Source organism: Rhipicephalus sanguineus, chromosome 1, assembly GCF_013339695.2.
Source record: "Rhipicephalus sanguineus isolate Rsan-2018 chromosome 1, BIME_Rsan_1.4, whole genome shotgun sequence".
NCBI classification, from domain to species: Eukaryota; Metazoa; Arthropoda; class Arachnida; order Ixodida; family Ixodidae; genus Rhipicephalus; species Rhipicephalus sanguineus.
Genome location: NC_051176.1, coordinates 279,693,545 through 279,837,723, shown reverse-complemented (window position 1 = coordinate 279,837,723; position 144,179 = coordinate 279,693,545). Strand labels below are relative to the sequence as shown.

Here is a 144,179-nt window from a genome sequence, read left to right as displayed (position 1 = left end):
TCACCTGTGGTGCATACCCGTACACGGCGGCCCGTGGTTAACGGGTATGTGCCACACGTGTCTGCAGGAAAGGGTTTGACGACGTACGCGACAGGATTTTGATGTTATTCATGTTACGACCCGACAGTCATATTCGTCAAATCCTCTTCCCATGCCGATTTTGGTCTACAGCAAGTTAAGGAGACGATCATGGGAGCATCCAGACGTAGGCGGCTAGATAGATAGATACGTAGATAGAAACGCTCAAAGTGCCAAAGGTTCGCTAAAAAATGCTTCGCATTTAAAAACATTATCTCCTTCCAAGCGTGAGTCAAGAACGCATGTGTGGCATTTGACGCTCACAGCAAGTTGCTGAAAGTTTTTCTACAACCGAGGCGCTGCAGTCTTCAATGACGAATTTGGCTTTGAGCCATCATGGTAAACATTGCCGAGCAAATGGAAGTTTAGTGGCAGTAAAAACTCGTGGAACCTCAAGGCAACTGAAGGCGTGACGTGCTGACCCTTGTAGAAACCGTGCCAAGGTCCGATAAGACGCGCGCCGCGACAAATTTCAGCGACGAACTCGTCCCGTAACTTCTATTTTCATCGTAACGCTCGATGGCATCCCTCTTTCCCTTTTACACTGCGCGTTACGAAGCATGTGTTGTCATTTTTCCATCGACGTTACGCGAACGATGGCGGCGATATGGTCTGGCAAAAATGTCGCCCTTATCACTCCTATAGTGCATGGGCACAGAAGAAACTCAGACGCGCGCGTACTCGCGCGCTCCCGTCCAATGTCACGCATTCGGCCATCTTCTCGAAGAGTTGTCGTTAGCGTGGCAGAAGTATACGTGTGACCGTGACGTCAAGGTTGGAGTGAGCGTCGGGCTGCTCTCCTGAGGTAGCGACGGTCGATCCTTCCTTCGGGTCACGTAAGTTAATCTGTTGTATGAACTCTTCGTCGAGGCAGCAGCTTACAGGAAAAATCCGCGAGAGTTCGCAAAAGGAAGCGTCGCTTTAGTAACATGAATTGTAACGCATTAAGTGCGTGGTTACGCACCCATGTGACGAAGCAGCATACACTGCACATTTTTGCTCACGTCCCAAGGTGGGTGACACCTCGATAAATTAATGGCTGGCAACGGCACATAGTACGCACGTATACGTATACACATACATATGTACGCAACTCTCAGTGAGAAGCAAGCAACTCGACAACTGCGTAGTTTACATAGGGCGCGACTAATCAGTTGCCGCGTGTCCGGCACGCGCCTCATCACGCTTCACAGCGTCGTAATGTGTGCGGACTCAAGTTCGCGCTGTCAGTTTTTTTTTCTGCACTGACGCGGAAACGAGAGCTCGGCTCGCTGTGGTAGCGAGCGCTGTATGGATCCCGTCGGCTCGCTGAAGACGCACGGCCAGGCGGAACTGTCGGCAGCCGGGATTAGAGCGGTGAGCGGAAGCTCAATTATCGCCTCGCGACTGATGAACGTCCGCGCCGCATTGAAGCTCGTCTCGTTTATAATGGATCTGTGACGGCTCCTAAGAGGGCGCGTCTCTAATGGCGACCTGCTGCCACAAGTGGGCGCTGATTACGCTGGTTGCCGGATCGACACGCGCGGGGTCTCGACCCTAATGGAGCCTAATGCCCCGTTTGGCCGGCCGGTGGCTCCCTCGCGATACGCGCGCAACAGTTCCTTAAAGCGGCCGCCGGATCGAAAGACAATGATCGGGCGAATAAATAATGGCGGCCGGGATTAGGGCAGCGCAAGACGGCCAAGGGAAAACCTAATTGGGCGGCGGTCTCCGAGAGCCGCCGGAAAAGACGCGTGCGCCCCCGAAATCCCAGAGTAATTTGCACCGCACAAATGGAATTCCGGCGCATTAGCGCCGACAAATGACGTGTCACAACTCGATTTGTCACCGCGCGGCGCAAACAAAGCGGATCGCGCGCGCTCGGCAAACTCAATTTGCGGTCTGGGCGGCCGACGGATGGCAGGCGGCATATTTCATCATTTGGCCCCATTTGCATCGTCAGGTGCTCCCTGCCTCGGTGGCGCCCAAACAAATGGACGCGCGGCCCGTCTCGCGCACTTCCCCCTCTAATGCGCGCGCCGCTTTGTCGCGCGCCGCTGCTGTCATCAGCCGCGCGCAAAGCCACTCTCCCCCGGCGACAGTGACGGCTCACGTCAATGCGACGACGACTCCCGCAGGCGCAAGTGATGGCTCTCTTCCCACAACCAAGACGCCCGGAGTTGCGGGTGTATGTATAGAAAACGATCCAATTATGGTCTGCCACGCCATGTAGCCGCTCGAGCAACGTTATAGGGAGCACGTAAATGGCTTCGGCAAGTTGATTGCCACTAGGCACACGTCTTCGACGAGAAAGTTACTAGAGTTTACATGTTAGAATCAACATATGATCCGTTTTTAAAGGAAAAAGCGTGGCAACCATAGTCGACGCCAAAGAAAGCAACTTCGGCGCACATTGTATACTGTCGCGGTAAAAAGAGATGCGAACAGTGCGGCACCTACAAGTTCCGATGTTCCCATTCCTTTCCACGCGCTTGTAGCCTGGCTGGTAATAAAGATACGCTATGGAGTAATTCATGATACAACCAAGGACTACTCTAGCTTCATCACCTCCAAGGTAAGAGCTCGATGAAAACCAACGCGCACAGCGGAACATTAACGCGCCGCCCTGTTCGTGTTTCTTTTTATCGCCCCAGTACATGTATCCACGTGACCTGAAATTCTGGCATCAAGTATGACACAATGTTGCATTAACTGCGTGATATCCTTGCCTTATATTCGTTTTCAGACCCTACATCCTCTTTCCGGACCCTCTGTTTCATACGATATGCTTACTGCCGCTCAGACTCTTGTAGATCGTCTTAGTGACGCTGGTGGGTTCGCTGCATATACCTTGTTCACGCAATTTACTGCGTATGTCAGGCCCGTAGCCGGGGGGGGGGGAGGCGAGCCTCCCCCCCCCCCCGAAATTTTGGTGAAGTGGGTGTTTTTAACAAAAATAAATAATGAAAACAGGTGTATTTCTCAAATAGTCAAGGTTTTCAGCAGGTGACCCCCCCCCCCCCCCCCGGAAAAAATTCCTGGCTACGGGCCTGGCGTACGCCGTACAGGTATGTCGATCCACATTTCCAAAAGGTGTGAATTGTGTATCCTGTGTGAAGTTGCTGACGAATATTTTTTTTTTAGAAACCCGTTTAGACGTTCACAATAGAGCCAGAGCTTTCTGAAATGCTACAGGTTACTTCTGATGTGCTGCAACTCTGTATTATGATGGGCTTTAAAATTCAAAGTAAACAGAATCATCGTCATCTACCGTTATTTATTTATGACGGCGACATCGTGGAACCCATTGACAATCAAATACGAATCCGATTGCTCGACTATGGCTGTGCTATTTAAAAAAGAAATCGCCGGTAATAATTACGTTCGATACTGACGAGGACATACGCAAGTCCAGATTTTATTAACAGGATATATCCGGAGAGGGAAATTCAAACCATTTCTAATATGTGCAATGGCATCATTACTCTTCACCACCTACCCGACCAATTACGGGCTGTCCAGAAATCCTGCGATGTGGCTGAAGGGTTTGGCCTGACAGTTCCAACGTGGAAGCGGCCCGCGTCAACCCAGGGTCGACCTTCAGGACCCAATAAAATTGTTCTTATCACACCATACCATAAAGAATTTTTCATCCCTTCAATCCTCCATCTTACCCCGTATTGCTGTCTTATTCGGATAAGCAAAACGCTGAATTTCGATTGTGCGCAATCTCTCGGCACAGTCGGTGAAACATTGTGCAGATCACGCAGACACAGACGCGGCGTTGAACTGGTGGAATCCATGCGTGCTTAGAGTAAAAAGAGTGTAGCGTCTCAACGTGCTACCTTGTACGCAGGAAATTCTTATGGGTGTTCTATTCAGTGTCGACGCAAGCGTCCATAGCGTTTCTTTTTTTAACATGAAAGTGATGCGCTGGGACATAGTACTGCCGCGGCCAGAAGCTGTGTTATGTCGATAACGACGCCAGCGCCAACTTGATATGCAGCGACAACAAAGTTCGCTAATTCATCGCGATTGCGTTTCGCATTCCCCTCTCCGTGTTCCCACGTGTTCCGGACGGGGAGACTCCGCAATGAGCATCAGCTGATGGGACAGCGAAAAAGCACCGCTTTCTTGAGTATAGTTCTTTTGTTTTACTGTGGTATGACGAAGGGGATTTCATCGACGGCGAGCTCTTACAGTACGGGAAAACTTTTGAAGAAGCGTCACCAGCCGTGGTGGTTAGTTATAAATCATTTGAACGGATGAGTTGTGTTGTGCAAGTTGAAGGAGGAGGTTTGCTTTCGAAACGACCGTTGGGACCGTTACTTGTGAATCGCTTAGCGTCAAGAAATGTGAGAAACTGAAGAAAGGAAGCAACGAGACGAGCACTTATGTTTAACTGTCTTGTCGTCTTGCTTTGCTCTGAATCAATTAAGCTGCAAGTCGTCTTCTGGTCGCGCATCATGCCCTTCGGGAGGCTGAACCAACGTCCTGTTCGCAATGGTTTTTCTTTCGTGGGGCAAGTAATGTGCCGCCCTGAGCGCGTTGACGTTCAGTGAATGCGCTTTTAACGAGAATACTGTATCAAAGTGTGTTCGAGGTAGCACATATTAGCGCTCCGGAGATACGGCGAATACGGATACGGATTTTGAGTCGGTGAGTACCGCGTTGCATGTAATACGTATCAGTATGACTTCTTCATTGGGTCTGGCATTATTCGGAGACAAATGTAAAGGGAGTCATCGTAGTCAATATGTGGCGTTTAGGCAACTGCTCGCGCGAATGCAGTAAGCTCAATTTGTGCGCGAAAGCTATTCGAACCACTCATTTTAACCGAAGTTATCACCTGAACGCGTTTTGATCGTGATCCCCACTTATGCGCTAGACGCACGCGCGCAGACGTTACGGAACACAGAATAGGGAGAGAAAAAACGTAGACAAACATTTCGTTGCACGAAAGCCTGAAGGATACAAGCATTAAGGGTTCATTTTGTCATCGTTGATATGTGAAACCATGCAGAAAATCCTACTGCGTAGTTCATTCTTATTTTATGAACGACAAAATGTCAAATCGAACCCGATTTATTGTTTTGTATTCAGCCACAATTAAAGTTACGTGACTTTTTTGCCTTTTTGTTTAATCTTCTCAGGGGCGTAGGCAGAAATTTTTTTTCGGGGGGAGAGGGGGGCACCTCCTTGATCTGAATGGGGACCGGGCAGGGAAGTGTGGTCTAGTGTCACTTTGTGCTCTGCATCCCATGGGAGAAAAAAAATTTCGGGGGGGGGGGGGGGGCACGGACCCGGTGTGCCCTCCCCCCTCCTCCTCCCCGGCTACGCCACTGAATCTGCTCATTGAAGACGTCAATTGTATTGAATGCTTTAGTCATTTTTAATAAATGAAGGCGGTGCCCACGTCACCCTAACATTTCCCACACGGCGTGATCGGCTCTAGCAGTCCTGCCCATTTTCCCCAAACCTGCAGAATCCAGTCACTGCATTACATACTTTGCATACGTGTCGAAGACGCTGTATGTAGTACTTGGTCGGCGCTGTTCATATGCACAGCACAACCTTCGCCTAAATAAGCAAAACTCAGGTGACAAAATCGATGACCCTGGACATACGCATTAATTTACCCTACAGGGTCATTGAGAGAGTATTATAGCTACACTTCCCGGGATTTCGCGGGGAGAAACACCTTGCCAAATACGGTGTGCAGCGTTTCGTTGCATTCAACATTGTATCCTCAGAGGGACGACTCCTTCGATGTTAAGGAAACACATGGGAAATAACATCGCAACGAATGAAAATAAATATGAGAACTGCACTCTCATACGCCGTGGCTGTCTCACGTTAATAAAAGAGGTAAGGAGGGGATGCTGAAGTATTCCGATTTTATTGAGGGCTGCCTTGCGTGATAACGTCGCCGTAACAGAGTCTTGCATTGCCCTCGAGGTTGCGACGTTTGCTGTAGAAACGTCGCTGCGTGCTTTGCATCAGATGCTCTTCTGAAAGTATACTCGGGTGTAGCCGTTTCTCTCTGGACAAGTGGCACGCATTTAGCATCAGTTCACAAGAACGGAACAAGTCTAGTTCGTTCGGTTCGAGCATTATCGGCGTAGACAGCGAAATTGCAACTCCACAACGACTATCGGTGTCAACTTAGCACAGAGGAAAGAAAGAAATGCGACCTAGGTGCGGGACAATACGCGACAGTTTGCGACACAGGAGTCGCCGGAAAAAGAAGCTGACGAAATATCCGTTTCGATTATTTTTATTATTTGGACCTTGCGACAACGCAGAACATTTGGCAGGGAAGATGATGCTGACCACGATAAGCAAGTTATCGAATGACTCAGTTAGGCAGGCCTCGAAGTTATTCATTTCTAAAAAAATATATTTATTATTTTAGTCATTTCTCGAGCTCCTCTATGTGTGGCGCCTCGTCGTATGATGATCATGTGACGTCGACGGCCGATTAAAATTCTGCGTGATTAATTACGCACTGTTTCGTAAGAATTAAGCTATATTATTAATGTCGAGTTGTAACGTACGTATGCATTTAAACATATTCTCGCAGTGTAGATGTTTTATAAACGTATTTTAATGTATTTTCTGAGAATGACCTCTGAGGAAGCCCTGTAGGAGGAAATGTCGTGGCATTCTTCGTGGTTAATGAGAGCACTGGTCTTGACGAACCATCGTCATCGTGAGCTGCATCTTCTTGCGTCGCAAGAGGCTCTCCGGCACTTCTTTGTTCTGACGGAACGTAAGAACGTCGAAAGGCTCTCCAGCTGCGGATAACCGAAGAGTCAAGTCAGAAGGGAATCATGTCAAGTTGTCCTGGAAGCGACTACGAGCGGTACTTGGTGGACGTCTTTTTGGAGGCGGACAAAGATGCTTCAGGCTTCCTCGACGTGCACCAGCTCCGCGCTGCCCTGTATGAAACCGTAGCCTACCCACGCTACCGCGCTTTCTCTCTGAAGACCACAAGTCTGCTGATGGCCGTGGTCAACCTAAACAACCAGGGCTTCTTGACCATGCAGCAGTTCTTTTGGCTGCATCAGACAGTTTACCGCTTCTGGAAGGCCTTCCGGAAGTACGACCTCGACAACTGTGGCTGGATTTGGCACACCGACGTCCGCGCTGTCATGGCGTGCATCCGCCTCCAAGTCACGGATGACCAAATGGAGGAGGTGTTGGGCTTGATCGAGCACCGAACCTGGGTCTCCCTGGAAGAATATGTTCAACTCTGCTCCATTTCCATTCTCAGTCGCTACAACATTTAATTCTGGATCGACCAAAGCGTTGGACGTCCAGAGCAATGTACCGTCTCGTGTCCGTAAATCGTTTTACGTAAACTACAATCGATTTTGAAGAGCTTAGCCAGCTGTAATACGTTTGATTTAATAAAACACTCAGAAATTGCAAATACGGCTCCGCGCATTTTTTCACTCTTCACGCAGGGGCAATGCGTTACACTCGAGGGAAAAAGGCTTGAGCTGTTCGTCTACCAGAGGAAACATGTGGCGTCCCTCATGGTCTATAACGTATGTATATCGTTGAGTTAGCCCTCGTACGCTGTACAAAGGTCAGTTCACCCGGTACCATTACATCAACTTCGCTGACGAGCTTTCATGAAATTCGAACTGGTTATCGACATCGCCCACCGCATCGGCTGCTCAGCCGACGCGGTTGGCTTTGTTGATTATTATGACCGCAAGGCAATCGCGCATGCGGAAGCTGAGACCGCCATCCTCTTAGGCTCCTCCCCTCGGTCCGGACAGCAGCGGCCGTCCGGAATCCGTCGATAATAGCACAGTGCAGTTACGTTAGACATGAACCCATTAGATGTGAACCAAATTTTATAAGATGCGGAGTATCTTATGGCGGAGTTCAATCCGGTGGTGGTGGTGGTGGTGGTGGTGGTGTGCGGCGTGACCACCCATACTGCGCATGCGCATACCCTCTCCCATCCCCTCACCCCTCCTCCTCTCCACTTCCCCCTTTCCACTCTTCCTCTGAAACGCGAGCTAGACATGCCGAAATTCTCTCCTGCGCAACGCCGCGATGAGCACCAGTGCATGTGCGTCCCCTCCCCCTCTCTCTCCTCTCCTACGCTGCCCCCCTCTCGCATGCCTGCCGACTGCGTTCCCCGCTCGCGCTGTGAGAATTAACGGCCAGGCTAGAGGGAAGACAAGACGCGCGTAGCGTTCCTCTTCGCGTTCCACGACGCGAGGTCGGTAGCATGCCCAAAGAACGCCAACGGAACGCGATCGTGCAAGTGCACCGGCTTCGCACCACCTCATGGTCCCCTTTAGCGGGAAATGGTGTAATTTTTTCAAAGCATAAATTTAATAGTTATAGTACAATTAAAAATAAAACATATTTATAAAAACAAAAAAGCCGCCATGGCAAGATGTGTGTTCCCCCTTTTGATTTTTCTATACTTATGCCACTGGTCAAGAGCACCGTTGAGCGCTGTGACTTATGGTACTCTGGCGACGCGCGTCACGTTCGCTTGGCGAAATCGAGAGCTCTGAGTACGTTCGGCTGTTTCTTTCAGAGCACCACGCTCCAACTCAGAGCGCTCTGAGGCGCTCTCACTTTGACCTCGGAGCCCGACCGAGTTCTGATCACGTGACTCCCGCACCTCGTCTGTTTGCAACGGAAGATGTGGTGACCTGTTTCCTCTTCCGGCCCCCGATCGCTCTGGCGAGCGGCTGCACGTTCGGCACCGACACGCGTTCTCTGGCTCGGGTCAAGACATAGAGTTTCATACAATAACCTAGAGAGGAAACTGGCGCTGCGATCGTTCAACCACCATGGGAATGATGGGAAGTACAGGCTTCGGATTGGATTACGTTAGCTAGCGAACTGTTTACGGATCTTTTTCTACAGTTTCAGTTTCGTTCTTCGCGAGGCGTGGGCAGTGTGGTGCGTTGCAAAGCACTCAAGCAGTGCCTTTGTTTTTCAAAGAGGCTGAACACCGCTAGGTTTCTTAGTTTGCTGCCAAGTTGCAGCTTTACAGGTTGTATTTGACAGTTTTAGCAAAGCGTCGTGCACTCACCGCTGCGCATTGATGTAGCGTCCCATGCCAGTGCAGGAAATTGCATAAAGTTCACGTGTTTTTAGACGCGCTACTTGTCAAAACTCTTTCAAATCGACTGCAAAACGACGGCGACGCTAAGTAGACGCACCGTCGCGCTCCTCTGACTCGACTTCACAACAAAACGAGAGATGCGTTGGGGGCAGGCCACTTGGACAGACGCATCTGTCATCGCAGCAGATGATACGTTAAGTGTTTCTCACTCAATACGGTACTGTTATTTCCATAAATAGATAATGCGTACTTTCGAGGGAAAGACAAGCGCGTTTGTTTCAACTGTTGTAAAGAAAATAATTCATTATATTGTGATGCCAAATCTGGAGCACAATTACAGAGCAATGCATACCCTGGTGGTTGGATTTGTCCAGGTTTCAGTTCTATCCCACGTTCATGCAAACTTTTTGCGATAAGTTTTACGTACAAAAGAATAAAGCAAGTTCGAATTAGAAATAACTTCATATCGCTTTGCTTTACACTCGGCAAACGAGCGTCGCGAATCTTAAGAACCTAATCCATCCAAAGCAAATCCGAAGCCTCTACTTCCCATCATTCCCATGGTGGTTGAAGCGCCGCTCAAGATAGCTCAAGGAGCCCACTGACCTCCATTAGTGAAGATCAGTGAAGGAGCCCGCGTAGACACTAGCGCCAGATTCCCCTCTAGGTATTATTGTAAGAAACTCTATGGGTCAAGAGCGGGCTCCGCATTGTTGCAATCTGAGTCAGGGCGTGGTGGCGCCCAGTCGAATGTACCATTAAAATGGACGTTCCCTGAAATACTAGATGGCGCTATCGATTTTCTGTGGTCTTGCTCACCAGCCAATTGGAGAAATTCGAGCATTACGCTTTTGAAGCTCGCTGTTGCCAGAGGTATCGCAAAAGTTAGTCCGGCTATACAAGGTGTAGAACAGCTGAGAAAACGGTGCAAGACAACAATAGCGTATATTGACCGGTCTCTCCTGAAAAAAGAATAATAATAAAACAAAAGAATAAGCGCTTGTAACGCTGAATTATGCATAAGCTATGAAAATGTAAAGAAATGCTATATTACGGCAGAGTTGTTGTGGTCGAGATTTGCCGTGTGTCGTAGATAGAAATCATCATGAACCGGCACGCGCTCTCTTCATCCTCTTCTGCTTCGCTCCCTGAACACGTGCGCCGACTTTTCCGGCGTGGGATGCAATAATCCTGATGGGCGAGAGAACGAGTACAGAGTGAGAAAGAAAGAAAGAAATACTTAGCGAGGCTGGACTCGAACCTGCGACCCTACGCTCCGTAGGCGAATGTCGTAACCACTCGACTATCCAGGCATGCTAGCAGAAAAGTGCATTGGTTGGTTGGTAACAACTTTATTGATGGTCCGGCAGAGCTTTCGCCGACTGGGCTTTAGGTCTCCCACGTGGGGACGTCGAGGCCTTGCCTCACCGCCGCCTCGCGGGCCTGCTGGACAGCCCAAAGTTGGTCGCCGAGGCTGGGGCTGCGCAAGGCAGCGGCCCACCGCGGCGGAAGGGTTCCGGAGTTAGCACAGCCTTGTATAGCTTATCGAGGGGGTGGGAAAGTGAGGGTGGTGACAGATGTGAAGGTGAGGAGGAGGGAAGGAATAGGGAGGACAAAAAGCGAGAGAGATGAAGAAAGAGAGAGAAATAGAAATAAAGGGAAGAGTGAAAAAGATACAAGGCGAGAGAACGACTACGGACAGAGAGAGAGAGAGAAAAAAAACAGAAAAATAGAGAAAGAAAGGGAAGAAAGACAGAAAGAGATAGGAAGACAGAAAAACAAATAGTCACAGAGAGAAAGAGATAGAAAGAAAGCAGACTAAAAAGCAACGATAAAAAAAAATTCGGGAATTTTGTACTAAGTCGTGCAAAGCTTGACACAGCGGAGCACTGGCCCGTCGCCGCTCGCTGAGCAACCTATTTCTCTATAGAGCTGGGCGGCCTTCTTTGTTTCTCATTAGTTTTCTCTTTCTTTTTCTCTCTTTGTTTTTTCTGTCTTTCTTGTCGCTGTGTATTTCTATTTCTCTCTCTTTTCTTTCTCTCCTATGTTTGTCCCACTCTGTCTATTTCTCGCTTGCTTCCTCTTTCTTTGTATCTTATTTTCTCTCTTTCTCTTTCTGAATTTCTTCCTCTCTATTTCTCTCTTTCTCATTCTTTATATGGTTTACTCTCTTTTATTGCTCTCGTTTATTTACTCTCTCCTCTTCTATTTTCCCTTCTTCTCGCCCTCACATCTCTCCTCCTCACCATTTCCTACGTTTTCTACCCACTTTCTTTTTTTTCGAAAGTCTGCCCTTAGGCATAATATTTATTCAGAAATACACATATAAATTTGCTTCGTGTATGAAGTCCAGTAACGAGCGGTCGTGAAGTCCACTAATCCAGCGGTCAAGGTCGGGTGGTTGGCCAGGCCTGAGGCCTGTTGCACGTAGGTGACGACGACGGCTTAATTGTAGACCCGTGCATATCCACAATAAGTATCTGACAGTTACTATGTTCTGTCAGCGTGACTGCTGCAATACGGTACGAAGAACTTTATTTAAAGATCCGGAGAAGTGCCACCCCTTAGGGTGACACCGCGGGCCGCTCCCACGTGCTCGGCATATCAGCATCAACTTTGGGCTGTCCAGAGAGCCTGCGATGCGGCGGTTAGGCTAGGTCTGACTGCTGCAATAATAAAAAAAAAATAGCAGATTGGTTAAGGCCTTCGGATCGTCCGTACGCAGGTTCGAATCCCGCCTCCTCATGTTTCGCCAAGATTTTCTTTATGTCTGTCTGTTTCTCTTTCTTTCTTCGCCCTCCTCCTCACCCTAACGTTTCTCCTTCGCGTTGTGCTTCCCCCTTGCTATACGCCAGACAAATTGGCGCACGTGTTCTGGGAGCGAAGCAGAAGAGGACGAAGAGAGCGCGTGCCGGTTCATGATGATGATAATTTTGGGTCACGACATTTTACGCCGAGCTAGAGCAGCTTCGCTGTTAAAAGAACGCAAGCATAGTCATATAGTGTAGCAAGGGGTGGCCCCGCCACGGTGGTCTAGTGGTTATGGCGCTCGACTGCTGACCGGGATCGCGGGACCAAATCCCGGCCGCGGCGGCTGCATTTTCGATGGGGGCGAATATGCTTGAGGCCCGTGTACTTAGATTTAGGTGCACGTTAAAGAACCCCAGGGGGTCGAAATTTCCGGAGCCCTCCACTACGGCGTCTCTCATAATCATATCGTGGTTTTGGGACGTTAAACCCCAGATATTATTATTATTATTATTATTATTAGCAAGGGGGGGGGAGAGGTGAGAGGGTAAATGCATATCCAAGCCAGGACCAGCTAGGTGCCCACCAGCTCTGCTCTGAGTCCTATCTACTCATCTTCAGCATTATCGTCAGCCTTATATCGGCTTACGTTTATACTCAAGTCTATTCACACATATCTGAACGCACTAACGTTTATGCGTCACCTCAATATTTATTGATCAGAGGCGTGATCGTGAGGTACCATGACCTCCCCCGCAAACTCTCTCACACGGAGTTCTTGATAAACATAGCTCGTGTGAGTTGCGTATTTCATAAAGATGTTCTCACTGGATTGAAACCGCTGATAACTCGTATTTGAAGATACACGATCAAAAGGCCTATCGTAGAGCACCGATTATGTGAGATATTGGCGTTAAAGTGCATTGACACCGTGATCCAAGAAGGTAATTTTACGCTGACGGAATCATGTGTCGACTCACTCAGGCTCACTCAGACTCAGGTCAAGCCGTGAGTGTGAGTGTGAGCGAGTCCGGCTGAGTAATATGTTGGTGAGTTTGAGTCTTAGCTAGTCCGGTTTAGTGAGTTTAGTGAGTGTGAGTCCGAGTGAGTCCGGTTGAGGAAAATTTTGGTGGGTCTGAGTCCGAGTGCGCCCTCAGAGCAAAATATATTGCATCATTGAGTCTGAGTGAGCTCCAATTTTTTTGCCGACCTATGGCTGTGATCCAGCCTTGCGCGACTTGCTGCAAGCTGCGCTAATTTCTTGAAAGTCGCTCGGTCTCAGCTCTTAGGGAAGACACACATGATATGGGTGTTGCTCTGTCTTGAACCTCCAAACTGAAGCTGGGGTTGCTCCATATGCGCTGGCAATTTTCCTGAAGTTTGCTACCGGCCTGACAGCGACGTATGCCAACTCATCGATACCAAAATAATCGGTTGCAGCGGCTGGTCGCTTCCCTTTTTTGGGGGCTACATTGATCACACGACAATATTGCATTTGGCATATTTTGGGCTAAATTTTAAGTCCATCTGGCTGTTTTTCGTTGACACCGTGTGACAACCCTGGAATCTGGCCCCGGGTTATAGTGCCTGGACTTACTAGTGTGCCGACTACCGAACGTCTTCAACGTGAGATGGTGGCCCGGGCTGTGATGCCTGCCACCGCAGACCACCAGACGGCGATACCCGTCGGGACCATGCAGAGCCATATATACCCTTCGGGAGAGTTTGGCGATTGTTTCATCTCGCCGCTCTCCGAGCTCCGCCCCAGCGCCGCCCTCTTCTCGTGACGTAAACCCTCTCTCCTCGCCGGCGGCGGCGGGCGACAGCGCGACGCGGAGTCCGGCGCTGTCGCGACGGCGAGACGCCGGTGCGCCGCACTTACACGATCGCTGAGGAGCGCGCGTAGGCGCGTAGGTTACGAAGCTCTTGTGCGAATCCGCGCGTATTCATGGCGACTGCTCCTCGCATTCAAGCGTGAATTTGTTGCGTGCGGTGGGCTGCTGTTGCGCGGTTGGCTGTTCAAACAGCAGCGCGCAGGGGTTTCCGCCTTTTTAGGGCTTCCGAAGGAAAAGAAGCGACGACGCCTTTGGATCAGCAACATCAGACGCAGCAAATGGACCCCGAACGACTGCTCCGTGCTATGCGAGATACGTACCTGAGTATTTAGCTTGAATATGCTGTATTATAAAACAGCGTTCCATTAACCGAACTTATTATTGTTGTGGCAATGAGGCCCTTTCAGGCGCACATACTTTAAAAATAATTTTGTCACGCTGAAATAAAGGGTTTTATGGTTTCGATCGCTTGGGCAGATTGAAATTTTGGAGCGATCCACGCTATAAGTCTCAAGCGTGATGTGTTGCGTTTACGTAATTTATCGCGCGTTCTGAGCACGAGCTTGGGGATGTTACCGTGATGTTCTGAGGGGAAGATTTATTTCGATATCGCAGGTTAGTGCCGTCGCGCGTCAGCTGCGGCGGTTACCTGGCATGTGTTGTACGTTATGTGGTCTGCGTTTCTGTGGCTGTCAGCCTATGGTGTCATTTACCGCTGTGTTGCCACTTGTGTACATGCTAGCAGTTTCACGTTTAATTCGCGCATGTAAATAATTAATCTGCGCCTCTGTGCTAAGCGAATGTGCCTTGCGCTTTTTAGTCATGTACTTATAGTGCACGATGTCTGTGCTCGTGCAGGAAGCTCTTGTGTGCTCGATCAAATTTCGTGATTAGGAAGTATAGAGGGCGAAGATGTTGAGCAGAAAAATGATTTTGTAAAGTAAACCAACAGGATGTCCGCTTTAAAGACTAGCCGAACGAGGTATTGTTTTCATTTAAACACGCGCCTACTGGGGGCCCTGCACCTGCTCTGACGAAAACCTTAGATGCCTCAGCAAACGCGAAAATTGACCGCCGGCGTCCCGCGTCGGCGGCGTCAACACGAGGGATGTCAAAAACCATCACGTAATGACGTGACCATACGACCAAAGATTGTGACGTCATCATGACGTCGAATAACGTGACTTCACGCGATGAACGTCAGCAAATGACCAGATGTGGTGTAGAAAGATTGCAGTGCCTCCGATCTTGGAGGCAGTGCAAACAATGTTAGGTCACAAAGCTTTCGAGGGGGGGGGGGAGGGGGCGTGAGGAACAATACATCAACTGAAGAAAAGGAAGACGGCTTTCGCCTTCGAGTGGTCTTAGGCGAACGCATAAGGGACCCTGTGAGTTTTTTTTTCTCTCTTATTAGAGAGTTTTAGTGCCGGGGACTCCAAGCCGCTTCCTTATTCACCCTCTTACGTTCCCTTGTACTCTCAGCCGCACCCATGGACTATAAAGAGGAACGTAAGGGGCTTACGTACGCAAGGCACTTTGGGGTCCCGGCACTAAAATTCTCTAAGAGGGAATTTTAGGGCTCGAGATCCCCAAGCCGCTTGTGTACGCCCGCTTTTGCGCTTTTGTGGCCTTAATACAATTACGTGTTTCTTTTAAAAGCAGAGCTGTTTAAGGTTGGAGAATCCCCGTTAGTGGCGAATAAAAATTGTCACCATCTGGAAGCGGCACGCAATCCGTCCTCTTCTTTATATTCTGTTTTGGTGCCAGAACACGTGCACAGACTTTTCCGGCGTGGTATGCAATGATTCTCACGTAACACTTGTCACGTCACATGTTCCAAAAATCACACCTCTTATATATGCTCTTCACAGAGTCACATCACGCAATACCAATTTTGGTGTATATCAATCTGGCGGAACGGCCACCATCGCACCATGACCGTGGCACGTAAGTCACGCTGTACATGACACGTGTGTCATGATAGTCACATTAACTTTCGTTAATTATGTTCGTCACACAGTCATGTCGCGCACTACCAATTTTGGTGTATAATATGAATATCTGGGGTTTAACGTCCCAAACCCCCATATGATTATGAGAGACGCCGTAGTGGAGGGCTCCGGAAATTTCGAACCACCTGGGTTCTTTAACGTGCACCTAAATCTAAGTACACGGGCCTCAGACATTTTCGCCTCCATCGAAATGCAGCCGCCGCGGCCGGGATTCGATCCCGCGACCTTCGGGTCAGCAGTCGAGCGCCATAACCACTAGACCACCGGGGCGGGTCCCAATTTTGGTGTATATCGAGCAAGCGAAACGGCCGCCAGCGCTCCATGAGCGTGGTACGTAAGTCATGCTGTACATGACACGCGTGTCATGATTTTCACATTAACTCCGTTATTTATGTTCGTCACACAGTGATGTCGCGCACTACCAATTTTGGTATATATCAAGCTAGCGCAACGGCCGCCAGCGCACCATGAGCGTAGCAAGTAAGTCATCTTATACATGACACGTGTGTCATGATTTTCGTATTAACTCCCGTTATTTATGTTCGTCACACAGTCGTGTCGCGCAATACCAATTTTGGTGTATATCAAGCTAGCGAAACGTCCGCCAGAGCACCATGAACGTAAGTCGTGCTGCACATGACATGCGTATCATGATTTTCATAATAACTCCCGTTATTTGTGTTCGCCATACACTCTCGTCAAGCGATACCAATTTTGGTATATATCAAATTAACGAAACGGCCGCAACAGCACCAAGACTGTGGCATGTAAATCATGCTGTACATGACATGCATGTAATGATTTTCATGTTAGACCACTCATTTATGTTTGTCATACAGTCACATTATGCCGTACCAATTTGGTATACACCCCATGAACGAAACGGCCAGGAGAGCACAAATTCGTAGGCGGCTAGATAGGTAGACACATAGATACGCTCAAAGTCGTAGAAGTTCGCTAAGAAATGCTTCGCATTAAAAAAAAAAAAAAAACAAGATAAACGCAAACCCACAGGTCTTCATAGCTCGAAAAGTCACCGATGATCACGATACTCCCTCATGCGAATTCTGAGCGCAGCTTTGCGTTGAGGCAACGCGAACTGTGTTTGAATTTCTGGCTATCCGCATTGGAACATTCGTTACATATTGCCACAGAAACTGCCAGTGCTCGAGTGCTACGCACGCCACTCTGTGCATTGCAGGCGTCATCGACATCCCCGTCACGACAAGCGAGACAGTAGCAGCGCACCCACCAGCTCTACATGCGCACGAGCTCCAACCGAAGGGCGAGCACGCATGACGGAGGAAGAAAGCGATGTTAGAGGCCAGTGGCTCGTGATATCGACAGAAATCCACGTTCGCTGTCTTTCGTCATCGTTCGCTCTATCGGTTACGCCGACTACGCCAACGGCGATGCCGAACAACGCAGGAACAGACGTCTAAGAGCTGCGACCAAAAAGCACAGCGCGTATCACGTCGTGGACTCGAATCGGCGTGCATAACTCAGTTTCACGATGATTTAGACACGTCTAATTCACTCCATATTCTTCATTAAATTCGTATAACAATGTTCTTGCACAATTTCGCTTTCGCAATTTGTTCAGTAGCGCTAAATTTCACGAATGAACAGCGCGTACATAGCCTCAGCCGTGCGCCCGTCGCGCGGAAAGACTATATATGGCGGACGCCGCCGGAGCGGAGGCGTGGCGGTGACGTGAACAGCGTCATCGCCGCGCCGCGACGTCACTGCCCCGCCCATTCGCCAGACTCTCCCCATCGACGGCTCTGGGACCATGCTGAACCGTGCAGCGTTCGACGCGCGTTCGGCTGCGATGCGTTGTTTGCTATGCGTTGTTCACACCTTGCTTTCGTTGCAGTCTTTTAGAGCGCAGCTCTTAGGCTCCCGTGTCTGCGTTGAGCGGCGTCGCCGTTGTTGGCTGTCGTCGTCGTCACCGATAGAACGAACGAGGATGAAAGAGAGCGAACGCGGAGTCTGTCGATATCACGAGCCGCTGGCCTCTAACCTCGCTTTTTTCCTCCGTCACGCGCGCTGGCCCCTTGTTCGGAGCTCATGCGCATGCAGGGCGAGCGCGTGCACTGCGGCTGGATTCGCTTGTCGTAACGGGGCTGTCGGCGTTTCGCTTGGTTCGCGACGCCTGCAATGCACAGAGTGGTGTGCGTAGCACTGGAGCGCTGGCAGTTTCGGCGGCAATATGTAACGAACATTGCTACAACTGCGGAGAGCCAAAACTTCAAACACAGTTGGCGTTTCCCCAACACGAAGCTGCCTCAGAATTCGCATTGGGCACTATACGGTAATCGTCGGTGAATTTGTTGTGAGGGCGCGGTTTGCGTCTTTGTGCGCGCTCACTTGTGTAAATAAACTTTATAGGAGGTCGCGGAGACGTGATGTGCGTGAAAAAGTTGCGGAAAGAAATGACTAATTTTGTTGTATATTTTCTTAGTGGATACCGCAGAAACGGCGCGTCTTATTATTAGCGCGCCTGTGGACCACGCACGACTAGCTGATTCGGACAAGAACACAAAGAGGGCAGAACGGAGGCTAACTCGCCCGGCTGTCGTTTATGATAAAAATCGCCGGTGTTTTAAGTCCCAAAACCACGATATGGTTATGAGAAATGCCATAGTGGAGGGCTCCGAACATTTCGACCACCGGTTGTTTAACGTGCACCTAAAGCTTAGTACACGGGCCTCTGGCACTTCGCCTCCATCGAAATGAGGCCGGCGCAACCGGGATTCGATCCCGCGACCATCGTGTCGTTTATGAGGAACATTTCCGTTGAGCGTTTGCTCGAGATTGCACTCGACCGGGCCACAAATAAAATTTCTCGCGCAAAAGCTTGCCTCACTTTCGATACCGTTCCGTCTGGTGCCCGACAGAGCACCGAAAAGGGAATTCAGAGCCCTGTGAAGAACGTGCGATTAAACGGCGGAAGCATGAGTTTACGCACGAGTCGTCGTTCCGAAGCGCAAAGCAGGCACGGTCTCAGGCATGGCCTAGCAAAAGGAGAAACGCGCATCGCATCCTGACTCATGTCCGCCCATGTCTCAGCATCGTACGGCATGTTTTAATGTCGTGGTAATTCAAACATTAACAATTAAGAAAGGACATTAAATATCATGTTAGTTAAGACCTTCCTAATCAATAGCACCAATATTGAGACCTAACAGCGCAGCGCGCCAAGCGGCCAGCGGCGGCAGGCTCTCGGTGCCACCGCGACGCCCGGGCTCGACATACTAGTAGGTCTAGGCACTATACCCGGGGGTGGAGTTCAGTGGGCTATGGTCAGGAACGCGAAAGAGTTACTCGCAGCAAGCCGGAAAAATGGCCGAACCCGCGGCTTCGGCCTGCAATGCGGAGGCAGCGAGGGAGCTGACGGATTGTAAGCTGCTAATGTATTCCCTACCGAAAGCTCAGGGGGCCCTGGAGATAAGGTCGACTGACCTCAACCGTCTACTTCCAGGCGCATGGCTCAACGACACACTAATTGAATTTGGTTGTAGCTACATTCTGAAGGACATCATGAGCGAAGATCTTCGGCGTGCCACCCACATTTTCGGCCCGCATTTTTATACCCGGCTGACGGGAGACCTCGGCACTGCAACCACGCAAGAGGCAGCGCATGACCGCGTCAAAAGGTGGACTCGACACGTGGACTTATTTGAGCAGGAATTTTTAGTAGTCCCCGTCCACGTGAACAGCCATTGGCTCGTAGCGGTAGTGTGTTTTGCAGGCCACGTGATCCCCAGTGAAGAGAAGAAGTCGCCACGGGGCAGCGCCTACATTCTACTCTTTGACTCGCTGCAGGGACACGTCAGAAGCTACGGAGAGATAGCAGACAGAATACGCGGCTATCTTACGGAGGAGTGGCGCTCCAAGCGTCACTCTCACCTTAGGTTCACAAACTTCAACTTGCCGCTCTACTTACCCCTGTCACCGCAGCAGGCTAACAGTTCGGACTGCGGGGTGTTCGTGCTGCTTAACCTGGAGTCATTTTTTGCCGATCCACCGAAATTTGGCGAGCCCGTACTCATGGACAGAGTTTTATTCTCGGCCGGGGACGCAGTACTCAAGAGGGCATCCATGATCGAGCTAATACTTCAGCTGCACACAAGACAGCACCCAGAGTCGGACTTTGCTGCCACTTGGCGCGCAAGGCAGGCGGCGATTGGACTCCTGCAGACGGCTCACGGTACAGTCAGCACAGAGTTCGCCCGTGCCATTTCACCCGGGACTGTTCACCCAGGACAGTTCACTCGGGACAGTTCACCCGGCGCTGTGCGTCGCAGCGGACGAAAAATAACGCCTGCAAGGCAATGTTATTTGCCGGGGTGTTGGGATTGACGTGCGCCGAAATGCTGAAGACTTAATTTTTGTTTAGTTTTTGTTTTTGATAAACGTGACTCGGTGTAGCAAAGGTGCTGTTGTAGATGTAGGTCCTTAGAACTCTTTGCTTGTTTCTTTTAGGGGCGAAGCTCCTTAAGCCGTGGGTATGTACATGCATGTCTTTCGTGGTACGTGACCGCCTAGTTCTATGAAGTGCACTTGCGAGGAACCCACTACGCTATAAATCATCATAATTTTAGGGGGCGAAGTGCACTTGCGTGGAACCCCCTACGCTATGCTTCCTAAAGCCGTGGGTCTGTACATGCATGTCTTTCGTGGTACGTGACCGCCTAGTTCTATGAAGTGCACTTGCGAGTCTTACGAGTTGCGAGTTCTATGAAGTGCACTTGCGAGTCTTACGAGTTGCGAGTTCTATGAAGTGCACTTGCGAGTCTTACGTCTTTCTTAATGATGTATTGGACGAACTTTCACGGGAGAGTTACGGTTTTACCGATGATCTCCCCTCTCGAGCTTCGCCCCACTCATCATCATTCATTCCGTGAATATGGCGTGATTTTTTTCTGCACAAGAGTGCAGTTTCCTTTCTTTTGTTTTGGTTGTTGCGGGCCTGTCTTGCGCATTGAGCAAATGGAAAAGTTCGAGTCATTTTGCGCGCGCTTTTGTGAAAATGCGCCGCGCTCTGTAGTGCATAATGGGGAGATAATGTTTAGTGCACCGCTGCAATACGGGGCACGAGATGTGCAAGGAAAAGTTCTCGTTGTTTGGTGCACCAAAAGACGCCGATTTTCTGTAATCCCTTATATAACACCCCTGTATCATTTATGTATATCCCACCCCTTATGTATTAGCCTTATGATCCCTTATATGATACCCCAAGCGGGGGCCCTTAAGGGAGTAATCAGTGGTCATGACGTACTGTTTAGTCACTTGTGGTCCTAGTTATACCTATAGTCAGATACAACCTAAGAAGACAGGAGAGGACCCACCCAGACGACCGAAGCGCGGCAGCCGATCGCCTCCGCGACTAAAGGAATAGTCCCGCTCATGCACGCGCCGATGTTCTCCGAAGGCGGAGCCCCCGGCCGTCCCGCTCATGACGTCAGTCCCGAGCGCGCGCCCATTAGTGCAGGCTTGTGTTCATTCGCCTCTGAGGAGGAAATGCCGCTGCCTTCTAAAGTTGTACCCGACTATAGTCAGGTTTGTGTCAGTACGCACTAATAATTTATTATTACACTATGCAGGTATTTGTACCTTTGTACTTGCGATTAATGAAGCTTCTTGAAAAAATTTTGCATTAGCTATCAAGCTACAACTATACTAACTGCAATGAGCCAGTCGGTTCTGAGGCTTTTTTATTGAGTGTTGCTACCGCTCTTGCCTAGACATACATATATTTTGTGTTCTTAGTTTACCATCGTCTTGTTTCTCTGCAGTCTGCGCAGCGTATTTCACGTACGCTGCTGTGGCGCTACGTGCATACGCGTATGGGTACTTGCACAATCACCAAAGCGTGAAATATTTGCTTTTGTTGATATTTTGTAACATTTAACGGTTGTTGTTTTAAAGCCAGTCGAGAAAATTTTGGCGGACTCGCGCAGGCCGCAGTGTCTGTGATAATATGTCGCGTCAACGCTTGCTACACGCAAAGCTGTTTTGCCGTTTTAACATGTGTAAATAAAGTTTCTGCCTTTCGCATATTCTGCAGCTCTTGTGTACGCACGCTCGGTGTACCTGCAGAACTCATGCCTGCACTCTCGTCCCTGTACTGTAAGCAGCTGTATCGAGAGTCGGTACCACTAGAAAACATCACGCAATGTAGTGGCTTTATAGGCTTTCTAATCAAATCGAAGTTCAATTCGAACGCTTTTTATTCCACTACCATTACTGTGAATGTACTTTTTGGCAGGAATATAGAACGTGTATGATAAGACTAAAGTCATTGCTACGCGTGCACAACTTAACGACATCCCATTCCGCTTAGAAAAACTGCGTGAGTATGCCATATTTAGTAAGTGTGACGCAAAACTTGCTAACGAAAATGAAAACCCGAGTCGTGTGATGATGTTGAGGCGCTCTTTTGCTGAATATATGAACCCAGAATACTCCGTGATACACGAACCAATGCATCGTATGGTCAGCGTACAAGAGTGAATGCTGGTATCGCAGCGTGCAGGCATTCAAATATACGCACAAAGTGCGGCATCGATAGACTACGCGTGTACAATACGGCAATTTCGTTGCGTTATTCAATGCAAAAGCTGAAGCAAAATAAAAAGATTTGACTAATAATCGCTAAAAAGAAACGCGGCCACACTAAAAGCGCCATTAGCTTCGTTGTGCAACAGCACAAAATCATTTCAGTGGTGACGCATACGTCTATCATGTGCCTGTTATACAAATATGTCAATTCACAGGCATTTTAATGCGACCAGAGGGCTCGCATAGGTGTTTGGCTGCTTCTCATTGTAGCAGCATCGCCGTGGTGCTCGTTGTGCGATGCTCTTCCGGGTTCTCTTTCCGCCGGCGAAGATGGACCGTCAGCTAAAATTTTCTGTCTATTAAATACTCCTCTTTACTGTGGCTCGTCGTATCTCCTTCGCACACCACAATCTCCTAGTACATATATCTGCATTCATCATCATCACTATCGGCCTATTTATGTCCACTGCAGTACGAAGGTCTCTCCCAAATCAATTTACCCCATCTTGTGCGAGCTGATTCTATTTTTATTTATTAACAGCGGAGCTGCTTAAGGCGGCCGTAAAAAAATTGGTGTCCGCGGAAAACCACAGGTGGGTATGCGCCACGGGAATTGGGCAAGCCCCACTATCGAGTACAGCAGGTGCTATGGTTCAACGAAAACTCTCGCTTCTACCACTGGTCCCATGCAGCAGGTTGGGAGTCCTCCAAGCATCGTAAGCTTCGCACCACTGCGGCACTGTAGCACCGCCCAGAAGCCCGCCTGTACCCATTGGAAACCGGTGGGTGGCCGGCCGGCACTGGGGATCGTACCCTGTACCTCCCGTAGCCTCTCTTCCTCTCTGTAACTTTCCTTCCCCCTCCCCCCTTCCCCAGTGCAGGGTAGCCTGCCGGGCTCAGCCCTGATTAACCTCCCTGCCTTTCTTTCATCCTTATTCTCTCTCTCTCTCTCGCTTCTAACAGCAATGCAGCCGACGCTTGGCCTGGACTCCCAAAGCTCCATGCACCTGATGAGCGACATCAGACTTCGACAGAGAGGGACACTTCATCGGTACCTCATGAACTGACGAACGAAGAAAGAAGAATTAGAAGAAGAATTCGTGTGCTGCTGAGCAAGATGCAGGCACCGATAGCTCGAAGCGTGTTGCAACTGCTGGACACCATCACTCCAGTTCTCGCAAGCCTTCAGAAGTATGTTGCTTGAGAACACTAGCAGCACCACCATGGCTTCACCGTCGACAAGATTTTGGTTGCATGGGACCGCGCATACAAGTTGCATAAAGCAACGAACGCGCTGCCCTAGTTTCAACCACGGGACTGACTGTGATGTCAAGCGCAGAACTGCCGTTACGTCGATGGCAACAGTGACTTTTCTCTCCTCCTCTCTGTAACTTTCCTTCCCCCTCCCCCCTTCTCCAGTGCAGGGTAGCCTACCGGACTCAGCCCTGGTTAACCTCCCTGCCTTTCATCCTTATTCTCTCTCTCTGCTCAGCGAAGTGGAGCACGTGAAACACTTGAAAGAGAGAGAGAGGGAGAGAAAGAAAGAGAAAAGAGAGAGAGAGAGAAAATGATCGAGAGAAAGCGAAGAAAAATAAAGAGAAATAAAGGGAATAAAGAAATAAAAAGATAGAAAGACAGATAAAGACATAGAAAGAGAGAGACAGAGATACGAAAAAGAGAGAAAAAACAGACAGCGAGACAGAAAGAGAAAGAAATAACAGAGAGAGAGAGAAAGAAAGGGAAGAAAGAGAAATAAAGACAGAAAGAGCGAGAAATAGAAAGAAATAGATAGAGGAAAAGAAAGAAATAGACAGCAACAGGTACAAAAAAACAGATACATGAAATAGAGAAAGAATGAAAGCGAGTAAAAAAAGTCACAGTTTCGCCGCAAGGGCGAAGCACTGAGTGCGATAGCAAGAATTTGGAATGTCATACAAAGAACGACAAGCACCTCGATACTTGCAGCACGCCGCTAAAGCACAAAGAAGGACGACCGAAACGAAATGAATGCACAGGTATACACAGGACAAGCGTGAGCACCTGTCACAGTTGTTACGTCTTTGTGCTTGAGCAACGCGCTGCAAGTGTCGACAATGTTTGTTTGTATGTTTGTTTCCTCAAAACTATGGCACATACCCACTCTGGGGGATTGGCCAAGACTGCGTGTCGACAATGTAGAATGAGACGCTCTTAGATGGGTCTTAGACCCATCTGCGTCTCATGCCACATGGTGGCGTCTGGCGCAAGTGTGCCCGCTGTTCTCTTTTTTTTTTCCGTTCCACATCACGAATGGGTACAGAAAGGGGCCACTTTGTCGTGCGCGTATCAAGGGCAGTTTTCAAATTGAAAGGATAAGGTAGGAGCGTTGCGTGATAGAAAACACGTCCGTGCTCCTTCGAGATCTGTATACCACCAGCGGTAAATGGTAAACATAAATAGCGCGCCGTTCTTTCGCCGGCGCGTACATGGCGTGTGGTTCAGTTGTCTAACGCAGCGTGCTGGGGAGCGAGGGGTCGCTGGTTCGATTCCCCGGTCAGGTACTTTAGAAAGTTTTTCTTCTGCTTTATTTTTATTTGTGTATTTTTTTACTGCTCATCTGCTCTTACCGCTGCATCTTACCGGTACTTACCTACGGAGCAGAAACCTGGAGACTTACAAAGAGGGTTCAACTTAAATTGAGGACGACGCAGCGAGCGATGGAAAGGAAAATGATAGGTGTAACCTCAAGAGACAGGAAGAGATCAGAGTGGGTCAGGGAACAAACGGGGGTTAAGGATATCATAGTTGAAATTAAGAAGAAGAAATGGATATGGGCTGGCCACGTAGCACGTCGGCAGGATAACCGGTGGTCATTGAGGGTAACTGACTGGATTCCAAGAGAGGGCAAACGCGTGAGGGGAAGACAGAAAATTAGGTGGGTAGATGAGATTAAGAAGTTTGCAGGTATAACGTGGCAACAGAAAGCACAGGACCGGGTTGATTGGCGGAACATGGGAGAGGCCTTTGCCCTGCAGTGGGCGTAGACAGGCTGATGATGATGATGATGATGATGATGATGATGATGATTTTTTTAAAGATGTACATATATATACATATCCGTGACATGACGGCGACGGCAAAAATCCGCCGAGAGTGTCCATATAATTGCTATCGCAATAAAATAAAGAGGAACAAGGAAGGCCACATAGCTGTGCTGTTCCTTCAGGCTTGGTACCACTAGTGTGAAGCTGCCATATTTTATTTATTTATTTATTTATTTATTTACCTCATTGCACGTATGTATAAATACTTTCCTTATTTTTGTCTCGGCTCACCCTTGCTCGCACAGCTGACCACTGTCAGCGAATGCACCTGGACAGTTATGAGGTGGTATTTTTAAAAATTTCTTGATAAGAAAAAAAAATGAACCACCAATTACTGCAACCAGTACCACCGTGGCGGCGGAAAATCGACGTAATTGCTATATCTTTAACCAGTCTACTTTCCGGAAGATGCTGTGCGCTTTCAAGTTCAGTCTTTTATTAAGTGTCGCTAGCTTGTATTGAGGTGTACCTGGAGGTTGCGAAGTAACGTCAACAAAGAAAACCTACGCACCCGTTTTACGGGGTTCTCTTGGCTAAAATTTAGGGGTGTGCGAATATTGAAATTTCATCTCGAATCGAATTCGAATCGAATAGTGCCGAATAGTGGCCAAAAATATCGAATATCGAATCGAATATCGAATACAAAAGATCTCATTGAAAATTGAAAGAAAGAACAAAGAAATGAAATCCGCTCATGTCCTCGAGCCCCCCAACGTGGTGAGTTACTGCTACCGAAAGGCCACAGATTTCCATGCAGCAACACGAGCTGTTCCACATTACCTGGCTTGAGGTTCTCTCGCCGTGATGTGATGGTGTTTCCTGCAGTTGAAAACATGCGCTCACTGGGCATTTCTGTAGCAGGGATGGGAAGGTATCGCGAAGCAATTTTGGCGACGCCTGGATAAACTGCAGCTACATGCTCTTTCCAGTATTTCAAAGGATCATCCTTTCTTGGGATTAGTGACTCAATGAAGTATTTTTTAACCTCTTGACGTAACTATAAGGTATGAGCTCAGTGTGCTAGTTATATTTTGGCGCTAGCTGTTCAACAGTCTCCCAGACTATTCCCTGGCCTTTTTCGCTGGAGCCATATGACGTGCGGAAATGACGCAATCTCCTTTAAAATAAACATGCACTCGCTTTGAACTAGGATGTCGTAGAAAGTTTTAACGAAATGCCTAATGTAACAACGTTAGCGTTAGTTTTAGCCACCCCACCCTAACCAAGTTGCACTGTTAGCCTTTGTCGCGTTTTATATCATTCGTCAATAATGCATGTTGCTGGGCGAGTCGGTAGTACATCATGAAACAAGGTGCTGCGCAAAGTAAACACGGACAAGGAAGTGAACGAGGACGGGCGCAGACTCGCGACTGAATTTTATTGAAAACAAAACGCATATTTATACGACACAAACCGCAAAATCATCTATGCGCATGTGAGGAACCTGCTTTCATTATCGTACAATGTTATGGAGGTATCACTGACGCAAATGTCTGTTTTTTTCTTGATGAAGAAAGCCTCGGCAAGCTCACGTGCCAACTGGTTCTGACTACGCCTCAAGATTTTTGTTGTTGCCAGCAAAGGCTGGCATGGTTTGCCACAGGCAGCCGACGGGCATGCGCTGCAGTGAATAGGCAAATTAGAACCTTGTCCGTTCTTTATCGAAAGCTGGTGTTCCCTTAGTCGTTCATTTATACACCGGCCCGTTTGGCCGATGTATACTTTCCCGCACGTCAGAGGGATTTCATATACCACCCCCGTCGAGCACTCGACGAACTGAGTGGCGTGGCTTTTAGTGCAAGCTTGCACGCTGCTATTTCCAGAGGCGATGCGGGGTCATAGTGACGCCAGTTTGCATGGGGCAGAAAGCACCACCGGCACACCATGACGATTGGCAACATTCTTCGGGTTATGTGACACCCTATGGATATAGGGGACAACTGCCGGTCGCATTTTTTCACGACTTTGACAACCCTGAATCGCACTAGCCTTGTACCTCTGGAGGAGCTTCTCCGCCACAGCAACCACGACTGCCGTAGGGTAACCAACATTCATCAACCTGGCAATCTGAATGTTCAGGCTGTCATGTACCAGGTGAACACATGACTTTTCTAAGGCTCCCTTCAAACAAAACATGCCAACGGCCCGTTTAACTGTCTTGAAATGCGCAGAATCGTACAATAACAGGTCTTTTCTGGCTCGCGGTGAGTACATCCAGCACGTGTGATCTGGTGTCAAAGATAGGTTAATATCTAAAAACTGAATTCTATTCTCGTCCGGTAGTTCGAAGGTGAAGGTTAAACCTCTCCCGTATCGTTCAAAGATCGCTAAAATATCTTGCACTGAATTAGTGTGAGTCAAACCAGGTTGTTCTTTAAAAAGTATCAGGTAGTCATCTACATATCAGAAATATTGTCATCTACGCGAGCCAGAAAAGACCTGTTATTGTACGACTCTGCGCATTCCAAGACAGTTAAACGGGACATTGGCATGTTTTGTTTGAAGGGAGCCTTGTAAAAATCATGTGTTCACCTGCACTCTAAGAAAAAAGAGAGTCAAAAGAGGGTCATGGAACCGTGACTCTCTTCGGGTGTCCATCTGACCCCTTTTGGAAGGTACAGGCAGAGAAAAAGAGTTCGCATTTGGGAAGGAGTCACTGGACCCTCCTGAAGCGCATTTCGATTGGCTTCGGTATACGGAAGAGCCGCCGTATACGCCATACATATCGCACGCTCGCCCTTTGGCGCCGTTGTGGCGCCTTGCTCGGCGACGCAGACGGGGTTGGCGCCGGGGTGGCGCGCCGCTCTCCTCTCTCAGTCGTCTCAGTCTCCTGGTCTATTGGAATGCGACGCGTGGTTGCGTTGGTTGCGCGGAGCGCTGGTTGCGCGTCTTCGGTGGTGTTGACGCCGGCTCCGTGCACAAAGTGACGCTTGGAGGGCGGAATATTCATGGAGCTGCGGACGACAACGGGCGCCGATTAACGGTGAGTGTACTGCTTTCGTAGGTACTAATTATACAGCTTTAGCTGGGCGTCTGCAGCAGCTCTGCGGAACCTGCTAGCCATTTCGAACAGATAGCCTGTATCCGCGGGTCTGTTGCGGATGCCCAACTAAGGCTGTCAGTTAACGAGTTGCCACCGTTATGCGCGTTGCTGTACAAGCTCCCATAAAGTGAGCGATGCAAACAATAATCGAGGGTCATTTCTTGCTGATCGCACGTCGTGTCTGCACTACTGAAGATGCAAGATGTCGTTTTGAGATGCACTTTAGTCTACTTCATAATAACATTTCCATCGACTTTGAGTGTGCAGCGTGCTTCCACGCGTGGGAACGTGAAGAAAAAAAGCCTGTGTACAGAACGCTCAGACGCACTATATGTAATGGTTTTTGTTGGCTTAAAGACGGTAGTTTGAGGTGCAGATATAGTACGGTGGCTTCCATACCGTACGCGGTAGTCACTCAAGTTGGACACGGCTCGCCGGTAAAGTGAAAAAGCTCTAGACTTTCGACGGCGCGCGTTGTTGCGGCCGCCGGCGTGCACTCTGTTCCCTCGTTTCTGTTTGCTGTTTTCGTGGTTTGCATACACTGCGATGACGTTGGGCGCTATAACAGAATCGAGTGAGTGTACGTGATTGTCGGAGTTATGTGCGCTAATTCTAGAATATGACATGTCTGATCTCGACGTAGACGGCGTACGCACGCCCTGGGTGTCGTTCGGGCCCTAGTACTCGCATCTGTTTATCTGAGCATTTAAGGATGGGTTACGTTTGTAAAACATGCGGTCAATAACCGCTCGCGGCATGCCCCTGGCTGCCGGAGGATGTGCTTTGTTGTTTTGTTGTTAGCCTTTATTATGTCTGTGTGAACCACTTATTGTGTAGGTTTTGCAAACCTTTACTGCAATTTCATTTCCTCATCATATATCACGTTCTGCTTTTCAGATACCGTTTTTCATGGTGCTCAAGCTGGACAGGAGCGACAACCTAGCAAGCCACAAGTCTGATGCCTCAAGCCGTCACCACTTTTTGATTTATTCTTAATCACAAGGAATAAATATGGAAACATGATGGCGATTTCTGCTGTTCATTTAGCACCATATGACCACTGTGTACATCACAGTAACACATTTTAGTGGCTATACTCATTGAAGCATGTAAATGAGGAATACCCAAACTTCTTAATTGGAAATCACAGACCATCTTTTCGCGCTTTCTATATAACTTTGCTGGAAAATATGTGTTGTTTTGACGAGTTTTATTAAAATAATGCTAAAACTGAACCATTCTTTTTTTACAGTCGCTGGGAAGAACGGCAAGTATTATTGGACTTGCTTAAAATGAATACTCCACTATATTCAATAGTAGTCGCGCAAAAGTAGAGCAAGGATCAAATGAGTAGCTTAAATACTTGTGGAGTCGCTTGATGCTTCGGTGTGGTCCCTTGACCCCCCTAGGAGCGTTACCGGCAAGAGTCGTCTGACTCCCTATAAGTGGTAACGTGATCCGCCCGACGAGAGTCTTTCCACTCTTCCTAGAGGGTCAGGGGACTCTCCTAGAGCGAGCCGACCCTGACCCACCAAGAGAGTCACCGTGACTATTTAAAGAGAGTCCTATACGTGGCAAGTCAGAACACTCCGAAAAGAGTCACGCATACTCTTTTTTTTCTTAGAGTGTGGTACATGACAGCCCGACCACATGTCCCGGTGTCCCACGCATCCGCGATCCACCTATCTTCACTGGCGCCGATGGCACCGACGTGGAGGACTGGCTCGCAATTTACGAGCGCGTGAGCGTACCCAACAAATGGGACGAAGAAGGCAAGTTGAGCAACTTGGTCTTCTACCTCGCGGGAGTAGCAAGCTTGTGGTACAACAACCACGCGTCCGATTTTGCTACTTGGTCGGATTTCAAGACCGCTGTCATCAACGTTTTTGGCCGCCCTGCAGTTCGTAAGCTGCAAGCAGAACAGCGCTTACGCGAACGAGCTCAGCAGGCCGGTGAATCTTTCACCAGTTATATCGAAGACGTCCTGGACTTGTGTAAGAAAGCCAACGGCACCATGTCCGAGTCTGACAAGATCCGGAACATTATGAAGGGCATTGACGACGATGCCTTCACCATGTTGCTCGCTAAAAACCCTTCCACCGTGGCCGAGGTCATAACACTGTGCCAGAGCTACGAGGAGCTCCGCCGGCAACGTTCGATGACCCGTCGCTCTCCATCACGCGAAGAAGAGCTTGCTGGCTTGGCGGCCATACCTGACCAGGCCACGCTGCTGGCAGAAATGAAGGCATTCGTGCGCGAGGAAATCGCACGCCAGTTCTCTCTCCTGGCCTTCGCCCACCCGCCGCACGTTCAACAGTCGTCGACGACCCTTCTTCCTCCCATCCGCCGAGCGATTGAGCAGGAAATCACGGAGGTGATGCCTGAGTACCGCCAGCAACCTCCGGCTCCTGCGCCACAGAGTTATGCTCAGGTTGTCGCCAGGACGCACCAGGCAATCCCTGCGGCTGCACCGTTGAATTACGCCGAAGCCGCCGCTAGACCTCCGTCCTTCGAAGCGGGCGTGCCGGCTACGTATGCTGCCGTCATCCCTAGGCCCCGACTGCAACCCACCTTGCAGTCATTTCAGCAGCCGCCCCGTCAATCGCATCCTGCGACGTGGGCGGGACCTGCCCCGGCGAACCGATGGCGCACACCCGACAATCGGCCCATCTGCTTTGCATGCGGTTATGCCGGTCACGTGGCCCGTTACTGCCATCGCGTGCAGCCGCCTCGAGTCGCGTCAACCACCACCAGCCAGTCCAGCCGTGCATTCTACGACGACCCGCCTATGTCGCCGACGTCACGCCCAGCTCCATCCACTCGCCGCTCTCCGTCTCCACGCCGTCGCTCACTGTCACCAATGCGGCCACGTTCTGTCGCACGAGAGCAGGAAAACTAGTCGTCGCAGTCCACGAGGCAAGGGCTGCGACGCTATCGAACTGTAAAAGCCCTCAGCGACGTCCATCGAATGTCATAGACGTGTTTGTGGACGGTGTTCGCGCATCTGCCCTTGTCGACACTGGAGCCGCCGTATCCGTTATGGACGCAAGACTTAGCCGCTTACTTCGAAAAGTGACGACGCCACTTTCTGGGATGTCCCTCCGTACCGCCAGCTCCCAGAGTATTAGGCCTACAGCAGTATGCACTTCTCGCGTCGTCATTCAGGACGTTCTGTACGACGTCGAGTTCATCATAATTCCTGCATGCTCCCACGACGTCATCCTGGGATGGGATTTTCTCTCCCGCCACGACGCCATAATTCACTGCGCACCGGCCGCCCTCGAACTTTCACCGTTTTCACATTTGACGCCGGCAGACAGTCCATCGGCATTCACCAAGACCCTCGTAAAAGACGATACCAAAGTTCCTCCGAACTCGTCGACGGCTGTGCCAGTTTACTGCGCCGGTCTCTGCGACACAATTGCACTCCTTTCGCCATCTGACCGCGTTTGCACTAGGAAAGGGTTGCTGGTACCTTTCGCGACCGTGCAAGTCACTCAGGGTAGCACCGCTATTTTTGTTACCAACCCATCCCCGCACATTGTTACGTTGGTGCGAGGGGAATGTCTCGGCAATGTGGAGCCCCTCGAAGACGCACAAGTTCTGGACGCACCCGATGACTCGCACTGCACCAGTTCCCGTACCATCAGTGCCGTTTCCACGTCTGATTCCTCACCCGCGGATGTATTTGGTCCCTCCATTGCTGACAACCTTACGTCGGTCCAGCATTCCCAGCTTCTGTGCGTGTTGGAAGAATTTCGTTCTTCTTTCGATGTCGGGCAAACTTCTCTCGGCCGCACGTCCGCTGTTACGCATCGCATCGACACTGGCGCCCAACCACCACTGCGGCAACGTCCATATCGCGTGTCTCCCACAGAACGTCGGGTAATTAATGAGCAAGTGGACGATATGCTTCGACGCGACGTTATTCGACCCTCGGACAGCCCGTGGGCGTCTCCTGTTGTTCTCGTTGCCAAGAAGGACGGTTCTGTGCGCTTCTGTGTCGACTACCGAAGGCTCAACAAGATCACTCGGAAGGATGTTTATCCACTGCCGCGAATCGACGACGCGATTGACAGCCTCCAAGGAGCGGAATACTTTTCATCTCTCGATTTGCGCTCGGGGTACTGGCAAGTACCCATGGCTGATGACGCTCGACCGAAGACAGCCTTTGTCACGCCCGACGGCTTGTACGAGTTCAACGTCATGCCGTTTGGTCTGTGCAATGCCCCCGCGACCTTCGAGCGCATGATGGACACCGTTCTGCGCAACTTGAAATGGCACACGTGCTTGTGTTACCTGGACGACGTCGTCGTTTTCGCTCCGGACTTCTCCACGCATCTTCAACGTCTGCGGCATGTTTTGACGGGTTTGACCAACGCCGGCCTCCAACTGAACCTGAAGAAGTGCCGATTTGCAGCACGGCAGCTGACAATCCTAGGCTACGTCGTGTCCAAGGACGGAATCCTTCCCGATCCGGCCAAGCTTCGGGCCGTGGCCGAATTTCCCAAACCTACGTCCGTCAAAGAACTGCGCAGTTTCGTAGGACTGTGCTCCTATTTTCGACGTTTCATACGCAACTTTGACACCATCATATCGCCGCTGACGAAGCTCCTTGGAAGTAACGGGCCCCTACATTCGTGGTCGTCCGAATGCGACGACGCGTTCGCAAAGCTCCGTCGTTTGTTGACGTCTGCTCCCATACTACGCCACTACGACCCTACGGCCCCAACGGAGGTACACACGGACGCAAGCGGTGTAGGCCTCGGTGCTGTTCTTGCGCAACGCAAACCAGGGTTCCCCGAATATGTCGTCGCCTACGCAAGTCGTACGCTTACTAGAGCCGAGACCAATTACACTGTCACGGAAAAAAGAGTGCCTGGCGATCATCTGGGCCCTTACAAAATTCCGACCTTATTTGTATGGTCGCCCATTTGATGTCGTCACCGATCACCACGCACTATGCTGGCTGTCGTCATTGAAGGATCCCTCGGGCCGTCTCGCCCGTTGGGCACTTCGCCTGCAAGACTACGACATCCGCGTGCTGTACCGCAACGGACGTCAGCATGCTGACGCCGACGCCCTCTCGCGCTCCCCCTTGCCTGACGGCAATGCCTCCTGCTCAGTGTCTCACACTGCTGTTTCTTCCATCGATGTTCACACCATCGCTACCGAGCAGCGCAAGGATAAATGGATCGCTTCGCTAATAGACTTGCTCACTGATCCGTCGACAACACCAACCACTCGCGCGTTGCGTCGTCAAGCCCACCATTTCGCCATTCGTGACGACCTACTGCACCGACGCAATTACAACGCCGACGGCCGCCAGTGGCTACTTGTGATACCCCGAAGTCTGCGTGCTGAAATATGCGAATCCTTCCACTCTGATCCGCAATGCGCGCACTCTGGGGTATCCAAAACTTACCACCGCATTCGACAACGATACTTCTGGCGAGGGATGTACCGCTACGTGCAGAAGTTCGTCCGCTCCTGCCTCGATTGCCAACGCCGAAAACCTTCAACGCACGTGTCACCAGTCGGTCTACAACCATTACCTTTCCCTAACCGTCCGTTTGGGCGCGTGGGCATCGATTTGTATGGACCACTTCCTCTGACGTCGGCCGGTAACCATTGGGCCATCGTCGCCGTTGACCATCTAACGCGATACGCCGAAACCGCTGCCCTCCCAGCGGCTACAGCGCGTGATGTTGCCTCCTTCCTGCTACACCGATTCATGCTGCGTCACGGTCCACCCCAGGAGCTTCTCAGCGATCGAGGCCGTGTCTTCTTGTCGGAAGTCGTCGAAGCCATTCTCAAAGAGTGCCATGCTGTTCATCGCAAAACTACTGCTTACCACCCGCAGACGAATGGCCTAACCGAACGCTTCAACCGCACGCTCGGCGACATGCTCTCAATGTACGTCGCCGCCGATCACACAAATTGGGATGCCATTCTGCCCTTCGTCACCTACGCCTATAATACCGCCCCTCAGAGCACTACTGGTTTTTCACCCTTCTTCCTGTTGTACGGAAGGCACCCGTTGCACACCATTGACACGATACTACCCTACTAGCCGGATCCATCTGATTGTGCGCCTATTTCTGACACAGCCAGGCTTGCTGAAGAGTGTCGCGAGCTTGCAAAGGCCTTTACAACGCACGAACAGGAGCGGCGGAAGAGCCTTCGCGGTGGCACCACCACTTCTGAGTCCACGTTCCTCCCCGGAGCGCTCGTATGGCTCTCGGTCCCTACCACTGCAACCGGCCTCTCTTCAAAACTACTGCCGAAATACGAAGGCCCCTACCGGGTCGTCGAACGCACATCCCCGGTCAACTACCTGATCGAACCCATCGAACCAGCTTCGGACATGCGCCGTCGAGGGCGCGACATAGTCAACGTGGAGCGCCTCAAGGCCTACTATGACCCACTCATAGTAACGAGCTGTTAGGTCGCCGGACGGCTCCCTTTTCGTACCCGGGGTAATTGTGGCGAAGCAATTGGTACTGCTTAACGGTTGCGCTCTCCAGCGGCTCCTAGTGGGTCGTCCTCTTCTAAACGCCACTCGCGCTCGGAGCCCGTGCTTTTGCCTTGACTGTCGCCATAGTGCATTGTCGCCGAGTACCGTCCAATAAACAGCTTAACAACGGAAATGATTATGGCGAACGAAGAGTACGACACCAATACACAGCCCTCTCGAAAGTCGCACTCACTGATCTTATTACAATGCGCATGCAGCCGAGCAAGCCCATTTGCTTCTGTACACCATGTTAGGTATACGTACGAGCAGTTAAACTCGTGCTAACATAACAGAACAAACCGCCCTTTGAGAACGTGCAGGACGTGCGCGCACATGCAAACACGGCGTGGCTAGCAGACGACGCAGGGAGCAATCCACACTAGGCGCGCTTCGGCCAGTAGCCACCAGGCGGCGACTCTACTCGATCTCGCTGCCAATAGTAGGAGTACATATTGTTGGGGATGTAGGAGACTCCGGACTCGGGGGATGGTTATTGAAGGGTCTTTATTAAACTACGCGACCCGAAAACAAAGGGCCCCAGGCCCGATTGAGTATACAAGCGGTTTTCCGAGCAGCTTGTCTCCTTGGCTGCCGGAGGTAGACTCCCCGTCGCCTCGTCGACGCTCTCTTCCTTCCACGACGATCACGTGACCCGGCCGCGGCTTCCAGGCGCCAGCTCCTGGGGTCAAAGGTCGAACACATCGACGCTTGGTTCCAAAGCAAGGGGCGCGATGACAGGCAAACACCTCCCCCCCCCCCCCCGCCCCCCGTAACCGTTCCAGGGAAGAGCCGTGGTCTGTTCACTATCAGTTTAACGACCGACGCGGCGGTCTCAGGCTCGCGGGGTGCGCGGAAACTGCGTGAAGGCATCCCGGGCTGCAACACCGATATATCTTGAACGGAGAGTCCGCGAAGCTGCTGTCACGCAACAATATGTAATTGTTGTTGCTTTGTTATAAAATTAGACAGCCAGCACCACTACCACAATTGACGTTGCACGGAAATTACGCCTGCATAGGGCGTTTTTTGAAGGTAGTTTCTGGACCTGGCATGGCTCTGTGGTAGTGTAGCTGACTGCCACGCAGAATGCTTGGGTTCGATTCCTGCTGGGATCCTAATTTTTATTCTTTTCATTCGTCGGGTCAACGCGGCCGATGTCGATTTTTCTTAACGCTCTCCCATTTAAGTTACCAATGTCTGTCCTCGCCATTCTTAGGTAGGTATAAACTGTCAATCCCCTGTGGCGCATACCCATACACCGCGGCCCGTGGTAAACGGGTATGTGCCACACGTGTCTGGAGGAAAGGGTTTGACGACGTACGCGACATGATTTTCACGTTATTCATGTCATGACCCGACATTCACATTCGTCAAATCCTCTTACCTTCCCATGCCAATTTTGGTCTATACCAAGTTAAGGAGGTGATCACGAGAGCACCCAGACGTAGGCGGCTAGATAGATAGATAGATAGATAGATAGATAGATAGATAGATAGAAACGCTCAAAATGCCTAAGGTTCGCTAAGAAATGCTTCACATTTAAAAAGTGTTCCACGCTCGCCGCCATGGTTACGATCGGCGCTGAGTAACACTTTCAGGCTTAAGTGCACAGAATGAAGTGATTGGGGGGATGACCGCCGCCGTATAGCTCAATTCGTAGAGCATCGGACGCGTTATTCGAAGGTTGCAGGCTCGGTCCCCGCCGGCGGCAAGTTATCTTTTCGTCCACTTTCTTCACATTTATATTATAATGACTACAAATAACATGCCTTATACTTTCATTGGCATTTATTGTCTGTTAGTTCTCATTAATATTGTGTCTAACAAAGAAAAAGGAGCCCTTAAAATTATCCTTCTTTCGTTCATTACTTTTCAAAGTAATAGCAACGTAGTGTCAGTACTTTCGGCCAGCTGTAATCTGTAATTTAATTTAAATAAAATTGTAATAGATTGCAGAAAAGTAATTAGTTACGTAATGTATTTGCTGTTAAGGGGTAATTTAGCCATCTCTGCCCTATTGCCTACAGAATGTGCGATATACTTCGTGTTCAGGCGCAAATACTTCGCCGATATGGCCCCATTAAAAATTCTAAGCAGGGTGCCCTTGGTATTTAATGCAAGGAAGATGCCTTCCCGAAAGTTTATAAGCAGGGTACTTTCGGTTTTAAGCAAGAGTAGGAATTCTCACGTTGAACGTCCGGTACGCCTTCACGCGCTGGGTCGCAACGCCGCTCAGTCACTGCACAGTGATCTCGTCGGCGCACACGGCAACAGGCGCGCATAGTTGGGTTTTCACAATCTTTACACCTTCAAAACCGGCAGTATAATCTGGAATGACAAATTTCGGCATTTGAGCGCTGCTCGGCGCCACCAAATCGGCGCTATGTCGTTGTGTTGCTAAGGATTCAATGAACATCTGCCGCCCGGCCCCGCGCTTTAGTGCAGGTTCACTGATCAGTGCTCAGGCACGGAGATACTGCGGATGTACGACAATATCATCTTCGTCGACACTGTTAAAACACGTCTTTATGACGGCATCTTCCATAAATTAGGCGCTCGTCGGTTTTTTATCATGCCACCGATGAAAATAACGCTGCCCATACAGCTATCTTCCCCGTCACACCTATCAAGTATTTGCTTTTACTGCCTCTCTAACTTTACGGTTAACGCCCTCGTGACAGTCCACGCCGTTAACGTAACATTTACTGGTGAGTTTCCTGATTCTCTTTCTTCACTCTGAGTTGACTTAATTTTTATGCGCCGGTATGCTTAGAAACCTTAGTCACGCACCCATTTATATTCTAATCCTCGGTCGTTTTGTGTAGCAGATCTTGCGTTGGAGCTTCCCGTACTTCACCGGACGTCCAGCCCGTGTGTCTGCGTAGTTCCTGATTTGTTGCTACTGCGTGTACACTTAAAGATAAGCCTCCGAAAGATATTTTGTTAATCTTTACTCCACTTTGCACTTCTAATGCGCCTGGCACACGTGTATGTGAACCAAAATCCTGTGAAGTGAACCATTTTTCTATAGGATAAACTACCTTTTACCTCTGAAGCTTCACCTCTCACGCACGGCACAGTGCGGCCTCCTGCATATGTTGTTAGTAAACGGGGCACCGAAACCTGTGGCTCTGCTTTCGTGGAATGAAACTGCCAAAACGCTGAACACTGATGGTTGGGATGCCTGCCGCGTCTGTATAGCCGATGGCTGTGCCACCATGCATAGATGACACCTTTCTTTATGGCTTTTGAATGCTTTTGGATCGACTGGACTCCAGACCATTTTCTGTAGACAAGATTCTAGGACCTTGGACATGTGCTTCGAGAGCGCAGAAGGCAACTAAAGCGCTACTGAAGTACCTGAAAGCAACAAATCTGAGCGACCGCCTCTAGACTGGATGTGCTCCCCCAAGTGCGCTCGTGATTGAGTCCATCCCTCTTCTCTTCCCCTTATCCCTCTCCCCCAGTGCAGGGTAGCAAACCGGACGTGCCTCTGCTTAACCTCCCTGTCTTTTCTTGCTTCTCTCGCTCTCTTCTTTATGGCCATGTCAGCCTGCTAACAAATCTGTAGTAAGTGCATTACCGATGCGAAATTTACAGATGTTTAGAGAAATTTAGAGAAAGTTTAGAGATGTTCTCTGCCCAAATATCTGGGGATTAGCGTCCCAAAACCACGATATGATTATGAGGGACGCCGTAGTGGAGGGCTCCGGAAATTTCGACCACCTGGGGTTCTTTATCGTGCACCTAAATCTAAGTACACGGGCCTCTAGCATTTCGCCTCCATAGAAGTGCGGCCGCCGCGTCCTGGTTTCGATCCCGTGACCTGCGGGTCAGCAGTCGAGCACCAGAACAACTAACTGCACCACTGCGGCGAGTGGGCAGCTTAATGCTACGTCGCGTTCTTTTATACTACCTACTACTATGTCAAGGCAAGACTTCTTTTTTTTTTTTTCACAGCAGTCTTTCTTTTTTTCTTGTGATCGTTTCTTTTCCAGGCCTTGGTGCAGGCCTTGGTGCAAGGCCTGCATACCATAAGGCCTGCAACCATAATGCAGGCCTTATGGTTGAAGACCTTCAACCATAATGCAGGCCTATCAGAAGAAAGACTACTGCGCCATCGTCCGGACATAACGTCGCAGAAGAAGGCTTTACAAGCACTACTAGTCTTCCTGCGATCCACTGGCCTGTCAGAGCGCCTCTGAGCGGAATGCTCTCGTGTGTGTGTGGTTGTGATTGTCTTTTTTTCCCTTATTTATTATTTATTTTCTCTCTCTCGCTTTCAACCCCCTATTCCCCAACCCCACTGCAGGGTAGCATACCGGATACAAACTTCTGGTTAACCTCCCTGCCTTCCTCTGCTCTTTCTCTCTCTCTCTCTTGGTGCAAGGCCTGCATTATGGTTTCGATTGTGGGCAATTTTGAGCTGTAGCTTGCCTTGATTATATTATTTCCGAGATTTGTTTCACTGCTGCTGCTGATGATAATGATGCTGATTATGATGATGAAGATGATAGCCTCACAGTATGGCTCATACATATTTTACGGTATGGGCCGAGTAACTTGTCAAGCTGCAACGTCGTCTCCTCTAGCTCCTGCTTGTCGGAGCGGAAATAATAAAAATAAATAAATAAATAAATAAATAAATAAATAAATAAATAAATAAATAAATAAATAAATAAATAAATAAATAAATAAATAAATAAATAAATATGTGTTATTAGATAGAGGTCCGTCTGTCTTTTATTACTCATGTTTGCGTTGAGAAGAGGCCTTTACATGTTAACTCCGTACTTTCTCTCTGCGCAGCTTTGCGCAACGGCGCAGGTATAGTACAGTCAGAACATATGATCTTCTCTTGTCATAAAAAGAAAAGTAGAATAATATTGAAAGACGGTGAGAAGTCTAGAATGATATATTCATTGGTGCGCTTGCGGTTAGATTTGCGGTGTGTCGGCAACTGCTTTTTAGTCTTTTTTAAGTCTTTTTAAAGGAAATGTCACCAGTGGCTTTTCGACTAATTGGTCCCGGTGCGTTTTTGCGCCTTTGCTATTAATTAGGCTCATAATGACCAATGTATTATGTTTCGTGCGCTGGGAAACCGCGGGGAAACGGCGGAAAGAGCGTTTTGGTGCGCTGCGGCGCAGTTTCTGTTGTGGATAGCGCAGTAAGCAAGTTACTAAATAACAAATAATTAACGCGCTAAATATATTGAACTCCGAATATTTCATTGTGACCTTTAGTGATCTATTTTTTGTGACCAGAGGTAAACGTGAACACGTTTTCAAAATTTTTTATGGACGTGGGACGCTGTTCGGGCTTTCTTGGTTTAATCACTGTAGCATATATGCTAAAGCGTTATGGAGCCCGCTGAAGAACTAAATCCCTGAATACTTCTTCATAGGGCAGGAGAGGTACTGGGGAGGGTTAGTCGCGTTGTCACAGCTGCCATTTACATTCTTGCATATTCATTTAAGAGGAAGTCCCATGAAAGTAACGCTTCGAGATCCCTTTCTCCTGTATATCATTAGATTGTACACCCACTTCGTGTCAATAAACTTGCGTGCAGTTTTTTTTTATTTGCGCCATTGTGCCCTTAATTGTAGTTGCAATGCGCGATTATCGTTACACACGCACTCCAAGAAACTCTCGTTTCTTTCGAGTGTATTTTCGCCAATTCTCGCAACGATTTTACTTTTCTTATGTTCCCGCGCCTCTACCTGCGGGCACTTTTTCCTAGTGCTGTTTGTATGGGAACGCCTGTACCGTCTGTTTCCCCCTCACGACGCGGTTGCCCTGCTTATGACGTGCACCAAACAGCGCCTTTCAGCAAGCACTCCCTCGCTATCTGCGTTGACCGAAGCGCGCTTAAGAGTGCCCGCTTGATAGAAGAGGAAGGTGCCAGTGCAGAATGCACAGCGCTTGTGACTCACGGGCCGCCGGCAGGTGGCGAGGCTTACCCGGCGCACCGCCCGGGGCGCTGCAACATTGATGGCGCTGACTCGTCAAGTGGCCAATGGCTGGCGGGCTCCCAATTTGGAGATGCGCGCGGGCCATTTTTATCAATTTGGCGCGGCGGCCGTGTCCGTCCGCGCGCCTGTTTACCGGCTGCTCGGCGTGGCCCCACGCTGCGGGGAGGCGAGCGCTAAATAATGCAGCGCGGCTTTAATGCGCTCGGCCCATTAGCGGGGCGCGGGGTAAAATCCGAGGGCGCGCTCGTTAGATGCGCGGCCGTAATTAAAAGGCGCGCGCTCTTGGAGATTGACCGACGCCGGGGCTCAACAAAGAGTCGCGTTTATTCATCGTTCCGGAGGGGGGAACGGGAAGCGGGAGCAGGGAGGTACAAAAAAGGAGGGTCTATGTACAAGCTGCGCCGGGGCTTCCTTCACAGCGGCGGCGGTGGCGGGCCTCCCGGGTAGTAGAATGGGCCGAGGGCCGCGGCCGCGTCCTGCGCAGCCGACTCGTACAGAACGGCCGCGGCGGCGGGGAGCCGCACCATGCGCTGCTGCGCCAGGTTGGCCGCCTCCAGCTCGGCGGCCAGCTGGCGCTTCCACTTGTTGCGCCGGTTCTGGAACCAGATCTTCACCTGCGTCTCGGTCAGCTGGAGCGAGGCCGCCAGGCCCGCGCGCTCCGAGCTCGACAAGTACCGCTTCATGTCGAACGTGGACTCGAGCTGAAACACCTGGCTGCGCGTGAACACCGTCCGCGTCTTTTTCTTGCGCCGCTGCTGGGCCGCGGCGGCTGCGGCGGCCTGCTGATGCTGCTTGCTGCCGTTCTTTGGATCGTCCCCGTCGGCCGAGCCGGAAGGGAGGTCGGGACTCCCGCGGCTGCTGCTGCTGCCGGCGCTCGTGGATGGCTCCGGCCGCGCGGGAGGCGGCGATCCAGAGCTCGCGAGAGCTGCGGGTAAAGAGCGCCACTGAGAAACACCGAGTCTCACTGCGACCCATCACACAAGGACAGCTCGAACTAGCTGCCTGTCTCTGTACTTACAACCGAACACCGTACTTACAATGCGTCTCTGTACTTACAACCGAACAGCGCTGAAAACGTGACGCGCAACGCACTACGGTATCAGTGGGAGCATCAGATAACTCCCGCATGTAGCTATGTAGCTATAGCATTTAGTGCTACGCTTTTAAATGCTATCTATCTATCTATCTATCTATCTATCTATCTATCTATCTATCTATCTATCTATCTATCTATCTATCTATCTATCTATCTATCTATCTATCTATCTATCTATCTATCTATCCCTCCGTCCGTCCGTCCGTCCGTCCATCCATCCATCCATCCATCCATCCATCCATCCATCCATCCATCCGCCTACGTCCGGGTGCTCTCGTGATCGGCTCCTTAACTTCGTGCAAACCCAAATTGGCATGGGAAGGTAAGAGGATTTGGTGAACATGACTGCCTGGTCTCACAGACACAGGTAATTTAAATGCGAGAGCGTCAAGAAAAAACTGACATCGGCAGTGTTGACACGACAAATGCAAAGAAGAAAAATTATGATCCCAGCTGGAATCGAACCCAAGCATCCTGCGTGGCAGCCAGGTATTTTACCACAGAGTCACGCCAGGCCTAGAAACTGTTTTGAAAAAGCACCTATGCAGGCGTAGTGTCAGTGCAATGTCAGTTGCGGTTGCGGTGCTGGCAATTTAATTTTATAACAAAGTAATAAACACTACATAAGTACTCCTACGATACAGGCGTCGTGTAAGGTTAACGTCTGTGGTTCCAGTGTTGGCTACGCTGTTACAGCAGTTCAATAAACATTACATTAGTATTACTATGATTCAGGATGCTATATTCAAGCGTTGCTCGACCCCGCAGGAATACGCTAACGAATTTTACGTATGATATTCACACCGTCGCACCGTGAAGTGCACTTCGTTTCAATAATACTGACGTATGTGCGTGCTCTAACGTGAGTGCTGACGTTTCGTCAGACCATAAGTTACCCTCTAAGCGCAAGTGTTGGCGCAAGCCCACCATGTGCACAAAACTACTACACTTATAAAAACACGTTCATCCACCTCGTAACGCTTGCCTCAAAGCCAAAAATGCAGCATAGAACTACTCGCTGACTGCTTTGCATGAAACCGATTCCCACAAGGCGTGGGATCTGCCGAATTTCTTACCTTCGTATCAAAACCGCAGTGCATGGGTAAAAGGTCTCATTTGCGAGATGCACTTACGAGTGAAGCGCGAAAAAAAAAAAAAAAAAAACACCGCCACGGTAGCTTAGCGGCTAAGGGGTTGAACTGCTAAGCACGAGGGCGGAGGTTCCATTTTCGACCAAGGTGACCACATTTATATGAGGGTGAAATGCAAGAGCACCCTTGTATGTATATTTAAGTGAACTTGAAGGAACTCCATTGGGTCAAAATTAATTTGAGTGCACCTCTAAGGTGTGCATCATAATCATATCGTGATTTGACACTCCGAATCCCTCAATTTAATTTTAAGTTGGAAAAAGAATTGTGCGTCTCGTAAGCTTCAGTATCGCAGGAAGTGCTTTAATTTGTTCTTTCCAGCAATAGAAATCGTTACGAATTACTCTGGGCTTCAGTAAATGCAACTGTGTTAGTGCACTGCACACCCATCGTTCTTCGATTCGAGAATTGAATAACTGATCTGCGTCATTACCAACTAACGACCGCCACTACGTTTTATGACCGGTAAAACGATAGAAACATCTTGGCATTTGCGTTATGTCTGCTGTTGTAGTGATCCACAGCATTATGTGATGCTGTGGGGGTGCTTCGAGGGCCGCCTTTGGATTTGCGTGGTTATATATATGGTCAGACAGGGTGGTGGCATTTCGGGTAACTGCTTTTTTTTTTAAATACTAATTGAAATACTAATTGAAATACTAATTGAAATACTAATTGAAATACTAATTGAAATACTAATTACGTCTACTCGGAATGAAGGCAAATAATATTTACGATGACAATGTTCGCTGCAGCATAAATACATATTATGAATTAAAAATGCGGATTCGGCTAGTTGGATGTGGTTCAAGGTGCACGAGGGTATAAAACAGTACAATAAACAAGGACGAAAGAAGATAAATGAACGACACTTCTTGTGCCTCTGTGTTTGCGCTGTTTTATACCCTCCGCCATGAACTTATTGTGAAATATTCATTGCATATGACCATAAAAACTCATGGTGCGTTTACGACGCACTGTGAGGCTTAAGTAGGGGGCACCGCATCATCACAGCGGTAACGTACGCAGTTCCTGTTGGTACAGGGAGAACACACAGGCACAAAAAGCAAAGTAATATAAGTGCCACGATTTAACGAAAAACAAGAAACTGCATATCTGACTGGCGTGGTCGTGAAGGCCCCGTTACAAGCGTTGGTAAAGGGCGGACTCGCAAAGGTCAGCCTACATTCACATATAGCAGCCGGCAAAGTAGCGCGCTCAAGTATTGATAGCAGGGTGCTGCCGCGAGTGAAACCGGATCGCTCGAGTTCTCGGAAAAGGGCATCAAATATGCAGGAACAATTAGGCACGACATTTCGTCGTCCGCCGATGAGAGTAGCTGTCGGAGCCGTGCTTTTCGACTGCAGCACCAGCGTCGCGGTGAAAGAAGGCAGGAAAAAAAAAAGTGAAAGTGTTTGCCTGCTCCTTCCCGGTCTTTACAGAAAAGCTCTTCATAGCAGAGCAAAGTCAAGCCTCTCGGCATTTCACTTCACCGTAATAAGTATGCGACTTCAGCAGTCAGCTCTGCACTCTTGGGACGGGCGCCCGGCCATAAATTTTGGTCGACAACGAACCGCCGCGGTCTCATGTAGTTTCTTGTAAGTGACAACACACTCCATGTCCCGTGGCTACCGGGTGTCGTTAAGAACAAAAGAAGGCAAGGGTAAGATGATCACATCTACTGAAGTCGGTAAGGCTTCGTTGAAACATTAATGAAAGAAAGTTGTGCATCATTGAGTTTTCATAAATATAAATGGCTACCCAAACAACGAAGATCCCTAGATACGAGTAATAATACGTGTTCAAGTTCTTTAGTGGCATAGTAAGGCTTCTAGCTCGAGGGTGCCGGTTTGATTGCCCGCAACGGGGGCCGCATTTCGATTGGGGGAGTGTGCGGGCCGAAATACTAGAACACCCGTGTACTTAACTTTAGGTGCACGTTAAAAAAAAAACCACAGGTGGTCAAAAGTAATCCGGAGTCCCTCAGTACGGCGTCTCTCATAAGCATATTGTGATTTGGGAACGTAAAACTCCAAAATTTTTTGTTTAGTACCGTTTCCATGGAAGCTGCAGGTGAACCCTTCTACGCTTCATTTCCCCCTCCCCCCCACCAACTCTCCATTACCTCTCCTCCCCTCTGCTTCCCGCTTTGGGTCACTCCTTTTTTATGTTATCAGATTACTGTAGAGCAAAAGAGAATAATCAAGGGACCAGGTTCTTTCAGAGCCTACATCCCTAATCAGATTTTAATGTTCAGCTTCTTCCAACAACTCGCATGTCTTACAGGCAAAGCACGCTTTACAGGAGCATTGAAATCTATAACTGTGGACGGTGAATCGTTCCCTGCGGAAAATAGCCACTCCTAGGATGATGAAAGCTGCAATTTTCTCGACAACCTATTATTGATCGCCATCGGACCAGCGCCCGTGCTTTGTTCTTCCTAATATTATGTGATGCTACTCCTTTGAAAAGTTCCGAAAAATTAGGGGTAACTGGCATTGACAAAACTGAGACGAAATTGAAAGAAATGATCCGATGCTAACGCGCTTGTGTGTTAAACATTCACCAAATACTTTCCAAGCATGTGGAAACGTCTAAATGATAATAAATATTCTAGTCAAGCCTTTTTCTTTTGTTTGAATCGATTCAGTTCGCCTTTCGCGTTTGTTTTCATTGCGCGATAGTACATTTAGGTGCAGGTTAAAGAACCCCAAGCGGTCGAAATTTCCGGAACACTCTACTACGGCGCGCCTCATAATCATATCCTGGTTTTGGCGTGTAAAACTCCAGAAATCGTTATTAATCTTGGCCAGTACGAACCGCAAAGGAATAGAAGGAAGCAGAATGGAACACAAGACAATATGCATTATTAGACAATATTCTGTTTTACTTGCCTAAACATAACCTGGCTTATATCGCTGCTAATACACTTTGAAAATAGTTATTGTTTAATTTAATGTAAAGGGGAAGACGCGATGCCCACTTTCTTGAATAAGTATGTAATAACAGGAGGTCAATTAATTAAAAAAAATATTGGCATATCTTGTTGCCCATTCAGTGGCTGAAATGTCAATTGCGTGGCTGATCAGCTTGTCTGGATAATCACGTTTTTGTTTTTTAAAAATCAATTTTAGACGATAGGTCTCTTCTTGCCCTGATCGACGTTTGAGTTCGAGAAAAACTTCAGGCGAAGGAGCAATTTCAGTAAGAGAATCTCATAACTTGTGCAAAAAAAGAAAAAAAAAACTCCTAGTGGGCAACTATCGATCGCGACAAGTTATTAATTAATGAACCGCTTGTGACCTGGCGTGAGAACTTTCAATGTTTCTGAGCGCTCATATAACGGGCCATAGCGAAAGAATGAATTTAGCAAGAGATTGCGACTGCGTACGGGCGCGTTTATTATTATTTTTTTAGAACCCGCCAACGAGCGTTTCAAAAGAAAATGAGAGCCGAGTCCTTTCTTGATAACTCCTGCGTTCTTGCTTGCTTACACGATTAATGGGTGGGAACGTTTCCTTTTTTTTTACGATATGTATCAGAACGAGTACAAGAATAACGCGAAAATATCTAGGAAATGATGTGGACGTTACTGCCCAGCTTGCTTTGCTTTATAGCTCGAGAGCTTAATTAAGTCTGCCTGCCGCTAATTGTACGGTCTCAGCATCAGGGCTGCGTCCCATCCTAATTAGTAAGGCACTTGTACGTATTTGCACTTATACATCGTACTTGTGCTTTGACTTTCCCTGCTTGACCCGCCATGGTGGCTTAGCACGTTGTCGCGTTCTTTAGCTCGAGGACATGGGTTCGATTCCCGGCCTCGGCGGTCGCATTTCGATGGGGGCGAAATGCAAAGAAAACCCGTGTGCTTAGAGTTAGGTGCACGTTAAAGAACCCGAGGTGGTCTAAGTTAATCCGGAGTACCCCATTACGGCGTGCCGCATAATCATATCGTTGGCACGTAAAACCCCAGCAATTAATTAATTACTTCCCATGCCGCCTCGATTCAATCCCCGAACTGAACAGGTTCATTAACAAACAGTTCTTGTGGCGTCCTACGAAGCCTGCTGTAATACGACTGAAGGAATATTTACAGACGCCATGGGGACACGCAGTTAGAAACGACAACATTATATAACATAAATTGTACGCATTGTGAAAAATTCTCGCAGCAGCAAAAAAGCAATATCATGGCGATACGGCGGAAGTAAAGCGTGGTCGAGGTTTGTCGAACGGCATCCGGGAACTACGTCCCGGCCCATCTTTGTCGAGCAGTGCTGCCGACTTTATCAGGTGTTTAAGCGACTGATCTCTCTTCTTGAGACGTATGGGGATTATGGATGGATTGACAATTTGATATCAGTGGCAAAACGCAATCGTGCCAGATCTACACTTTTGCCCAGCGCTGTCAAGTTTACAGAATACTTGGAATGCCAATGGATTTCGCGGAAGAGATTGGTGGGAATATATGTGCTGTAGTCGCAGAGCTCTTAACACGTTCAACATGTTACTGGCGTCGATTCCGCAACGACGACATCTGCGCGTAAGTTTCCAATCAGCGACTTGCTTAACTGTGATCGAGGAAATTTCGAAAGTATAATGTGCTCACCGTTCGCTCCTCCCTCTCGGCCCCCCTACGTCAACTTGTTTTTTTTTTCGTCGACCTGTCAATTTCCTCGTCATTTTTAAGTTTGCATATCAAAAATAGATTTAAATTCCCCTATCAGTTTTCTTCGAATTAGTGCCTATAGGCTTCATGCAGTTTTTACAAACGAGAAATTCTGCCCCTTGGTTTCCCTCATTATTCACGTTATTTTGTTCTTTGTTGATAAGAAGGTTTCAATTTATGGTGAATGCGACGATGTTAACAGTTTGACGCCTGCAGAAACAACCTCGAGATACTTATTGTTTGCTCATTGTATGGAGTCGTCACTCTAACAAGCGCTGTAGTAGAGTGTCCGGTCACTGAGGCGGCTGGAAAAGAAGTATGCATGTGCTGCGCTTGTGGAAAATGCAATACAACAAATACGATTGCGCAAGGAACCTTTCACGTGATAGCAACGCGCTATGCTAGAGGGCAGAAGTTAAATACCTTCAATGAACGGTGGTGCATAGTGCATAGCATACGCGATCATGGGAGAACGCGACGGAAATGCAGCGCCTGAGAAGCGCGCGCAGGTTGATTCATTTGCCATGGTTTCTCTGTTGTCATTATAGGCTTGCTGCGGGCATATGCTTTGAAGCAGATGACATTGCTTCGCAGCTTAATCATCGTGAAAACCAGCGTGACACAAACTATTGCTGCTTGCGCGACTATTCGTGTCTAGAATTTGCGATCACAAGACGGTTGCCATACAGAACAAAAAGGCTCGCTTTAGAATTCATGTGACCTACGAAGCTTTCTTGTGTCGCTTAAGACAAGAGAGAGAAAGAAAGAGTATGAGAGTGAATGGGGATTGAAACAGCAAGGGCACACATTGGAGATTTGGTTTATTTCACCACGTCGGTGTATTTGTGACAACGGATATGTACCATGAATGGTATATTTATGTTGTACCATTCTAATTTATAGGCAGGTAAATCGCTAAATGTTGCAGATGCTGCAGGCCCCACATAAGGCGGGCACCTTTTCGCTGCACACAGTTACTAACTCTGTCCGGTGTACCCGCTAACTCACGTAGCATGTTCGCCCGCGGCTGGCCGAATTAACGGACGAAGAATGCACTCCCGCAGTGTTTTTTTTTTCAACTTTTTTAATGTTTTTTTTTAAAATTAAGATGTCTTCCTGCTCATACTTCTTTCAAGCTGAATTGGAAAATTATGGAGAAAAGTACACGAGCTGTCGTTTATGCTTCGGCCTCAGCAAGAGAGAAGTGGCACCGTTTTTTTTCTTCTCTTCTCTTCCTGGTGGCTTTTAAAATTGCCTACCTAATTTAGCCGTCGTAAAAGTTTTTCTCTGACACTTCCCGTCACGGCTGAGTCCTCTACGTATTCATTAGCAAGGAAAGGAAAAAAAAAATGTGGGACGTGAAGAGATTTAAAAAATAGAAGGAGAACGATGATGTCGACGCAAATATAATGAATTAAACTGAAAAAAAAAGACGAATGGCGAAGCGTGGGGCGAAATTCAGCGGGTAGGAGCGGGGCAGCTTTTAAAAGGGACGCAGTTTTTCCATTCAGGTTAGCATAAAGTGCTGGCTGGTTCCTCTACGTAGTGGGCTGAGAACAGGCGCGGAGCAGTACTTTGCAAAGCGTTGAGTTTCTGCTGACGCTGCTCGCGAAGCGCGCTCACGTTTGCGGGGGCACCGGAGGTCGTAATTTATAAAGCACCGCGTATATCTAACGCACGCACCAGCCACGACTTCACGCGTCGTCTTCATATCCGTGGACATGCCTCCGCTCTCCAGCAGCCCAGTTCGGTCTGCGAGAGATTGAGCAAAGAGGTGGGAGTGAAAGAACACACATGAACGCAAAAAAAAAAAAAAAAGCTGCAATCGAAGCGGCAGGGAGGCAGCCGAAAGTAACGAGCGGTGCGACGATGGTTTAGAACGACGTGTTTCTGGCGCGCCCTGCAGCCGGTCTTTCATTTTGCGCGTGTCTGCACCCCGAAACCCCTCTCACTTCATCTCTCTTTATGGCTCAGGGAGGAAGGGGAGGCGTGAAAGAGACCCGAGGGAGGCGCACTGCCGTCCTTGCCCGTCCCGGAGCCCATATAGCGACGCCGCGGAAATTGCCGCGGCTGCTGGCCCCGATGAGAAGCTTTTTGACAGAGCGGTTTAACGGAAGCCAATCTGCGAGGCGATGTCTCTTAAAGAGGGCCGCTCTGCGGAGAATTAGCTCCCTGTAATTAGCGCCGCTAAGACGACTGCTTGCGCTCCTAATTATGGCTGAGCCTCTTTCCTCATCGCTTCTTTCTCCCTCCCGTCTTTTACTTCCCTCGTTTGGCTCTGCGGTTTTAGCGGGGTCCGCGTGCGCGGAAATGGCAGCTTGTGCGGCTGACTGAATGGGACGAGACTGAAAGGCCGGGACTACGCTGACTCTCGCTTTATCGATGCGCCAGCGTGCATCAATGTTGCTTGGTGGCTTCCGCGCGAATTAATCTAAGTGACAGAACGCCCAGAAAAAAAAAAAGGAAGAGATTTGCTAGAGTCGGCTCGTTATGGGGTGCACAAGGAACGCTTTATGCTCTCTCGGTCAATGACAGCATGTCCGCGCTCTGCCGTGCTCCTTAATTAAATAGTAATTGGGAGCGACAGCAGCCAGTGATAAATGTTTGTACCGGGTATGATGAGTGCTACATTAACGCTTGCTTGTTTTCCTAAGCGAGCAACCTTTTCGTCGACCATTCTCTGTGGCTGAATGCACTGACAGATTGAGGCCTCTTTCATCACTCTCATTTTTTTTTTCACGAACTCTTCGCGATAGCTCATAAAAATTCGTCGTTTACGGTGTGCGTGGTGTGACACTGGAATCAGCCTCATGAACGACGGCATAGCAACGGGATTCATAATTCGTCATTGTGGTCATTGCTCAGGAGGGTTGGCAGCATGTACTGCTGCTATTTTGATAGAGCGGGATAGAGCGGATATATATATATATATATATATATATATATATATATATATATATATATATATATGTAGAGGAATTGATTTCTTGGCTAAATTAAACTGAATTAACTGTTTATTACTAAGTATACATGACTGCGTTGTACGAGGCCCCACGAGCGCGTCTCGTCCCTCGGAAGCGTCTGCTGTTCTCCCGTGACCCCGGGTGGAACTCGAGACGATGTTTACGTTAACCGCGCCCTGCGGCGGCACACCAGGGTTGCTCGTGGTTGCCAGACATTGGCAGTGAAACCGAAACCGAAACTGTTCCTACACCACTCCCCCTCCTCGTATAGGAAGAGGGCCGCATATTACACAAGTATGTCGGCGGCAGAAGAAGCATGTCAATTATGTCCCAAATCGCATAGGTTGACGTACAGTTCTTCCGGAACGTGTGGTGCAGGGATGGCTGATTCTCGAATGTGGCTCAGTGGCGGTGTCGTTCAGCGGTTGCTCCATGTGCGCCGGTTTTAGTCTGTCCACGGAGATGACTTCAGATCGTCCACGAATTTCAATGGTGAAAGTTTTCGGGCTGCGACGAAGTACTCTGAATGGGCCGTCGTATGGTGGCTGGAGTGGTTTTCTCACCGCGTCACGGCGCAGGAAAACGTGGGTGCAGTTATCTAGGTCTTTAGACATGTACACATGAGTAGCCTGCTTTGCGCGAGTCGGTGTGGGACGGAGGCTGTCCATCATTGTTCGCAAGCGTGACACGTACTGTAGAGAATCGGGCAAGACCTCATTTTTGTTTGCTTCTACAAACTGACCAGGGAGGCGAAGGGTTGTTCCGTAGAGCAACTCAGCGCTGGTGCACTTCAAGTCACTTTTGAGTGTTGTGCGCATGCCGAGGAGCACAAGTGGGAGCACTTCGGTCCAACGGGAGGGTTCGCCGTACGCAGTTATGGAAGATTTAAGCTGTCGGTGCATTCGCTCCACCATTCCGTTAACTGCTGGATGATAAGCTGTTGTGCGGATACGATGTGTGCCAAGGATAGCGAGAAGTTCCTTGAAGAGGGAAGACTCAAACTGGCGTCCACGATCAGTTGTGATGATGGATGGTGTTCCGAAGCGTGCAATCCATGTCCGCAGGAATGCCTTAGCAACAGTCTCAGCGGACATATCTCGCATAGGAACGGCTTCTGGCCAGCGAGTGAAGCGGTCGACATATGTAAGAATGTAGCAGCATTCTTGGGAAGGTGGCAAGGGACCAACAATGTCAATATGGACTTCTCTGAACCGTGCGTCTGGAGGAAGAAATGTTGACAGTGGAGTGACAGTGTGGCGCTGTATCTTCGATCGTTGACACTGAGTACACGTACGCGACCAATCTCGAATGTCTTTGTTCATTCCCGGCCACAGGTATCGCGTTGTCACAAGTGCTTGCGTTGCACGGATTCCCGGGTGCGACAATGAGTGCAGAGAGTCAAAGACGCAGCGGCGAAACGATTTTGGTACAAATGGGCGTGGTGTGCCAGTGGACATGTCACATGCGAGTAGTTCTGTGCAGGCTTGCAATGGCACATCTTGAAATACCAGATTGGATGAAGAATTTCTTAGCTCTCGGAGCTCATTGTCTTCCCTTTGTGCTAATGCCATTTTGTCAAAATCGACGGAAGTTGAAAGCAAAGTGACACTGCTTATGTGGGAACGCGAGAGTGCGTCAATTGCGGCGTTCGCAGAGCCAGCGACATGGCGAATATCAGTACAGAATTCCGATAAAAATGCCAGTTGTCGAATTTCTCTCGGTGACAGTCCATCCGATCGAGTGGTGAAGGCGTGAGTCAGTGGCTTGTGGTCAGTGAGAATATAGAATGACCTGCCTTCCAGGAAGTGGCGGAAATATTTCACTGCCAAGTAAATAGCGAGTAACTCACGTCCGTATGTGCTGTACCGGGTTTGTGCAGGGGACAGTGTTTTTGAAAAGAATGCGAGAGGCTTCCATTCGTCACCGATGCATTGCTGCAGTATAGCACCCACGCCGTTGCTAGAGGCGTCTACCATGAGGCGAGTTGGTGCGTCTGGCTGCGGGTGAGTTAGGAGAGCTGCCGTCGCGAGGTCAGATTTGATTATTTCGAAGGCGGCACGAGCGTCGTCCGTCCACTCTAGTGGTGCAGTGCCTGGTCCAGGGGTTGAGAGGAGACCATTTAATGGCTTCAGTGTGTGCGCACAAGCTGGTATGAAGCGTCGATGAAAGTTAACTAGGCCGAGGAATTGCCAAAGTTTTCGCTTGTTTTCAGGCAATGGAAAATTTTCAATAGCTTGAACTTTGTCATTCAGGGGTTTTATACCGTCACATGTGAGGCGATGTCCCAAAAAGTCGATCTCTGGTACTCCGAAGAGGCACTTATCCGGGTTGATGATGATTCCATATTCGTCCAGACGCGAAAGTAGTTGCCGCAAATGGGTAGCATGTTGTTCGGGCGAAACGCTGGCAACCAGGATGTCGTCGACGTATGCATAGCAGAAATCCAAGCCTCGGGTCACCTCTTCGATGAACCGCTGGAAAGTTTGCGATGCATTACGCAGTCCAAATGGCATTCTGGTGTATTCGAATAAGCCAAAGGGTGTTGTGACTGCTGTTTTTGGGATGTCTGCCTCTTCAACTGGGATCTGATGGTATGCTCTTATGAGGTCAATTTTAGAGAAAACAGTGGCGCCGTGCAGTGTTCCAACAAAGTCATGCAAATGAGGAATCGGATAGCGGTCCGGTTGCGTCACTTTGTTGAGGGAACGGTAGTCGCCACATGGACGCCAGTCACCTGGAGTAGATTTTGGGACTAAGTGGAGTGGTGATGACCAAGGGCTGGAGGATGGGCGCACAATACCCAGTTCGAGCATATGCTCAAATTCCCGTCGAGCAATGCTCAGCTTCTGAGGCGCTAGCGGCAAGCGGCGAGGACGGGTGTGCACTGGTGGTCCTGTTGTCATAATGTGATGCGTCACGCTGTGCTTGACCGGGCATGTTGTGTTCACAGGAGACGTGATGAAAGGAAAGTCCGTCAACAAGTCTGTAAAGTATAGGGGTTGGAATTTGGTACCTCTGGTCGAAGCAGCGTTGATGTCATCATTTCCATGCATGCCGTGATGCCGTGAATGCTTAAGTGTGTTGTGGCATCTCGTAGACGGCAATTCTTCATGTCCACAAGAAGACCGAAGTGGCGAAGAAAGTCAGCTCCGACGATCGCATGCTTCACGTCGGCCACCAAGAATACCCAACGAAAGGTTCGGCGCAGCCCGAAGTCCATCGTTAGGGAGCGCTGGCCGAACGTTGCAATTCGCGTGGCGTTCACGGCTTGCAGGTTGTATGTTGGTTGGCCTTGCCGATCTGCACGCGTCGCCGGAACCGCACTGACCTCAGCACCTGTGTCCACCAGGAAGCGGGTTTTTGAAACTTTGTCCACCACATAAAATAAACGGGATTCAGGTTGGCCGGATAGCTGAGACAAATTCTTTGGCGTAGTGAACGAGTTATCGGGTTTAGACGCGGGCTGCTTACCAAATGAAAATTGAACTTTTTTTGGATTTCTTGATATTACTTGACTGTTGGAGTTGCTCGATGCTGTCGGAAGGAGATGATAAGCGGCATGCCGTTGGGCCTGGCGCACCAGCCGCATTTAGTGCGTGGCCGGCACGTTTCCCTGGTGGGCACAAGGTGACACGCACTTGGTTGCATTATCCCCAAAGCGATGATGGTACCAGCAGATGCGTCCAGTATCAGAAGAGCGAGACGATGCGCGATTGCGTGTGGAGCGGGATCGTCTTTCTACCTGGATTTTCAATGCCTCTAGAGACTGTGCAATCCGCTGGACCTCCCGTTGGTCGCCATTGCGCTCACCGTTGATGTTTTGCAAGGAACTGATCAGATGTACAGGACTATTGAGGGTAGAAAAACTCGCTGTTCTAACTCCGGGTCACCAATTATGTAGAGGAATTGATTTCTTGGCTAAATTAAACTGAATTAACTGTTTATTACTAAGTATACATGACTGCGTTGTACGAGGCCCCACGAGCGCGTCTCGTCCCTCGGAAGCGTCTGCTGTTCTCCCGTGACCCCGGGTGGAACTCGAGACGATGTTTACATTGACCGCACCCTCCGGCGGCACACCAGGGTTGCTCGTGGTTGCTAGACATTGGCAGTGAAACCGAAACCGAAACTGTTCCTACATATATATATAAAAATTAAGACAACCGCTTAGTTGTGTCTCTTCTCTTCCCAAGTACGTTTGGCCCATTGGAAAAGCTTCTTCAGTATATATATATATATATATATATATATATATATATATATATATATATATATATATATATATATATATATATATATATATATATATATATATATATATATGCATGCGGATTCCGCCTAGATTACAGCGGTTTTCGATAACAATCGTACGAAACGCATGCGAAACTATTAGATTGCACGTTGGACGTCTAAATGGGCAAATGTTAAAGTATCGGGGAATGAAAGCGGGCGACAACTTGCAGGCGGTGTCCGAACCCACGTCTTCGCATTACACGGGCGGTGCTCGCTGAGTTGCGGCGACGCCGTTTTCTCGTCCACTTTCCTGGTTATATATGTATGTGTACCTGCTTTAACCCTGGGTATGTTAGCCAGCACCACTACTACATCGTTCACAACGGAAACAGACACACAGACAGCAATTCATGGGATCGCGCGCTGTATATAAGACGTCGACGCAGTGATGTCACGCGAGGACGAGGGTGATGGTTATCGAGGGAGTGAGGACAGACGCCAGCTAGAAGAACGATGCGGAGTACACGGGTCCGTTCCTGCATCGATAGCCTAATGAAAGGCAGATCGCGAGCGCACGCACATGCTCTCACGCGAATGTGCTATGCGACGTGAAGCACGCGCATATTCGGTAAAACCGCAGCAGTCACCGTCACACTCGGCTTCTACACGCAGATCCGCTACTCCTGAAAATTTACGCCATTCCCAATTTCGTGCGATCATTGTTTGTTTGCCTTTGATTTTTTGCGGGGGGGGGGGGGGGGTTAACTGGTTGGTTTACTTTTCTATACATGTATGCATCTTTAGTATTCGCACTCATATTCGTAAGAAAAGTTTTTACGTTAAGACTACGCAATAAGAGGAAATCTAACCAGTCGTGATCAGTCGTGAACTGCGTACGCGTTAGCCCTTTAGTGAGTGGCAGCAGCCCATCCCCGCACACGCTAGACACAAATAAAATCTGAGAATACATTTTTCTTGACGACAAGCCACCAGAGCAAAATGTTGCTGCAGCAAAATAACTAAACTGTAGATTTACACACAATGTAAGCTGAAAACAACCCTCAATCGCACTAAAGTGAGCACACAGCAAGGGTCATTTTGACCCGTTATATTTCGTGAACAAAACAAATGAGGTCATATGATAGTAAAACCGTGTTTTCACTGACATAAGTGCTCTTCGATAAAAAATTGTCGTCAGAACTGAGACCCGAGTTTTTTTTTATCTTACTTTTTGAAAATTAGCTTTTTTTGAAAAACTCGCTTAGTTAACTACTTTTTTCTTCTTTTGCACTGCCCGTCGGAAAACGATCTTCCGCAAAAATGTTGCAAATGCTCTTTTCTATATTTGACACTGTTTTGAAGTTTCTGTGTGAAATAGGAAAGGCGCCAAGGCCGTACCAAACTTAACCAAACTTTTTTTTTGATTTGGGTCGTGTTTGCCATATTTTCAAACTTTTTTCCTTTTGAGGACGGCATAAAAAAAGCATGGATGCAATTCACAGTACTGCGTATTAAAACTAGAAGAAAAACATTTCGACGCAACGTTTTTAGTTCGCGTTAAACGCGGCCGTGAAATCCGAAAATATTGCAGTGAGCAAAAACAGGATGTCCGCGCCGCCACCTTCAAATAGTTTTTAGGCGCGCTGGGAGCGTTTTTTTGGAAATAAAACTTCCGGCTCCGTGCACTTTGTGCCCACATAACATATAAAAACACAGACAAAACAAAAATATCGACCGGACACGCATGTTCGATCTCTTGTGGAATCACCCTTTAGCTGTTGTTTGTTTTCGCGAACGCGCCGCACTAGTGCTTCGCTGAAGCATGTTTGCCGGCGTTGACCTTGACTGAGCTTGAAGGTCAAATTCACGCAACGACGCGTTTTCTGGGTTCGTACTTGGAGAAGTGCAGCTATCGCTCTAAAAATCCCGGCAGATCCAACGCATTGTGGGAATCGATCTTTTGCGAAGCAGTCAGTGAGGACCCGCACTTTGAGCCAAGTCTTACAAGGTGTATTGACGTCTTTTGTAATTGGAGTATTTGTGTGCATACCATGGGCTTACAAAGCACTCACGTAACTGTACAGACGTCACTTTTATCGAAACGAATTGTAAACAGATTTCGTTGGCGTTTTCTTGCGGCGACGAGCAGCGCTGACTACGGCGTGTTGAGTCATATAAGTGCATATGTAATCGTTTGTGTGCTACATTAAAATTGCCAACTACAACAAACGGTATGTTTAATTCACAAAAAGTGTCTTATAAAGTGTTCAGTGTCTATTTTAGCTGTCCTGGGTTGATATAGATTGAGTCATTTGTGGCGCATACCTGCGTACCATGGACCGTGGTATGCCGGTATGCGCCACACATGTCTCTGGGAAAGGGTTTCATGACGTACGCGACAGGCATGTCACCTCATTCGTCACGACCTGTCAGTCATGTTTGTCCTACACTCATACCCTCTAATGCTAATTTAGAAAGAAAGAAGTAGAGAAAGAAGGAGAAAGAGAGAAGGGATAGAGAGTTGAATTACCTTTGGTTCCCAAAGAAATTCTTCGCATTCACTAAGCCGCGTGCACTATGAAATGAATTGAAAACACGGATGAATGTATCTTTGTGTCCGACGTATCTTCTGCTGTCCTTCTGCCTTGTGTCTCTCATTTTTCTTCGTTAATTCTTTGGTGCCACTGCTGCCGCCCTCTGAAAAATGCGGATTGTCGAAATACTCATGCAACAAGCTTTGCACGCGTGCACTCGAATAAACCCTTGAGGTAGGAATTGCACTGCGGTGTCTGACATAGTACTTGCGATGCTTTGGTAAGACGAATACTACCGGTGATAGAGGCCTCGTTTTAGTTGAGAACAGCCGCCGCGGTGACTGTGTGGTGTTGGGTTACTGAGGTCGGTGGTTCGATCCTTAGCTGAGACAGTCCTATTCCATGGTGGGCGGAAGGCAAAAAAGCTTGCGTGCTTCCGACCCGCGCTAAAGAACCAGTTTGCCTAAATAATTTGATGCCACCAATTATGGCACTTCTTAGCCTTCACTGTTCGCTAACTTCAGTTGCTCCTGTTTTATGCGATGAGATCACTGTGGATCCAAAGAGATGAATCAAGTGACCAGCATCTTGTTTCACAGCATAAATGCGTCTTAGATTGTTCACAGCGGCTGATTGGATGTTAATGTGCAGCTTCTTCCAACGACATACATGTCTGACAGGCAAAACACGCTCTACAGGAGTATTTTAATTGTTTTACTTGGACGGCGACTCGCAAAGTAAAATAGCGTAAACTTAAGTTTATTAGTGCTACGAGCACCGAGTGACACTGTTGTTTCTATTCCAAGCACTTCCGGTCGAGCACCTACTTCCGCTTTTCCGATTATTAATTATAATTCGGGCCCAAATTTCAGTTCTTGTAAGAAAAAGTATAGTAAAAAATAAAACCGGAAATCTACGGTTCTGGTTCGAGTGAAGAGTTAAATTGGACACATATAATATCGGAGCATAAGTTTAGTTACGATAAGAGCTAAGTAACTGCCAATATAATTAATGAAAATTAATTGAATGAGTTCATTGAAACAGCAAGCGGTTTTCTTGTGAGTAGCTGGGATTATTGCGGCACCTGGCGGAACAGATCTCAACTATGCGCTTCTCTCTACGTGGCCTCTGAAATCTGCTTCGGTAGAGCGATGAAAAACGAGGTTAACCCAAGGAATACACCAAGACACACGAACGCCGACGTACGAATGCCACAACCAGACACCTAAGTCAAGGATTTGCGTTGCCTCCAATTTTTCCTCCCGCAAATTTCATCTTCTGCGATCACCCAGCAATTATTTACCTCATTGGATTTGTAAGTGGTAGGGAGAACGGTTATCAGTCATTTTTTAATCTGTGATGTGTGATCGGTTATAGGTTTACTTCAGGATATGTTTGATATGATCGAGAGTAGGACTACTTCTACAAGAGTGTTTGCTATAGAAGGAAGAAAGGCGCAGCGGCACTACACTTACGCTCGCAGTACACTTGCATTGGGTCCATATCTGTACCTGCGAATAAATATAGCGAAGAATGAAAAGAAGCACCGAGTACCAAGCATAGATAGATAGATAGATAGATAGATAGATAGATAAAAAGGAAGGAAGGAAGGAAGGAAGGAAGGAAGCCGATGGGTCCATAACGCATGTTTAGATGTCTAGTTACTGAATGTCTAATATAAAAACCTTCAAGAAGTACAAACATGAAGGCACAGTTATAATCACGTGTCATCAAGGTACAAGTACCAGATCATGCTTAAAGGTTACCTAGCCAGCCGCCATGGCGTGGCTGCCTTTTATATTCAGTAAGGAAACCCCAATCGAACATACAGGATAAAAGAAAGATGAAAAGAATGGGGAGAAGAAATATCGTCCTTACTTTCGTTCGACGATTTCTTGTTATCGGTGCTCAGCACGCGACAGTTACGCTGACGTACGTCGCCTTATCCGAAATGGTGTACGTGATAATAGGACACGTAAGATATATAGAAACAGCAAGCCGGATGCGTGGAATGTAGAAACTTGTTGAGCTTATACGGCGCCTAATCTGAAATTCGTTTAACTATTGCTTATGGGTAAGATTCGGTAGTGGCGGAGCAAAGTTGCAGGGTAGTGTATGGTAAACATTCCGGTCAGTATTCTCAAGATTTAAGGTTTGTAAAACCTGCGATATATGACGTCGAGCTGCATAGAATACATGGACGCTGAAGAGCTACTAAATCCAAGGCAAAAACGAGGAAACGTAAGTGTTTTTACAAGTATACAAGGTTATGCATGTGTTCTACGAGGCTATGCGACATTATGCATTTTGCTTAGAAGGGAACGATAAACTTGGTACGAGAAATGTCAAATATTACTGGCGGTAGCGCAACCGAGAACCTCCGCGTTACCACCAGATGATCTGCCCAGCGGCCGGAGTATCTCAGTTTTATTTTTTGCCTCCGGGTAGCTATGTGTCAGTATCTGCAACTTCACTTTGAGTTGTTCAGCCATCGTCGCCCGTGATTGCAAAGAGCTAAACAAGTGGTTTAGAACACCCAAACGCACAGAAATGAGCCTCTAGATCGTATAATACGTGCGAGGCAATTGCCCCGAAGCGTTAGTAGTGGCACGCTGAAGCCACATACTTGTTTCTTTTTCAGTACTTATTTCGGACACGTGCTAAAGTAATATCTCGCATTTGAACGCAGTAAGTATAAACCCGGAAAAGCCTTCGTTTTGTAAAACTATAGCTGCCCGCGTAGCTTAACCTACTGTCGCAACCGGGAGCGGCGACTTTAAGCCTTCGGAGCAGATGTAATTGTTATCGGATCATCGTTGCTCGCGCAGACTCGCATCAACGCGCGCCAAAGTGGCCGCACGCGCGTCGCGGATAGAGCTGTCCGCGTGCCTCGAACGGAGGGGGAGGCTCGCGGTATAGCTGTGGGCGAGAGCCGAGAGGGCAGCAACGGGTTATCTACTCGGCAAGCACGTTTCCCCCTCAGCGCCGTGAATTATTAACGAGCGTTCGCCGGGCGCCCGTCCCAGTTTCGGACCCATTAAAACGTCGGGAGCTGAACGACGGCCGGTGTCCCGGGCGCAACCCGACTCTTCCGTTTCGCCCGCTCGCGTCCCTGGTGGCACACCCGAACACGCGGGGTCTCGCTGCGCTCAAGAGCGCTCCTCTTGGCGCGCGACAAACTGTTTCCATTGTGCGCGGGATAATAATATCTGCGCGCGGAATCTTCCCCGCGTGCACGCTCGCCATGACTCGTTAATGGAAGTGGCGGTGTTCCCGTCGCTCGCTTCTGGCGGGGGGCTCGTCGCGCAACGGGCTATCTCGCGCGCGCAACTTGGGCGTTCCCTTCCTCTCCGGCGGCAGCCGCCCACGGGGAGAAGCCATGTCACGGGTAAAAAAGTGGAGAGCGAACGAGGAAGATAGCGCGGCAGCTTTGCCGGACACACCACTCTGGTGGAGTGGCGCGGTGAGCGCCCGCTCTGCGGCGGCTGCATGCGTCGCGCCAGACGCACGGTCGGCTCTCGCGATCGCCGCCGCCCCCTGGTTTCGGGAAGCATGGGTGTGACCGCGAGGCCCTCATGTATACTTGACGCGCACGCCAGATCGGCGGCCGCCCTATGCTCGCGCTTCTCGTTAGGAAAGTGGCGGCCGCTGCTCGTACTTTTCCGAGCCGAGCGCGCTGGCGAGCGACCGACGATGCGACGCTGTCTGACAAAACAAGAGACCGCACCAGAAATCACGAGACTTGTACACCCTGCATAAAACAGGAAAAAAGCTTGCACGCAGCAAGTGAACAAGACTGGCCGCTTGTTTCCTTGCTAGCTTCATCGTACCGCGTTTCGTCCTGCGCAGGACGTCTGCGGACTGTTGCGCGAGAGCGACGGAGGTCGAATTACCACGTGATGTTACCTGCTACACGTGTAACTTGCATAACTATAGAGCATATCACTGGCTGTTGTTTGACCGTAGCCACGCCCTCCCTTCCCACTCCGCCTTTTCCCTACCTCCTGTGTTTTAATACTACTAATGTATGTTATTAATCGTATCTACTAATGTATCTGTGCGTACACTATAGCTGTCAGAACGAGTGCCGGTAAAACATGCACCTTGAACACTACTGCGATTCACTGCTATTATTCGAACTATCAGACCATGCTAGGAGACATCCAGGCAAAACTCCTCAAGTCAATAAACAGCGTATCTTTGCTCGATATCTAAACGGGGAGTCAGCTGTGAACTCCAAGTTTGCTCCAAAGTATTCCAGCCTGACAAAGGCTTGCTGAATAGCTCGAAGTACTCGTATACATTTTTCTTCCATTTACTGCATGCGGAAGTTTTTGTGATAACCAAAGAAATTTAACTTACAGTATCGCATTACGCGGTCTCGCAGGTGAGTAACGTTGTGGTGTGTTTCTAGAGGCTTGGGGCATCTTCTAGCATGGCTGAGTATTAGTGGCTTACGTTTTTGGTGTTTATCCACTGGCATAAAAATGGCAAGAAACAAAATCGGGCGAGCTTTCTTGTGGCATATATTTCGATTACAGTTACGCCATTACGGCTGCTGTTACATGGCGCGTTATCGTGGGAATTGCGGAGGAGAGAAAAGGGAATTGCTAAATCTTCAGGGCAGTTTCGAGGATTGAGTTGCTTACGTTAGGTGCATTGATGGTAAACTCATATTGACGCCGAGTCTAGAATAGTGTCATTATTCTTCTTTCAATGCGCGCCGTTGGCATAGGGTGCGTTACTGCGGCTGTTGTCTAGATACACATGAATATTATTTTAGAAGTAGCATTTTATGGCAACAGCCGCAAGATATGGCGAGAGCCATTTGGTAATTTTTGCCAACGCTTTTAAGTGCTCTTTTATGCGAATTTTCTTACAAACCTTCGGGCACTGAAGATGACTGTAATGTATGTGTTTGTAGGAAGTTATAAGGCTACATAAAACTCAAAGCATCCTTGTGTGTGTTTGTGCGTGCGTGTGTGCGCATGTGTGTGTGTACGTGGTTGATGTTTCATATATATCTCGCGCAGCGGCAAATGGTCGAGCAACTAGATCGAACCTTATCACTGGTGAAATGGTTAAATGCATGTGTAAATGAAAAAAAAAGAGACAAAAAGGTAAGAACGTTGGAACTCATCTGTGGACGTTTAGTAATTGCTCATATATTTAAAGATGACTTCGATGATGGGCGTAACTTACAACAAACGTACCACTGTGCACTGGCGATTTACTAGGCGAACACGCTTTTTCTTCTATTCTGTGGCGTTATCGCTCATTCGCAACATGAAGGACATCGCGAGAGGAAGAACCTGGCCGTACGTAAGAGCAGCGAGGCAATCCGTGGTTCAACTCGCGGAGCAACGTCCCCGCGCGCGATGCACTGTGGGGCGCAACCGAGGCGTGCACGCACCATACGGCACCGAGTCTGGCCTATCGGTCTGAGCTCTCTGTCCGACGAGAGCTCGCTCGAGATGGTATCTCGCTGTAGCCGGAGCCGGCCGAAATCTGTCCCGATTAAAGGGCCAATCGACGCCGAATGGCTGCGGCGGGGGCGCACCGTCCCGGTAAACGGGCCCTGCTGTCGGGAGACCCGGGTGTCCCTCGGCATATGGGGGAGCGCGGCGCTGTAATCGGCTTACCCGCGCGCGACCTCCTTGCGTCGTTCCCGGCCTGTTGCGCGGGCTTACGCGGCACGCGCCCGCTCTTCTGTGGCCGTCGAGCGGACCTGCTGTGCGAGCCAGGGGAAAGCGACGCAGAGTAAATGGCGGCTTTCTGCCCCTCTTGCCCAAAAGTGTCGCTCCATTGTGCGTCGATTGAGCGCGCAGCCGGTGTTGTCCCGCGCGTTCTGCCCCGCCGCGCGCGCCCTGAAGCCACTGCATCTCCGGCTTCGTGGCTTCATCATTTGCCGCTCCCCCTCTTCGCGCCCGCTTCATTTTCCATTCGACCCTCTTCGGATTCTACTCGATCCCCTCAGCAGGTCCACTAGCTTGGTCGCTATGTCGGTGAGCGCGTTAAAACGCCCCGTGCAAAGTCGAGGCGCTAATGTGTTTGTGATTAGCGCGCTGCTCTTGAGAGTCCTCAATGGGATTTCGTAGCGCGCACCAGGGTACGGATTGGATTACCATTGCTGCCGGCGGCCCTTTTCTGACTCTTGGCTCACAGAACGTGTACGGCCGCGCATAGACACCCTGACACTGCGCTCTTTCGCAGCTGCTTGCGCATGCGGCCTCCCGCCGATACTGTCGTGCTGCGAGAACACGCACCACTTCGGTGAGTGGGCTTGTGACTACACGGCGCACCTTGAGGGCTCTTAGTCATGTCCGCCGCTAATTTCGTGCTGCTATAGCCAACCATGGCAGCCTTTGAGCTGTACGACACGAAAGGCCATTATGAGACGAACACCATTAAACCAAAAAGACCCTCAATCTGCATGCATTTTTGATGGACACTGATTTTTCTTTCACTGCGATGCTGAAGTTGCTCTAGCTTTACAAGAAGGCGTACTGCGAGAGAACAAAAGAAACACAGTGTTTTTGCCTTGCACTATGAACATGCTCTTGTGACCTTTCTAATCTGTGACCAATATAATTAGGAGTAAGGAAGCTTCTCCCGTCGTTTGTTATTGCTGCAAGCGTACAGCTCGCTTGCATAAGGATGATAAGCTCACATGCTTACTTATGTAATTCTACTCCGTTTCGTCGTCTTAACGATTCCAAATAAGTGTCAATACAAGCGACAAAATCTTCCCAGACCTTTAAAGCGTGATGTACTCGGGCATTTATAAACGCTTCATCCCTATACTTCATTTGTCGGCATTATTTCAGCAACGCTATAAGCTAGTCGTATTTTAACCTAAATGCATTACGTTTAATTTCCGAAAAAGTATATGTTCACACCCGCTGTTCCTTAACATTTCTTTTGATTCCAGTAACCTATTTCCGTTTTGCGAATGTTATGATTATTAAACCTGGGTCTGTTTGTAAAACCTGTCGGCAGTGATGGTTTTAAAAGGTAGGCCAAATAGGTGATAAGTGTTGTGGTCAATAACCTGGAAAACGCATCTTTTATGAAGACTTTAGACAGTTAATGAAAATGTTAATTTATAAGTGCCCATACTTTATTTCATTTGTTATTGGGTGGCTCCTCTTCCAAGGATAGCGGCCTTTTGTCGATTCGAGTAGCTATAGTTTCATATAATCTCTTTGATTCCTGTGTTTATCGCCTGCCACTCATCGCGCTTGCAAGATAGTAAAAGCTCGTTAAAAATAAATAGTTCTAGCGAGGACAACAATGCTCCGTAACTTCGAACCGTGGGATGCGTTCACGTGTTGCAGAAATTAGAGACTCGATACCTGACTGTTTTTCTCCCAAAATAGTATTTCGAGTGTGTTAGAAGAAAAAATAGGAGTGATCGTAAGTTGTCACGCTACAACAAAAAAAAAAGAAAAGAAAAAAAGAAAACGTTCGCTAAGGAAGCCCACGTGAAGCGCCGATTCACACTTTCTATTCGTGCAAAATTTATAAAGCTGCAACTCCGCCTAACGTTTCTGCGCCTATATGAGTGTTAATTTTCTTGAAGAATATCGGCACCTCCTTGTTTGGTTACGTTTTCTGCTCCATTATGGAGTGATACACGATGTCTCTTTCAAAAGTTTATGCATTGCGTTGAAATAAGTTCAATTCACAAACTTCCAGTTGAATCAATGCTTTCAGAATACTTCTCTTCAGACACAATACATTGGTTATACCTCTTGCATTGCTGGAAGCGCCCCTGTAAGCATTCCTGCATCAATGTCGCTTTCTCTTGGTTGTAACATTGCTCTGTGTATACGTTCATCTGTATTCATACACCTAAACTTCGTCCCCGGTGACGGCGCTTTGCGAGAACCCATCTCTATCGTCCAAAGTTCTTGAACCAATGCGACATTTTATTTTCGTCACAACTTCTGCTCAGGCGCCCGCAGTTTCGGCACGATCTTGGCGCAAGCCTTTTCACGTTTCCAAATTTTCTGCAATGCTCTAATGAATGGATGACTTTTACAGAATAAGTGCCTCTGTTATTATTTGTAAGAACATTTCCATGTCGGCTAACGTTCTCAACGTCCCTGTGCACAAGAGAACGCGCACAATCGATGCTTATTTTGGCTCAAGGTGGAGGTGCGTACTGGTCTTACGTCGTCCTTGGCGTCTTCACGGCCTTCCCGAAAGCGTAGGGCGCACTTCAGCACAGTTCTTTACATGAGGGCATATTTTTCAGGCTTTTTGCAGCATCCGATAAAGTTCTGCATTATGCTTGCCCAATTTTCCAAGATATGTTTGCTTCATCTGCTTGCCGATTTCCATTTCGACAGACTTAAAATGGGTTGCAAAAAAAGTGAAAGCACAAAAATTCTGCCGGTGTCTGCCATGTAAGTCCTGTTCGCACCGGAGGTCGTCAGGTCCATTAGAATGAAGAGAGAGGGAGAGGGGCGCCGCTACAGGCTCTCCCACCCTTTTTCCGACTCCCTGCGCGAGTTTTTAAGACAGGCCTTGCAGGCACGACAGAAAGTAAAGCGTAAAACTAGAAAGTTTCATATACTTTGCATCCAAGGCCCTGATATTCCTTTCGGTGCGAACGGCAGCGTCAGTGTAGAAATTTTGATTTCGAATGCCCCTGTAATTGTCAATGAAGACGTGTAGACACTTCACTACAATCACCATGTCGAGCACTGGGGAGGGCTTTTCGTTATAGTAAAAAATGCACGTGAAACGGTTGTTCCTGCAATTAATTATCATGACTGAGAGCCACCCATTTATCCCATTCATTATCAAAGTGCAGCCGCAGTGCCTAGTTGAGCGAGAAGCAGGCATGACAGATGAGGGTGTAACTCCGAAACAAATCATTCTCGAAACGACTGTAATAAAGACCAGTACAATCCCTATTTCAAGGTTCGCTCGTGAACACTGGGCTGGTCCATACGACAAGAAAGAAAACAATCCTGGCTTTCGCTTCTCCTTGCGATTTTCCACGTGTGCAGGCTTTCCAGCAACCTAATCGGGCACCGTGCAAAGGTCAGGCGTAATAAAATCCCAGGAGGCGCGCAGAGTCGCGGAGCCGTCTATCAAGGGCGCTTTATGTCGACCCCCCGAGCTCTATCGCATCTGGCTCGGTCATGAAGGAGCGGGCATCTCACGCAGGATTGCGGCAAACGGCGCTCAAGGCGCAAAGAGAAGAAAAAGACAGAACTAAAAATGGGAGGCAAAGCAAGAGAGAGAGGGTGACAAAATGTGATTCGACATCGTTCGTCGCTGTACAGCTTTGGTGCAAGGATGACCGCAGGGTGGCCAGACAAAATGCCATCTAAGTGAGCTCGGCTTCTTCGCGAAACCTCGCACCTCGGAGAGCAAACGAAGAGAAGGAGAGAGAGAAGGAAGTAATAATAAAGAGAAATGGAAGCACGAGATGAGAAAGGAAAAAAAAAAAAACGGACAGACGGTCGCCGGTGCGGGAGGGCGAAAGACAGAGCGCGTCATCAACGCATTTGGACAGGGATTGGGTGCGGAGGATGTCCGGGCAGCGCGCGGGCGCCGTGCACCGAGCTCTGTTCGGCAGGGACCCCGTATTAGGTTGCTGATTAGGGGCGACCGCCGGCTCATTCTTTTGTACCGGCCCCGGGCTGAGCCTCGGCGGTTTTCAAATCCCCAGGATCAAAGAATCGCTCCGTTTCGGCCTGACAAGCCGGCGAAAGGCTCCGAGAAAGAGATTAGGGAAGGGCGAAGTTGCCGCCGCGACGACTCTTCATTCGCCCACTGGCCTCTACAATCGAGTGCGGAAATCGCGTTGCATTTTGTGCTACCGCAAGCGGTCTTTTCTGCAGCATGAGCCTTTATGTGGTGGAGCTAACTTCAAGGCGCTTGTCGCCCCCCTTTTTTTTGTACATGTGACATCGTCGATGTCAGTTTGATGTCAGTGTCGTTCATGTGGCATGTGTCGGTGATATCTATGTCAAACAGTGGCATGAATGGCACTGTTTGACGCGCACTCGTATCTACTGAACGAATTACTTCGCCTGGGTTTCTTTGCTTTTTTTTTTGTTACATGATGAACAACAGTATGAAACTACGAAGCACCAGACACCTTCTGCCTGCTGTAAGAGTGTACTGTGCAATGATGACTATTTAATAGTTTACTCATATTGAACAGAACGTTACAGATGGCGTCTAATGGTATCCATTTGCTGTACTATCATGTACCACTGGCATAAACTGAAGCGCGAGCAGTAAAAAAAAACTTGTGAGAAAGCCTGTTAGGCATATAGTTACATGAAAGTGCGGCATGTACTCTGTAGGTAGTTCATAAACATGTAATATTCTCAAACGTAGTGTTCAGTTAGGTCTAAGTTCAGCCACTGAGAATTTAGCATACTAAGGTCTGAACAATGAAGTTGTTAGAAATACAGGTGATCCTGGAAATAACGCGAGACATTTGAGAAGTTTTTGAATTCTTCACATTTGAATGGATACTTAAAGTATGTTTACTGTCCACATAATAAAGATTTACTGTTTTAGGTCGCTTTTTTTTTCTGCCCTGACTTAGTGCAGACATTTATATAGAGACACCTGACTTTCCGACTACGACCGCTTAAGCAACGTTACTAGAACAAACTCAGTTTAAAAGCTCCGCCGGAGAGGCGGTCCGCGTGGCGGTCGTGAGAACTAGTGGCGCTGCAGTCACGTCTAGCTCCCGCGGCTGGCGCTTGTTGTGGTCTGCGACGCCGATGTACGCGCTCACGTGGGTTACAGCGACGTCTGCGTTTTGTTCACTCGTCATTTTTGCGACTGTTCTTGACCAGGCCTAGCGTCTTGTACGAAGACACGTGGATGATGTACGAAGCGTAACGAGGGCGAACAGATTCACGCTGCGGTATGCCGACTTGCTTTGCGCCGGGCTGCGAGAGCAGCTACCGCAACGACGACTCCGCTTCACGACACTTCTTCGGACCTCCAAAAGACCCTACGCCATTCAAGCTTTGCATCGCAAAGATAGGAAGGTTACAGCGAAATACAAGGTCTGTGGCGTTCATTTTGAGAGTGACGACATTGTAAAGCACTATCGTCGTGCCGTTGCGGGACGAGAAGTTTTGATCCCACGTGGAAAGTGGGAACTCGCGCCCGGTGCCGTGCCGCGCTTGTTCCCAGCACTTCCACCCCACATTTCAAAGCCAAAATATTCGGCGTTTAGGAGCAAATCCCCCCAAACCGCACGGCGTCCCGAGAAAGCCCAGTGCCCAGTTTGGAGGAGCCGCCAGAAATAGAACAGCAAAACGAAAGAGTTTCATCACACTGACATTCGATCAGTTGTCAGCTGTCGCTATGCCTTCAAAGCAGTGGATTTTCGATAGATTTTACGACGAGGTATCGAACAAGATGTGTTGAATATTTCACACTCGCCGGCTCGGGAACGGGCTGCTCAGCGCATAAATTTGGCACGGTACACATAGAAAGGATGAGGACCAGCGCACGTCCTCGTCTTTTCTATGTGTACCGTGTCAAATTTTTTGCGCTGAGCAGTTTAATAATGGAATACCAACTAACTGGAATACCAACACTTTGCTTCGGGAAGACTTACTTGTGCAAAAGATAATTGTAGTTGACGAGCAGTTTAACTGCGTAGTGAACGGCTACTACAGCACGAAACGCAAACGGCTGTCGTACAGTGTAAAAAGTGCTGCGGGCATGGAACATCTGCTCGGTGAAGTTGAAAAACTGAAGTTGAATACTGACGACTCTTCTAGCGACAGAGTACACGCGAATAACTGCTCGGTGCTCACATCACGGCCGATCTGTTCGAATTGTTTAAGGCACCGTATAAGGATGCGACGTAGAAAGATGAGACACCGAAAATACAACTATCCGCTGAAAAAACTGCTCAGAGACGACATCTATTCGATGTAATCGCACACTGAGATTTCATTTACCGAGTTCTCGTAAAATTTTCCGATTTTGGGTCAGTATCCCTTTAACCGTCGCGAAAACGTGTCTTGTAAACATTGCAAAGCAAGTGGTGATGTTTTCCGAGAAAGTTTTTTCAATAAAGTGTAAACAACATGAGTACAGTTTTTCTAGAACGTTTTTGTATCTCGAGTAAGTACGCTTCTTTGTACACTATAAAGGCTTTTACAAACGTGTTCGGTTGTTCTTGGTCTAGATAAGACGGCAGCGGCTAAAATTGTAGTGGTAGTTATAAAAATTACGCTGAAAACCCTCATTCGCTTAGAAACTCCTATGCTTGGAAGTTAAGCGCAATGTAGACAGCTCAAATATTGTCACAGGGTCGTGACATCGACGAAGGCAGCAGTCAGCAGGTTCGAGATGAAACTTTATTTGGCCGAACTTGTGGCCGGGAAACTGAAAGTCAAACTACAGCAATACACTGATAGCGGTGAACAAGCGTCGACCGTCGATCAACTGACAAGCGGTCTAGCGCGTCGGCTTTTATACAGGCGCTATCGAACTTTCCAGCGATATCACTGGTGGCGGCGTTATCTCTCGACAAAGCTGGAACATTCGCGTTTGGCGCGCAATCTTACCAAAACGATTTACTACAATCGCGAAGCTTCTCGAACACTGCTTCGCGGCGTTATCTCTCGACAAAGCTGGAACATTCGCGTTTGGAGCGCAATCTACCAAAACGATTACTACACTCGCGAAGCTCTCGAACACTGCTTCGCGGACAGCGTCGAGCGTTATAACCGTCCTTGCTCAAACCCGAATACATCAAAATAAAACAAGAAGTGGGCGTGGCAATACAAAACGAACATCGATTCTTAGCCAATCAATGAAGAACGCACGCGGGCCAATGCATACAGACGACCTTATGCATATCCACCTAAGTATCCACCTAACTAGTACAATAAGAAAGTTGCCGCACAATTGCCGCGAGCAACTGCGCGGCGGACCGCAGCGTTACGCCGTGGCAGCAGACGACGCGCCGATAGTGGCGCAAGACGGAACTGCAGCGCCGCTAGTTCTCGCGACCGCCGTTCGGACCACCCTCCTCCGCTGGTGGAGATACGGAGCTTTGAAACTGAGATTGTTCTAGTAACGTTGCGCTTAAGTGTGCCGGGGCTCATGGTTTGTGATGGCAGAATGGTACTAAGGCCCAGTTTTTATTTCACGTTGAAAATAGATTTCAGTCGGTGGAAATGGCATTTACACATGAGAACGGCAACAATTTCATGTAGAAGCGCTAAACAGCACTATGCAAAATTGTGCGTCTGCGTTTCGTGGTAAGCACACGTTGTATGGTTGGTATGACTCTATAATTGTTGCTGGGAAGTGTTATGTAGTACTGAATGTTTCGTAAAGACGAAAATCAAAGGTTTGTACATGACAAGTCTGTTGGTAGGAACAAAGTATTAGCTTCGCCGGTAGAAAACTGTCGATAGCCGGGAGCTTGAACTGAATGGCGCTGGCTCGTATCGGTGCGCTTTATTCGATTGGCCATCAAGACGTAAATCTGCAGCGCTATTACGCAAAAGTTGAGGAAGAAGACAACACGCACAAACATTTAGTTTTGTGCGTCTTACCGCTACTAAGCTCGAGGACGCGGGTTCGATTCGCGGTCACGGTGACCGCATTTCGATGGAAAAGCACCCGTGAACTGAGGTACCCGTTAACGAATGGTAAAAGTTAATCCGGAGACCCCCTTATGGCGGGGCTCGTGCTAACATTGTGGTTATGGCGCGAACAACCAAATATAATTTCTTTTGTCACTTGCTTCTCTCCTCTCGTATTTTCATACCGCATATGCGAGTCATAAACGTCACTCGGTGTCCATTACTCCTAATGTAGCACACGAAAGCGTACAAATTGTACCATTCTACCGTTGTGTTAGAAACTAAAACATTGGCCGCGACTATAGTTACACTACAATTATCACCTTTTATTTTATTCTGTAATGTAAGTAGCGCTCATAATTTGGGATAAAAGTGGTCTGTGTGGCTAGTCCAATGCTGTTTATTGCGATAAATTGAGAAAATAGCAAATGAAAAGTGACGTTTACGTGACCCGTGAACGCTTTGTGAGAAAAAAATCTTTCTGAAAAAAAAAAAAAAACGCTACCTTGCTAGCTCTTCAGAGCATCCCATCTTCTGTTTCGCCTTTCGAAAAAGTTCACCTTTCGAAAGCAAGGACGAGTTAATAGCCGTCAAACGTCTTTTGTGCTTTTGTGCAGACACATCGCGCAGCTTAACTCGGAAGCAGCATTTCGGAACACAATTTCTCCGTGGTGCCTTTTTTGGAAGAAGAAACCGTCGGTACTTTTCCTCAGCTTTTCCTCATTCCTCGCTGTGAATAAGAGTGAGATGGCTGATTGAACAGGAGAAACTGGAGAGTACGAGAAATGGAAAGCGATGCACAAAAAATAAGCCATGCGAAGGAGCCAGAGGGGCACAGTTTTAGTGAATCGAAAATGTCCTTCTATAGCTACAGGCAGCGCAAACGCCGCGAGCAGTCTCTTCTTGCAAGAAATGACTTTTGTGTTCCAGCCTGTGACATAGCGAAGCGGCACATTTTCGGTCGCTGCTGTAAAGTACAAGAGGACGGCGCTCGCGTACCGCGGGATGCGAATGCACGGCGCACGCACGCGTCGGCTACACGGCGAGGCCAGGAAAAAGAATGCGGTATCGAGTTACGCGCACTTAAGGCAAGGCCGCTCGGCCGTCGTTTCCCATTTTTGCGCCGCGCCGACGGACCGGTGCACAAAGGAGCGAGAGCCTTTCCCCCCTTTTTATTTCCCCGCTGCTTCGGGCCGCCAAACAAAAGCGGGCGCACTTTCTCCTCGCGAGAGAGCTCGAACGAAGCGTCCGCTTATCCGAATTGCTCATTTTCCGGAAGCAAGCCGGATTCGCGTGCACCGGAAGACACATGTGTGCTCCCCCCTCGCTCTCCTCCTTTCTGGACTTTTGTGAAGAGACACGCTCGCGCGAGTGTGTATACACACGAATCGCTCAGAAAGTATTGCACTGCGGCGGTAGTGTTCAGACTGGAGGGGGGGGGGGGGGGGGTTGGCGAAGGAAACGGTAGAAAAAAGCACGTTTGCTCCCTGTGGTGTATAGGCATCTCGGGTGTCCTTGCGCGGGTCGCGTTCGTTGTAGCGGATTCTGAGTGGATTCTGCTCGAGAAGAGAGAAGAGACGCGCCTTTCATCCGCTATTTGCTATATTTTTCATGGGCAAGTGTGTGAGCAAGCGAAATTTTATTGATAGGAGAAAGAAAGAAATTGTTTGCGCAGGGAAAATCTGGTGCTATGACATTATTGGGGAAAAGGATTGGCTCGTTTAATGGCTCATGATTTTTTTTTTTCATATTAATGTTGAGGAAACGAAAGCAAATGTTTTGCCTGAACCATTGACTGCCCTTCAAGTAACCAGCTTGTCGAACTACAATTCGAAAAGCTAAATTACACAAAGCTCGGCTTTGCAAGAACCAGTAGCGTGGCACAAGCGCGTGTATATTGCATGATATCCCACGACACGCCAAGGCGATCGCAAAATTACGCCTTAGGATACGAAACACGACGGACTTTATACGTCATAGCAATAATTAATCATACAACAAGTGCCGCAAGAAGGCCCAACATCGCGAAACCGCGCAAGCGTTACGTAACCATTTTTGTCTTATCATTTGCCATCTGAAAGTCAGCAAGTGAACATGTCAACAGAGAAATGTTCCTTGCTGATGCAAAGCGGTGTCTACTGTAATAGTGAAGTACACTGTCTACACTTATGCATTCGGAAAAGCAGTGCGGAACTGTTCAGGAGGATTATGACCCCATTTTGCCTTACCTTGCGGGCAAACCTTGTATTCGTTTATCCCAAATAAAATTACGTTAACTTGATTTATTAGTTTATCGCGAAACAAGCGATGCCACGTATGAATGACTTAGGTAACGTGGAATATCCAACCGTAGGTTGGGCCGTGTCTGTACGAACTGAATGTTCATTTTAATTATGGTTGTCGCTCACTACTGAGCGCTTCTTATATAGTTAGTGGCAGATAAAGAAAGTTATAGCAAATGGCTACTTTTTTTACCAATGTTTGTTGTAAGAACTAGCCATGTGCACGACAAATAACCTACATTGACTACAAGTACCGTGCAATGCAACAACAGGGCGAAAGATCGTCTATGTTTAATGGTATTTTGTAACTCCCGATAGCTCGGACAATTTTGCAGCCGTATCGAATAGACTGGGGTTAACAGGGCATAATTTATACCTTTAGTGTATAAATGTCGCATCTTTTTTATATTTCGGGGGCTACATTAAAATAACTCCTCATCATTCGCAAATATCACGCAGCGAGTGACCTTTCTCCGAGTTCACCTTGCTAAAGTGATTCCGATGTTTCGTGGTTATGCCCTTTTTGGGTTTTATATGGTAGTCGATGGATAGCCCAAGTGCCCGAGTTCTTAATTAGCGAGCGAATGTATTATTTTATCTTGTTTTCAGTTTAGCCTTTTGTAATCGCTTTCAGTTGTCTGCTTCTAGCGCCTAACATTTCTGTTGCGCACATGCCGCTCAGCTTCACATGCCGCAGTATTCAGTTCCTTCAACCAGTGGCATTGTTCATATATATATCTTATTAATTGATTGATTGACTTTAGGAGGTTCTGATGGTCTAATTGGTTGCACATAATCTCGGAAAAGGAGCGCAAATTTAAGAAACAAGGAAGAACAAAGACACACACAGGGCAGGCGCTGTGTAGTGTGTGTCTTTGTTCGGCCTTGTTTCTTAAAGGGGCCCTGCAACACTTTTTAAGCATGGTCAGGAAACGCTGCCGATCGGTAGTCGGGGCTCCCGAGAACACGCGAGCCAAACATTATAGCGCAGCACGTGGCCTGTAATTTACAATTAATTCTCAAAGTCAGTTGGAAATCGTTCCCTCTTCTCTCGACAAATGAGGCCATAAACCCAAATGACCGCGCCATAAACCCAAAGTCTACGGTCATTGGCTGATTTGAGCATCGTGAGCTGCATAGTTACCATGGCCGCCGCGGGATGCTTCTTGCCCCCTTGTCATCCCCTTCCCTGCGTAGCCTTCAGCGCGCTCGCTATAGTACGAAAGTCGAGAGAAAGCGCTTGGAGCGTGCGACAAATGCCTGTAACTCCGCTCGTACTTGACGGATTCCAAAAAATTTTTGCGGCAGTTGGTTCGCGAGGCAGCAAGTTCTTTTAATAAAACCATTCGGCGATTGCTTGGAAAAGTTGCAGGGCCCCTTTAAACTTGCGCTGCTGTCCTAATAATTAAGTTTACCGTCCATAAGCAACTCTGGAGCCATTAAAAGAGCTTAATAGAGTTTTGCAGCAATTCGGTTAGGTGGGGTAACATAAGGGGAACATAAATGTAGGTACACAAGCGTTTTCGAATTGCGATACCATCGAAGTGCGACCGCAGCAACCGGGTATGGCATCCGCCACCTTTCGCTCAGAAACACAGCGCCATTGATACTGCGCCCCGCAACCGCTGATGGTATTGATCGTACTTAACAGCGTGAAAATCCGCAGGTGCAGAACAGTTCCCTGACAAAGAGCTTTTTTATTGTCCCACGTTATACGATTTTCAGTAGATCTGCTATTTATATATATAGCACCAACCGCCTGACTAAACTGACCTGATGCTCAGAGTTTATGCGCATATTTCGAAACTATAGGGATGACGTTGGTTATCCTTATGTCTATTCAATTTATCTTTTGCTTCAATAGCTTAAAATTAGCCTGTTGTCTGCGTGTTGAGGCGTAAGGGCACTCAAGGTTCGCAACTTTGACGCCCCGTAGGTGGTGCGTGTGTCCATCATGGCGGTCGTCGCGATTATCGCAGGGATACGGGTGCTACAGGAACGTGCACATTTAACAATAACATCTAAGCTTTAACGTCCCAGAACCACGAAATGATTATGAGGGACGCCGTAGTGGAGGGCTCCGGAAATTTCGACCACCTGGGGTTCTTCAACGTGCACCTAAATCTAAGTACACGGGCCTCAAACATTTTCGCCTCCATCGAAAATGCAGCCGCCGCGGCCGGGATGAACGTGCACGTCCTTGCGCAGTTCCTTGCGAGGGCAGTTCCTTGCGCTTCACTTGTACTCATATTTATGTTACCGTGCAGGCAGGGAAGCGAGAAGATATTATCATAAGGGAAGAAATATCGGGTACGTGAGTGCAACCGTATTTGGCGCAATGATTGCATAAAATTGTAAATACGGCAAATACACCTACCCGTCGAGTGGCTATAGCACGAAATTATCGATGGGAGTAGTCACGAAGCCTGAAATTATGGCGCTTATGACTCAGCAAAATAAGAGATCTCCGGAGATGTGCTTTATCGTGTGTTTTTTTTTTCTCGCTATGAATGCAGTCTGCTAGCGTTCAGTTCACTTCAAAGCACGAGGTGGAGTAAGCAGAAAGAAAATTGTTTTGTGTAGTTTACGAATGAACGAGAACGACTGGACGCATGTGCGACAATACGATTTTGTTACATGCACATGATAAAGAAAAAGAAAGCGCTGGACTGATGCGAAAAGTCTGCAAGCCGCGAATGAAAAGTTACTGGCCAATATAGTCAGCTTTAAACAATAACGTTCCACGTACCATTCTACATTTTGGTGTTTGAGAGGCTTAGGTAAAAAGATGAATATGGCCAGGGACAAAAAGCGCTATCACTAAAGGAAACCACACAAGACAGCGAGTGCTGGACATGTGAAAAGTTAACAGAAGCAGGCGTTTGAATCGCGGAATAATGAAAAGTACGTCTCGAAACGGGATCTTTTGTTACATTCCAAAGACTGAACATATTTTAGCCAAATCAAGTGGAAATCTCAGCGCGCACAAGCGACATTGACCAAGCGAAGTAAAAAAAAAACAAAAAAACAAGGCACTGATTCGCGCTTGTCTTTTGTTTTTCTTTCGTAAAGACACTGCAAGAGGAAACGAAGCGCTAGAAATTCGAATTGACCTGTTGTAAACCCAAAAGTCCTCGGGCATAAAATGGTGCACATGCTGCACACCTTCATCTGTTATTTCCTTGCGTAGTTTAACTACCCGTCCCTTCTTGAGGAGCTTCTACTTCGCCTCTCACAGCACACGGTGTGTGATGAGGCTCGTAGCGAACAAGAAAAGAATCGACAGTTCACAACGTCGGCAAAACGACTACAAACGAGAAGGAACAAGCGACAACAGTTGTTCTTATAAGCCGGTTTAACCTTCAGATAATCTCGACAGACCTTAGGACGGAGACCACTCGACGGCGCCATGGTCTGTGACAGTTGCGAATATGTAAAGGGTATATTCGAACGGTATATACAGTGCATGGTCAGGGGGCATGTAGACAGCAGAGTTTTTTGACAAACACAAAGACACGAAACGTGCACGAAAAAAAACCAGAAGTCTCCGTTGTCAAAGTATACATGGCCCATCTCAATATACGTATATCCACGTTTGCCAGGCGTCTGTTCCCATTCTCGAGCCTACGTCACAAGTGCACGCGTTTTCAGGAAGCTTCCGTCATTGAAGCAACTGATTTGCGCATGGCAAGGCATCCGTGGACTTAAGTTCTGTCCTTGTCTTTGCGCTATAATAACCTGACATTCGTGATGCACCAAGAAGCCTATATCCCAAAATTCTTCAAAATCCGTGAGCGGCGAATCGCATCGGCATTTTTATATTCCTGAGCACACGGAGCGAGGCCTCGTACTCGTTTATGCGTGCATACGTGTTCCTCCCTTTACCGCGCACGCCGATTGAGCCGGTCTGTGCGCTCCCATCAAAGGGCGCGTTCCCATCGTTTGGAAAGCATGGCGCAGAGAGCGCGTGTGTATATGCCTACTTAAGGGAGCCATATCGGGCGAACCGGGCGCACGCTAAGGATCCTGAATTGAAACGTTAATGATTAATTCCGCCAAGCGGCTCGGAGCAGGGCGCCGCCAGGGAGGCAGGCACGGCTGAACGGGGAGGAGGGCGCCTTCCTCATTAGCTTAAACACCACGCATTTTCTCCGAGACGGCCGCGAGATGTTTCGCGGAATCGATTTCTGCACGCAGAGAAAAAAAGGGAAGAAGGGCGATGGCGGGCCTCCGCTCGGCGTTCGACGACAAAGTGTGCCTAGGATCGGAGGTGAAGCGGAAGGGAGAAAAAAAAACGAAATTATCCTCTTTGTCTCGAATCGAAAGGAATCCACGGCTCGATTGCCGCGCGCATATATGTGCGTGCAGCGCCGGCGCTCCGTGCTTTGGCCGAGCCTAATGGCATGCATAATGACGACCGGTTAATGCGGCTAGGAAGAAGAAGAAAGGAGCCTCTTCTTTTTTTTTTTTTTGCCCGTCTTGAGTTTCTCTCTCGGCCGCGCTATCGGCGAAAACGCTTCCTCCTTTCCCCTCTTCCTTTTTTTGTTTCTTCTCGGCGGCTGTCGTGGAAAGCGCTCCATTGAGTGCCAGCTCTCAATGTAATTAGGGCGCACTCGGAGCGGTTTTATGCGCGCACTTATGCTCGAGGAGGCATGCGCACGCTATTCGCGCACGCGAGGCTCCTGCAGGAGTCGGAGAATAAAACCACCATCGGTGATGACTGCCACGAAGAGGTCGCCGCCTTTTGCCGAATAGAGAGCTTTTATACCATCATGATACCGCCACGATATTGGTGGAATTAAGCATCCTATCTTGCAATGGACGCTACAGGAATGAGTCGGCCATTATTGTGTAGAGGGCGTTCCTTTATCCTATTTCTAGTAAAATTTTACTACTCTGTTAGGCCTACTGAAGAGGACAGATGCGCTTATTTGCCAGTTTAAGCTGTTTGTACGCTTGCAACTCGTAGCCAGCAAGATGGTGGTGAACCATAACATTTCCTGCACCTCACTGTTATATATAATTACAGCTGGTAGATATACTTCTAAGCGCGCACCATGACGAAGCGCTATCGTTCGAGCTGGTCTTCAAACGCGGCATAAAAAGAATTGATGATGCACCAAGAATCATATGTTTGATGGAAGCCAGCGTCGAAAGAATCCACAGCGTGATCACGAACAACAATGCAAGGACAACATCGCATAATGTTTTGCGGTTCGACTCACGCTTGACTAATACACTATTTTGCGGATAGGTTTCGGTGCCGCCATGTTGTGCTGTTACCCTTGCTGCTTTGTATCTTTAACAACTAAACAAACAGTGCTGCGGTAGACGCGTATACGCATGAAAACGGTTGGGTTGGTGGATCCGACGTTTCACGACTTTATTATTTCACGTCAGGATATACACATATAAGGAAACATTCGTTTAACAGCCCAAGGTAGTGGCGCCCGTATGTCTTACGCAAAATGGTCTATATGTATATCGCCACTGTCGATGTGCGAGGAAACGCCTTCTCTTGTTTTGTTAAAATCATGTATATGTTCGTGACACCGGCTTTAGTCTACATTGTGTGTAATCCAGCAAGAAATCGTCCAAGCGACTACTTGCACAACATGTTTGTAGCGTGACATACCAAATTACCTTCTTACACAGTTCATGAAATTCGGTGTGCTAGTGTAAATCAAGAATTAATTTAGATTAACACTGAATGCACGGGACCGACTCACTGCACAAACCTGTTTTTCACCTGTGCCTATAAACGTGATAGCGTTAAAGAGCCCCTGTAGTAGACAATATGGCGTCGGCGGCATTGTGCGCGAGCGAACAATCCAGATGGATGCAAAGAATAAAACTCAGGGTTCGAGCCGGAATCGAACGCAGCGATTCTGCGTGGCAGTCAAGCATTCTCCCATAGATTCATTTTGAAACAGCGCAGAAGACGAAAGACACAGAAGAAGACTTAACAACACGAGCGGTGACTGACAACTTTCGTCTTTTGCGCTGTTTCAAAATGAACCCAAACTAACTAGCCCAACTCTCCCTCTTGCTTCTCACATAGAGCCTCGCCAGTGCTTGAAACTGTTTCGGATAAAGACTCTATACAGTCGTCATGTCGGCAGAGGAGTCACGTTAACAGACGTAATATTGCATGGCAGAAACGTGGAATCGCACCACGTGTCACACCATTTAAATTGCACGACGAGTGGGTTGTTTAAAGCTACCAACTCATTGCAAAGGGCTCATCATCATCATCGGGATCAGCCACGGTATCAACGAAGTTTGATGCTATAGGTGCGCGTATTGCCTTATACAGACGCGTAGTGGGTACCTTGCAACTGTAATTGCAGCAGGAGCCCTAGGAGAGTTTACAACGGCCAGTTTCACGCGCACAAATGTTCTCTTATTCAAAGCACGGTTGAGGTGTCCACACCGAGAAGCGAATCATGGCAGGCGAATGAGAAAGCGATGCGTATATATGGTTCGATAATGCTATCGCATTGCACTCTTCAATGCGAAGCTTAAGCGCCCTCTAGTTGTATCGCGATAACAATTACATGGACACTCCAGGCGCATTTTTGCCGTCGCCGTCATGTTCCGTATAAAGTGCAAATTGATAAGATCGCCCCGCGCGCCGTATGTTCTATGAGCGAGTGAAAGCGTGCGAGCGCTGCCATCGAACGCGGCTCAAGCAGAGATGAAACGAGACGGCCGTCTCTGTCGCGCAAAAGACGCATGGAGATAGGAGCCGGAGGGCGGGTTGCATGCCTCCGGCAGGAAATGTGTACTATGAACGACTGGGCGTGGTCGCCCGCAGTTGCGCGTGTATCTTTTGAGGGGATCAGCAGACAGGTCATATCTTTCCACGTGTTGTGCTATCATCGCAAAGTGTGCGTTGAAGTTTGCGTAGACAGCACGAAGGCCCCTTCGCTCGTTGCAGCGGCCACGTTTCCTAAAGTAGTGAGCTTCTAGGCTTTCTTCGTATGACATTCCAGTTTGTTGCTATCGCATTCATTGCTTCGCCCTTGCGGTGAAACTGTCTGTTTTTTAAGAATTAAACTAACCTCAACATACCAAGAAGAAATATATGCAAGTCACGATAATAAGTTTGATTCACCATAAATGTCGAATAATATTCAAGAAAATAGAAGCTACATGCCTTTCATGTCAATACAACGAGTCAACGTAAATCTGGGGAGCGTAAAAGTGCTGATGTATGTGCATTTATTTCGATTTCCACAACATCCCTTAGTAAGCCATACCGAAAGGAGGATGCATATAAATATAGAAGAAGCAATCAAACAGAGAACGTCTTATCAGTGTGAAGCTCCATGCTGTCGCAGTATACACCTGAAAGAGCCTATAGATCCAAAGGAGCCGCCTGAGTCCGCTGGTATTTTATCTAAGCAGATTTTGTTTCTCTCTCTCTCTAATGTTACACAGTATTGGTGATCCGTTAAAGAACATTTGTAGTATTTCAATTTTTTTATTTGCTTATTTTAGTTTAAACCGTTCTTCTTAAACAGCAGCCTCCCCCCCCCCCCGCCATCTAACAGCACTTCAACAAATTGTTTCTTAGCCATTGTCGCGTGACAGTTGAGCGCAATCAGTTGACGAACAAGCGAGAAAGAAAAAGAAGTTCTTTTCAGTGTAAGAAAATGTGTCGGTCACGGTAAATGAGTTCAAAGCCGAAGGAATTTCTGCAATAGTGTAAAGTTACACTTTTTGCAAGGATTGCGCCATGACATATATTATTGGCCCAACGGTGCGCATATATACTGACCCATTATGAGGTCAGTGACAAATTTTGGAGGAGCCGTGTATTGGAAAAAAAAAAAACATGTTTGATCCCTCCGTGATAGGAATCGGTGTAACACGCAAGTGAAACGTGTCCTTAGAGAAGTAGTTGATTGGTTACTGTACATTGATATAAGAGAGCTTGCACAATGTCTATTTGTGTTTGGCAGCTACAGTACCGTTTAACGTTCGATGCATCCACGTTGACGCGTGGTGGCACATATCCATACCGACGATTAACGTCCATGATTAATGATTAAACAAACTTTTGTGGTAGCTGTACTAGTTAACGGTGAGAGCGTAATCAGAGAAAGCGGTGTGACAGCCAGAGGAGCGTCGATGATTTGGCGCAGAACTTGGACTAATGTCGCCCTCCCGCCACATGTTAAAGAGTTATTGAACACCACAGCAGGACTAGAGGGAAGCGCAACGCGCGTCGTGCCTACGCAATAGTCCGGCCGCGATTTTTCTCGGGGCGAGCGTAAGCGGGGAACGCGGTGTTACAGCCAGGCGAGGCAGGAGCGCGTCGCAGAGCTATGAATGCTATGAACGAGGCCGAGGCTTGGGCTAAGATCGCCACCTCGCGGTGTGTTGAGGCGTTGACAAAATTGCACTTCTGCTATTGGAAACGCGCCGAATGGTACGGACGCGTAGCAACGACCTGTTGCAGGAGCTAATCGCGGAGGCCATGGTCATGATGCATTACTTCACTTTACCGCTCCCAGACTGCGCCACCTCCCCGCCGCCGACCAAAAGCACTGTGAGAGGAAAGTGTGAGACATAAAAGGCGCGTTTGTAAAATCTCCGGTGTGCGTGACCGTGGCGCAGTGGGTAGCGTGCCCTGCATCTGTTGTCACAGACCGAGAGGTCGTGGGTTCGACTCCCGTTGATGGAACTTTTCAAGTTTTCTTTGCCATCTGATCGTGTGCATTTTTTCGATGTCATTTCCGTGACGGAGATACGTCACTGAAGTCTTGGTGGTCCCCGGCATGAAACACTTTCGTGTTAAAAATATTCCAAGCAACGAAATAGTTTAATGTCAGAGCAGCCGAGATGTTCACACTCTGGGGTAGGTGAACAAAGGTTTGTTGCTGGACCAAAATATCGACAAGGGGACTTGTGTTTGTCAGGTAAACCCTGGCAAAGGATACTCCTATAAACGTTGTTTCCCTGCGGTGACACTTCCTCATTCGACCAGCGCGGTTCACTTCAAGTTTTAATACCACTGTTTTCTCATTTGTTTTTTTTAAATAGATACTAATAAAAATTGCTTTATACTGTATAGGAGAGTTGCACTTTACGTCATCCGCTTGGAGCGCTAGCGGCGTCCACGGCTGCCGCCATGCTTGAGGTCGGCATACCATGATCCATTCGCAGCTCCTTGGCAACAGCGAGGGTGGCGAGCGGTTCTGTGCGTGGCATGTCTCGACGACCAAAAAACGATGGGATCGAGTGCCTACGCGCGTGTCCTTCGGGGTCCGGAGAAAATTCGTTATGAGCAGAAAGTTAATATTTGCGGCGGCATCGACCCTTACGACTACGACGGCAATGAAACAGTGTGTGATGTGGACCTTTCTCCCACGTGTGGAGGTGACGCAAATCAGAGCCTTCCTCGTTCACAGAACACGTTTCGCGACCAGGGATGAAATAAAGGCCTAAAAATCGATGGAGGCCCGCAACTATGTCATAAGTGGATAGACACAGCAGCCCAGGGTAAAGGACGATGCCCAGTCCGGATCGGCTTCGTCCATTGCGTGCGAAAGGCTTCCTGCGAAACGCTACCAGCAACAGGGGCGTAGCCGAAAATTTTTTTCGGGGGGGGGGGGGGGGTTCAACCATTCTTTATGTATGTTCGTGCGTGCGTTTGTATGTGTGCGTGCCTATATACGCAAGCAAAATCGAAAAATTTCGGGGGGGGGTTTGAACCCCCCCCCCTTGGCTACGCCCCTGACCAGCAACGATGTAACTGCTAATCTGCTTAGCCGACTGTTTTCTCAGCCAGCCAGCGACGTAGCACACGCTCGTCTGCTGATGCGTAAACAGTTGGTAACACGTCGCAGCTTTACGCAGCACCTTCTTAGAGCAAAGCCCATATCTTGCATATGCTCTGCATAGCTTAACGAAAATAAAGTATTTGCCACGCAAGCGATAGGGATTTATCGAGCTATCGAAGTCTGTAGTTATTACTTTACTGCTAATGTGTGTAAACGACTGTTTTTTGAGCAGCAGCTCGAGACGTAGCGCGCGCCTGTGTTCAGGTATACGTAAACAAACTTGATTAACATGCCGCGAAAACTGCGCGTTTCACGTAAGTCTAGAGCAAAAGCCGGCCGCTTTGATATTGAATAGAGTAGGTTCTGAAAACTTACGGGAAATGAAATGTTTACTACACACTCGGTAGTTAATTACCGAGCCGTCAGAGTCTCTCCGATTGATCCACGCCGGAGCCACTCCGCTCCTTGTCGCTCCGTCACCTCTTTCGTACGCTTGCATTGACTGAAGATTACTTTTGGGATGCGGAAAAAGTTGGCATCGGAGGCGTTGTGATTTCCGGGCTTCGTTTCTGCGTGGTTGTTGCAACCAAGACGGCACGGTTCACCATTGTTTCTGAAGCCCTGCCCCAACTCCCGCGCGCTAACGTGGCTCGCATTCCCCGCGTCCGGTTGCAGGACGATCCCAATCATGGCGGAACAGCCGTTTCGACGCTGGCGCCATCTCGAGGGCGCCGCCCCTGTGCAACACTTCTATAGAAGTCTTGAGCCGTGGGGACGATCGTGAGTTAATGGCATATAAGCGATGTTATTAATTAGATTTGACAAAACGTTCCAGAATTCCGCAACTCTCGGCAAAAATCGCATCGTTGGTATGCACGCACAGGCAGTGTTCCAGAGTGACGTCCTGCTGGCTTTTTCAAAAGTAGTTTGTTGCAGTCGATTGACTCAGTCATATCGTGGTTTTGCCGCGTAAAACCGCAGATATTATTATTATCATCTATAACTCGTGCCGTTTACTGACCTTTGAACTTTGAACTTTGAACTTTATTTATTTCAACATTCGGGATGCTGAGGGCCAATTCCTGTCATTAATGCCAATTCCTGTCAAACGTGCTTTCAGCAGCCAATACTCTTTAAACCCGCCTGATCTATGCCTCGTAAAATAACGATCACGTGTGGTATGTCGTTTTCCGATTGCGCCGGTTTGCGACCTCTCACCAGACATCCGATCGGACTCCCGCCTGTCCCTATAAATCCGCTCCCAACTCTCCCGACAGCCGACACCGATTATCGTTCCACTGACAACCAAACGTGTGTGCCCGCTCTTATTCTTTCTCTCCCACTTTTTTCAACACAGACCGCGAAGATAAAGCTTTCGCCGAAGCCCCCACGTACACCGCGGAGCGCCCGCGCGTCGTGTCTGCCCGGGGTCCTCTCTCCGCGTTAGGCCAGGGGGGCTTTACACAGGCCAGCGGTCCAGGCGGCGGGCGCGTCGCTGCAGGGTTCTTCGTCGGTGCAACTCAATTTGCGGGGCGGGGATGGATCCGCGATCATGTGCTGTCGCTTCCGCGCAGCCGAGAAGGAGGGCGGTCGGATCGATGGTGGTGGCGGCTCCTTGGGCCATCTTGGGCGGCCCTCCCCTGCTCCCCGCAGTGCCCGTAGTCGATCCAATGGGCGCGGCCGGTCAGCCAGACCCCCCTTTCCTCGGAGAGCACGCGGCCACGCGGAAGTATCCCCTTTTTTCTTAGCGCCCCCGCAGCGGCCACGCAGAACCGACCGGATTGCGCCCGCGTTGCGCACGGCTTGGGGACACACACCACCTCCGCGATTATCGACCATCGCGATCTTTCCTCCATTTGAGGAAGGGACGAAACGCGCCGCTCTCCGAGATAGCGCCGCGCCACGCGCCCCTCTTTCTTTCTTATTGCGATACATTGGCGCCGCGCTTTTTTATCCCTGGGAGTTGCGTATCCGTTCAACTCACGTCGCCCCTTTGCGACGAGGCTGCCGTTTGTGCTGTGCTTTAGCAGGCTGCCGGCGAGAATCTGGTTGCGCTCTCGTTTCGCTCGAAGCCGAGCGAGGCGCTTTCACACACCCTCCAGTGAACTCCGGACTCTTTCTCTTCTTTCTTTGCTTTCTTCTCGGTTCCTTCTCTTCCTTGGCGCGATGGTCGGAGAGCGTTGTTGGAGGATAAAGAAGGGCACGAGGGTCAGGGAAGAAGAAGTCGGAGGCGATGCTCACATAAAGAACCGCTAACAACGCCACACTCCAAACTATCCATTTATGAGATCAAGAAGGGAACAGCTTCGCAAATAGATGGAGCGGTGCTTTTCAAGCGAATTCCATTTGCTTCACACGCCGTTTCGCGTTTTGAATGCTTAAGCAATCTGAGGACGTAGTAATGCCGCAGTCATTCAGTTACGTCTGCTCTAATGAGTCAAGTGCGCTGCCGTATTTATGAAATGCGCGTAGTTTCTTCTTATACGACACTCGCGAACATTCACCGATGCAGAAACAATGGACATTTCTCAATAACGTGCAGGGCCTTGCATGTAACGGTTATGCGATAAACAAAGCGTATTGCTGGATGTTTGGGTACAAATGATATTGGTGATTATTTTAACGTAACCACGAACATTATGTGTTAGCAGATGTGTAGTAGATAGTAGTATATATATATATATATATATATATATATATATATATATATATATATATATATATATATATATATATATATATATATATATATATATATATATATACCACATCCTGACGCCAGATTCCGAAATCTGTCAAGGCAAGTTGTAAGCGCACTACGATATGTCACTGCTGTGTTCATTTGTCTTATTATCATGCCTGCGGACCTCGGAAATGCTAACCGACCACAGGATTTTGACTGGGTTTGCCTTTCACAACTTGCGATGCAGTATATGAGCTGCGACAAAGCGCTAGCATATCCGTCGCCATTTACTGCCGATTTGCGGTGTCAAGAAAGTAGCCTTCGTCACAATTTTACGCTGAATTTGCCCCCGGATTCACGAACACTAATCCATGTCGTACGCAACGGAACGTATATAATTTTCATTCAACGAATAATAAACATCAGCCACAGAAACCCGATAACATAAGCGCGTACTCATGCTGTGAAATGAACGCTGTTTCTTTACGTATACGCCTGTGTATCCACGTAAACGAAATAATTTTGAGCGACGTCTGGTGCTGCGACTTGAAAACATGGGCTACGCGTGTTAGTTGTCTATGCTAAAATTGAGCCAGATGAGTACAGATCGCTTTTAAGATTGATCTGCGCGTTTTTCTGAGCAACCAAATGAACTTAATTATTTCAATGTCGCTACTGTGCTGATAACATGTTTTTTTGTTGCAATGAGTCCGGGAAGTATAAAATTGCAAGTCGGCGTCGTTAATTGGTCTCCGCATTGCTGAAGAAAACTGGTGCTTGCCGAGAGGCTACTTGTAGCGCTTTCTTCTCTCTGCTTTCTGTATGTATACGTGTGCCGTCCTTCCGCGTTCTGCTGTATATAGTCTGTCCGCCGCGGCGGTGTAGCGTTTACGGTGCTAGGCGGCTGACCCGAAAGTCGCGGGTTCTATCTTGGCCGCGGCGGTCGCATTTCGATGGAGGCGAAATGCTAGAGGCCCGTATACTGTGCGATGGCAGTGCACGTTAAAGAACACCAAAACGGTCTCATAATCATATCGTGGTTTTGGCACGTTAAACCCCAGATATTATCATTCGTAATGTCTATCGTTCGATTTATAATAATATAAATATTGACAGCTGACTCTTATAGAACGCAAAATTGAAATCTATATTAAGCTGCGCGCCGCTTCTGAGTCGGTTTACTAAACGAGGTTTTAGTAAACACACTGAGCGACATACTTTTCTTTTTCTTTTTATTTTTCTTTACTCCATTTTAGTAAGGTACGCCATGCGTAAACAGCACGGCTTTATTGGTCAAAAGATGACCTTATTCATCTGCATGTATCAACTTGTAACATAATACAGGCCGCATTACATGTAGCATGAAATAAAAAAAAAAAAAAGCCTCTGCAGCGACGCTTTTTCTGCCACTGTGCATTTTAACTGTGGATCGAGTTACGCCTTATAGACGTTATTTGGGGCTATTTACGGTTCGGTGCGGCAGGGCGCAGCCTCGTAATGCCTTGTTTATAACTTTGTGCTGATGGGAACTATTGAAGCTGAGCAGGCCGAGTTATAGATATCTAGCACCGACAAAGAGAAAGCATAGCACTAAATGGGCATCTCCAGACAAAAATGCGCTGTTACATGTCGACGTTGCTTCAGATCTGAATATTTTCAGCTAATAAGTGCAAGTTGTAACGCTATCCAGAAATATTGCGTCCAGCAGTTATATACAGGGTGCACCAGCTAACTATAACCAGAGTTTAAAAAATTTGGGGAGGGGGGAAGCGTGTAGGGAAGGGTGTTTCAGCTCCACTAACGTGAAACCTGTGGAGGGGAGAAGCATGCAGTGTGCGCCGGTGTTTCCCACAGCAAAATCACTGCTAATGGCCCATCAGAGACAGAGGAAAGATTAGACACAGAGACCCGCAGTCCGCTTTTAGTTAACGTGCACGCTGCGAATCTTTATTGTCCAACTACGCACAAGAAAAATCTCCCACTGGCACTACATTGCAGGTCAAGTTGCAGTGCCTATATATACGGGGTGGCCGTTGAACAGTTGTGCAGCGCGAGCAGTCGGTTTTTTCAATCAAGAAAGTCACTAGCAGACGCTGCCTTCGTCGGCGTTGTCTCTCGCGGGCGAGGGCGCGTTCTCGTTCCTTGCGAGCTGGTCAGCGTTCATTGCAGAAAGAGCGTTTCCATGCTCCACGCGCGCCGTTCGCTCTCTCTCGCCACACGGCGAGCGCTGAGTCGGTGGCGCCCTTGCGCTCAAGCAAATGGACAGGGCACGACGAGGCAGGCAAGCAAGTGGGTCACGACGATGCACGCGGCAGAACACACGCTGCTCGCCTGACTGCCTGGATGCAACGCCGCCTCCGTTCTTATTCATGTGGTGAAAAGCACAGAAGGATACGTCTTCCCTCATTTCAACGTATTGTTGCACTTGAATACGAAACTGTAGCGCCAGCATCCTTTTGTTTTCTTTCGTCGATCCGCGCCCGCATCGCCTCTACCAGTCGCCGCTCTCGTCCGCGGGAGCGGCTGGGATATGCGCGCTTTGACCACCAGGGCGGCGCTGCCCGTACCGCGGAAACTCGAGCGCTGGTTCCCTATAGGTGCTTCGCCCTTAAAATATGCCGCTGCATGATGAGGATGTTGTAGGCTGCCGGCGGGTCTGGCCTTGCGAGATTTACAGGCACTTTTCCAGCCCGGTTTCCTCCTTTCAGTTTATGTTGAAAATATGTCCTGTTTTTTTTTTTCTTTTCTTTTGTTAAGCGAAACCCTGGTAGGCTACCACATGCCGGTGGCCTATGAGCTATCCTGCATAAGGCGTTTTTGCACTTTATGACGACGTCAGCAAATTCATGATGCTGACTATACTACATGGAATGTCACGCTATTTTTTGTGTTCCGCTTAATTGCTTAATTAGGCCAGATTAATTTACAAACTTTTGAAGTAGTGAATCTGGATTAATAATAAACATTGCCTAATTAAGTAATTAAGGAGAACACAAAAATAGTGTGACATGCCCCATACAATAGTCGGCAGCATGCATTTGGTCGCGTCGTCACAAAGTGCGTCAGCATAATTTAAAACTCTGGTTAGAGTCATCTAGGGCACCCTGCATATATAGTGATTCCGCATGATTTACCGGACTTAGCTCGTTTAAGTTTCACGTGCTAAATTTTCTTAGACATTTTCCGTATCGCACGTACATGATACTCTTAACAGGACGATGCGTGGTCAGGAACGCCGGAAGCTTTCCGATGAGAAATCTGGCTGAAACAACATTGTGCCGCGTTCCAACGCGGAATAGAATTGCAGACGTGTGATCGGTGCATATCTGTACGATGTAATTACAGAGAAAAAAAATTGAAATAAACATTCGCCGTCTATATGGTCTCGCAAATAAAGATATACGTATATATAAATGAGCTCTCTTCAGCGCTGCTTCGCAATTTGTGCGAGACGCGTGCGCGTTCGCTGCTTTAATGACTAAATGTGCGAAAAGGTCAGAAATGATTAAACGACACGCGGAAGGGCTGGAAACGCAGCGATGTGAGAGGTTGAGCAAGTCGTGGCACTTGGAATCCATACACGATAATTGCCGCTGACTGCGGGAGCTGTGCGCACACGCGAGGAAGAGCGGGCGGGGAAAAGAGGAAAAAGAAAATAAAAAAGCGAGGCGCCGTGCGGCGACAGAAAATTGACAATTTTTCTTCTGACACGGTCGTTCGCCGTTCGGTGCTCATTCGTTCAATCCAAGTTCAAAGGCGCGCTTAAGGCCCCTCCTTCGGCAGGCGAGAACGTTATTAAACCCATCGCCGCTGCAGTCCCGCTCTGACGGTGCCGCCGCCGCGCTCTCATCCCAAAATCGCTTCGGTGCCGATGCCAGTTTTGTGTTAGGGCTTATTTATACTTCGATAAGTCGCCGCCGCGCGCGAAGCCTCAGGAAAGGGAGATAAAAAAATGTATAAAAAAAACGAGCCCGCCCAGTGTCGCAGATTTTTGATTGTCGCTCGCGCGCGCGCAGCGCGTTATCGCGAGAAAGCCTCATTTTCTTCGCCACATCCACCCTCTCTCTCCCATCTAACCGCTGTCTGTCTTAACGGTAAAAAGGAACGAACGAGGCTTTGAAGAAACGCGCGGAAAAGATTTTTTTTGTGACTGTGTGTTCCTTTAGCTCCGACGGTTTTATACCGCCGGAAAAGTGCGGGAAATTCTCGTTATTGCGATTTTTCTATGCGAGGACTCGGCGCTGCGCGAAATGACGTGCGTGCGTAGAAAAATGAAAAATGCTCCCCGCCGCTTACTGCGCCCAACTGCGCGGCTTTGCTCTTTACATATGCGTGCGTCGTCGACGCCAGACGTGCTAATTCGGCGATGTCTTCACATGCGCGCAGAGCGCAGTCGTGGCATATAGTATATATACAAAGTGAGCAGGGAGGAGTCGCCCACGCTGCAGGGCCATCTGTATGTGCGGCGACAACGCGACGCGCTGCTCCACAAAGCATAAAATAAGGATGCCGCTCAGTCGCGCATCATGGGTGCCTATAGTTGTTGCAGATGGAGCAGCCTGCTTAACATACCCGCACCCCCCCCCCCCCCCCGAAGAGGATCGAAAAAAAAAAAGCAAGTTTCAATGTGGCCTTCGAACGCCGCTGTGATTATTCCAGATTAAAAAGGGAACTCCATTTCGTAAACGCGTCCTCAATCTGTCCCATCTGCCTTTTTTTCTTCCATCTTTCGCTTCGTTTGTAAACAGTGCTCATTTTGATTCAGCAGTCATGCCTCTTTCTTTCTTTTGAAGTGAACCAAGGAAATAACAGAGCGATGGAGATGACTGTGGCGCGTGTGGTATTCATCTCGGACGTTCTCGACTCCGCACCCGGCTTTGCAACATCAGAATTGAGTGAGTCTAAGACGGAACCGGAGAATGAAAAGCGAAAGCAAAAGTTTATACGATGCATGCCTGCCGAGGCAGATAGACGTTCTATATAACACTACGAGTATAAGAGCCAGGCAATCTGCGTTCTTCGGCGACAGGTATGAGCCTACGAATGCACGCCGAATATACAGTATACATGCGGCGCATGCAAGTGAATGTAGTTGGGCAAGCCGCGAACGAAGACTTCGAAGGTCTTTCTGGGATGCAAGCGGATGGATGTATAGGAGTTCCTAAGCACTTCGAAATGAGGAGGCTATAGGGATCGAGGTTTTGAACACTGCCTCCGTGGAAGAATCTGTACGTCGTCCTATTACAAAGCCATATAAACTTTATTCCATGACAACCGCTGCATCAGTGTATGTTTTAATATTTAGATCGTCATCTCAGTTAATGTGTAAAATTCGTGCACTGACGGCAGTGCTGGGCAGTATCGAAGATACATGTATCTTAGATACTATCTTAGATACTCGGTATCTTGTATCTGTAAGACAAGCATGCGGACGTCTACGCCCAGCCCACGCACCTTTTGTTTTCTCGATTTCTTTTCTTTTTAGTTGCGCCAATGCCGTGACACGTGCTCTTAGCCACTGTACATGCGCCGTGTACTCCACTGCGTGCGGCGTCTATCGCGCAAATTCCGATGTCGTTACAGTGTCGTTATTGAAGCTTGAAGTCTTGCTCCGTAACGAAATGTGATGCGTGCAAGAATGGGGTTGCTTTGCGTCGCGTGGATTTTACATATCAGCGATTTGAAGTATCTCGTGGATGTAAGTTTCACTTGCGTGCAATGAATTAACTTATATGCAAATAAGATTCTAACTTTAGCACCACTGGTACTGATGCTATATCTAATAGCGCAAGCGTTTACCTAACAGAAAATATCTTGGCGTACCGCATTTTTCACATCTTTATTTATTCAAAGAATTTATGAAAATCATAATTTGTTTATTAGCACAAGTGCTTTCTTAGCTGTCATTTTGCATCACATACATTACCTAGGTCTCTGCACTGTTTTTCTGGTCTGGTCACTGCAATATGTATTCTGTAACGCGCTCCCAAAATAAGATTTCTGCTTTATTCTTCTGTCGGCTTTATTTCTACTAGTGTTTTACATTTAGACGTTGCCAAAGCGATCTTGAAAACAAATATATTATTATGTGGGCGTGTCTTGAGTATACAGTACAAAATATTCTGCTTACCGCTTAGGAAAATAGCGAAATTGAGTTTGCATTATAATAATGGAAATCATTAGGAGCCATCTTAAGGATGCTAGGAAGAGGATCCGAGAAACATTGTTTTACTCAGGGCTGGGCAAAGATACTTTGAAATTGTATCGCGATACGATACAAGATATTCGGGCAAGAAGTGTTTGAGATACAGATACAAGGTACTTGCGGAATAATTGTATCCGATACGATACTTCCCAATTGTATCTTAAGATACTTCGATACATTTGCAAATTTGCTGTTATAGATATATATAATGAAGCAGCAAAGGCCTATGTAGAAATGTGTTTACTTGAAAATTTCTGAACTGCGACCAGCTTTAATTTTAACAAAATACCTGTTTGTATCACAAGATACAAACTTTCTTGCTCAAGTCGTATTAGTTTCATTTCCAAACGACTTATTGGGATTTGTTAGGCTGCTTAACATGACAGCTCTTTAACTGCTGGGTGTGTCCAGATAAGATCGAACACGAGGTCCCGGTCACAATTCCCGATTTTGATGAAATTTGCTGTAGGCCTAGACATTACACCCAGAACAACGGTTCCATAGTTAGTTTCGCGAAAAAAAATGTTGTTCGCCTGAAAAAAAAATATACAAATTTTGGCCGCAAAAAACACTTTTCCGCCAATTTTGCGATTTCTGGATTTCGAGCGCGCCTAGGGAAAAAACGGTGCACTTCTCGGTCACAATATTTATTCCCCTCAAAGAAAAAGTTAAATACAATCTTATTAGTCTATTATTTTTCTTGCTTGTCAAAGTACTTTTGAAGAAAAAAATCACAAACTTGGCAAATCGCATAAAATACGTCTATTTGATGAATTTGAGGAATAAAAACCTGTACATGTTAACTTTGGTACTTTCGCTCTCTTTTAAAATAATTTTCGTGTTTTTATCACGCTTCATTTTACTCGATAATTTGGCTGAAACGTAAGTGATTTACCAAAAACGCCGGACTTTGAAAACAGTTTTCTCAAAAAGGTCATTCTTAATTTTTTAAACATCCCTGTGATTGAAGTCAAGGACGTCATCTGTCATTCTGCATAAAAAAACGTTGCATTATTTTGGTTGCTAACAAGTTATAATGCGTCAAATGTGACCAAGTCAGCCAAGCGGCCGCGTCGTTCGTTATGTGCTGAAACTCGGATATAAGTTGTTCAATATACTTGTACGTGACATAATCAAAAATCAGTAGCTCCACACCAACAAATGCGCAGCCAGGTGGCATGGTTCAGCACGCTTTGTCTTGCGATCAGCCGCTTCACAAACCATTAGTAGCGGCCGCTCGATGCTGCGGGCGCTCACATTACATGAGTGCCGCTTCTACTGCGGATGAGCTCCGTTTGCGCGCCAAACTACGCTCAGATGACGAACGAGAGAAGGAATGCATCACTGTGAAAGATAAAGGCAGTTAAATGCAAACAAAAGCCATATTATACAACGAAAACTCTGCCAGCAATTTGCAGTGAGCGCCTCCAGTAGTGCGCTCATGTGTTGCTTTCTCTCTTCTGATGGCCTAAAGATAATTAGGTTCACTCTATCAGCCATATATGACATAAAAGCAAGCCATTGACACCTAAATAAACGTCTCACACGTGCTTCCGATGGTCGAACAACTCAAATTGCAGTTGTTCTATATCTCGTGCCAGAACACTTGTGTCAGCCGGCTGTGAAAAGAAGTGAGTACAAGTCCTTTGCTTCATTAAAGCACCGCTTGTACAAATACTGTATTGTTGTGCGTCCGCAGATATTTTCAACGCAAGCCGAGCGTTTTTCACGATATTTTGCGGCTGCGGGCATACCAGGAGGGAAAAAAAAAAATACATGCATGCTGTATTGAAGGCGCGCACTGCGAAATTGCCGGCAGAGTTTTCGTTGCATATTATGACATTTGTTTGCACTTAACTGCCTTTATAATTCACAGTGATGCATTCCTTCTCTCGTTCGTTATCTGAGCGTAGTTTGGCGCGCAAACGGAGCTCATCCGCAGTCGAAGCGGCACTCATGTAATGTGAGCGCCCGCAGCATCGAGCGGCCGCTACTAATGGTTTGTGAAGCGGCTGATCGCAAGACAAAGCGTGCTGAACCATGCCACCTGGCTGCGCATTTGTTGGTGTGGAGCTACTGATTTTTGATTATGTCACGTACAAGTATATTGAACAACTTATATCCGAGTTTCAGCACATAATGAACGATGCGTCCGCTTGGCTGACTTGGTCACATTTGACGCATTATAACTTGTTAGTAACCACAATAATGCAACGTTTTTTTATGCAGAATGATAGATGACGTCCTTGACTTCAATCACAGAGAGTTTTAAAAAAATTAAGAATGACCTTTTTGAGAAAACTGTTTTCAAAGTCCGGCGTTTTTGGTAAATCACTTACGTTTCAGCCAAATTATCGAGTAAAATGAAGCGTGATAAACACACGAAAATTATTTTAAAAGAGAGCGAAAGTACCAAAGTTAACATGTACAGATTTTTATTCCTCAAATTCCTCAAATACACGTATTTTATGCGATTTGCCAAGTTTGTGATTTTTTTCTTCAAAAGTACTTTGACAAGCAAGAAAAATAATAGACTCATAAGATTGTATTTAACTTTTTCTTTGAGGGGAATAAATATTGTGACCGAGAAGTGCACCGTTTTTTCCCTAGCCGCGCTCGAAATCCAGAAATCGCGAAATTGGCGGAAAAGTGTTTTTGCGGCCAAAATTTGTATATTTTTTTTTCAGGCGAACAAAATTTTTTTTCGCGAAACTAACTATGGAACCGTTGTTCTGGGTGTAATGTCTAGGCCTACAGCAAATTTCATCAAAATCGGGAATTGTGACCGGGACCTCGTGTTCGATCTTATCTGGACACACCATGCTGCGCTGTTAGTTGTTTTTGCTTGACACTTCTGTAGTTTGTTGGTGTCGCCGTTCTACTTGGCGACCAGCTAGCTGGTTACCACCTACTTGCAAGTGCCTCCGCACGATGGCGCAAATACCGCTGTGCAGTCTTACCTTGTCCGCAAGCATATTGTTTTCGTAATACCGCATCCACCGACAGATGCACCGCAGCAGCAACGTTGGTAGCGATGTTGTTTGCGACGCATCGTGTAAAGACGATGAACTACATAGTCGGCGCTCACAATTAATTGAGGACATAAAGCTGCAGTGAGTTTAACTATTTTACTTATCTGCTGGCGTAAAGCGTTCGTTAGCAACATATTCACTAACGTGCAATATTTTACCATTTGTTCTCCGATAGAACCTGAGCCGCCAGGAAACGTCTCAGACGTATTCTAGCGGCACAAAACGCCGTAGGTTATCACTGCTATTCACACTAATGCAACTTCTAGCTCTGCTTACCTGCGGATTTGTAACAATAAGAATACTTTAAGGCGACCTAAAAAAAGGAAGACGAACATATTTAAGTCAAATAGGAAGGTGGTTTCGTAATAAACAATCGAAATGAATAAGTATACGGGGTGTTTCACGTAAGTAGAACCCAATATTAAAAAAAAGAAAACAAGTGGTTAACCGAAATGAAACCAAAGGTATTTGGTTTGCCGTCATGTGGCACTCGTTATGGTATGTTTCGTACTAAGCTTAACTGGTTAAATAAGTAAGGTCAATTATGCGACATTGCGACATTTTTAAAATTCACTTTTGAGCCAACGGCGCTTCGACACATTGTAGAGCGAATTTAAAAACGGCCGACCCAATTTTTTTTTTTTTGGCAGTGTACATGCTGCGTGGTGAATGTTTTCGGGCTTTTAGAGAAAGCCCGCGAAATATGAAATAAAACCACGTTCGCAGACAGTTAAAAAATAAGAATAAAGCAGAGAACGTATTTTAGCAGCAGGTTACAAAAGAAATATTACAATAAACAGACGGGCGAAAAACTGTGCAGAGGACTAGGTAATGTATGGGATGCCCCAACGGAAGACAGCAAAGAAAGCACTTGTGCTAACACTGAAATTGTCATTATAAGAACTTCTGGAATAATTTAGCAGGAAGAACAAAGACACAGTACGTCAAAATATTTCCTGTTACGTAAATGCTTGTTCTATTGCATCTAACGTCAGCACCGATAGTGGGACGGTTGTTAGAATCTCAATAAGGTGCGTATATGGGCCGGTTGGTACATGTTCAACGATACGAGAAACAGCGCGACACACGGGACAGTGAAAGAGACGGCGCTTGGCCCGTCTCTTTCACTGTCCCGTGTGTCGCGCTGTTTCTCGTATCGTTGTTAGAATCTCCTTTGCATGTAAGTCAATCTCATCGTACTATGTAAGTCAAGCTTGCATCCACAAGATCTTTCAGATCGCTGATGTGTGAAAGGCGCGAGACGCAAAGCAGCCCCATTCTTGCATTCTTGAGACATTGCAACGAAGCATCACGCAGGACAAACTTCGATAGCGACAGTATAGTGGCATCAGAATTTGTGCGAAAGACGCCGCACGTATTGGAGTACGCAGCAGAGTGCAGGGTCTATGAACAAGCGTCATGACATCAACACAACTAAAGAGAAAGAAAACATCTAGAAAAAAAAAGGTAGGCTGAGCGTAGACGTTCGCACGCTTGTTTTTGTCACGATGGCTCGAGCGCCATCACGTGGCTCTGCTCCACCAATAGGGACGCTTAAACATCATCGACTGTGCTCGATGGAGCGCTCTGGCGGAAATATACAAGAATGTTACTGTCGTTAGTGTTATTCAGGTGGCTTAGTCGCAGCAATATAAGCTTGAGAACCGGAATTCCGGTCGACGTTTATTGTTTCGCACAGTGGTCTTTCTATAGCAGTATCTTGTATCTTAAAATACACGATACATTATTGAATGTATCGGAAATACAGATACAGATACTCGTTTTGCAAGACGTATCGCGATACAGATACAGGATACCCAAAGAGTATCTAAGATAGTATCGAAGATACATGTATCTTCGATACTGCCCAGCACTGGTTTTACTGAATGCTCCGTTTTACTCATGAGCGTCCCAACGAGCCGTTTCGGGCAATTTTCCATATAGGCACTGAATTTTCTATTGTCTGAACAGGTAAGTTGACGATACTTCATGCTCATAGCTATTAAGGGCGCCGTCTGTATTGTGTTTCTCTACTCATTCAATGTGAATGTTTGATACAAAACCACCTCTCTATTTTACTTATATTTGTTTTCCTGTTTTAGGCAGTCTTAAATGTTTTTCCTATATTGCTAATCGCCACGTAATAAGCGAGAGAATAAGAATAAAAGAAGGCAAGGCGGGGAGGTTAACCAGGGCTGAGCCCGGTAGGATACACTGCACTGGAGAAGAGGGGAGGGGGAAGGAAAGTTGGAGAGGAGGAAATGGGAGCTATAAGCGGCAATAGTGCGAATAGCGCGGCAGTGTCCTGCGACGCTTTGTGCAACTATACAATACGTCTGAGACATTTCTGTGTTGCACATGTTCTTTCGTTGAAGAAAAATTGCTAAAAGATTGCAGGTTAGTGAGCATATCAACAAAGAATCCCTTACGCCAGTAGCTAAGTATAATCATGGAAATTCATTGCAGTTTTACGTCATCTACGTATACACCAGGGGTCTCAAACTCAGCTTATAGCCGGCGGGCCGCAGTCGCGAAATTTAGCTCCAAGGGCCGGGACAGTGAAGATGGTGGAGTCGGAGAGAGTTTGAACAAAGTGACGTTGCCATTTGAAAGGATCCCATATCTCATATATATAGGTCATTTCTGAAGGGGATTTGGAGTCAGGATTCGAGAAACATCGATACCGATCTACACAACGCGGGAAATCTGGACGCGGATTGAAATGTAGATTTTTTGTTCTCCGGTTATGTTTCAGCACATGGTGACCACATGTTCCTCACGAAAGAAATGCTTGAGACCAGTCACGTCTGTGTAGCTCACGAACATACTTATTTAGAAAATAAAAACAAATGGGATGGAGGGAGACGGTCATGTGTGCCGGCCGGGCCGATAGCGAACAGTCTGAAACCCCGTATACACCATGCGCTCCCCCCTCCTCCCCTCCTCCCCCCCCCCCCCCCCCCCCCCCCAAAAAAAAAGCCGCTACCAGCGTTGTTGCTGCTGTACGCCTGTTCGGATATACGGTATTGTGCAAACCTTCTTTTACGGACAAGGTAAACGTCCACACCGGCATTTGCGCCGTCGTGCGAAGGCTTCCTATTGACGTTATTGTGATTATATGCCAACCCGCTAGCTGGTCGGCAAGCTGAGCAGCTAGCTCCCATCAAATGCAAAAATGACAAGCAAGAACCGCTGTCAGCGAAGTGTATAAAGAGTTGTCCTGTGAAGAAGCTAAAACAAGCCCCAATAAGTTGTTTTGGAAGGAAACTAATTCACTTTGAGCAAGAAGGGCAAAACTTTTGAGATAACAGACATTTCATTCAAGTGAAACAAAACAGGTCACAGTTAAGAAATTTTCGAGCAGAGATTTTTGTGCATAGGCGTTTGCTGCTACATTATATGGATCTATAATAACAAATTTGAGAATGTATCGAAGTATCTTAAGATACAATTGCCAAGTATCGTATCAGATACAATTATTGCGGCAGTATCTTGTATCCGTATCGCCAATACTTTTTGCCTGAGTATCTTGTATCGTATCGCGATACAATTTCAAAGTATCTTTGTCCAGCCCTGACTGACGGTACGCATTACTCATTTAAACGCAGTTCTTATGTAGACACCAGAGTCCACACGATTCGAGGTACGCGGTGCTTCGCAGCCCATACTTTGCACATGTAGCATAAGCGCTGTCTACAGCACTTATGCTACCTTTCCATCGAAATGAGGGAGTACCTCCTTTCTGGACTGTTGCACGGGAGTACATGCTGTCGTCGCTGCCTCGGCAGCGCATTTTTTTTTTTTTTGGGGGGGGGGGGGGTGTTACGCTCACGCGTATATACAGCAGCCCAGAGAGCAATATGGCGGCACTCAAGGAGCCCTTGTTGGAAGTGTGCATAGCACCGCAACGCTCGGTCCTCGGCCTCCGAACGTCTATATTTGGACAAACAGTCTTGAGCATGGCTCTAGGAATACGATATCTAAACTGTTAGCGCCCCTTACCTGATACCTGACGTGAATCGAAGAGTTCAGTGGTGACGCGACCGCTTGACGGTTTTGTGGCTGAAGGTTTTTTTTTCTACGCTCAAAACAAGATGACACGCTTTCACGCGGGGCAATGCGCCAGGAATGAGATTTATTTGAATAATGAATTTGAAAAAAAATCTAACTGCATGAACAAAACAACTCGTGTGTAATCGAGAACTAAGTTAAGATGAACGAATACGTAGTACATATATGACCCAATGTAAGGCTCAATGAACGATTTAGAAGGGGGGGGGGGTATTTATAATTATGCAATAGGTATAGTAAGAAAGACAACATGGTATCATTTTGTAGCTTTAATAAAACAGGAAACTGCCTCATACAGTCATACCTCTAGCTAGAACTTCAAGGCTTCAAAAGAGCGTAACGTCAAAACACTTATATTTAAGCCAAATTTACAAGGGGAGGCTTCATGGAGTATTTTTATATCTTTTGCCGAATAAACCAGTGGCACAATAAAAGATGGTGATTGACGAAATAACTTATTTTGCATAAAACACAGTGACACAAGTGTGTGCTACCGTGTTCATTATTTTGTCTGTATTTTACAAGCAACGATACACGTTCATAAGGAGCCACTGCTGGAGTCGCCGGTAGCACCTCGCCTATAGTCTATACGCCATATTATACAGAGTGATTCTTTTAGAACTGACGTATTTTATTGGGTTGCAGTTCTGTTACAAATCATCCGATCTTAATGCGGTTGGCGATTCAGGAAGGGTGAAAATTTATTGACCAGTCCCATTTTTTGATGTGGAACATAAAAAAAAGTATTGGAGAAATTGCAGACATCACTGCCGACACACTGCGGAGTGTTGCAGCCAACATGGAGCGGCGAGTTCGGTTATGCCTACGCCAGGAGGCTGGTCATTTTCAACACTTGCTGTAGGGTAAGTGATTATAAACCTTTATAACCTTTACAAACCTTTACTAGGCACTTTTAGTATGCCGCATGGCGATCAGAGTATTTAACAACGTTTTATATATATATATATATATATATATATATATATATATATATATATATATATATGTATATATATATATATATATATATATATATATATATATATATATATATATATATATATATATATATATATATATATATAAATTGTAGAGAAGCCTTGGGACATGGTAATGGGTTACCCTCTCCAGCCTTCTAGTGGCTGGAGTGGCTAGTGTATATATATATATATATATATATATATATATATATATATATATATATATATATATATATATATATATATATATATATATACACTAGCCACTCCAGCCACGAGAAGGCTGGAGAGGGTAACCCATTACCATGTCCCAAGGCTTCTCTACAATTTATATATATATATATATATATATATAAATTGTAGAGAAGCCTTGGGACATGGTAATGGGTTACCCTCTCCAGCCTTCTAGTGGCTGGAGTGGCTAGTGTATATATATATATATATATATATATATATATATATATATATATATATATATATATTTTTTTTTTTTCGACATGTCACATGAAGAAAAACGCGACCGGCCAATGAATTCTCATCTTTTTTGAATGTTTTGCCGCAAACCGCATTAAAATCGGATACTTTGCCACAAAGCTAGAGCCCAATGGGATTTGTCAGTTCTAAAAGAATGACCCTATATACTTTCACCCTAAGCCTTGTTGACCTTCGGCGCTGGGATAGCTTATATCGGTCGATAGCATATATCATAGAGTTTCATACAATAACCTAGAGAGGAAACTGGCGCTGCGATCGTTCAACCACCATGGGAATGATGGGAAGTACAGGCTTCGGATTGGATTCCGTTAGCTAGCGAACTGTCTACGGATCTTTTTCTACAGTTTCAGTTTCGTTCTTTGAGAGGCGTGGGTAGGGGGGGGGGGTCGTCCCAAAGCACTCAAGCAGCACCTTTGTTGTTCAAAGAGGCTGAAGACCACTAGGTTTCTTGGTTTGTTGCCACGTTGCAGCTTTACAGGTTGTATTTGACAGTTTTAGCAAAGCGTCGTGCACTCACCGCTGCGCATAGATGTAGCGTCCCATGCCAGTGCAGGAAATTGCATAGAGTTCATGTTTTGTGATAAGCGCTACTTGTCAAAACTCCTTCAAATCGTCTGCAAAACGACGGCGAAGCTCAGTAGACGCACCGTCAAGCTCCTCTGACTCGACTTCACATCAAAACGAGAGCTGCGTTGCATGGGGGCAGGCCACTTGGACAGACGCATCTGGCATCGCCGCAGATGATACAATAAGTGTTTCTCACTCAGTACGGTACTGTTATTTCCATAAATAGATCATGCGTACTTTGGACGGAAAGACAAGCGTGTTTGTTTCAAGTGTTCTAAAGAAAATAATTCATTATATTCTGATGCCAAATCTGGAACAAAATTGCAGAGCAATGCATACCCTGGTGGTTAAATTTGTCCAGGTTTAACTTCCATCTCACGGTCACGCAAAGTTTTTCTGGTAAGTTGTACGTACAAAAGAATGAAGCAAGTTTTAATTGGAATTAGGTTCATATCGTTTTGTTTTACACTCGGCAAGCAAGCGTCGCGAATCTCAAGAACCTAATCCATCCGAAGCAAATCCGAAGCCTGTACTTCCCATCATTCCCATGGTGGTTGAAGCGCCGCTCAAGGAGCCCGCGTAGACACTATAGCGCCAGATTCCCCTCTAGGTATGATTGTAAGAAACTCTATGGCATATATCGACCGGGTAACCGGTCGATAAATGCGAACGAAATTTGTCGTTTATTAAAGTTCAACTTATTAAGCCTTTCAGTTTAGAGAGCCATGCGGCTATCATAATCGTTCTGCCCTCGAGTGGAAGTTGTTGTACCCTATAGGGATAGCGATGCCATCGCGCGTGAGGTCTTGTGTGGCAGCTATAGTGGTGATTACAAAAGCGCTGATCTTTTCTTTTAAACGCGTAAGCCTGTCTGTATGCCGACCCAACAAAGATACCTGTCCATCTGTCACGAATCGGTGTTGAGAAATTAATGTGTAAACAAAAAAAAAAAATCCATGCAGTATCTCCTTCGGGAGTTGATGCGCAAGCGAAGAGTTTTATTTTAGGTAGCGGTCGTCTCTAGAGCACTGTTTTCGGGCGGCATCGGCACGGCGTCTCATATCTCTAGCGTCCGTCGGCTTCGGGAGCGACGAGGCGTATTTCGCGACCAGCGAAACGCGTGCTGCGCGTCAAATTTTCGCAAAGTCGGAATTTTTCTGATGTGTACAATCTTCCATGAAGACTTTGCATATTGTCCTGAGATGGCTATTATGTCACCTCCACGAAAATTTTCAATGAAGCCTTTATTCGCCCCGAGATCTTTGAGTGGCGCCCACTCGCGTATGACGTCAGCTCGGGGACTCGGGTGCCGCTCTTCGCGCTCGCTACGTGAAGGCTGCTCGACACCGCCGGCCAGTCTGTCCTGCTCGAGTTATTGGAACATTAGTGGGCAAGTTCATAAAACAACTTGTACTGAATGTTAAAGCAAAATGCCCAACGAAATCGAGCGGAGTTGCCGTCAGGAGCACGTTCACGATTGCTCCTCCATGGTGTCGTCTGCTAGCCACCAAACATCAATGTGTACAGCCGCGGCCATGGACGTCTATGTAGAGCGCGCAAGCAGCCGGTTTTTGCTCTGCGGGGCGACACCTTCAGGCAGTTTCGGGCTCTGACGTGGTCAGCCTGACTAGTAGGCCGCGCATGCTCCTGATGCACCACGTCAGAGCCCGAAACTGCCTCGAGGTGTCGCCCGGAGCAAAAACCGGCTGCTCGCGCGCTGTACAGAGACGTGGCCGCGGCTGTAAGTACATCCGCATCTATGGCGAGGATTTCTTTTCCTGTATGTTCTATGGCCGTGGCGCACTCAAAATTACTTGCCGCCCCGTTTTCGATCACTGACTTCACGTTTGGGCTTCAGCTTCCGTGTCTGCGTTATAGCGCAATGTATGTATTCAGCGTGTTGCGCGTTTTCGGTTGTCAAGCCTGCTTCTTTCCGTTCAATTCTGTTGTTCGGAGCTTTAAGCACATGACAGACGACGTGTGATGTCGTTAAAATAAATTAAGTGATCGTTACAGGCAACAACATTTGATCAGATCCAACTTTTCAGCAGCTGCAGTGTAAGCGCGTCGTAAGTACTTGAAATTTAAACAAGAAGTAAAAAAGTTGAGAGAATGAGGAAAAGGGGATGCACGACGGGGGTATGAAATACTGGGAGGTTGTGCGGAGTTCTTTTATGCAACATATTTTAATCCCTGCGTTAATAAATCGACGTTTTCTGACGAATTCACGGTCGTCCGAAAGTATTCTGAACAGAATTAGTGTAATCATCCTAACGCAGATAAATACAAAGCTTTCGCATCAGAAAGTCGTAATAAGATGTATTTGCAATAAAATATTGTAAATCACTCTCAACGGTCGACTCCTAATAGGGCGTGGTGCGAACATTGTACTAAAAAAAACTCACAGGGTCCCTTATGCATTTGCCGACGACTCGAAGGCGAAAGCCATCTTCTTCTTTTTCTTCAGTCGATGTATGGTTCCTCGCCCCCCCCCCCCCTCCGAAAGCTTTATAGACCTAACGTGGTTCTTCACTGCCTCCAGGATCGGAGGCATTGTAAGCTTTCTACACCTAGCTCACCTGGTTTTGCACTGCCTCTTTGCACTGCCTGAGGCACTGCAAAGAGACAATGTCATGTGGTGGCGTCATCATGTGACGTCACGCTGTGTGACGTCATCATGATGACGTCACAAAATTTGTTGATCTGTGGCGTCATGGTGACGTCATATGGTGACGTCATATGGTGACGTCATATGGTGACGTCATCACGTGACTATGATGATGTCATCACTCGTGTTAACGCCGCCGACGCGGGACGCCGACGGTCAATTTCCGCGTTTGATGAGGTATCTAAGGCTTTAACCTTAAAATATTAAATCTTGTTACGGCGCGGTAAAGAATAATAGTAACCAGCCAAAGGGGCAAAAAAATAATGGTGGGAAAGAGCGCTCTTTCTTCTCTTCCTGGCCCCTTTCGCCGATTTTTCATACTGTTTACCAAGCTGTACTATCGGTGTCAAACACGAACAGCAGAGCGCGCTGCCCAGACATTAGAAACTGTACAGTGCGCGCCGTCCTGTCGTCTCCGTTGACAGGCGCGTGCATCCGATTAGGCAGCACTGCGCAATCGAAAGCATGAATGTGGCTCACGAGCGGCAAACCGCATAAGCTATCTATCTCTATTCATAAGGGTGCGAACTGTACCACGCGCACCACTGCTGACGTTTCAATCGGCGCCGATGGTACATTTAACAAGTTCTAATGTGCATCCAACTCGCCGAATCCACGCTAGTTGTCCACAATAACCCCCTGGTCGGTGAACTTAATTTTATTTTGTCAGCAAACGTTCTGTGTACAGTCCCTCAAAACGGAAGTGGGAATTTTCGTTCAACTCAAGTCCGTTCACACAACGCTAACGTTTGCGAATAAGGCCCAAAATTGATCGCGCCGCTTCCAAAGCAGTGTAGCCTTTCGTTAACTCGCTTGGCGAGACGTTCGATCTTTAACGTAAGATATTTCAACGCCATCTAGCCCAGTGAGTTACATTAACTCCGGGGCATGATCCTGACCGCGATGGCTGCGGGTATTAGGAGATACGTTAACTGTAAATGTTTCTTAACGTCGTGTAATGCTGGCAGCCATCTGTAGACCTATCACTAGAAGAAAATACAACTAGTAGTCAAGAAGCTCCGTGCGACGCGAGCGAACTATAACGAAAAATGCTGCTGTTCTAGCCAGAGCCGAGCAGACAACAAAAGCCGACCCCCCCCCCCCTCTTATTTGCGTCACCGGAGCGCCGTTCGCAGCTCCGCTATCGGTGCCGCACGAGGCGAATAGAAAGGGTTCTACTTTTACATTTCTTTTGTTCTATCCATTAGTTTCTTTTAGGGATTCGTTTTACGTCACAGAGGGATGGACAGTTTTCTCGTTGAGTCGATGAATGCTTAATCACCTAATAATTTCGAACATGCGAAGTTTCGAGCATACGAACATGCCTTAAAGAGACTCCTTCCGCTACATGACATTAATATAGTGTTTTTTTCCAAAACAGTTTCAAGCAATATCGTGGCTCTGTGGTAGAACACCTGCTTGCTACGCAGACGGCTTGGGTTAGATTCTCACTCGAACCTAAGATTTTAGATGTGAAGCATCTTATAGCGGAGTTCAATCCGGTGGTGGTGGTGTGCGGCGTGACCACCCTTACTGCGCATGCGCAAACCTTCTCCACTTCCCCTCTCCACATCACCTCCCTTCCCTTCCCCTTCCCCTCCCCCTCTCCTCTCGCCCTCTTCCCTCCCCTCTTCCCTCCCCTCCCCCTTCCCCCTCTCCATATCACCTCTACCCTTCCCTTTCCCCCTCCCCTTCTCCTTTCCCCTCTCCACTTCCCCTTTCCCCCTCACCATTCCACCTCTGAAACGCGGGCTCTACATGCCGAAACACTGCTTCGCATCGCCTCATGGTCCACTCTAGCGGGAGATGGTGTGACTTTTTATTTTATTTGCATCTTCCTCGATTTTTCTGTCACGGACAAGATGATGTTTGGCTTGCAACCAACGACACCGACGCCGACGGCGACACCGGAATTTCTGCGAAACGAGCTCTTTAACGCTATCGCGTTAAAATACATGCCATAGAAGGCGCTTGTATCGCCTCTGAGCTATCCACTGCAGTAGTTTGGCTACTCTGGCTGCTGAGCTCGACGCCGAGATTTCGATTTCAGATCCCCGTATCCACTTTGGACGCCGAATGCGCAAGGGTGCGTATGCTGCGATTTATTAGCTTTCAGAACCTTCAGGGGATCGATATTTATTCGGAGACTTTCTTCACATCCCCATCTCGTAAAATCAGGGCCAGTACGTGAGTTTATAAAACCGCACCAACGCGATTGTGCTCGCGTTGATTGATGTGAGCCTGATTGATGTGAGCCGGGTATATGATTGATCCCATTATAGGTATGGTGTTATTGCTGTACTGTGCGCCTTCCTTCCGTTATGCGAAACTTTGTAAACTGGATTGGAGGTTACCTGAACAAGAGGAAGGGCTCCAGACGAGCCCTTTTTCTTGCTATATCACTCTGTGTTTCCGTCTGTCGGTTTCGACGCGTACCTTGGATTTCTGTAAGGTGGAGACTGAAAGAAGCGCCAATAGACGGATCACTTTCTATAGTCGGAACTTCGGCCGATACATTGGCGGCGCGAGGCGAAGCTCTCAGCCACTCGGCAAGGGGTATAGCCGGAAGTTTCCGTGGTGTTTTGTATATATCGGGATGCTCGCAGCGATCATTGAGTTCTTCGTTTATTTATTGTCTTGCTTTTGTTTTGCTCTTCGTTTGTTTATGCCTGTTGCGTGAGCGCTCCTGCCTCCTTTGTGGCGTTTTTTGCGCGCGCTTGAGCGAGTGAAAACAACGAGCTTTGCTCGCGCGGCCGGGAGAAAATGGGCCCCGCGCCATTAAGAAGGAGGCGGCCAAGCGGTCCTAATTGCGTGCCGAGGAGCCGCGGCGCCGGGAGCCGCGCGCGAAACCGAGACACGGCCTGCTTCTGCCGCCGCCGGTGTTCCCGGGGGCGCGGCGGCCGCAGATTTATGGCGGCCCCGGGCCGCATAATGCGCTTGGCTCTCCTCCTCCCCGCGGCGTCTATAAGTATAAATGGAGCGACCGCGGCCGGGGCGCCCTAAGAGGCTCTGAAAGATGTCTTGTTCCCGTGAAGCGGTTAATGGACTTTTATGCGGCCCAACAAGGTCTCGGGTTGCTTTTTCAACCCCCGCCCGTCCGACTCGTCTCTCTGTCTGCCCGGGAGCCCCGGGCCAAGATGTAGGAGAGAGCCTTTGTGCGACGCCGCCGCCGCCGGGCGCGAGTCAGAACCCCGGTCAAAGGGAGGCTGGGTGGAAGCCACCGCGCTTCCGCCGAAGGGAGCGCGCTCTGTCGGGGGGTTGTCGCGAGTGCTCCAGTCGATCCTGTAGGCGCTCGCGCGAGAATCTTTCTTGATTCGGCGCGTTTGAAGGCGTCCTATTTTAGCACGCGCGACGCTTGATCGCCCGCTGCGGTCGGCTGCGTTCAGCGGAGCGCGGGCTGGAACGTGTATATTATGTGTGCTTCGCGGCGGTTCAGATTTACTTTGGCTGCTCCGCAAGTATTTCGCGGCGAGGGAATTAGTCGGCGGTCTTGGATGCGGTATCGGGCGTCAGAGGCGAAAACGTCAGAGTGAATATATATATATATATATATATATATATATATATATATATATATATATATATATATATATATATATATATATATATTAATTGAATAATTGAAGTACTTCGTTAGAAAAAAGTCGAAGAATTTATACATTTTGCTCCTACAACAACCTTTGAGAAACGCGCCTTCTACATGACCGAATATGTTATGGTCAACACGTTCAGCTTCGCCCTGAAACCTAATATAGCTTTTGTGTACTGTGGCCGCCTAAAAATATTTGCTAACCTGCGGATATTTCTAAAATGACCGCTCATGATTGCTAAATAAGCACAATAAACATGAAACGGTGGTATTTAAACGAAGAAATCATAACGCTAGTGGATATCAAGATATACACGATAATCAGTAAGTTTTCAACTTAAGCTTGTTATTTGGATAACAGCAACATGTAACTGTAACTGTAACATGTAACACACTTATTGTGGACTTGCACGGGTCTAAAATTAAGCCGTCGTCGTCACCTGCGTGCAACAGGCCTTGCCGAGACGGAAATGTTTGCCGAGATGTCGAGACGGAAATACTTTGCCGCAACTAAAATGACATTGACGAGACTAATTGAGAACTCGATAATTAACTTTTTAATTATTGACTTGAGGACAGATGATTGTATTAGAAAGTTGTAATGCGTGTCAATTTATGGCATAAGAATTTTTTTGAAATCCCGAAAGTCGCACGTAATTGTAGATATCCAAAATCGAATTTTATAGGCGAAATCGAAACGGGCGCGCAGAAAACGCGGCCTCTGTTACGTAACACCAGAACTACATGGGACAAAAAAGTGACGACATTTGAATCAAGGCGCGCCGAAACAGACTATGTTCGGGAAAATCAGCATGCATTCTGAAATACACGACAGCTTATTCTTTGGTTGGCATGTGTGGTGCGTATCTTTTTTTTTTTTCTTTCTAATTCTTGTGGGGCTCCACAATCTATAAACAGAAGCGAAAAACTATTTCGCCTGTCTGCAAGGAGAAGCGCCGCAGTGGCCTCCCCTGAGTTTTATGCTTCCCAGACAAAGAAAAGGTTGATATTGCGGTTTTCTTGCGCACAGCTCGAAAAAAAAAAAAAAAACAGATCCTTCCTTGTTTTCCTTCATTTGTTTCTTTCTTCTCTTTGCCTTTCTCTCTCTTTCTTGTACCTGTTGCTTTCTTCCTTTCTCTCTCTACCTGTTTCTTTCTCGCTCTTTCTATCTTTATTTCTTTTGCGGCCCTTTCTCTCTCTCTGCTTAGTTCTGTCTCTTGCTTATCTTTACTTACCTCTTTCTTTCTCTTTCTGTCTTGCTCTCTGTGCTTTCTATCTCTTTTTCGCGTCTCTCTCTTTCTCTGCCTTTTTATGTCTTTATTCCCTTTATTTCTCTCTGTTTTTCTCTTCCTCTTTCTTTCTGTTGCTTTCTCTCTCTCTCTGTCTCTATTTTCTCTTTGTCTTTCTCTCTCTCCTTTTCACGTGTTTCTCGTGCTCCACCTGCGGTTTTCTGCGGACAACATAGATTTTTCGGCCGGCTGAAACAGCTCCGTTGTTAAAAAAACAAGCATATGCGCTACACGTGTCGAATTGGCCCAGTATCGTTCTCAGCCGTACGCAACACATCAAGATATTTTTTTCCAATCCGCTAACCTGAATAATTAAGAGATTTCTTAATTAGCTTTACATTAGTAACTGTAGCGAGAAGTCTTCAATACATAAGTAGTAGCGCTTGTTCTGAAACATTGGAATATTTCATTCATGCTAAGATAACTGCCCTGTTTAGTTTTTTTGCAGGTTTTTTTTAGAGTGCGCGAAATTAAAAAAAAAATATATTTATACTTGGCGCGAGCTAGCTGAAACACCCTGATCTTGTGGCAGTGACAGTGTGTGTGTGTGTGTGTGTGTGTGTGTGTGTGTGTGTGTGTGTGTGTGTGTGTGTGTGTGTGTGTGTGTGTGTGTGTGTGTGTGTGTGTGTGTGTGTGTGTGTGTGTGTGTGTGTGTGTGTGTGTGTGTGATGAGACATTTGCGCACTAATGTCGCATGTTCGCCATGATGCCCGCGTTATGATCGTCTATCGGTCCGTGGAATTAGCGCGGCAAAGTTTGCGGAAACAAAGGCGAAATGAACCCGTTGGGCTCCTTCCTGTCACACGCACGTGACTCAATACCGCGGCGCGTCATCCGGTTAGGTGACTCCATCGGGAATTAATTTGCACGTCCACCGCCTCATATTTGAACAGAGATATGTGATTGCATGAGGTGCTGCTAATTACGGTCGCTCCTACCTCAGACGAGTAAGCCTCAGTGGTGATATCGTCACGGTGTAATTGGGTACTGCCCTTGGTGTTGACAGTGGACCAACATAATCTCGTCTCTTGGCGCGAGTTTACGCAGTGCCGAGTAGACAGTATACACCTATGGACATTACTTACTTTTTGCCAAATAGCTGTATCTGCGAATCGACTGCTTTTTGCGTGCGACCGTGGTCACCGCAGTATATTAAATAAAGGGGGATTCATATATATGTCGGTACCGTGATCGTCAGAATGGGGGCATTCTTTTGTGTGTGTGTGTGTTAGCTACTTGGAACCACACCATTAATTGTAGCTACGTGCATAACAAGAGACCGCGCATGTGTTGACAATTATGGAGGTGCTGCTGGACAAAACTATTTCTACAGCGTTGGCGATATCTTAAAGAGCGTTTACTATTTCAAGAAGCGGTACTCGGTTTTGTGGCATCTAATCGTCGCAGCACAGTGATAGCACGCGCGAACATTTTCTTACACTGTCACAGAACATACGTGCATATTGCTCGTGTGCCATGAAGATTACAAACCGTGCCTCATTTCACATCGGAATCACTCATGCGGCATTTTCTCGCTGGTTACGTATACGACGAGTGCAATATGAAGGTGGCTCTTGAAGCAGATGTTCTTGGCTAAGTGAGACATAAAAGTTCTTGTCCAAGCACTCAGAGCGCTATGATTGAGGGCGAACAGGCTATATCTATATATAGTCGGCGTTCAAGGAATGTTCTTACAGAGTGCAAGTGTAAAAATTCAGCTAAAGAATTAATGCACCAGATGAGCCAATCCAAGCCTGGTAATGAACTGGAAGAAAATTGCATTTAATGAGGCGTCGAGGCTCCTTGCAAATGTTGCTGCGAAAGTGCGATGTTCAAGTGTAAAATGATCAGAACCCGTATTTCATTAGATATATACCTAGCTTTCTTGTGTTGCACTGCATTCCTTGGGAAGCTTTGAGGGAGACATCTTCTGAATAGATGATGTATAAAATGATGTTTAAAAGAGACATTGCACTATAAACTGGATCCTACAATCTTCCGCTCTTGGTCTTGGTAGCGCATTATTGACCCGAAGGTCGCGTGTTCGATCCCGGCAGCGGCGGTCGCATTTCGAGGAAAGCGAAACGTTAGAGGCCCGTGTACTTAGGTTTAACTGCACGTTAAAGAACATCCGATCGTCAAAATTTCCGGTGCCCTGCACTGCGGCGTCCCTCATAATCATATCGTGGTTTTGGCATGTAAAACCCAGGGTAATATTAAAGCAGCTTTACCTTTGAGTGTTATTCGTTAGCAGACACGCTCGGATCGGATGGTGTGTGTGTGTGTGTGTGTGTGTGTGTGTGTGTGTGTGTGTGTGTGTGTGTGTGTGTGTGTGTGTGTGTGTGTTCTGTGGGTATGGGAATGGCGAGGATGTAAGTGCGTGCATACTTAGCTTGATTCAGTGATATCATGAACCACTAAGATCGTTACTTTTTATATAGGCATAACCGTCGAGCATAAGTGACTCGGCGCTACACGTCTCTGGCGGCATATCTTGGACTGAAAGCCGCCTGGCCTGGGCGGTTTTGCGCAGACCAGCTGTAATCTCCGCTACAGCTGTAGCAAAGGCTATCGCTGCAGCTGTTAGAAACTTATAAACTTATCATTGCTGCATCCTGCCTTAAATTTGGCATTTCGTGTGTGAAAACAAGCACGTTTTCGAAACAGTGCTGCTCATTGACGCATTGCGAACATCGCTCTGCTTGAGGCAGCTATGCACTTTGTGCTTCGTATTCCTCTCCGCCTGCGCTACAGTTGATGTCGTGTTGGTGGTCTAAAAGAATCCATTTTCTTGTTTCTTGGCCTTTTAATGGTCTACCGGCCGAGGAGGGCAACATGGTGCCGGCCTGTCGACCGAGCTATTTGGCCTATAACCCATTCTGTGGTCGTGCCCGCGATACCCTGAAAAATGCGTTTTTTGTAAGAAGCTGCTATGTTCTTCTTAAGGACCCCGCTATAGCCCGCAAGGAAACTTTACGTCTTCCTACATATTTAAGAGGCATTCAGGTGTCTCATGTGTGATAAATGCCCCACCGAGTAACACTGCATGCAAGAGGCGCTCATGCGGAGCAATTGCCGACCACCTCGGCCGCCATGTAAACATGCCTGTAGACAACGCACCACCCTCACAGACGTGTTCGTCGGCCAGAAAAAGGGTCTCGAATCACGAACATGTCCACGTGCCAATAAATAGGCGACTATTATTTCAGGAGGTGAGGAGCACTTGTTCTATATGCCTTTTGTTGATGTGTATGTGACTGTTGTATTCAACTTGCGGCGAATTCAACCGCTTCTTTCGACCAGAGGTTTAGAAGTCTAAATTAACTCGTCACTTCCCGTAAGCCACATGCTATAGCGAACGCTTCTTTCACGGCACCTAATGCATCCTGCTTCATGTCTCGCCGGTTCCAGTTCATTCATCGGACAGCGCAGCTTAGCATCGCATTTGATGTGATGGTTATTACCGTCGCATACAATGCCAATATGATGGAAGTCACTCCACATAGCATAAACCCTGCACAGAAAAAATCGCTCTTTGCATCGACGAGTAATTCTATAGGCGGCTGTAGAGACTGCGGCGTTCTTTTCGTCCTGTCGGCGGGGTCCGACCTCACAAAGACTTCTCTCAATGGGCAGGGACGGATCGGGCGGAAGCTTTTAACAACCTTCTAAATACCAACAAAGAGTAAAGTAATTTGGTCGTAGTTATTCACCGAGACTGGCTATGCGCGGACGAGCGACTGATCGGTGATAACGGGCCGAATTCAACAGAGAGCATTAATGGGGCGGCCCTGTAGCTCCGCCATCTCTCACGTGCAAGCGGAGCTGTCATGCGCCGTCTAAAACGTTCCAGAAATACAAATAAAGAAAAGGCGAAGCAGACTTAAAGGGAGATCAGCCCCGCAGATAGCAGGTGTACCGCATCCCTCCGGGAAGCCGCCCCGCGCAAGCTCTGTCAGCCGCCGATCAATGGAAGCGATGTATCCCGAACTTTTCGCAAATGTCGAGGGATCGCCTTCTCGTCGCTTTGATTTCTTTAGCCTTTTTTTCCTACACCCGCCTTCTTCCACAGCGTTTTCCCCTCCTTTTCCTCCGCAACCTCCACGTATCTCGTAACGAGTCGTCGTCTTCTCTCGTCTAGCAGAGCGCTTCGGGCTGACACGCCGTCGTACGTAGTGGCGGCAGCAGTGGCGCAGAAGAAAAAAAAAATTTGAATCAGCATATCGCGCGGCTTTAAACAGCAAAAACCACTTTTGAAGGCTTCTCTGGCCTCCTTCTGTGTCGTCTGTTTATGCGGGGAGCGAGCGCGGCAGCCCCCGGGGATCGGCGCCAGAGCGGGAATGGCCTCTCCCCTCGTTGCTGGCGGCGGGGCGTTAACGAGGCCCGGGACCACCACCGCCGATGGTGTCGGCGCCCAACCAGGGCCCATCTGTGAAGGAGCCAGCCATGCATGCCGATGAGCGACCAGGCGTTGCGGAGCGGCGCTTGTATTCGGGTGTCGCTACTGCCGCGTGCGAATCTCCCTCACCGCCGCCTCTTCCGGGGAGCCACTCGAGTGCGGCGGCCGCAAAACGGAGTCGGCGATGCGTCCACCGCCGGGAGGGGTGCACGGCGGCCAGATTGCAAACGGGGCGATGACAACGACGCCTCGGAGTTCGAGCCAGTGTTACAACCACTCCGGGAAACCCGCAGCTTAGCAGTGTGGATGTGTGCGCACACGGGCCGTTGCGGCGACGAGTGCGCTGCGACACAGCGCACTCTTTTTCTTTTTTCACGACAGAGTGACGCAGCCAACAGGGGCAAGGTGCACGAAGCGAATCTCTATAGCGACCGTTTAAAAACGACGCTCTCTTCGATCGACGACGACACGGTTGTTAAAAATGCTATAGAGGCCATCGCTGTTATAAATGGTCTGGGACATCGTCAGCTGGTGTTATGTTCTCATCATGGCCGTTTTAAGAAGCCGCACGTGTGGAACCTCCACTTATGTAAACGACACGTTTCCAATAAGTGGTTAGGATGAAGCATGAGACGAGGAGAAACTATATATATGTAATCATAGGCGTGCGCAGGGTTCCCCGTCAGGAGGGGCGAAGGTTCATCGCAGCGCCCCCCCCCCCCCACTTACTAAGCGAAAGCATAGGGCAGACTCTGCGCCCCCCCCCCCTCTTAGGTGGCTACGGGGGAGCTACCCCCCTCCCCCCCTTGCGCATCCCTGTGTATGTAATGGTAAAAAGTAATGCCGTTACATACAGCACAATATTTTAGCTCCGCTTGTTTGATGCTCGTGCCCAATAATAAGCGAGCGGAATTGTGATCGTATACACGCTGCGGCGGTGACTACAAAGAGCATGCATGGTGTACCTTCATTGTCGTTGACAGCACTGCAACCACTGTACAATGTTGCACCGTGTAGTTCAGCACCGCTTTTATGAAACCTTTATAAGGCATCCAAAAAAGGCAGAAGTTCAGGGGAAGATGTAAGCTTGAAGAGATGGAAAAATCGTGGACACGGGTGTCGCATGGAGCCAACGTTTCAACGAGACAAGTCGACAAGCGGACTTGCCTTCTTCAAGGTTGCAACCTTGAACTGTGTTGTCTTTTCTTCGTTCTTTCTTTCTTGCCAGCCCTTTCTCGCTATGAGCCCCCCGCAAAGTGTGAAATCCATATATCAAAAAAAAAAATTACACAACAACCTCGCGGCCACGGAAGTGTTGGGCCTAGGCAGATAATTCAAGAGGGTAAATGAGCTCTATTAGTCGCCCCTAGGTGGACCCGTTGGGAAGCTTCACAATGCAGGTTCTGATCTTATTATCTCTTCCATAAAATAGCCCAGAAATTCTGCCCATCTTCCACACCTGACGGGGAGCTTTTTCCTGATAGATGAGAAGTAAGTCTCCGACATCCACGCTCCGAGTCCGATTATCAGCAACATGAGCAGACCTGAGCGACAGGAGGTAATCTTTCCTCCAGCGTTTCCAAAAGTACTCCAGCGTTTTCAAAAATACTCCAGCATTTGATTTCTCTGTGTCCACCGTCGTGTCAGAGCCTCCCTTGACGAATCCAATTCCTGATCATAAGATGGTATAGGGCATTTTTCCCGTGAGAAAATGTGCTGGAGTTAGCACTTCAGGATCCTCAGGAGACGTCGAAATATAGACGAACTCCATCGGACATATATACGTCACGAAAATGCGGTGGCGCTGTCGTCCGGCGTTTAGTTTCGCGCGGTATATATGCAAAAGACGCTGCTCCTACCGCAGTGGCTGCCGTGCTTTCCCTGGTGCGTGCGCTGTATGCCGTCGTGCAACGCAGGAAAAACGGTGTACCGACGAGCTGCGTTGCGCTTACTTACGAAGGAAGGCACAAAAGAGGCGGAATAACCTTCTGTCCGCTTTTTTTTTTTTTTTTTTACGAAGGCCGTCGCAAGAAATTGGCCGCAGCTGTTAAACACGAGAACCTGTCTGCGACGCCGGCTCATAGGTTATGCGACAAAACTTGAGCGGCTTATGCGGCTAGTTTTACCTAACGAAAACGATTAGCTTTGTCAAAAGTGTGCCATTGTAGTGTCCCGCACAGCATTTTTTGACATAAGCTATGTGTAGAGCCATTGGAAGCATGTTTACCTCAGAGCACAAATACGTAAGTGGTGGGGTCAAAAGGATTTTGTAGTATGCACGTGATCTAAAGGTGTGACTCGTTTCATTAACGCAGCAGCGAATGAAAGCACGACTTCGGTTGTACTTTTGGCAAGTTGCATGCGGATGCGACGACACACGCAACACATGTGCATTGGACGCGGCTGTTCTGGCTGCGATACGCATTAAGACATTTCCATGTGCTTTAGACTCCACCGGCAAACTGCAGGCGGGAAATGTTCCGAGTCTGTTTACGGGCTCTCTTCGCGGTCTCGACTTCAGCGTAGGGGCAGAGCCGCGACCCGCGGTTGCATATCTACATATCTGTCAGGTTTGCCATGGCGAACCTGATAGATATGTAGCAGCCTTGTCCATAGCATGTAGTAATTGTTTAATACGTTATCGCGCCCCGCCACGGTGGTCTAGTGGTTATGGCGCTCGACTGCTGACCCGAAGGTCGCGAGATCGAATCCGCATTTTCGATGGAGGCGAAAATGTTTGAGGCCCGTGTGTTTAGATTTAGGTGCACGTTAAAGAACCCCAGGTGGTCGAAATTTCCGGAGCCCTCCACTACGGCGTCTCTCATAATCATATGGTGGTTTTCGGACGTTAAACCCCAGATATTATTATTATTATTATTATTATTATCATTATTATTATTATTAATACGTTATCGCAGCTGTATCACCGATTAACGTGTCACTGAGATCGCCCTTCGCCCCGCCACGGTGGTCTAGTGGTTATGGCGCTCGACTGCTGACCCGAAGGTCGCGGGATCGAATCCCGGCCGCGGCGGCTGCATTTTCGATGGAGGCGAAAATGTCTGAGGCCCGTGTACTTAGATTTAGGTGCACGTTAAAGAACCCCAGGTGGTCGAAATTTCCGGAGTCCTCCACTACGGCGTCTCTCATAATCATATCGTGGTTTTGGGACGGTAAACCCCAGATATTATTATTATTGAGATCGCCCTTCGTGCCCGGCCCATATCCATTTCTTCTTCTTGATTTCAACTATGATGTCCTTAACCCCCGTTTGTTCCCTGACCCACTCTGCTCTCTTCCTGTCTCTTAAGGTACATCTACCATTTTCCTTTCCATCGCTCGCGGCATCGTCCTCAATTTAAGTTGAACCCTCTTTGTAACTCTCCAGGTTTCTGCTCCGTAGGTAAGTACCGGTAAGATGCAGCTGTTATATACCTTCCTCTTGAGGGATAGCGGTAGATTACCATTCATGATTTGATAATTAATGCTTGCCGAATGAGCCCCATCCCATCCTTATTCTTCTAGTTATTTCACTCTCATGGTTCGGCTCCGCGGTTACTACCGGTGATCATTAAGGGTAACTGACTGGATTCCAAGAGATGGCAAACGCGTGAGGGGGAGACAGAAAATTAGGTGGGTATAGATGAGATTAAGAAGTTTGTAGGTATAACGTGGCAGCAGAAAGCACAGGACCGGGTTCATTGGCGGATGGGAGAGGCATTTGCCCTGCACTGGGCGTAGACAGGCTGATGATGATGATGATGATTAGATCACCCTTCACGTTTGAATGAGTTACTAACCCGGCAAATTTGTTTATGTGCGAGGATATAGCGTAACGATTATGGACCTGTTCGTAATCTTTGCTTCGCGCATTTTCATACCGCAGCAAAAGAGCGTCTTGCGGGGCTAGGAGGTCCGTTCTTGCATTAGTTAGCAAATTAAAATGTACACGTGTGACCTAGACTACAGCAACGTCGATGGCATTTCGCGAATCAGTCACATTCGTGGCGTCAAGATATCTGATGTTTTGGTGAGGTTATCAGAGGTAGAGTTGCACGTCAACATAGTTTTTATATGTTCATTTCAGAGTCCAATTGTTGGGGCCACGAGAACTTGCTCTGTCGCGGCCGCCCGGCCGCCACTTGTAAACACGTGGGAGGTGCCCCGACTCGCGGTGCTCGGAGGCAGCTCTGCAGGTGCTGTGCTAGTTGTCACGTGATCATAGAGGACAGTGGTGAGCTTTGGGTTGGGCGGACCTGCGCCGCGACGTCGCTGCAAGCGCCTCAGTATGTCGACGGCGCTTACCCCTGTTTTCAAACATGGAGTATGTAGGTCTATATGTCAGTGGGCGATAATTCACGATACTTTCAACACATAAAGGATGGTATTTAGCTCCTCAAACGTCAGCCTTGCATGTCCCAGCAATTTTCGGATGCAGATCTTCACTGTTCTCACCATCATTTCCCAGAAGCCACCCCACCAGGCCGCTCTCTCAGCAATAAATTTCAATTTTATGCGGGCAGCCGCGCAGTGTCTCTGGAACTTTCCATCATAGCACTTTCTGCAAGGCCGCAATACCTCTTGCCGCTTTCTTGAAAGTTTTGGCGTTGTCAAAATACAAGCATTGCAACCTAGAAGGAGACAAGTCCACTTCTCGAAACGCTGGCTCCAGCGTCACCCGTGTTCACGAGTTTTTCAACAGTTTATAAAGTATAGCACGTATTTGGTCGCTGGCAGATAAAGAAAGCTGTGGGTCAGATAAATTACCTGTTAGTAACTAACGCTCGCACTCCAGTGTAGTTACAGTTGCTGGTAACTGCGTGAAAGAATGTGGGAGCTCTACCAATGTGTGCGCAAGACCTTAATTCAGTTCTGGAAATAAACTCGAGCTCGCCGAGTGAAACGCGATACTCGGAGTGCGCGGCTGCCAGCGCTTCATGCGCCACAGGTGAGCGCTCAACCCGTGGCGCATCAAGCGCCGGCAGCCACGCGCTCCGAGTATCGCGTTTCGCTCGCCGAGCACTGTACACGCGATCCGAAGCCTGAACTTCAGGTCACAACGTTGAGATGCCATATAAATGTCCTTTCAGGCGCGCCTTCTTCAGAGGGATAAGATTTAGCTTCTCCATTATGCTCCTCGTGAACTTGTTAAACCAATAACTGTGACTGTGTCAATCAAGTACAAAACAGCGTGAAAAGACGGGAGGTTATATACGTATAAGCACAGGCGTGCGCAGGGTTCCCCATTAGGAGGGGCGGAGTCTCATCGCACCCCCCGCACCCTGTCCCCCTCATGCGCACGCCTATGCGCATAAAATTGGGAAATACAATGACATGACCCTACCAAGCTCAACGCGTGTATGCTTCTGCACCGCATATGACGTCAAACAAGCTGGTCTGCAAGGCCATCGTCCCTGCCACGACATTGCACGATTTAAATAGAACGCTCAAAAAATGATTTGAGATTCCGCAATCAATTTCCATCCATTGTGGAGAAATTACCGACACAGGCTATCCCAACTGTCATACAGGAAACTGAAAAAAAAAAGAAAAGCCGCAATGAATTACCAGGTTAAGTACAAGTGGTGAGAGTCCTGTCGAGAAACCACCAGTATTTAGTCCATGACATTCAATTTGTTTACTAATAATGATTACCTAAGTGTATCTTGTTACTTGAAATACGAGCGCGTAGCTACACAGGGACACAAGACGACGGGGACAAGCGCATACTACCAATTGAAAGTTTATTTGGAAAGCAATGACATATTTATATGGCGTTTTTTTTTTCTAAAAGAGCCAAGTCCACTTTAAGTGAAACTAAGAAAAACGCAGTTGTTTGGTACTGACAATATGACCGGGCCTGCTCCAACAATTTTTTGCCAGTGTGCTCCTGTCACCATAATGCTTCAAACCTATATTGCGGCTGAAATCTATATAGCCCACTATCGTCGGTATTCAAAAGAAAAATTTGGATTTGGCTCTTATAGATTGGAACATTTCATTTGGGCTTGAATTGACTATGCAAAAGCAGTCTAAATGGCAGCGAATAAACGATATAGACATACCTTGCGGCAAAATTAACACCACATTGTGCCTTCGTCGGTGCCGTCCTTTGTTTCATGAGCGTAATGGCGAGGACTAGACTTGAAGAGCGAGTGACCCTTCCTGGCAACAGGCGCATTGTCATGGACTGTCGGCAGCGTTTTCGTGTTTCTGGCATCTATTGAAGGCCCCCAAAAATGTTTCAGCTCTCTTTCTTAGTTTCCTCTTAGCTGGTTTTATGCCGCGCCGTTTAGGATCACCACTTCTCCTCCAAGGAATAAATCGCTACCTAATAATTTCATTTCCGTTGTCTTCCATTTCAAATATACCGTCTTGGAGCGAAAGAAGGATGTGATACTGCAGCGCAAAATTCGAAAAGAAACACTACAAACAGGCAGGGGTAGGAATGTCGGCCTCTGACTTTTTCCAGTCGAATTTCGCCCCACAATATCATGTCCTTCAGTAAGTACCAGCTCGCCCAAGGAAAACCAATTGTGGAGCGAAAGCACGATAACAAAGCAACTAGGGCACAAATCATACAGATTGGATGCGACTATAAGTTGTTTTAGTCACGATCATTGACGCAGCGCTGGTTTAATGAATCTGGCTCACTTTGATTCAAACAGGTACAGGATGTGGCTCATTGTTTATTCGAAACAGCTTTTCTTGAGTCCACGTTACAATCAGGAATTAGTCCATTTTGATTGGAAACATTTTGAATACGAAAGACACTTAGGCGTGCTTAACGTTCCCATAAAATTTAGCCCTGTTTCGGTTTTAGATGCGAAGCAGCTTTTTGACTAGCCTGTGTAACGCTGTCCCTCCGTCCGCAAAAACGCGAGGCAACGCGCTTCGCTCGGCGCAGGTGTTGGAGCGGTGCCAAGTAGGTCACGCCGCAGCTGGGCGTTGATGTCACGCTCCCCTCGCACGCTTCCCTCGCAGGTGCGCGCGTACGTCACTCTCTCCCTCACCCGCCGGAGCGCCCGCAGCTGCCGGCTCCAACGCCCGCTCGTCTCCCGTGTCTGTGTTTCAAACAAACGTTCACACCAGTAAACGCTACACCGAGTTTCGCTTCAAACGAATCTTCCAGCGCTCACCGCAGCACCCACGTTAGCGCCGTTCAACGCGTGACGCCACCCGTGCGCAACGCTGCTGCTTCGCATCCTATCAGGGTTCCCTTCGGGGAGATGGTCCAATTTTTTTTTTTGGATTTGCCTCTTTTAGAAAGAAAAAAAAGCACCAAGCACCACATATACCGACATATAAATTTTGCGGATCATCCGAGATGAGAACACAACGATAAGGATACAAACGACGAAAATAAGAATAACTGCTAGGCCTTGTCAAAGCCTGCATTGCATTGTAAAAAAAAAAAAAAACAGTTAGCTCCTGCGGCATGTGCTGCATCATGTGTCCCCGTCTTCTTGTGTCACCGTATGGTATCGCCCAATCAGCCATTCTGACGTGTATCTTGGTGTTTCAGTTGTCAAGGTATAGGCTTAATGGCTATGGCATCCTATTGCGCGCAGATGCATAGTCACTTGGCACATTTCATATATACTTCGTGAACTCTTTTTTCGCCAAAAAATGTAAACACGATGTGTGCCTTACTTCGAAATTTCGAACATATGCTCGAAATTTCGAACATAACTCAACAACCAACTCCTGGCAGTCCAGAGGGCCCGGAACTTCGCCGAGAGGCTCCAGCTTCCAGCACCTTCCTGGGTGGAGCCACCTGGCTGAGCTAGAGGGAGCTCCAGTCGCGTTCAGCTTCTGCCGCTTTTGGACCACAATAAAGTTCTCACTCACTCACGCTCGAAATGTCTCAGCTTGGCTTCCTTTGCGGTTATCCATTCAGTGCCCTTTTTGAAATATCTAAAGTTAAAGCGCTTCAAAAGTTAGATCAATGCTTTTATTATTTCAATGAAGTTTTGATTATAAACTAAGAACGACTGCGACTAGAATGATTCTTATTCTTTAGAGCTTCGTGCATGACTGTTGGCACGCCTGTAGCATAATGCTTGTATGCGAAGCGTGAACTGAAGGGGGGTTCACGAAGGCAAGTGAGGCGTGAGCTGTCTCCATCGCACATCCGCACGAAGTAAAGACATGCTAAAAGTAGCACGATACAGAAGCTAACCCAGGGTGCGCAAACATACGACTTTCGCCGTTAGTTCACAATGGAAAAGTATAATACATAAAGTGGGCATTTGGCTTCTACTTTGAAGCATCAGACCGGAGGATGCCACAAAGTGAGTGGGGTGTTCGTTTTCACTGTATTCACTGCATTCGAGCAAATTGACGTCAAAGCGACGCGGCGACGGGGTTAAGTGTGGCACGAAAGGCTTTGCCCACCTAAAGCACTAAAGCGCGATATTCGTTAATGGAAGCGCCCAGAAGTGGCAAGTAGTAGACGATATATATATATAAATGAAGAGGGAGAGAACTCGCGCATGCATTGCCTTTTCCCGAGAGGCCGTACTGCGCGGCATTAACTCTTCTGGGACGCCCCCATAGGAGAGGCTTAGCAGGAGGAGGAGTGGACACGAGGGATGATGATCGCGGTGCCCGGTTGCATCACGCAGGCAGACAGCTTTGCTGAGTCACAAAGCCGTGCCTCCGCACCGTCTTCCAGGTGGTCGCGGCGGCAGCGGCGATCAAGCGCGCTCAACGTGTATGTACCCCCCCCCCCCTTCTTTCTTTTTATGAGGGCCCCGGTGGCCAATGGGGCAGGGCGGGCCCTGTTAACTACCTGTTAGCACTCGCCGGGTCGCCTGCGGGCCAGGCAGGTCTCCGAATTGGGGCGCGAAAGGACGACGAACGGTCGGGGAAATGCGGCGGCGTGCCGCCAGCCGAAACAAGCAAGCTGACGCGTGGTAACGATCCGCGCTCGCCCGGGGAGGGGCACGAATCAATGTGAGACGGCAAGGGGTAACAGTCCCTGAAATGGACTCGGAATGGATCTGCGGAGCCGTCGCACCGCCTCCTCTGAAAGGGGCTCAAAACAGCGCCCTGGGGACGGACGGGTCCTTCGCACGGGTATCCACCTTATATATACGCCTCCCCCTTCTCGGCTGCGCTGCCTCCTTGCACGCGAGGCTTGCAATCTTCTCCGCTCTAGATAGAGACGCGTTCAGAGCGCGCTCAGGCTGCCTTAGTTGCGAGGCTCTTAGCTAAAGAGGGTTCTGGATGAGGCGCGAATCACTTTCGGATGTAGAAGGAGCGGAGATTTCCTGTACGTGCTTACTGGAGCGGCCATGAGCGCAACAGTCTCTGATTTCTTGGAAGTAAGGAGCGAGGTCTCTTATACGAACCTGTGCGTGTGTTTGTTTCTTTACTGTTTCCAGTGGCTGGTACTTGAGGCGCAGAAGGGTAAGGTGGCGTGTGCCCACTTGAAATTTACAAAGGAGTCGCACTTATCGGAGGCTTAACTGCGTACGAATTGTACTGAGCTGTTACGTTTCACTTCTTATGACCCAGAAACAAAAGAAAGAAATTGAATATACTGGTTATGTTCATTACATTATGTCGGAATTGGTTGCTTATAAAACGTAAAAGAAATGACAGATGAATGCATGACGCGTTTCTGAGAGGTGCTTCTCTCAGCGACCACATTAGAGATTTGAGGGAAAAATGTTTTATATATATATACATATATTATGAATTGGCACCCCAGTTAAAGGTGTACCTCAAATAATACGTGAAGACCTGTTAGTGGCTCTTGGTCCTCCATCCTTCAGTTTATGGTGATGATGGCTGACTGCTGCACGCAGCGTAATCGTTTTCTGCGTAGCGAAAGACAGCGCGAAAAAGCCACGGGGTAGTGAGAAGACCGGCACTCGTCGTCTTTGCTCTGCAATAGTCCGAGTCTTTCGGGCTGTTTTCGGGGTGGAGTGTGCTTATGTCGTTTTGCACTCAGCAAGGGAGAAACTCTATAGCAGCCACTCCTCGCGTGGCGAAGGAAAGAGGGAGAGAAAAAAAATGACTCAGCGAAAAAGAAACACTTCCTGTCAGCCGGTAGAGAGGAACAAGTTGTAAAATGCGCGTTAAACAAGACAGCTGCCTCGCTTCCCCCACCTCGAGTAGCTGCGGGTCCATCTTCGCGGCTATAGCGTGCGCCGCGCGCCGGAACGGTGCTTCGTCGAGTGCAGCGGCTTCTCCGTCGGCGCGGCAGCAGCGGAGCGGGGCTCTATGGATGGCGGTCGGCCGCCAGTGAACGCGAGCGCCCAGGTAAATGATCGCCATTAGGGAGCTGCGGGAGGGGCTCGCCGTCTCGGGTTCCAATGGCTGCCGGGTGGCCCGCTGATCGACTCTGGCGCGCCACCGTCTGCTGCGACGCAAGCACGCCCGCTAATTGGGATAAGTGACTCGCCGTCGCCTGGGGGAAAAAAAGAGGAAAAGGGGTGGCCGGCGGAAAAGAGCCGCCACCATTTACTCCTCGTTGACGTCACCCGCGGAGGAGGCCGTAATTCGAACCTCCACGCACGGCCGCTTGACGGAGAGCCGCTCGCGACGCGCGCTGACTGACTGCGACGCGGAATCCCGCCGTCACATCGCCGCAGCGCGCACGCTGTTGGCACTCATTTCGCCGCGCGCGGCACCCGACCGCCGACGGTTTTTCGCCTCTCGGCAGCAAAAAACCGTTTTGCGCCGTCATCTTCATTCTTGCCGTCTCCTCGTTGGCTGTTACGCCTGGGAGCCGCGAGAGGGAAGGGTAGAAGAGGCGCGGCATATAAATAACCTTTATTGGGCGCTCGAGTTCGCGTTTCATGTTTTGTTTTTTTGCTCTCCTTCTCATCGCACACCTCGCTGCCGGAAACGCATTTGGCTGCGAAATAGGTTCGCTAAAGGCGTTTGCTGAGACCGCGTTGGCGGATGAGCCGTTTCATACGCGCGCATGTTTTGTTTCCTTACTTTACCGCCCTTGTTTGGTGTATACGAAACTGCCTTTTTACGCTCAAGCGTAGGCGATACGAAAATGTCGCGCTGTGCGCCCACCTAATTTGCGCCAGTGCAAGGCTGCCCTACTCCCTGCCAACCTTTCCACCAACCTTCCCACTTCTCCGTACGCCCTTGTAGCGTGATTGCCTTCTTTTTTTTCCTTCGGCAGTATGCCCTGTGTCCTGATGTCTCGTTTAATGATGTCGGCAGTCGTATAATTTACGTGAAACAAACGAAACGGGGGCGTCAGAGCTTATCGGGAAGGTTGGACTCGTGTATAATCACTAGTCCCTCACGCTCAGTGAACCTGGTATCGGTGTGTGCCGAAAACCCTATATCAATATGTCTGACGGCTCTGGCCGGTTTGCTGGACGACGCGCGTGTAAATGCGAACACGTAAGGGTATGCAGGTCGGCGGTGCGTGGCCATCAACACTTACTGTGTTGTTTGGCATTTGCGCAGAAAGCGGCTGCATGAAACCTACACGCGCATGTGTGGTTTCGCCAGAAATTACTTCTTGGGACAGCCGGGCCGGACTCGACTTCATACCCGATAAGACACCGCATATAACATGGCGTAATGCATGCATGCATGCGGAGCCGTATTTTAACGCGCTATAGCGTTAAAGAGCTCGTTGCGCAGAAATTCCGGTGTCGGCGTCGGTGTCGTTGGTTGTGAGCGAAAAATCATCATCTTGTCCGTGACCGAAAAATCGAGAAAGGTGCATATAAAAAATTTAAAATGAAGTCTTAAGTTCGAGTGAGAATCGAACCCAGGCCTTCTGCGTGGCCGGCCCATCCTCTACGATGAGGATGGACCGGATATCGCTATCGCGTTCAACTCTTAAAGGCGAAGCTTAAGCGTCCCCCAATTTTTTTCTCTGTCACAGTGACGGATCAGAATAGTTCTGTTCTGACTGACTTGCTGTGTAGGGGTTGAGGTTTATATCCCAGGTTGTATCGATACAGGCAAAAACCCTCGAACACACTTTTTAAAGGTGACATGGCGTTTGACCACTGTTGGGGCGCTGCATACCGCAGCAACGTGTTCCACTACGTAGACTAAAGGCTCTGCTTAAGCTAATCGGCAGTTAATGAACGCCAATGTAATCACATTCGCCCGCAATATCAGTCGCGAGGGAAATTAAATTTTAAACTGCTCAGAAGTCTATACTTGGTTCGGTTCTTTTTCTACCTTATTTATATGAATGGCAGCGTTAGGATCCCACTGACCCCATTCAGACGTGATTCTATGTGCAACGTACAATACGTACAATACATTTTTTTTTAAAAAAAGGAAAAAAAGAAGAACTTGCGTACCTTTGTACGGCAAATACATATCTGGCTCGTATATTGATTTAAATGATTGAAAGCAAACATGCCTGTGTTGAGTACTAAAAAACAAAAAGAAAACAACACAAATAAAACAAATAAAAAAGAACCAAGAGAGAGTCTGTTCTTAAAGACCTGGCGCTCACATACCGGGACGACTTCATGGAACGTGTTACAAGTTTTTAACACAAGTTGCGTGCACCAGTTTTTAGGATTTACACTGTGTTTTTACAAAAGCGAAACCTGCGCGTATAAAATGCGCTTACATGCCCGATGGACATACCAAGGCTGTCTACAAAAATGACGTGTTAAACAACCAAGAGGCTGTTGTAAGAAAATAACGGTATATATCACGAATACTGTAAATATTAGCAAAGATCAGGACAAATTACGGTAAAAAGATATATACCCTGAAAACGCACGTGTACATATCAAGGTTTCCTAAACCATCACCAAACCAGTCATTTCGACAATACTGAGGACCGAGATTATTGGGAACGTGCAGGAGATAAATTCCCTCTGACCATGCATACTCCGTATTCGTGTTAAGTTTCCCCCGGTTTTTTCTCGGAGCTTACTCGCGTTTGCTGTCGCATAAATTTGCCTGACTTCGTGGAAAGACATGCGTGCTTTTTTCTTTCTAGGTTTTGGTATGGTTTTTATTTATGGGGTTATGTAACTTGCAATTTTTTTATTTTATTTTGAAATGCCAATCCTTTTTTCGGGCATAAGATTTCACTTATGAGATTATGTTGTTAATTATGACTATCAATATTTGATGCACTATTCGGGTATACTAATTATTCTAAATGATAAGCGCGCTGTATGAAGGGACATTCACATAGAAAAGGGGGGCAACTTCTATCAGTGCGCCTTTCATTCTGTCTTCTAAATAACATTCTGCAATCTTTTCAAATATTGTGCATCCGCCGTGGTGGCTGAGAGGCTATAGCGTTGCACTGCTAAGCGCGAGGTCGCGGGTTCGATCACCTGACCACGGCGGCCGTATTTCGACGGCGGCGAGATGCGGCAACACTAGCGCATTTAGCATTGGCTGCACGTTTAAGAACTGCAGTAGTGAGGAAAGCCGAGCTAGTTGGTGCGAATGCAGCGTGGAATTGCGCAAAAAACACACAGGGACACAGGCAAGCGCCTGTGTCGTCTCTTTTGCCAGTATCCCGGTGTGTGTTTTAGATGCGAAGTATCTTAAGGCGGAGCTCAATCCGGTGGTGGTGGTGTGCGCGTGACCACCCTTACTGCGCATGCGCATACCCTCTCCACACACCTCCTCTCCACTCACCCTCTCCCATACCCCTCTCCATTTCCCCTCTCCACTTTCCCTCTCCCCTCCCCCTCTCCACCTTCCCTCTCCCTTCTCCCTTCTCCCCTCCCCCTTTCCACTCTTCTTCTGAAACGCGGGCTAGACATGCCGAAATTCTCTCCTGCGCAACGCTGCGATGAGCTCGAGCGCATGCGCGTCCCCTCCCCTTCTCTCTCCTCTCCTACGCTGCCCCCTCTCGCCCGCCTGTCGACCGCGTTCCCAGCTCGCCCTGTGAGAATTAACGGCCAGGCTAGATTGAAGATACGACGCGCGTAGCGTTCCTCTTCGCGCTCCACGACGCGAGGTCGGTAGCATGCCCAACGAACGCCAACGGAACGCGATCGTGCAAGTGCTCCGGCTTCGCATCGCCTCATGGTCCCCTTTAGCAGGAGATGGTGTAATTTTTTTGCGCTATTCCACAATGCTTTAAAGAACCCCCTTTGGTCAAAATTTAACCGTGGTTTCACGCTATACGGTCAGCCCCAATCGTATCGTCCTTTTGGCACGTAAAAACCCAGAAATTGTTACGAATCTTTTTCTTTGCGGCTATGAACCTCAGCACATGCGCATTTTGTAGTAAACTTTTATTCTTCAGTCTTCTATGGGGGCCAAACTTTGTGTCTTTTCTTTTAGATATACAGGGGGTTTCACGTAACCAGAAACAATTATTTAAAACAAAGACGTCGTTAACCGCAACTGAGTGAAACCAACGACATATTGCCTGCCGTCATGTGGCGCTCATTAGGATATGTTTATATTGTACTTAATTAGTTAATTAGCTAAGACAAATTACGCAAAATGTGTAATATTCACTTTAGGGCCAAGCGCGTTTCATTACGTTGTAGAGGGCATTCCAAAGCGACCGATCCACTTTTTTGTGGCAACGTTAAGTGGTGCTTTTTTTTTTCCGGTGTTTAAAGAAAGCCCGCTAAAGGTGAAATTAAAGCACGCGACTGCGCTCGTGCGCTACCGTACAGCAGCGCTCTCAAACGTGCTTCGACAAAAAGAACCAGCGCGGGAACCGTGGGGAATTGAGCGGCCGCGGCTCCATGGGCATCGGCTTCCCAGTGCCCCAGCATTGGAAGCGCCGTCGTCCCTGATAAGCGATAGGTTGACCGTTCGCGCGCCGCTTGTTTCGCTCTAAGCATTCTAAAAGACGGGGCGTGCAAACACGGACACAAGAAAGAAGTCAAGACACCACCAACGTAATGTTTTTTACGGCTGCTAATGAGATATATATAGGTAAGCGGAGAAAGAATGAGCGAAAGAAGCAGAGCGACATTTGTTTCGTAAAACACACCAACAAATTCACTGATTGCCGCACAGGTGTGGTGTATAAGGCCCCTTTCAGCTGCGGCCGCTTCTATATACGTATATAGGACAGATGGCCGAACCAGAGATTATTGAAACACAAGAGATTGGTAACCGGAGGCTCACCTTCTAATCTTTCTTTACATTGCCGAGAGTGTAAATGCACGCCTTAAATTCGATGAATGCACAGTTCTGTACAAGCACAGGAATGAAGAAACGCGTTTAATGACTCATGACATAGCGAAGCGCATGCGTGCGTCAAAGGCCAATAACCTTCCATAATGAAGAAATAAAATGCCTTTCACGTAGACCCCCACGCGTGCCGGATTGATAGGTTCGACCATTGCCTGGGCATGCGCAGATAAGTTTTTGTGCCTTCTTTCTTTTCCGCCGTTGTGCGCCTTTGCAGTTGTTAGTCGGCGTTTGTGGTGTCTTGACTTCTTTCTTGTGTCCATGTTTGCACGCCCTGTCTTTTAGAATGAATACTTACAAAATAGCTGCAGCTCTCTGTTATTCTACGCTCCAAGCATGGTTGAGACCGAAATTTTTATTGCAGAACCTCGCGTAGCGAAAGCGATGACGTCAACGTTTCGGTCCCAGTAGCACGATGTCACAAAGCAGAGGGAGCAGGCCCGCCGCATAGGAGGCGCCGGTTTAGCCCAGTGGTAATAAACTAGGCTCTTGAGCGTGGAGTCAGAAGTTCGAAACCGCGAACATTTCTCATTCCGAATTTGTTTCTTGTGCATTAATGTTCTTCAGCGAGAGCACCGAAACGAAGTTAGAGCGCTAACTAGAGCTTGCACGGACAATGGACGCGTGGATGGCGAAGGCTTGCGAGTGTGGCGAGGCGTGGCGGCGATGCACTCTGCCCTCATGCAACACCTGGTGAGCCGGCAAGTTCTCTCGTTTCCCCTGCTCTGCTCTGCTCTGTCGAGGCGCGCACGCGATGTGACGTCGCAGCCAATGAAGGCGCCGTGTCGTTGTCGCAGACGCCGGCCTTTTCCCTCATTAAGCCATTTGTTGCTTTCGCATAGAAAGATGACACGGTCTGCAATTAAACGACTGCCGTGAGGAAAGCGCGATTACCATAACGAAGCAGTAATGAAAAATAAAAATGAAGTCATCTAATAAAGCGAACACGTAATTAAAAACAAAGCAATGAAGAGGCATACCGTTTTTGAACATTTGACTATAAAAAAGAAGAAGAAATGTTTAAGACTATATTATAGTGACATCGCTTGTAATTTTCTTGCCAGTTCCATATACACCTGGTTTTTAAGCTTTGAACTGGTTATAATAAAAGTTGTCTATGGCAAATAGCATCGTGTCAGTATTTCATGTATAGATCTCTAAAAGAGGTGGAAACTGCCTGCATGATGAATGGTAATGTTCACAACTAACGAATAAAAAAAAACTTTAATTACCTTTCTAGTTCTCCACTCAGAGCATAAAAACGTCCCATTTGCGAAATTCAAGCTGCACAATATCAAACTCATGTCTACTATAGCATCGTTCTCTACGTAGAGGTTTAAAGGAAATTGGGAAACTTGTGACGAACACGAACGTATTCATGGCCGAATATTTCGAAAGCGCCGGTGCTGATTATTTCTGCAGTTTGCGTAGCATTTCATTACTTCGGCTCGCACTTGCAACATGTGCCCTAAAGCGAGTACTTAAAACGGTTGTTAGAGAGTCTTCTTAATTAGCTGTCTGTGCATTGCAATTTGTCATGCAAGGTTTGCCTCGACGAATTAATCATTCGTAGATGCCGAATTTCTCAATGCGATTCATGAAACCAAATAACGTGATAGGCGCGGCGTATATAGTTCACCCGTCATGTCATATGTGCCTCTGGAATGCGTGAACTAGAAAGGGGGAGGGAGGGGGTGCGGATGAGGAATACAGAATAGTCTCGAATACAGATATTTTAAATGGAAATCCAGCGAAGGCACACATCGACGTCATTTGGGGAAAGCGCTGGAAGTTTGCAGTGTGGGAATCAAAGAAATAGCAATCGCCTGCAACGAGTTATTTGTCTCATTTTATTTATATTCACGCCTTCAGTGAAGCAAAGAACGACCTAAAAATCGTCACTGCGTATCTTACTGCCGCATATTAGTGTGCGGTATATGTATATATGCGGAATGCCGGCGATATTAAGAAAGATTAAGAAGCGGCTTTCGAGCGTTGTGAAAACGCCTTAACTGTCAAGCTTAATAATTAAACGCCGCACTCTGAGAAGTATCCGAGAATTACCTCGGTGTACTGGGATTGCACAGATGATCCTCGAAAACCCATAAGCGATTAATAGCGATAACGTCTCTGAAGAGGTAACTGCGAGAGAACCACAGCATAGTGAAATCGTGCGCTATATATGCCAGCACAGCTAAGTGAGGGTTGTCAGGTGTGAATCACCGAAATTTCCACGTCAGAATGTTTATAGTCACATGCCAGTAATGTGAAAGCTGTAAAAGCTATTTATTGAACGATTATACCGCCGGCACCAGTTGTGGTAGCCAAGGATGTATATGTTGCACCATTCTATTGCATGATAAAATTCTCTATTAAACGGCGTAGCTCCCACAAATTTCTAGTGGGAACGCACTTTGCATCAAGCGAACAGTAGTTTTCACGGTTTTCACACTTTTTGTAAGCGTATATATGGAAAAACGACACAAAATGATCGAACCACCAGTTGCAAACTACGCGGCAACAATGTTCAGCTATATACGAGAAGGATCCGTTTTAAGTGGACGCCTGTGGAGAAGCACCTATGCAAATGTACACGCTAGGATGCTCATAAGATGAACAATACACGTTGCTGGCATGACAAAGGTGATGTTCAATGGTTATAACTTCACATTGTGCCATTGCTTGAAGTTACAAGGATCCACCGTGAGCGACGCTGCCTGACACTCTGAGCTTTATGTAAACGTCGTACACATGTATGTATTTCGATACCCAAGAAAGTGGAGAATGGCAGTGCCGAGGTAGCTTAAGTAAAGTTCAAACATGGATACGAAATTACTTAAATGGCAGAATCCAGTCCGTCGTTCTGAACAACTTCAAATCTTCACCGAAAGCTGCGTCTTCGGCCGTTCCCCAAGGAAGCGTTCTGGGGCCTTTATTGTCTCTAACCTACGTAAACAGCATCGTCGAAAACATTGAATCACCCATAAAATTCTTTGCTGACGCTTGTTTCATATGCAGAGAAATTACTACTGAAAATGGCTTAGTAGATATTTTGCAAGCGAACTGAGATAACATGGTGGCCTGATGTAAAAAAATGAAACATGACTTTAAATATTAAAAAGTGTAGCAGCGTGAACTTTTCCAAGCAAATATCCAAATCACGGCATCGGTATAACATCTTTGGCATCCTTATCGACATACACTGGGAATATAAGTATATGTAAGGCGTCAATTTTACCGAATCATATACCCGGAACAAACGGCCATTGCCATAGCTATTTGGATGCTACATTTAGCAGAAATTTAAAACAGGCAACGTGCGAAATCAGGGAAACTTTACATTTTTGTGCATGTCAGGACAATACTCGAAGTGTGGTATCCGCATCAAGAATATCGCTTTGGTAGACTTAACTCCTGCATCAAGCAGTATATAAGGTTTGGTCGCAATAATTGCAATCCGTACTCCGACGTCTATGAAATGAAGGCCATATTAAGATGAGATTTGCTATGTGTGGGTAGGCAGAAACTAAGGCTTGAACTGTTGCACCAAATATGTAACTGTCGCACAGCTATACCAATCGCTATATATCTAATAATAATAATCGTTGGGTTTAATGTCCCAGAACCACGATATGATTACGAGGGACGCCGTATGTGGAGGGCTCCGAAAATTTCGACCACCTGGGGTTCTTTAGCATGCACCTCAATCTAAGTACACGTGTCTCAAGCAATTTCGCCCCCATTGAAAATACGGCCGCCGAGGCCGGGATTCGATCCCGTAAGCTTCGGGTCAGCAGTCGAGCACCACAGCCACTAGACTACCGTGGCGGGTAGCCCCAATCGCTATAACTACCTTCTCGAACCAGACTTCATATGTACTTGCTGTGACAACAACACGAACATTTTACCCTGTATATTGCAGAACCAACACTTTTTACTACTTGTTCTTTCATAAAAAAATAAGATAATTGATCAGTTTAACAAATAAGTTGTTAAATGTATAAGGATTTTTTCTTACGTTGTGAAATCGCTCCTGAAATTAGTGTATATGCTTAATGTTCTTATTTAACCGTACGTTTTTAAATAACATTACAGTGCTCTTTCTATATATGAGTGCATAAATTCGGGCAACATGTTTATCTGTTTTTACTGGTTACGTTTTAAACGAAAGTGTTTCATGATGTATTTCCGTCACGGAAATACGTCAGCAAAATGAACGCCATCAAATGGCAAAGAAAAAAAACTGCAAGAAAGAGTGCCGTTGCCAGGAGTCGAACCCATGACCTCTCGGTCCGCGACTGTGGATGGCGGACGTTTAGCCCACTGAGCTACCGCCAAACACATAGAGGACGCTCAGTGAACGCGCCTTTTATGTTTTTACACTTTACTCTCACAGTGCTCTTGGATGGATGGATGCTACGAGCGTCCCCTTTATAACGGGGCGGTGACATGTGTGCCACCAGGCTCGAAAAAAAAAAAAAAAAACGCGCCGTTGCTACGACCGTTTCATTCGGTGCGTTTCCAATAGATGTGCGATTTCTTCAACGCTTTAACACACCCCGAGGTGATGGCTTTAGGCCAAGCCTCGCTCATAGCATGCATCCATATCGACATATATATCTCTCCGACGCTCGCCTGGCTATCGCACCGCGTTCCCCGCTCGCCCTGTGAGAATTAACGGCCAGGCTAGAGGGAAGACACGACGCGCCTAGCGTTTCTCTTCGCGTTTCACGACGCTTTGAAGGAACGCATATCGAGTATCAGTGTTTATTATGTGCTTGTTGACGTTATGTTTGCGCGGGATTCACCCATATGCGGTGTCCACGAACATGTTAAGAACTTCAGCTACCGCAAGGGTTAAATCATGATCATGGACGTTATCCATCGGTGCGGAGATGTGCCACTAGGCGTCAACGTGAGTGCGTCCACATCAAGCGATGCTATATCTGCCTAACAAGAGTATACATCGTACAAGCTCTCAATATACTAATGCACTATAAACAATCAACTACTTCTGTGACCACACGTTTCACTTTCGTGTTATACGATTCCTATGACAGAGGGATCAGCCATGTTTTTTTTTTTCATAGTTGTTATGCGGCGATAACAGAGTTGAAGTGGACGAGGTTTCAGTCGAAAATTAAGTTTCTCTTGCAATCATGTGAAAACGAAGTCAGCTCCTGCGAATATATAAACGCTCTCGAAATATACATACTGGCCACGCTGTCAGCCGGGTCACAGAACTTATTTTACGGAATAAAGGTGCGGTAAAAACGTGTGTCGACATAGCTACAAAAAAAAAAAATCTACATCGTTGCCTACCTGTTAATCGTGTCCCACTTAAAGTGCTAGATATAGCCAGGATACTAGACAATCATCGTCTCATTTCCTGCTTATGTTTGGAGTGTACACAACGTTTAAATAAATGAGAAAAGAACAATGAGCCAAGGATGAACAGTCGTTATTCCGTTTTATTAAAACTTGTTAGCGATGCCGAACTGAGTGGGAACCATCTTTCAAATACCTATAGATGCACCATATAGATTCAAATGCAGATTTTATTAACGTCTTGTAATAGGCAAACGGTGTACGTGCAGGGGTCTCATATATTTGAAGGAGCGCATCGAGTATCAGTGTTTATTATGTGCTTGTTGACGTTATGTTTGCGCGGGATTCACCCGCGCATATATATATATATATATATATATATATATATATATATATATATATATATATATATATATATATATATATATATATATATATATATATATATATATATATATATATATATATATGCGCGGGTGAATCCCGCGCATATATATATGCGCGGGATATAGACGACTATATTCATCCGCCTGGCCGCCGTTCTAGCAGGACGAACCATGATAAATGTATACGTCCCTTCAGTGCCCATAGCAATGTGTTTAAATATTCCTTTTCCCTCGCGCTGTCACCGCTTGGAACGCGCTACCAGGTGAAGCTGTTAATATTACAAATATTGATGAATTTTGTTCTTTTGTGGAGCAGTTAACAGAGCCAGTATAGTTACACTTTGCTGTTCTTGTTGTTGCGATAACGAAAAACGTGTTTTGCAGTGGTGCATTGTAATCTTTTGTACATATATATTGTTTCTCATGCGTAGTTTTTCAAGTGTTTCGCTGTTGTGCGTATCGTCCCTCAAAATATTGTATTTCCTGAACTTTGTATCTAATTGGTTACCTGTGATGATGTATGCCCGCTTCCTGTATGGGTCTGTAGAAGACCTACAGTATTGTTAAATAAATAAATAAATAAATAAATAAATAAATAAATAATATATATATATATATATATATATATATATATATATATATATATATATATATATATATATATATATATCTGTGTGCGTTTGGGTGGTGCACATGGGTAGGTGGGTGGGTGGGCGGGCGTGATTTTGAAAAGAAATCTCGGTTCATAAGCCTTCGGCGTACCACAATATTTCGTTTGCTCTTTTTAATCACCGCTTAACGGCGCGACATACACTACGTATAACGTTAGCACGTTTTCTGCGACCCCACACATTCGTCTTGCGGATTGCTGAGGAAATGAAATTCGCTGTCAGAGCCAGAAGCCAGCATGCATCACTAAAATTCCGGGTCCGTATTCACGAAGCTGTTACGCAATAACAGTTCACAAGGTCAGTTAGTTGCCAGCCATTCGTGATGCGGCGTCCATTATAAGCAAAGGCGACCGACCAATAGTGAATGGCAGGTAAACATACAAATGAAAAACATTGAACTCAATGCATCATATACATATAGTAATTCCCTTTGAACGGCGACTCTCAAAGGTCTATAGTTCGTGGAAGCAATTTTCAGGCTAACAGTATTTCGTATGAACGGAAGCGTTAGCAAGAAATTAAAAAAAAAAATAGTAGGAACCGTTGAACAGCGCCTTGTCCAGAGTTTTATTAAAGCACATTATAGACATGCATACTTCGTGCACTTAATTAAAAATACGTGTAAGCGTCCGGCGCTGCAATTTCATCGCAAAGCGTAAACATGGGTTCGCTTTTGCCCGCATAGTGTTTGCGTGTTCATTTCCCAAATCACGTGTTTATGTATACAATGTTCTGATTTTCTAAACGCGTTAAATAATTTGGTATTATGAAATTTAGACGTGGGCCGTTTGCATATTGAGATTGGCAGTTGTAGTAAACACAAAAACGACTTCCTCGGCTTGAAGCAAATAACGCAAGGTCAATTGGCGCCGATGCTTATCAATCCGAGTTATCGATCCGATGTTTATCAGTTCGAGAGGACAGCAATATGAAACGAGCATAAATACCTAACCCGAATCGACATCGTGAAGTTGGCTCCCTTAACGCGATTGCTGCCCGAAGAAAGCACGTGCGCAACTTCGCTGACGTGTAAAACTTCTAGAAGCGGCACTTTCCTTCCAGAATCGCATTTTGTCACGTAATTGGTTTTCGGAGCGAACTGTACCGTTTTGTGTCGTTCTTTCGACAGCAAGGTGTGTCCCCTGCAAGACTTCGGGGTTCGTATACAGCTTGTGGGAAATCCGGTAAACTTCGTAAGCTTATAAGGAAGGTACGGACTGTTCGAGAAGGGTCGCACAGAGCCGAGGATGCCGAAAACGGTCTATACAATCGCGAATGCGGTGTGCGACAATCACGTCCCCTGAAAAGAGAGCTGTCGGTAGGAACGTCACGTACGAAACGTGTCAGTCGCTGAGCAAGATCGAAAAATTACCGTGTTGGTTCGGAGAAGACATCATCTTTTAAGTAGAAAAAGAAAAATCTTCAGATAGTTTCTGACGTATCCACGCCAGTATCTCTTCTTATTACTCATACAACAAAAAATTGTCAAATAACGAAATGGCTTTGTCGGTATAGTCTTCATTACACGATTTCATAATATGCAAGCCCTTCACTATTTCACCGTTTTTGTGAACGATCGCGCACTTGATTTGCATACTTTCTTGGAAAAAGGGTTCAGTTCATGTAGGTTGACATATGTTCTTAGTAATAATCAGTAGCGCCTGTTTTGATCAAATAAACAACTGCACCAATGTTGCACAAGTTATTTGAAACACAACTTATTTCCTTCGCGCCAGTAGTTTTACGGCAACCTCAAATAACATACCTAATCTCTCGACGCCTTGTGTCTTGCTAATCAGTATCTTGACGCAAGTTATCACAGCTGATCAATGTTGAGCTTTCTCGACTGATGTTACCTAATTTGACAGCTCACAATAAACAAAGGAAAATTATACACTGTTCTATAGAAGAAACTGTTCAAGGCGAAAATGCCGCAGAAAACCTGCAGATGCATTTTCTTCTGCGCGTCGTTCAGAAGCAGCTGTCGTTGGAGAAAGCCGACGGTCTCGCGACGTCCGCTTCCTCCAGCGACATGTCAATGTCATATGGTCATAGACATCCCGTTTACCCCCTTAAGTATACGGTGCGCGTGCCACAAACGCATCGTACCGCGAACAAAGCGCACGCTTGCGAGCAAAACGTATAAAAATATAGAACCATCCTCGTGATTGCAGACTATAAAACGTCATGTGTTCCCTGCAGCTGTATGCCAAGTATAGCTGGAGGAGTAATAGCCCATCAGCTTAAAATGGAAGATACAACACGCTACTCTGCATGATATGAGGAAGTTGTGAGCGGAGGAAAGCATGGTATAAAAACGGCGGTCGCGGATCAGTCTCGCGAGGAGTGACACACGGCTATCTAGGGAACCCCGCTGTCGTAATTCCGGACTAGCGTTCTTTGCGTTCCAGGTGCACGTGCGTCACTCTTCCGGGCTGAATTGGCGCTGAGCGAGCCTGTAAGCGTGCACGTACCGGGCCTGACCCACGGGTACCACGGCGTGGGCTTGGCGAGCAGCCCAGGTTCCCAGCAGAGCAGCGGAGGCTGGCGCTTGGGTTCGCTGCGGCTCAGGATGCTCGAGATGGAGAACGGGTTGGCCGACTTGGCCGCTTTGGACTCCGTGGTGAGCGCCATGCCGGCGGCGGCTTCCGGAAGGCTTCGAGCGGCCCGCAGCTGTGGCCGGAGCCCTCGGGGCCTCGGGGTCTCGGCGTCGGGCAGCCGCGAGTAGCGCGCGTGCGGCCGCTCCGAAGTTTCGCCGTCTCGCGAGGGCCGGGCCGCGTCCTAGCCCCGCCTTTGGGTCCCACCCCCGAAGGCGGGACGCGCTCTTCCCTTCCACGACCCGGTCGGGGAAAAGCGGCTATTAATATTGATACAAATTGTGGGCACTACGGGCGAGGGTGGCATGTTTTGGAGGCGGCAGCCATTTGTCTCCGGCGGACGAGGCGCGCTTAATTGGCGACAAATTAACCTGGACTGTTCCGGGACCGGCGCGCGCGGCCGCAGATTCCTGCCGTGGATATTACTTGAAGGGGGCAGGGGGGGAGGTTTCGTTGCTACCGGCGGGGGAAGAGATGCCGTTGCAGCCAAATCCGATTAGCCCCGGATTAGAGGCGGGGAAACGACAGAAAATTGGATCGGGGGCTCGCCGAGTGCGCGCACGCAGCCTTCATGCAAGCCAAATGAGCTGCGCGCGCCGTCGCCGGAAGGGCAACCAGCGGCGCAGCTGTGCTACAACCGCCGTCACCGGGTCGCAGTTGCGGGCTGAGCCAAGCGACGAGTGAGCGGCAATCCTGTCTACAGCGAGCCGCGGCGGTGTCGACCGGTGTGAAAACGCGCGGCAGGTTATCGCTGAGCGCGCGGCTGATTGGACGCCGCGCGCGGCACACACCCGACCAGAGTGCCGCCCAGATGATAGCGCGTAGTACATGGGCGCTCTCTCTTACGCGCCATTAGAAACCTGTCTGCGGAAGCGCGAAAAAGGAAGGGGGCGCCCTAATTTGTCGTCGAGCGAGAGGGCGCTCGCCGCCGTTGGGGACGAAAAAGGATCGCACCGGGAGCGAAGAAGTGAGGCGCTAATGCGACACTCCAATCACGGCGAACGCATTTCTCTATCAAGTAACACGGCGCTGCACGCAAATCAAGTGAGCTACACAAAGGTCTTGTCAGCGAATGTGAGGACAATTTCTGGAGATGACACAGTAGGTGTCAGTGCTCACTGGTCACCTTTTATCGAGCAATATAATAATAATAATAATAATAATAATAATAATAATAATAATAATAATAATAATAATAATAATAATAATATAATAATAATAATAATAATAATAATCAAATCAAATCAAATCAAACGTTTATTTAATGTGCCCAGGAACAACCGTAAGGTCTTTGTACTGGCGCACAAAAAAAAACAAAGGAAACATTCATAATAAAATATCAGGGATAAAAAACGTTACAAAATTGCACATATACAACTATGCGCAGGCAGAAAAAAAATATCAACAGTGTACAAGGCTATGTAAGTACAGTGCAAAGCTCGGAGCAGAACAACGACTGGGAGCTGTGAAAAACATCGAGCTCCAAAAAGTAAGCATTGTAAAGAAGTTGTATCCTGCCAATGGTCGAATTTTCACAGAGGCAGGCGGTTACATGAAAAGGTCTATTCTCTCTGGTCAGCTTACGTGGGATTCGGAAATTAAGACAGTTGAGCAGTACAGGGCAGGATATGATACCATGCACAAGCTTGTAAAGAAATAACAGATCAGCGCGATTTCGTCGGCAGCAAAGTGATGGCAATGATAATAATCCAGCAGCGTTAGAACGAGATCCAGAGTCATTTCTAGCGAAACGATGGTTGTAAATGCTTAGGAATTTTTTCTGGACTCGCTCAATGGCGTTGCTGCTGGAATTAGGAATGCCATTCCAGATCACAGATGCATACTCTAGTTGAGGAAGACATAGCGCGGTGTACAATTTTCGGAAGGGCACAGGAGAACGGAATTCTCTAGACATTCTGCAAACACAGCCTAGGGTGCGAAGACCCCGCAAAGCAACACGCTTAGCGTGAGCTAAGCGTATAATAATAATAATAATAATAATAATAATAATAATAATAATAATAATAATAATAATAATAATAATAATAATAATAATAATATATAATAATAATAATAATAATAATAATAATAATAATAATAATAATAATAATAAACAGTTTATTTAAATGCGTCCGTGAAGAAAGCGAGATCGCAGTGCTGGCGCACACATCACGTAGTAAAATCATCACATACCAAACAATAAGAACCCTCTAAAGGTGAAAATAAGTACATAAAGAGGGAGAATAAAGAGAAAACAACAACATAAAGAGAAAACAACAATTACCATCGGCGTATCCAGGCGGTGGGTAGGGGGAGGGGCAGGCTGGGGGTTAATAATACCACGAAAGTCACTGTCGAACTAGAGTCTTAAAGTTATCAATACATTAATCAGAATGCCAATATTAAATCCGGAAGCATGTTATTCGTCTTCGCTTAGAAGCTTGGTTGCGGTGAAGTTGGCGCGTAGGCGCGAACGCTCCTCTGTGCGACTGTAACTTATAAGGCTGCGGACGCACAGAACGCATCTCGAGACTGGTTTAAATGATTCAAAAGTAAATGGTGCTTTCGCTAAGCCGAATTTGGATGTGTATTTTGTGCGGTGGCCAGTCAACGAGGTTTTGCTGTACATCGAACAGTGGTTGCAATGTTGAACGTCTCCCGAAGATGGGCTTACGCGCACGTGCTGCTGCGTTATGCGAGGCGTCTGGTATATACGTTGTGGAAGCGCAACGTGAAGTCGTGCGTTAAATATCTTGCTAGGTTGACAAGGCCAACCACCAAAAATGTTTTTATTGCTTGTTTGCTACAGTGAGACCTTTTGTGTTTATTTATTTACTATATATGCGCGCAAAATACAGAGCTCATGCGAATGATGCAGGTAAAACAGATCTTAGTCACTGCAGTGACTAAGAAACATCAGTTTGCCATGAACCTGTCACACAGCCTATTAGAATTTGCAATGCTTTCTGTAAACATAAACCTTAAGGTTAATTCTTTTTATCCAAATAATAAGGAAACTTCGCACTAGTGGTGCCAAGCCTAAAGGAAGTGCGATGCTCTTTGTCTCTATTTATTTTCCTCTTTCTTTTCTCTCTTCTCTCAATTTTTTCTGTGTCTTTTCCATCTCTGTCTATTTCTTTCTTTCTCTCTCTATATATTTCGTTATCTTTCTCGCTGTTTCTATCTGTCTTTCCCTTTATTTTCTTTCTCTCTCTCTCTTTCTTTGATTTTCTCTCTTTCTGTCTTTCTTTCTCTTTCTGTTTTTTTCCCTTTCTTTCTGTCTGTTTCTCTCTTTCTTTCTATGCCGTGTTTTGCCCTCTCCTCTCTTCGTTTCCCTCCTCCCCCTCGCTTCCCTTTCCCACTATGCTATGTGTTGCTAGGCTGCTAGAGTGCCTGGATAGCCGAGTGGTTATACGATGCTCGCCTCGGATCGTGGGTACGCGGGTTCGAATGCCGCCTGGTCAAGAAATTTTTTTTCGCCAAGAATGTTTTTCTGCTTATGTTTCTTTCTACCTCTTTCTCTCTCTCTCTCTCTACTCGTCCTCTCGTCCATTCGAGTTATTGCGTCCCACGTCGGACAAATCGGCGCAGCGGGAAAGCGCGCGCCGGACGCACGAGTTCGGGGAGCGAAGCAGAAGATGAAGAAGAGGACGAAGCGGGCGAGAGCAGGCTGTGTTATTACGTTGCACGCGCTCGAAAGATAGAGGCCATTCATGATGACGATAGTTTCTGCGAACGCGTAAAGGTATAACGAAACCCGCCGCGGTGGTCCAATGGTTATGGTGCTCGCCTGCTGACCCGAAGGTCGCGGGATCGAATCCCGACCGTGGTGGCCACATTTCGATGGAGGCGAAATGCTAGAGGCCCGTGTATTTACATTCAGGTGCACGTTAAAGAACCCCCAGGTGGTCGAAATTTCCGGAGCCCTCCATCACGGCGTCTCTCATAATCATATCGTGGTTTCGGGACGTAAAACCCCAAATTTAATTAATTAATGGGTCGGTCGAATTGTCCAGGCCGTCATTGAATGTGTGCCTAAAATGAGCTCGTTATCCTCTTCACCATTTGAGCGGTTTGCATTTTGACTAGCAAAAAAAAAAATAAATAAATAAATAAATAAATAATGCAGACGCCATTGGTTTGACCAGCTATCTCATCCGAACTTGCCTAATCCGCTCTCATCACATTAATCGGGTTAGTTAGCTTTCACAGTAGACTCTTGCCGACATTTTCCCGGAATCTTTGCTTATTCACTTTGAGGGCTCGCTAAAAAAAAAAAAAAAGAAATCACTGGCCTAATTTGCGAGGCATTTCGTTCTTATACGTGCTGTTTGCCGTTGGAATGCCCGCTTATATAGGTAACGTAAGAATTGTCCGGCATCGCCCTTACGCAATGACTTATAGTGCGAGAGCGTCGTATATGAATGCGGCTCAAGGGTTTGTTATTATCTAACGATTCGTTTCATTCCTTCTCTTCTTCTCCCCCGCCCCCATTTATTTTTTAACAGCGGAGCTGTTTAGGCCAATCTTTATTCCGGGCAGAGTGAACAGAAAACTATCATCATCATGAACCGGCACGCGCTCTCTTCGTCCTCTTCATTTTCCGCTTCGCTCCCGGAACACGTGCGCCGATTTGACCGGCGCGGGATGCAATAACTTTGATGCGATGCGCGAGAGAACTAGCACAGAGAGAGAGAGAGAAAGATAGAAATAGAAAGTAAGAGAAAGAGAGAGATTCTTGGCGAGGCGGGATACCCGCGATTTGAAAGCAAGCGTCGCAACCACTCGGCTATCCAGGCACGCGAGCAGAGCATAGCCTTGTGTAGTATACGTATATAGCAAGGGGGTGGGAAAGAGAAGTGAGTGTGACGAGGAGATAAAGGATGCGGGGCGAAAATAAAGCATAGCATAAAAAGAATGAGAGAAGTAGAGAGAAAGAAAGGGAAGAAAGACAGAGAGAGAGAAACAAATAGAGACAATCAAAGAAAAAGAGAGAGACAAATAAATTGAGAGAGAGAGAGAAGGGAAGAAACATAGAAATAGCGAGGAATAGAAAGAAATATATAAAGAGAGAAAGAAAGAAATAGAAATAAACAGAGACAAAAAAGACGTAGAAAAGACAGATAAGATGAGAGAAAAAGAAAGAAAAAGAAAGAGAAGCAAAGAAGGTCGCCCAGCTCCGCATGTCCTCGAGGTTTGGCACCACTAGTGCGAAGCTGCCTTAGCTTTTTTACATATCGGGGGGAAGTTTCCAGTGGGGGGGGGGGGGGGGAGCATAGTTTGGTGTATGTGGATATGCATGCACAAACCACGGCTTCATCATGGTGTAGTATGGCCCCAGGTGTCTCGGAGAAAGACATCTTTAGCGGCACTGTCCGCGTACATTAGTGCGTCTACGTTATTAGCGATAGAGCTTTTGCCCAATTAGAAACAAACAAAAAAAAGCGAAGAAAACGAGTTGCACATTTTGTTATATAGGTATTCAGTTTGTAAAATGTATACGACTCAGCTCCATGTTCTTCGCTCTAAATTTGTGAGTTCTTTTTAATATTATCACAGGCTTGGTTTTTAAAGCCTTTGTCTTAAGCCTCTTGTGAATTGTATATACTTCAGAGATGTGTAACCACGCAAAATCTTACTTAAATATAGAGCATAGCGAGCTTTTACTTATAGTACCACTGACAGCCAAAGCTTTGTTCGTGATATTGGGGCTTTCATTAGAAGACTTGCTTTAGACAATAACGGAATGAAACTGCGAATACCACCATGGGACGTAGGAAAACAAGAACGAAAATATATTTTTGTTCTTGTTTTCGTTCATGTGCGACTGTAATCATTGCACCGAAATCTCAAACTGCGTGCTAGATGGCGCCACACTGAGAGCTTATAGAAGCTCGTACTATGTACTACCTGTATGTATCTCGCACTCTCCTAAGAGCGGATCTCAACCTCTCCACAGCAAGCCAGTTAAAAACAGAACACAACAGGATCTGAAGCGGTTATGAGTGAGAGCCTGCACAACGTCAGCCGCGCCGCGCACAAGAAAGTGGCAAAGTTTTCATCGCACATTCTTTCCGTTGCAGCTTCATGCAAATAACATGCCTCTCGACGGGGAGGATACCAGAATCTTGGAAGAATGCCAACATCATCTTGATCCATAAGAAAGGGGACGTCAATGACCTGAAAAATTACAGGCCCATAAGCTTACTGTCCGTTGTCTACAAGCTATTTACAAAAGTAATTGCTAACAGAATTAATACGACATTAGAGTTCAATCAACCAAGGGACCAGGCAGGATTTCGAATAACATTTAGTGTCGTTTTTTTCCATAATTTTTATACGCCTGAGGTAGGTTTGGCTGTCGAGATGTCTTTGTCTGCCAATGAGGGCGGCAGTTAAAATCAGAGTTCGTATTTTCCCTATGACGCATTCGTCAATTAAGACATAGCACACGCGAATCAGAGGTAAACCGCCCACGTCTGAACCAACTTTCTAGCATAATTTGTTGCATCCGTCATACTTTGTGTAATAAGTAGACGCTATTGTTCAGCTTGTTTTTCACGCTCATTTCAAATACTGTAAGCTCGACAGAAGCCTATGCGCCCCAAAGAAACATAAGCGAAGTGAAGCAGGAGAAAAAAAAAATGCGATTTTAAAAAATAAGTAATCCTAAACGTTACTTTCCTGTTGGTGCTTTCTACTTACTTAAATAAGCGAAAGCGAGGGAGAAAAAGAAATGTGGGCTTCGAAAGGCGGAATTTTCTCTTTGCTTTCTCACTTTCTATTGCCTTCTGTTGCCCTGTTAAGTTTGCACGTACACT

The 144,179-nt window shown here is 47.5% G+C and overlaps 2 protein-coding genes across 2 annotated transcripts; one reads left to right on the top strand and one right to left on the bottom strand.

The window, feature by feature from the left end:
* Positions 1-6,890: 6,890 nt before the first annotated feature.
* On the top strand, positions 6,891-7,349 carry LOC119382992 (sorcin). Its single transcript, XM_037650945.1, has one exon. The coding sequence runs from the start codon at positions 6,891-6,893 to the stop codon at positions 7,347-7,349; it is 459 nt and encodes a 152-aa protein (XP_037506873.1).
* A 33,919-nt stretch (positions 7,350-41,268) lies between these two features.
* LOC119382982 (homeobox protein HMX1) lies at positions 41,269-137,943 on the bottom strand. The gene is made up of 2 exons (XM_049411863.1): positions 137,236-137,943; positions 41,269-41,865 (listed from the first exon to the last, which is right to left on the bottom strand). The coding sequence occupies exons 1-2, from the start codon at positions 137,393-137,395 to the stop codon at positions 41,354-41,356; spliced, it is 672 nt and encodes a 223-aa protein (XP_049267820.1). The 5' UTR covers positions 137,396-137,943; the 3' UTR covers positions 41,269-41,353.
* Positions 137,944-144,179: the final 6,236 nt, after the last annotated feature.

What these genes read in the sequence shown, in the direction of transcription:
- LOC119382992 (XM_037650945.1), top strand. Translation starts at nt 6,891, where the DNA reads ATGTCAAGTTGTCCTGGAAGCGACTACGAGCGGTACTTGGTGGACGTC.
- LOC119382982 (XM_049411863.1), bottom strand. Translation starts at nt 137,395, where the DNA reads ATGGCGCTCACCACGGAGTCCAAAGCGGCCAAGTCGGCCAACCCGTTC. An exon ending in GTACCCGTGGGTCAGGCCCG is followed by an intron (nt 41,866 to 137,235) that starts GTACGTGCACGC and finishes CTTTACCCGCAG; the next exon opens with CTCTCGCGAGCTCTGGATCG.